General features: G+C 49.8%; 1 protein-coding gene across 1 annotated transcript; it reads left to right on the top strand.

Moving 5' to 3' along the window:
* The first annotated feature begins 998 nt into the window (after positions 1-998).
* On the top strand, positions 999-101,304 carry Fgd5 (FYVE, RhoGEF and PH domain containing 5). The gene is made up of 21 exons (XM_051154927.1): positions 999-1,136; positions 8,936-11,651; positions 42,965-43,094; positions 57,117-57,175; positions 57,283-57,313; positions 73,300-73,460; positions 73,686-73,845; positions 74,410-74,497; positions 76,881-76,931; positions 77,452-77,510; positions 86,565-86,636; positions 87,612-87,680; positions 90,013-90,096; positions 91,173-91,252; positions 92,689-92,788; positions 93,072-93,209; positions 93,657-93,786; positions 94,730-94,863; positions 96,782-96,910; positions 100,252-100,406; positions 100,721-101,304. Exons 1-21 carry the CDS (start codon positions 1,124-1,126, stop codon positions 100,755-100,757), a joined length of 4,596 nt encoding a protein of 1,531 aa, XP_051010884.1. The 5' UTR covers positions 999-1,123; the 3' UTR covers positions 100,758-101,304.
* Positions 101,305-112,036: the final 10,732 nt, after the last annotated feature.

A 112,036-nucleotide genomic window follows, 5' to 3' on the forward strand; every position in this document is an offset into this window, starting at 1 on the left:
TATTCCTGACTTGTATTTCTCCACAAAGGGTTCGGAGGCTTATTGAGTCTGGTGTGGTGGCTCTGAGGTGGAACAGTCATCTGAAAGACTCAAATTCAGTTCTTAATTGTTAGGCAGGGAGGCCTACTCTAGAACAAGCCTACACCCTTACTGGTTTTTCTCCTACATGCTGTGCCTTTTCAAGTTATCTCCTTCGCCTCTTGTTTGGTTAACCCCGTTTCCCTGGGGGCCTCTTTTGAGCTCCAGTCCCAAGTAGCAGGACTGCATGTATCAGGGTAGACCATCCCTAAGAGCAAAGGCATCATGTGTGTGGCCATCAACAGGCAGTACTGAGGAGATACTGGGCTTCTGTACAGTATGAATTAAGCTTCCTCAGCAACCAGATACCCCTTTCCAGCCACCCCCCAGAGGTGAGGGCAGACTAGACAGCCATACTTGGCACCAGTGGTTCGGACTTCGGCTTCCCCAGAAAGTGCTGGCTGTTGCTCTGCTTCTGTGAGTCTGGTGAGGGTTCACCATTTCACACACTCCCCCTGGGGTTTTGGCAATGGAGGGTCTCTGCTGATCGTCCTCACAGCCTGAGTGCTTTGCTACAGTGTTTGTTTAATTTGTCTTCTATCCCCAATGACCTCCCCATCCGAGCTTCATGAGGACAAGAACTTGTGGCTCTCGTGCTCCGTGGTCAGCACAGCGTCTAGCCCAGACCGAATGAACATCCAAATCTGAAAATAAAGAGATAGATGGTCTCTGCCCCTTAGCTTTGAACAGCTCCTTAAGTCTCCTTGATCATAGCCCGGCCCCTTTAAGTGTGCGTGGAGACGCCGGGACCCTGGGTCTCTGACAGCACAGAAAAGGAGGGGGGGGGGAGCCTTCCTCTCGGGAGCGGGAGGAAACGTCTAGGAGGGGGCGGAGGCGCGGCCGGAGCCTGGGGCCCGGAGCTCGAGCGGACGCCCCGCCCAGCCCGAGCCCCGCGCCCAGCGCCCCTCGCCTTAGCCGCGGAGTGCTGCGCCCGGGGCGGGCCGGGCCGGGGCGGGCGCGGGCGCGGTGGACTAGGCGATAGTGGGATTCCGACAGACGGACCCGCACGACACGCAGCTATCAGCCTCGGGCTCCGCGGTGGAAGATGCACAGAGCAGGTAGGAGCCCGCGCCACCTTCCGCGCGCACCAGCGGCAGGCGCTTCAAGTGGAGCCTGCAGGACCCAGGGTCCCCTCTCTAGCGTCCCGAGAGTTCGGGTGTTCTGTGCCACGCACTCCGCCGTTGTCCCCCAAGGAAGGGTCCTCTTAGAAACCGAGAAGGACACCTCTCCCTCCAAAGCGACCTAGTCGTGCCTCCCCTCTGTCCTCTGGGTCCCAGCAGGTCCAAGATCGCCTTTTGGTGGCCGCGCCTGGCCCCGGGGGCGCATTCGCCGAGGTTCCCGGACGCCAGAATCTGTTCTGGCACTCTAGGGTCTGACACACCCCACTCTGCCATCAGACTCCGGGAAGCCCCTTGGTTGAGCTAGGAAGCCTGAGCTGTTCCCCTAGGCGTACCCCTCTAAAACTCCCTACCTAAGCTCCACCACCGGTCCGAAGCCCTGATCGAGAGGTTACTCCTTTCTCAGGAGCGTTGGCGTTCTTCTCACCCCCAACCCCTCCCGTCTGCTGTCTGTGAATTAGAGACTTCACCAGATCAGGGATTCTGGGAAACACGAAAGTGTTCGCAAAGAAATTTAGGCATCTCGGTTGAGGAGTGCCATTTAGCAGATTGAGAAAGTGAGCTTCGGTCAGATGGGCGGTGCCTGGAATCTAGATTCCCAACCGCTGTGCGCTGGGGAAACCCAGAAAGTTCTCAAAGAAGAGCGTCTGCTAGGGAGTAATCCTAGCTAAGGAGACTCACCTGTTCTGAACAGAACAGTCCCGCCCTGCTTTCTTTTACTGCTACCATTCAGCAAAACGGGAGCCCATTCCTCCCAAGAACCCTGACCAATGCCACCCTCCCAACACATATCCCCAAAGAAACAGGAAGCCACCATTTTGGCTGTCTTGGAACCATATCCTGCTGCTGCTGCTGCTGCTGCTGCTGCTGCTGCTGTGTGTGTGTGTGTGTGTGTGTGTGTGTGTGTGTGTGTGTGTGTGTGTGTGTGTGTGTTTCTGTGTGTGTTTCTTCTTAAGATTGTTTTACTGAAAACAGTCATTGTCTTGGGAGCAAGGTACAGCTGGAGACATCGGGTTGGTCTTAAAACAGACTGAGTAGGGCAGCCACCACCCTGTGTCCAGGCGTTGGTGTTACTGAGGGTGAGAAAACATGGTAACTAATGTGGGTAACAGAATTGGGGGGGGCATAAGAAGAAGTGTCACTCTATGGGAGTGGAGGGGACAGGAGCAGTGTCTTAGGGCCTGGCTACCCACTGCTGTCTGGGGAAGGAAGGTTGCCTTCTGTGGTGCTGGCTCCATCTGGACAGAGATAGACTGGCTCTCCCCCCCACCCCCCCACCCACCCACCCCCGCCCTCTTAACAAAACTGCTTGGTAACAATAGGAAGAGCCGGTCCAGCTCCCCCATACTCTCCTGCAGGAGGCTGGAGCAGGCCCTCCTTCCCTAACAGTCTGAAGAATGAGGCAGTCAGAGCAAATGCAGAGGTAGGTTTGGCCCCAGGACGCCTTTGCAGTGGGCACTTTTCGATCTAGCTGTCCTGTAATTTGTGTCTGTAGACAGGATTCCCTTTTCAGTGTGCTAGCCTCCCATGATGTCTAGTGGATCCATGATGCCATGGACCCTGACTCCTGGTCTCATAGCTCCAGGATTCCCTGGGGCTAGATCTCAGGGCCACCATTTGCTTGTGTGACCTTGAGCAGGTTTCTTGACTGCTGCCCCTCAGTTTGTCTATCTGACAAATAAAGATCTGCCTCAGACTTGTCACTATTAAATTGACCAGAACAGTGCCCATTATAAGTAGCCACTCATATTTTCCAGGAACTTGCAATGAGTTAGTTAGCACTAAGATGTATTCTTTCCATCAGCTTAGTTAGCATTCGTGGCAGCATGGTGATAGGAAATTGAGGTATACTGACCTGTCCAGGGGGCAAAACAGGATTGAGACACAGGTAGTTCAGCTGCAGAGCCATTTTGTTTTTAAATCCAGGCCTAACTGTTGGTTCCTAGGGAAAGTTTGCCTCTTGACTTTGTCTAGCATTTTGTGTCTGTTAGTTTCTTCAAACTCTCTATCATCCCATGAAAAGGTGGATGGTTCGTTCTTTCCTCAGAAAGGAAGCTGTGGCAGAGGCAAAGGGAAGCGTCTGAGCCCACACAGCTGTACGTGGAAGGGCAGGCACTAGACCCCAGGCTTCTCCTTATTCTGTCTCCCACTGTCTTCCTGGGAAGTGCCCTGTTGTGGGTCACTGGACAAGCTTAACAGCAGCCTAATTAGAAACCAGCGGGCTTGGCTTGGTCTCTCCGGCAGGCACCTAGGAATGGATGCTAAATTAAGATGCATTGCAAGGTGAAATCGGAAGATAATTGCTTTGCAACATATGGTCACGAATGCTGCTCCGGGGGGAGTGGAGGGGATGGCAGGTGAAGCAGACTTGGGGACGGATATCAAAGTGTCAAAAGAGGTTGCAAGGAGCCCCCCTGAGTTGGAAGAGCTGGGGAGATTAACTTTTTGGTCCAGTCCCTTCACTCTACAGATGGAGAAACTGAGGCATGGGAAGGGAAGAGACTTGGCCAAGGTGACACCTCAAGTTACTGGCTTAGCCAGGAATGGAGGCTAAGGCTCCTGGCTCCCTGTCCAGAGCTCCTTCTCAGACTCCATCTAACCTGACTCCTCCTGCATGGCTGAAAGGGAGCAGCAAGCATGAATGTGTGAGTGACAGATATTTAATTAAAATAGAGAGAAAATAGCAGCTAGTACCAGGAGCTGGCTGGGAGTGATTTGTATCATCAGGCGCTATTGAAATGCTCTTTCTGTTTCCATCCCTTAGCATTTTGCCTAAAGGGGTGCTCTGTAGTTGCACCATCCCAGAGTGTGGCAAATCACCAGGAGTTATGGGCTTTGGTGGCTGAGATAGGGCATATTATCTGCAAGGAGAGAGAAGGCCCTCAGGCTGTCAGAGGGTGCACCACCAGCCAGGTCCATGCTTGGTTCCATAACCAGCAAGTTAAGCTCAGCCCAAAGGAGCAATTCAAGCACTGGCCTCACCTGTACCTCCAGGTCCTAAAGGTCAGCAGTTGGGATGCACCCAACCCTGAAGGCTTGCTGGTGCCTCTGGGCTCTGCACACACGGTCACCTCTGCTGACTTCCTTGTCTTGGTGGTGTTTTCTCTCACTGTGACTCCAGTCCCTTAGCGCATCCTTCAGTGTTGCTCAAGATAGCAAACTCCATACTGGGGCCAGGCGCATCACCTGCCAGAGCAGTGGGCAGGAACAAGCCAGGCTGCTTTCATGTGCCTTCTTTTCACCTTCCTTGCTCTCCTTTGCTGGCCGGGACCCCTGGGACCTACTTTTCCCTGTCTGTGACTTCCATCACATCCTACCATGTCCTCTGTGGCAGCGCCCCTGGAGTCCAGAGCCCGTTGAACATCTCCGCTAGATGTTTCAGTACCTCATTTGGACTTGCACAAGATGAAATCCTGTGTCTCTCTTCCCATCCCTGGCCATCGTGTCTGTTGCAAGTAAATTGACCTAAAGTTGCCCTTCCAGGTGTCCAGGTGTAAACTTCAGCCTTCTCTGCACTATTTCCTTTCTTCCACACCCACATCTGTCCCACAGACACATTCTCCCTCTCAGTTCTGTTTCACCATTGGAATCTGATTTCTTGTCCCAGCTCAGGCCAGGCCCCATCACTGCGGCCTGGGGTCCTTTGAGAGCCTCCTGCCTGGTCACTTATGTCTGCCATCACTCGCATCCATTTCGGCGGTTAGCCTACTTGCATGTGTCTTCTTGCTTTTTGTTTTTGCTTGCTTGTTTGTTTTTTTTTTTTAAGTAATTTATTCAGATTACATCTCAGTTGTTATCCCCTGACTTGTATCCTCCCATTCCTCCGTCCCTCCCTCTTTCACCCTATTCCCCTCCCCTAGGTCTGTGAGGGAAGGGGACCTCCTCCCCCACCATATGATGATCACAGCCTGTCAAGTCTCATCCTGATAGCCTGCTTCCCCTTCCTCAGAGTGCCACCAGGCCTCCCCACCAATGTCTTCTTGTTTAAGCCCTGCTGTTCCCCCTTCTCCTTAAGCCTCTGTGAAATAGCCCGGGCATCCCCAAGCTTCATCTCCTGCTCCCCCCTCTGCTCCCCAATGTTTCTTCCCAAAAGTGCTGTTTTCCCTCCTGTCTCTTGGGCCCACCAATGAGTCCCAGCTACTCCCTTCTTCTTCTTCTTCTTCTTCTTCTTCTTCTTCTTCTTCTTCTTCTTCTTCTTCTTCTTCTTTTTCATGTCCCCTCAGTGAGACCAAGGGTGTTTGTTGGTATGCCCAGAAACTCTACACTAGCACCTCCCCAGGATTAAGGAGTACAGTATATATTATCTCATGGAACTGGAGTAGAGAGAATTGCGTGGGAACCTCACACTGTAGCCAGTCAGACCCAGACCCTGCCTTTGACACTTGCCTCACCTGACAAGCTGCCCCTAGTTTCTCTGCCTCAGTTCCTCTGGGTTTTACCCTTGTCAGTGAAACTGGGGTTCCCGGGGCTCCAATGTAGGGGAAACACTGTGCGGGAAAAGAAGAGGCCGAGGGTTGCATGGCTGGACTTCAAAGTAGGAAATCTAAGTTCTCTTCCAGGACCTCTTGGCACCCACTGAGCGGCCTCACACCTGCCAGCAAGGGGCAAGCCAAAGTGGTTTTGATGCCAGCATCTCTGGATCTCAGAGATGTGCAGAAGCACCGTGGCCTCAGCACTGGGTGCAGGATAGACGCTGAGTGCTTGTTGTCCCTTTGGCTCCTGTGAAGGAGGCATTTTCTTGCAGAATCACGCCTCAGACCCCACTATAACCTTTCTCAAGGAACAGGTACCCGCAGATCAATAGCTTGATTGGATGAAGGATGGGTTAGGAGTGGGGGCAAATGCAGCCAGGGTGACAGTCATTTTTCACAGTCTGTCTGTTCTTTGGCCACGTCTCATGGTGCCCGTGTGAAATGGCACCTGTTAAAGATGAGAAATGAGACTCTTAGCACCCCCCCTCCATTCCTGCCCCCCGGAAGAATAAGTCAGGCCAACATCTGACACTGGTGTTATGAGCTGACAGATGCTATCAAGTAGTAAACCAGATAGGGCTGGACTTGTGCTGGAAAGATGGGTGGGGCATGGAAGATGCCCTACCTCACAGCAACAGGTACTCTGTGAACAGCTCCTCTCATGCAAATGCCAGACAGGGGGCACAGCTCTCTTCTGTGTCTATCTTCTGTCTCCATGTTGTCCGCAGGGGGCGTTATATGCTGTCCCCATTTTACAGACAGTAAAACTGATGTTCAGTTCTACAGCCTCTAAGTGTCCAAGCCGGGGTTTGAACCCAGTTCGGCTAACTGTTACCTAACAGTAACCTGTGGCCAGAGCTTATCTTGTTAAACTTCAATTGTGTGTGTGTGTGTGTGTGTGTGTGTGTGTGTGTGTGTGTGTGTATCAGAGGATGACCTCCAGTGTCACTCCTCAGGCACCATCTACCTTGATTTTTGAGTCAGAATCTCTCACTGGCTTGGAACTTGACAAGTAGGCTAGACTGGCTGGCCAGTGAACCCTAAGGCCCTCCTGTCTCTGCCTCTGCCAAGCTGCCATTCCACTCTCACACACCATCTGGCTGTGTGTGTGTGTGTGTGTGTGTGTGTGTGTGTGTGTGTGTGTGTGTGTTTGGGGATTTGAACTCAGGTCCTCATGCTTGTATGGCAAGCACTTTATCAACTGGGCTATCCTCCCACTCCCACCCCAGGTCGCCATTTTTGACAGGCTTTATATAACTGGCCTTCGACGTCTGATCCTTCTGCCTCTGCCTCCCAAGTTCTGGAATTAGAGACATGCATGCCCTGTGATGCTTGGGCATAACGAGTTCGTAAAATATATTGTGATTTTTGTTGTTGCTGCTGTTTATTTGTTTTTGAGGCAGGGTCTCACTATGTAACCTTGTGGGCCTAGAACTCTCTCTACACCCCAGGCTGGCTTTGAACTAACAGAGAGCTGCACACCTTTGAGCACTGGGATTAAAAGTGTGTGCCACCATGCCCCTGGCTAAGCAAATTAGATTGTTAATGTGACTTTCACCCACTTCTAGTTCACTTTTGTTTTAAAGATGAGGTTTCTCTGCTTTATCCGGGCTGGATGCTGAGCCCTTGGCCTCAGATGATCCTCCTGCCTCAGATTCTTGAGTAGGTGGGGTTCCTGGGATGAGTCCCACACCTGATATTTATTTTATAATATGTTGTGAGGAGGTCTAAAATATGTATGGAGCTGGGCATGGTGTCACACACCTGTAATTACAGATTCTGGAGACTGAGGCAAGAGAATCATGAGCTCGAGGCCAGCCTAGACTACTACATAGTAATGCTTTTTGAAAGTCCCACATAATGATAGACGTGGCCCTTGATTAGAGCCACTGGCCATAGCTGTGAGAGCACACGAGGGCACTCAAATGATGAGGAAGACACTTGTTGCCTGGGGGAACCCCAGTCCTCTGCTACATCTTCTCCTGGGTCAAGAGCTGCTGTCACAGCCAGACCTCAGCAAGGATGGACCGGAGATGAGGATTTAGAGTTCAGTTCTGGCGCGAAGGTATCAGCATGGAGTTACATGTCTGAAAAGTTTCTTTTGCTGAAGAGATGTGAGGACCAGGCAAGGAGGCCCGGAAGCAGGCCCTGCTGGCTGCTCAGGACAGACACAGGACTTGAACCTTAGAAACTGTGCCTTTGGTCTACTTCTTGTCTTAACATGCCCTACCCTATTCTGCAAAACTTATCAGGGGTTTGCCTTCTCCCAGAGGCCTCCCAGTCATGGCAGCCATTCCTGGCTGACTCCTGATGCGTGTGCACTCTGTACGTATCTTTTATCCACCAGTCTATGTGCCTCAGTGTCCATGAGGGACACAGTCTTTTGTAGCTACCCATGCTGGCACGTACCATTTCCTTTCTGACGTGACATTTGAGGGTGCTGGCTAGACACCCTGGAAACACAAGAGACCTCCTCAGTTAAACCTTGTAACAGAGTCATGTGTCCTTGGTGTGCTGTGCTTATGGACGAAGAGATGGCTATTCAACCATAGCATCCTGAGGGGCTACCGCTCTCTCACTTGTCCTAACTCCCCAATGGATTCTCCTTTGGGACCCATGAAAGCTTCTCATCTGTAGTGCTGGCCACGTGGTTAGGGTGTTGATGAATACCAGCTCTGTGAGGACCCCCAGGAGCCTGGCTGTCAAGTTCATCTTTTTCTCATGGTGGCAGGACACACAGAAATCATTCAATAAGCACATTTTGGTAAATGAATGGTAAGACCTTGGCACATTGTTCAAGGCGCACGGGATTTTTGTTCCACAGGCTCTTGTTAACTGGACTGTGGAAGGAGCACTAGTCCCTGTTCACAGAATGAGCTGTTGATATTATGTCAAGAACTTTCTGTTGTTAAGACAGGGTTTCGTGTAGCCCAGGCTGACCTTGAACTCACTGTGTTGTTGAGGATGACCTTGAACTTTTGATCCCCTAGCCTCTACCTCTCCAGGGCTAGGATTATAAGCTTATGGGGGTGGGGACCAAATTTAGGGTTTCCTGCATGCTGGGCAAGCATTCTATTAACAAGGCTACTTTCCCACTTTGCTAAAGGATTTTGAGGATGTGGGAGAGGGGATGAAAGTCTGAGGCAAGTCCCGGAGCTGGGGACTCTCTTCCGTACTTCCTTCACCAGGCTATGCACAAAGATTTTGAGTAAAAGTTAATTGTGCTTTTTTTTTTTTTTTTTTCTTTTCTCTGTGTTTGCCCTTTAGATTCACCAAAACCACCACTTGCTCCCAAGCCAAAAGTTACCACCAGTCCCTCCACGCCAGCAGCCAAGTTTCCCCCCTTACCCAGGCGTGACAGTTTCCCCAGTCCCAACTCCATGTCCAGGGGCCCCAAACCCCCCATTGCTCCTAAGCCCAGGCTGACTGGCCTCAGTGAGTATGGTACGGGTGTGTACCTGAACAGCAGCCTCAGCAAATGCAGCAATGGGAGGCTGCTCTGCGAGGACCGGGGCCTATGTGATGGGCACCACTCCACCCTGAACTGTTCTGACTTGGAGACTGATGGAGAGTACAGCATGGTTCCCAGGGCTCTGCAGAGAGAAGATGCTTCCATGGATGAGGCTACTGGGGAGCAGGGGTCCGAGGAGGAAGTCCAGGAGCGTGGTACAGAACAGATGGGAACTGAAGGGGACGTCCTAGCTTCAGATGAAGAGGCACCAAGCAGAGACGGTGAGGAAGGCATGGGCCACGCCCTGGAAGGCGAGGAAGATTGTGATCACGATCTAGAGACAGATGGGACCCCAACAGCCCCAGATGAAGGAGTACCAAGCAGAGAGAGTGAAGAAGGTGAGGGGGACTGCGACCAGGGCCCAGGCATGGAGGAGCAACCTGTGAGTGAGAAGGAGGAGGAGGAGGAAGAGGAGGAGGAGGAGATAAAGGAGCACCTGTACAACCTTGATGACAGGGCATGCTGGGATGGAGAGGGTCCCTTCCACAGTGAGATCATTCTCACACATGTGAGCTCTGAGTCCCCTGATGTTCCCTGTTGGGAGCCAGGGACCACCCCTGAGACTCTTGGGGAGGTAGAAGAAGGTAGCGAAGATGACTGTAACAACACAGAACCTGGGGACCCCAATCAGGACACAGGTCAGAACACAGAGGATGCCAGCGTGGGATCCCCTGAGAACGAGGAGGTGCCCCAAGATATTCAGGAGCAAGAGGCCACAACTGACAGCCCTGAGGTCTTTGAGGAAGACTGTGAAGATGCTGCAGAAGGTGGGGACCAGGTAGACCAGGAGGAGCCACCCAATTGCCACGAGGAAGCCGATAATAGAGAAACCACAGCCGCCACCTTGGAGGTGGGAGACAGCCCTGGAGATAATGGAGACACTGTGCAGGAGGACCCTGTGAGGGAGGACCCTGCTGAGGAGAGCTGCCAGATCATTCCCTTCGAGAGTGACAGTGTGGAGGAGGAGTTCACACCCACTCTCACAGAAAGTCCCTATGAACTCTTCCCAACGGAGAGCACCTCCTTCTGCAATAACAGCTATTCCCTTGAGGAGACAGCCAAGGGGCAGGAGGTCCTGCGTGAGACCTGCCCAGAAGAGGTTCTCAGTACCGACCCTTCACCTACCCAGCATGTGTTCCTGCAGGAGGGAGCTGGAGAGGGCCCCCCTGTCCCGGATGTGGTGGTTGTACCAGAGGCCGAAGATGCCATGGATGACGATGCGCTCAGCAGCCCCTACGTGATGGGAGTAAGCTTGCTGGGCCATGGAGAGGGAGCACAGTCAGACACCCAGGCTGCTTCAGGCACTCTGAGCGGGTACAGTACATGGGAGGAAGGGGACTCTGAAGGGGGCCTGGTCCCGGGGGACAGGAAGAATATTGCCACTAGGGCCCGGCCCCACTCTGGGAAAATGGCTGGCCATGTTCCAGAAACTGTCCTAGAGGAAACAGGACCAGAAGCCTGTTTGTCAGCCATGAGCATCGGAGAGGCCAGTGAGGAGGTGAGAAAGATGGGTGTGCTGCCAGAGGGGAGGCCCCCTGAGTCCGCCCGGGCCTTACCAGCCAAGCCCAGAGCATTCACTCTGTACCCAAGGTCCTTCTCTGTAGAAGGCCGAGAGAGTCCCCTGTCCATGTTCCGGGAGCCAGAGGGGGCCGGGCTGGACATCCACCGTGTGAGGAGGAAAGAAGACAATCTTTCTTTGCCAGGCGCCATTGGCTCCTCTGGTAGCTTCTCACAGCGCAGCCACCTACCGTCCAGTGGCACCTCCACGCCATCATCTGTGGTTGACATCCCACCCCCTTTCGATCTGGCCTGCATCACGAAGAGACCCATCACTAAGAGCTCGCCCTCGCTCCTGATAGATGGAGACACCCTGGAAAAGGCCTCCAAGAAGAAGAAATCCTCCTTCAAGCGCTTCCTGGAGCTGACGTTCAGGAAGAAGACAGAGAGCAAGGTGCACGTGGACATGAGCCTGTCATCTTCCCGGTCCTCCTCCGAGTCCAGCTACCACGGTCCAGCCAGGGTCCTGGAACTTGACCGCAGGAGCCTCAGCAATTCACCCCAGCTCAAGTGTCGCACCGGAAAACTCCGAGCCTCTGACTCCCCGGCCTCTCTCATCTTCTACAGGGACAGCAAGAGGAAAGGTGTCCCCTTCAGCAGGACAGTTTCTAGGGTGGAGTCCTTCGAAGACCGCTCCCGGCCACCCTTTCTGCCTCTGCCACTCACCAAGCCGAGGTCCATTTCATTCCCCAACGCTGACACTTCAGACTATGAGAACATTCCAGCCATGAACTCGGATTACGAGAACATTCAGATCCCTCCTCGGAGGCCGGCACGGGCCGGCACCTTCACAAAGCTGTTTGAAGAACAGAGCAGAGCCCTGTCCGCTGCAAATGAAAACGACGGCTATGTGGACATGAGCAGCTTCAATGCCTTCGAGAACAGGCAGCAGAGTTCAGAGCAGGAAGCCGAGAGGTATGTGAGCGGCAGGTCTTCTCTTAGGATGTGGGAGGCAGCCAAGGCCTGGGGGATGGGGGTGTCCTGTAGGTTCTGTTTCTTTCTTTCTAACTTTGTGACTTGGGGTGAGTGGCTCTACCTCCCTGAAGCACTGTCACGTCACCTGTGAGGTGGAGCTCATACTTTTCACACTAGAATCTTTGGGAAGATTGGAGTAGATTTTCTGTGTGAGACTACAATATAAAAATGCTGATTATTAAGGGCACAGTTCTCATGGCTAAGGGAGATTGCTTTCAACACACACACACACACACACACACACACACACACACACACACACAGCAGCTAAGCGAAAAGGTTCTGGAATCTTGCCAAACTAAATATCTTTCACCATCAGGAAAAATACCCTAGTTGATTGATACCTTCTTATTGTGCACACAAACAACTAGAAAAGACTATTTATTTAAACTGTCCAACATTGCACACAGCGCCTTGAGCTGAATTTCTGAATAGAAGTCTTGAAGAGGTGCATCTAAGCTGATTTTTAAAAACTGGATCACTTTGAAATGTGGGAGTGGAGCCCTGTGGATGGTGAACAATAGTGGGGTTCTCTGCCTTCCTCCCCTCCAGCTGAGAGCCCCTCACTTAGCTTACCTGGGCTGACTGTTCCTTATATACTATAGAGGCAGCTTAGACAGGCCACACCACCCTGTCTGCTTGTACCACTCTGCGGGCTCTGATCTGGGTCGTTGACAGCCCCCCATAGTTACAGTTTAATAGAAGAGCCCCAGGGGTGTTTGGGGGGACAACTAAACTAACCTGTCTGGTGGTGACTGCTGCCTGGAAAACTGCAAGGGAACTAGAAAGACACCATGGCTGCCACTGGCCTGGAGAAGATTGGTAAGGTGTGCCAGTTTCATTCTCCGGAGTAGTTCACGCGGTTCCCACTTGGGCGCCATCTTCTCCCTATACCTAGGCTGTGTGAGGGCTGTATCAGTTCTTTCTCTGACACGGAGGTGTGTTCATCAGAATGGAAGTGGACGCCAGCTGCAGAGGGGGACTGAGTTTAATATGGAGAGTGAGAGGATTTGATTGCATGGCCCCAGCTAGATCCAGCCCTGTTTCTGCCTCTTAGCACTGGTAAAAACAAGACCAAGTTTGAAACACAAACTCTTCAGGCGTAACGTGGTTGCCCAGCTAGCTGGTTCTTGACTTTCCCTAGCCACTGAGAACTCATCACTTCTCAGCAGTCCCTCACCAGGAGCTTGGACTGCTGAATAAAGCAGCAGACAACCCTGGCTGTCTTGGAACTCACTATGTAGAACAGAGCAGCCTCGAGCTCAGAGATCTACCTGTCTCTGGCTCCTGGGTGCTGGGATCAAAGGTGTGTGTTACCACTCCCGGCTCAGAAGCTTTTCTGGGTAACTGAGGGAGCACCCCCCATTCCCATCCCTAACCTGTTTACACCGCCTCTTCACTCAAGGCATCGGATACGTTGACCATTTTTCATCTCTGGGGTGACAGCTTTTCAATGATTAAAGTACACTTCTGTGGAATCACAATTTTACTGTTGAAGGAAGTTTCAGGCATCATCGAGTCCTGCTATGGAAGAGAAATCTGAGGGTCAGAGAGGGAACAGGGTTTGCCTAAGGTCTCTCAAGTCTGGGAGGAATCCGTGCTGGGACCTCTTGACTCCTGATGTAAGAATTTGCAGTGAGTTATGCTCAGGGGCGCCAGGTTGGGTTGTACAAGCTGTACACAGTACAACTGCACAGGTAGGTCCTTCCCTTCTGCTATGGGGGAATTACACACACACACACACACACACACACACACACACACACACACAGTATCCCCCACGGGGTTGTGCTGTACACAGGCACTTGTCCATATGCAAAGCCTTCTTCTGTACTTTCCCCTCCCCCAGACATCAGTAGAGTATAAACTATCTCAGAAAATGCTAATGCTACAGCATCTTGATGGCTCACTGTGTGCCAGGTACTGTGACTGGGTACTTTCCTTGAGAGCCTGCATCTGAGGCTGCTCCCGGCACTGGCCTGAGGTGTCAGAAGCACTGTGGCCCCTCTGACGCTCTTTCACCAGGGACCTGACTGGGTGACTCTCAATGCCAGTCAGTCAGTCAGTGAGCTCAGCTCTCTTTACTTCCTATTGGAAGTCATGAAAACAGGAGAAAAATCCCTGCCCCAGGCCCAGCAGGCCTGGACAGGTGAGAGACTCAGAATGACATGAGGGCTTCACCTGAATGGGGCGTTTTGAGTGAGGCAGAGGCTTTATGGGACACAGAGGCACCTGGGGTTGCAAAGCAGATGAGGCAGGTAGTGGAGAGTCAGGTCCTCCCGCCCCATGCCTTGCTTAGAGTGAGAGTCAGAAGCCGAGTTCATTGTTGAGAGCCCCGAAGGGAGACAGGACAGAGACTCTGGAGACACATCCTGAGCAAGGCCCCAGAACTAGCTGTGTGCTTAGGAAATGGCTGAGGGCCCCATTTCCTCTGTCCAAGGGATGGGACACAAGTTCTTGTTCAAGTCAGCCCATCTTCACCTCAAAAATGGACAAAGGAAACTTGGTGTGATTGTGGCAGGGGGGGGGGGGAGCAGGGGTAGAGTACCCGTGATTATCAGTAGAAAGTACTAGTAAAATTAGATAAAAAGAAAAGTGTTAGCTTAAGAGCAATCTATCTTAAGGTTGTTACTTTCCAGGCTGTGAACCCCAGGCCTGGTTTCTGAATCAGATAGAGGCTTGCCCTGGTCTCCCAGATTTGATTTACCATGGTGAGAGGAGTCAGAGCACTCAGCAGGTGCTGAGACCTGTCACCTAGAACCAAGGCTGCTTCCCACTGAGAGTGTGTTCCTCCAAGAACCAGGCCTGGGCTGGCTGCTTAGAACATAGCTTTAGACCTGAACGCAGCACGGCTTGGGCCAGCAGTGGTGGGCACGTTTCCTCTTGGCACTTGCTTCCTTCTGGGCTTCCAAGCACAGAGACAGAGTTCTGAGCTGGGAAGTAATGGGAGCCCCTTTTCATTTCACAAAGGCTAAGTGGGAGCTTGTAGTGAACTTTGACACTATCTTAATTTGAAATGTATTCCCAACGGACTTTCTTCTGAAGACTCTTTCTAGTAGGATGCTGTGTGTCCTCACCAGTCAGGAGTCTCTGTTGGGGACTTTCATTTTCCCCACAGGACCTGTAGTTCACAGGCTGGGAGCTGGGCTGGGTTTCTCTGGTGATGTGGCCGTTTTGAGCCTAGAGGGGAAAGAACTGTCTTTTGTTAAGTGACCAGCCTGAGCATTATAGTCCCAGGTGCTTCCCATGCCAACCGAAGGCTGATCTGACCCAGTGTGGAGCGTGGTACTCTGTCCTAAACACCCCCATTTCAGCCTGCTCAGTCTTCCTGCTTCTCAGCCTCCTGCCTCAGCACAGGTTGCCCCTCAGTGTCACTTATCCTCAAGGTTTACTGTGAAAATATTGAAGTCACTAGAAAAGCTCCAGCTTTGACAGTGACTGTCCTTGGGCCCACTCCCTAGGTCCCACCACACCCTTGCTCCAGTGTTGGCTGTCTCTTCTCCCTCTGTCCATCTGCCACACACTGCTCTGGGAACACTGACCTATTTACACAGGTACCTGGGAGCTGCTGCCACGCATGTAGACTCAGCCCGCACCACCCCGCTTCTGTGGCTCTCCTGCTGCTTGTCAGCCTTATAGCATTGAGTCTGTCACAGGCAGGTGATCAGCAAGCATCTGCTGCTGAGTGTTAAATCTCATGGAGGTAGGATTTGAACTTGATTCAAGAGATGCGGCACATGAGAGGGAGGAAAAGGAACACACACGTGCATGTGCGCACGCGCGCGCGCACACACACACACACAATCATTCTACCTAGATATGCTTCTTTGATGCTCAGGTCTCCATTGCAAGGTCTTATATTGGGAGACTTTGGCCATGGGGTGCTTTGTTATCCTCGCTCTAGTGCCCGTCCCAAACAGCCCAAGGCTGGCAGAACTAATCTAGAACCTTGGGCAGCGCTGCCTCTGACACCAATGCCAAGACCAGGGGTCACAACCACACTGGAGCCAGTGTCTGTTACCATGGTGATGGCCAGAGCTGGAATATATCTTGTAGCATGCAACTAGACAGGAAACCCCAGCCCCCTTTTTCTTTCCTTTTCTCTTTCTTCCTTCCTTCCTTTGTTTATTTCTTTTCTTTCTTTCTTTCTTTCTTTCTTTCTTTTTTTTTTTTTTTTTTTTTTGAGACAGGGTTTCTCTCTGTACCTATAGCTGACCTGGACTCACTTTGTAGACCAGGCTGGCCTCGAACTCACAGCGATCCACCTGCCTCTACATCTGCTGGGATTAAAGGCATGCACCACCACCGCCCAGCCCCCAGCCCCCATTTTCCAATGAGAAGACTGAGGCCTGCCGACCTAACACCAAATGTTCTCTGCCACATAGAGAGTAGGTGGCCAAACCAGGATTGGGACCTAGGCCTGCCTGACTCTCCATTCTGGGTTGTTTTTCTCCTGTCATTTGTTTTCCATAATGAAAAGGCCACACTCTGTAGTGTTGCTAACCTGACACCTGCTGAGGGGCCCCCTGCAGGAGAGAGGCTGCTCGGGCTGGCTCCATCCCCACTGCTGGCATTGCTTGGTGCTCTAGATGGCCCCAGGGGATGCAGAAGAGGTGCGTGCTTCCTATCTGAGGTCTATGGGCTTGTAGTGTGCCTCTGTCGACTCAGCTATAGATGCTAGTAATTGTTAATGGTGTGCCCAGACATCCTTCTTTGCTCCAGGCCACGGTGAGGACCTTCTGGCCTCTGGTGGCCACCTGTGCCTGAGGGACAACCGGGAGCTCTGGATTTGGAGCCTGCTACCTGCTAGGGAACGTCCTGCTTGCCAGGGGAGTTTTGGGAGCAGTGTGTGTGTGTGTCTGGCAGAACCTTGCTATGCTCCATGTGGATGAGATGACTTGGGACAACCAGGGAGGGCCTTGACTAGCTAATGGTGTCCATATGAGAAGCAAGAAGTTCCACACTAGACGCCATGTTATACAAGAGAAGGGTGAAGCAGGGAGAAATTGGAACCTGAAGGATGGCACAGAACACTGCGATGTTCACATATGGACAGAGGAGAGAGGCAAGAGCAATCAAGAAACGTCAGACTCACTGGAAGCAACCCCAATTCTGCTCAGTAGCAGTCCCGAGGCCTCTGTTCTGGAGAACACTTGCCTCAATAATAGACATACATAGGGGAGGCTGGTTTAAAAGCTTAAGGATCAGGCTCAGGTCTGTGTTTTCTCTAATGTCCAATCCCTAGAGGGCACTGTATGGGCTCGGGGTGGGGGGGGGGGGGAACCCAGCTACAAACACTCGTGGGACCTTAGTCCCTTCAGCTCTTTCTAGGCTGTGGGGTAAAGCCTGCCCTGGGTGCCTGTGTTCTGGCTGGCAGAGGGGTGCAGGAGGATCACAGTCCATCCAGTCCTGGAGGAGTAGCCTGTACCCAGGGAGCAGCAATCAACTCTGGTCCCCGCTTTGGTTTTCTTTTCCTCTTGGGAGTCTTTGATAGTCTGTCCAGTGCCAAATAAATAAGGCTTAGGTTTGTTCCCCATAAAAGACATAGGGAGGAATCATAAGAGCTCAAGTCTTTAACATGAACGTTAAAGGACCGAGCTGAAAAACAACCCTGGGGTTGGGGAGGTGAGTCTGCAGGCACACGGACTCAGCAAGGGCCCCTCCAGCCCTACTGTAGCAAACGCTACTTGCATCTCTTGTATCTACAGCCAGGGCTGCAGCCACTGCTGTTCCCAGTGTGTCCCTGTAAACAAAGGTGATTTGTAGCCTGAGCGAGAGTAGGCAGGAGTGGCAGCTTGGCCTCCTGCTGATGGCTGCCTCGTGCTGAGAGCCTTGTGGCACACGCCTAGCATAGTCCACCTCAGCAGCCTTCCGCTACCATTATGTTTTTGACAAATGAACTCATGCAGAGCTTTCATTAAATTCCGTCGGAGGGACCTGGAACTGCCATAAAGATCATCAGAATCTCAAGGCCAGCACGTGCGAGCACGCGGCCGTGCGGCTTGTTGAAATTGACTGATGAGAATATTCAGTTTTTAATTTTCTGACTTAAAATAAGACCATCTGCAGCTGTTTCTCTTAGCAATAATTTTTAATTAAATGCAATAAAATTTACAGGGAGCGGCCCTAATAAGAAAATTGTGTCAGGAAAACGCTTATTGGAACATTACTAGTGTGGGTATTAATCCCCCCTCCCCCTGCCATTCTTCCCCCCCTCCACTCCTATAATGTAGATGAAGCCCTGATTGTTAATCACAACGTGATTTTCACTTCATAAAGTCAGGGTGTCCCGGTGGGAAGAGCAGGAACCGTTCTGTCTAATAGCAGACAATTTCGTGGTAGGAGTCCTCTGGTAGAATGTGTAGAATGGTCGCTGTGACCAGCTGAGCCCCAGAGGAGGAGAGGGGGTATGTTCCGGCCTGCATTTGTGCGGCCCTCACATGTCCCTTGCCTGCTCCATGGATGAGCCTATCCTGCAGCAGACCTATCCAGAGAGAAAAGTCAGTGGTATCTTGTGTGGTCGCTCAGCGTCTTGCTGTTGCCACTGCTGTCTGAGCTTCTGGGGAGTAGTGGGGAGACAGACAAGGGTCTCACCTGACAGAGCTGCTGCTGCTGTCCCTAAGCAGAGTCGGACCAGAAATTGTGTATGCCATCGGTCAGCAAGACCATCATAGCTTCTAGGAAAGAGAAAAGAGCTGCATGCTAGATAGAGAGCAGCTGCCGCCAGGGATATTCCCAGCAAGGCAGTCGGGGAAGGCTTCTCTGGGGAGGTGATGCTCGAGGGACAATGTCAATGTGGGGCAATGGTCAGCTGTCCTCAGGGAAGGGGCATCCCAGCCAGAGGATCAGCAGGAATAGAGGCCCTGGATCCTGAGGCTCAGAAGGCAGGAAGGCTATCTGGACCACAATGTGAGAAGCAACAGGGAGAGTGAGGTTGGGACAGATAGGGAGGGGCCTTGGAGTTTACCTGAATGAGACATTTCTGTGGGAGCCATGAGGCTCTGCTGTCCTTTGGATTTGAGGTGACCCTGTGTGTTCAAGGCTTGGTGCTATTGGAAAGTGGTGTAGACCACATGTGCGTGAGTGCATGGGTGCATGCATCTCTCTCTCTCTCTCTCTCTCTCTCTCTCTCTCTCTCTCTCTCTCTCTCTCTCTCTCTCTCTCTGTGTGTGTGTGTGTGTGTGTGTGTGAGTGCTCGTGTGTGTGGCACACACATATGGAGATCAAAGGATAAGCTTGCGTGTCCATGCTCATCTCTACCTCGATTGAGACAGGGTCCTTCCTCGCTCACTGTTGCTGCATAGACAGCGAGCCTCCAGGGATGCCCCTGTTGCTGCTGCCTTCTCCCCTCTGGAGCACCAGGATTATGCTAGCACTGCTCTATCCAGCTTTTACATGGGTTCTAAGCATCCGAACGTGGGTTGCCAGGCTTGTGTGGTGAGCGCTTTAACCCCTGAACCATCTGCCCAACCCTAGTGATGGGAATGTAAGCAGTAAGGTCAATGGGAAGTTTCCTGGCACACAGCCCCTTCCTCTCTCCCTCCTCTTCTGTTCTCTGACCACAAGGTGAGCAGCTTTCCTCCTCCTTGCACAAGGGCTGTGACTCCTGCCTCAACACAGCAAAGAGGTCAGGGAAGCATGGGTAAGACCTTCCAAAGCTGAGCCAGAGTATCATTTGTCTTCGTGAGTTGGTGCTCTCAAGTATTTATTATAACAGAAGGCTGGCTCACCGACTCCGAAGCTGTCCTCATCATAGAGACAGTCAGGACTCAGTCGGGTTGGCAGACAATTTGAAGCTATAGCACAGTGTCTGCCATCCAGTGGATTTCTGCTCTGTGCAATGCGTCTGGAGTGAAGTCTTCTGTCTATGGCTGTGTTGTTTGGGGCAGGTAGTTTCCGGTCTCTCACCTTCCTTTGCCGCCCTGGAGTGAGTAGTTCTGAGTTTCTGGGAATGCCTTCTAGGTGGTGATGTCAGCTCAGCCACTCTACCTGTGTCAGAGGAAGGGACGGTGGTGAAAAAAAAAACCACCAGGAACAGTCTTGAAAAGGAATGTTGCTGAATTGGGACTCGTACTTTCTATAGGAAACAGTTTGCTCTGTGAGCAGTAGGGAGCTGGGCAAAGTTTAAAACAAGAGAGAGCCAGCACAGTCATTGTCCAGGGAGAAAAAGAAGACTCCAAAGAGAAGTGTCTGAATGACTAGGGATTGAGGCACGGCCGTAGCTGCTTCATCCTGTGTGGTTTGGTGGTGCTCTGTCACAGCTGCAACCATGCCTTAGAGGTAAGTGGCCTGGAGCTTTGCTACACCCGAAATTCCTCAGGGTGGCTGATGGACTTTGATTGCCACCAACGACTCAACAGTGGTGGACAGCACGACACAAGTGAATGAGCTCACTTTGGCTCCAACCGTTTCATGCGACCTGAGCCTGACTTGCCTCACCTGTTCTCGGCTCCTTGGCCTTCCAAGAGCAGCTCTGACAGCCTGTGCCTTTACAGGGGTGCCTGCTGTGCTGGGCCCTTGTGGAGTTCACAATATACCCTAGCACTATGGATGGTTCTATATTAACTTGAGGAGTCATGGATACCACTCTGGGGTACTGTTCTGAGTCTGTATCGACATATGAGAAACTGAGGCACAAAATGGTTTAGTAAAGCAGCCAAGGTCGCTTAGTTGATCAACAGCAAGGCCAGGGTGCTCCCCTGTGGCTTCTAGCACCACATTCCTAGTTACACGGCAAGGACCCTACTCACCCTGTGGGTGTCACCTCATTCACCTTGCCGAACGTCCTGCTGGGAAGAACAGAAGAAACTGGAAGTTCTGAATCGTGGCAGGATTTGTAGGGCAGTAAATGTGACCAGCTGAGGCATGCCTATATGTCAGTCCCCTCCCCCCTTTCTGATTTACCTCCTTTGCAAGCTTAGCAACTGGAACTGACCTCCACTCACTTGGGTGAAGGTAGGATGCTGCAGTGGACTTGAAGTCTTCAGAATGTCATCAGTGTTCAGAATAAGGCAACTTATAATGACTGCACTCACTGGTTCCTACCTGAGGCCAAAGCTGAAGGCCCGTATTAAGTGCTTGCCTCCCATGTGCAGGGTCCCATGTTTCAAGTCCCAGCATCACCATCCCTCCCAAAATCCAAATACAGAGAAGGTAACACTGACCATCACAGGGATAAAGGCACAGGCTATGTGCAAGGTGACACTTGCTCAGAGTGGCTGGCCAGGCTTGGGAAAAGCCCTTGGATAGCCTATTGCCCATCTGGATTTTTCTGCTTGGGTAAAGAGTGTGTTCTGTATGGCTCCTTAAAAATATTCAGAGCCATGGTCTTTGCAGGATGCAGGTGGTCCCAGGGCCCAATGCCATATTAGCTGCTACAGAAAGTAGCAAGGCATTCTGGCCTTGGAGGTACCGCCTGGGCCTCTGACACTATTCCTGTCAGCATTTTTGTTTTCTGTGATGATGTGGCTGAGATTGGTCTCCATGTAAACAGACCGGCTCTCCACATACACAGGGCTGGTCCAAGAGCCCTGGCTAGAGCCCAGGGGGAATTTCTCCAGGTCAAGGCGTGACCCAAGAACTTGAAATTTCAGACTGCTTCCATAATCAATTAAGAAAGCAAGTTATAAAAACCAGAACCCTGCCTTACGGTAGAGTCTTAGTTCTACTGTGATGTATTAGGTGTGTCCAGTGGGGCTGTGCTGGGAAGGGATGAGCTCCCCGTCAGGGTCAGGAATCAAGCACAAGGGAATTTGTAGGTTGGGAAGTCAGAACTCTCACCACCATCACCAGCTGGATGAGTGGAGTGGAGGAAGGAAGCCATACCTGCCCTGTAGCTTGAGAGAAGCTGAGGAGGCCACAGGAGGCCCCCCACGCCCCCATTCACTGCACACTTGACAGACTCCCTGAAATGCCAGCATGGGAATCATGCTCAGAAGGGACTAGTGAGCTGTCCCGGCAGAGCACACAAGTCCCACAGGCGTCGCCTGCCAACTACAGCACTGGAAAGGGATTGATTCCACACTTCCTCTCTTGGGGCTCAAGTGCTCTGTCCCAACAGGCTGCTGTTCCAAATGAAATTTTACCTGGAATGTTTCGGCAGCACAGAGGCCATGGCAGCTTATTTTATAAGTCCCTCTTCCCTTCCTCTCTCCCTCCCTCCCTCCCTCCCTTTCTTCCTTCCTTCCTTCCTTCCTTCCTTCTTTCCTTCCTAGACTAGGGATTGAACCCAGGGACTCATACATGCTAGGCAAGTGCTCTACTGCTGACCTACATTCCCAGTCCTCTGTTTTTATTTAAGTTTTATTATTATTTATTTATTAGTGCATGCATGAGTGTGTGTGTGTGTGTGTATGTGTGTGTGTGTGTGTGTAGGTGTGCATGTGAGGGTCAGGAGACAGGACTCAGTTCTCTTCTTCTACTGTGGGCTCTGGGGTTGAACTTAGGTGGTCAGACTTGTACAGCAAGTGTTTTTACTTAATGAGCCCTGAAGCTCACTCTCCTGCCCTTTTCCTTTCTTTTCTTTTCAGTTTTTGAGATAAGCTCTAAGTTACACAGAAGAGCCTTGGACTCAACTCTGTAGCCCAGGAAGGCCTTGAACCTTCAATCCCCCTGCCTCAGCTCCTGAGTAGCTGGGATGGCAGGCCTTCACCACCAGTCAGCTAGCTCTCACTGGATAGCAACCCTCCAGAGAGCTGCAGTAGCAGCCGTCAAGGGCAGTGGTTATGTGAACTCTCGTAGGTGTAGCAGCCATCAAGGGTCGTGAGCTCCCATAGGTGGGACTGTCCATGAGGTCTCTAGGGCCATGCAACCAGCTTGAGTTCAGATCCCTCTTGTCCTGTGTGTCCGTGGGTCAATTACTTAACATTTCTGTACCTCAGTCTCTTCATCCACGAAGAACAGGGGAAAAGGTGTTAGCATAGCAGTCACTTTGAGGTCTCAACACTTGTTGGGTACCTTGAGAGTGTGCCCTGCGTTTTAGCCGCTGTTCTTGCCTTGGAGTCTGTGGTTGATACACTTGGCAGACTGTTGTGACTCTGAGTCCAAGAGGGGCAGTTGGAAAGCCCCATTTCATCTAGAGTAGCAGGGTGGTCCTCTTTCAGTAAGAGCTGCAGCTGGGAGAGCATCTTTATGCTCTGTTCACCAGGCATTCATTCAGTGGTCTGCAAAGCCTGGCCTGCTGCCCGTGTCTCTGCCTCACATTCTGTCTGGGAGAATCCACAGGTGTGGCAGATGTAGCCGTCAGTGACAGGAGTATAATGCTCCCCCTCACCACCTGCTACAAGAATAAAAACCAGGGCCTGGAGTGAGATGGCTCAGTGGGTGAAGGTACTTGCCTCCAAGCCTGGTGACCTGAGTTATATTCCCCCAGGACCCACATGCTAGAAGGAGAGAAATGATTCCCCAGTGTTGTCCTCTAACCTCTGCACATGCATTGTGATATGTGCCACTCAATAATTAAATAAATAAATAAATGAAAAAATGAATGAAAATAAGGTAAGCCAGGAGTAGGGGAAAGGCTGTGCCATGTGCTATTTTATTATCTATCCTGAACCACCAAGCCTTCTGATGGTCCTATAAGCCTAGTGTTTCGAGCCTGTTTCACAGGTGAGAAAAGCAAGGTGATGAGCTATCCCACAGTGGAGGAGACGTGGGTAGACTAAGTACACACTGTGCGTAACCATCCTCCTCTTGGCCCTGGGTTGTATGAGCAGGGAACAGCCTAGGGACTTCCTTTCAGGACTCTAAAATCTGGACTAGAAAACCCAGAATTCTCAGAAAGTTGGAAGCTTAATGAAGCAGCACACCCTCGCGCACTTTACAGTTTGCAGATCATTTCCGTTCTGTCCGGATGGCTGATTCTACTGAGTACTTGCTCAGGATCCCCAGGGACATGGGATCAGGGATAGACAGAAGGACATTAGGGCCAGGAGTCTGTTTTCTGTGCCAGGCTTCAAGTGAGAAGCTCTCCTTGAGTACCTTACCTGGCTAGGGGTGATAGAGGCCACCAGTCTCTGTGGGAAAGGCAGGGTATGTGCCAAGGGTTTGGGGCAGGCCCTGGCGTGTGGCTGGCTCTCCGAGAATTAACTGCTATTGGTATGATTGTGCCTGTGAAGGGGACCTGAAGAAGGACATTCCTTCAGACCCTGCAGGGGACAGCAAGAAGGACCGGAAGCTCCTAGGGTATGGGACAGCGTCACACTGCTTACAAGTGGCAGCATTAGACTGAGAGCTCAAGGCCGCAAAGCCACTGCGTCATGGCTTGGGACTGTTGTCTGAGCGAGAACAGGCCCTGGCTCTGACCTAGGGTGGAGTGTGGAGGGCCCCAGCCACGCCTCGAGCTGTTCTGGGTGGCCATGGAGAAAAGAAGAATGATGTCAGTGCTGGGAGTCTCTGGCCTTGCCCCCTTTGGGAAGCCCCTCATAGATGCTCCATCTGGTTTCCAAGGAGGTTCTGTTCAAAGGCAAACTTCCTTGCTGGCCAGAGGCCAAAGGTCTAGGCCAGTTAGGAGCTACAGAGTGAGTCAGTACATTCTTTGGTCAAGAGTTCAGGCAGTTGGTCACTTTCTGGGATGAACAGTCGTGTCCCCCTGAAGGCCCCAGGCTTTGTTAAAGGGTGTGACTAGGAGACTACAGGGCTACTCTGGGGCCTGTCTGCATCCTTGCATACAGGAGGAGTCTGAGCCCCGCCCTGGGGAAGGGAGAGAGCTAGGCTGCTGTGTGCAAGCAGAGGGGAGGCAGGACAGCAGGGTGGAACGTGGAGTCTAACATCTATCTGAAAGGGGCATGCAGTCACTCCACAGGGGACACCTCGAGTCCTTTCCTCTCCCCACTTAGGTGCTAACCCTGCTCCCCAGGGTATTCACGGAGTCCCTTCTCTACCCACCACTGACAGCTCATTCCTGTGTCCTTGACACTGTGAGGAGGGCTTGGGGCCCAGCTGTTAAAAGATCTTCAAAGCGACCAGTGTCTTCTGAAGCTGTGTGTATGAGAGGCCTATGTCATCTCTGATAGCTGTTACACTTTCACGTCACAGCCTCTTGCCAGACAGCAGCCTTCCTCTTGTGGGTTCGGTCTGCAGGAGGGGAGAGTTGCAAGTATCTCATGGCATTCACTCAGCCAAAATCAGCCTGAGACGTGTGGGGAGTCCAAAAGCTGCTTCTGGGTCCCCTCTGCAAAAGGCAGTTTAGGGGCCTGGTGATAAAGAAGGATAAGACAGAGAAGACTAGCAGAGAGGTGGGAGGGCAGGAAGAGCAGCCAGGCTGGTGAGCGGTGTCTGTGGGCAGGCCCCAGAAGCAAGGAGGATGTGAGGAAACAGGCTTAGAGCAAGCAGGGTTCTCCCGGGCGCTCTTGGCCTTGAGAGCAGAAGCTAGGGTTGCAACTGATCTGTCTGACTCCAGTCCAGTAATTTCACTGGAGTCTCAACCCTGAATGGGCAGGGAGCTGAGTCCTGAGGGCTCTTTATGGCCCTGCCAGAGCAGGATCCTGGGCAGGGAAAGTGGTCAGGCATGAAGGAAAGTCTTCCTAGCAGCATTCTCAGGCTTCCCACTGGCATTTGAGGTAGGTTCAGAACACTTGAGAATCTGCAAAGTGGGGGGGGGGGGGGTGTTTGCAAATGCAAGGGACAACAATGCACAAAGGCCTCCTCTGGGGACTAAGAAGAAAGGCCAGTAGCAGATGGCTCCATGCAGGGAGGGACTGAGGAAGACACAGAGCCTCAGCCCACAGTCCTTCTGCAGGAGGAGAGGCTGGGGGTGCCCAGCATGTCACCTGCCAGACCTACACTCAAGCCTTCACCACCTCCTGCCCTTGCTGTGAGGAAGGATTGAATTGTCCCGGGGGACCTTTGCCAGCCTCCATTGAAACCACCTGTGATTAACTATGAGCCTTTCATCCCCCAGCAGTGGAGGGGCAAGCAAGACAATGTCCTCTGAGCCTGGGGCCTGGCCAGCCTCCCAGTTATCCTAGGAGAGGGGACTGCTCACCTCAAGGCTGACTGTCAAGCTGCATTTAGCCCACAATGCCTTGGTGACAGGCATGTATTAGCCTTCTTTGAGTGGGCCAATTAGAGCTAATGGCTGGGGGCAGAGTGGTACTGAAGAGGCCCTGGCCTCGGGGACCAGCCTTTCCTTGCATTAGGCAGCATCTCTTGAGTCTTAGGCCTGGTCCCTTCTCTTGCCCCGAAATCCAGATGCTTTTCATGTAAATCCAGCCCCTGCTGCTGGCTGAAATGGAGGCAGTGTTTTCCCCCCCTTTGGTGTCTGAAGTGACCAATTATCGTCATTCATAAGATGTCATTTATGACCGTTTAGTTTTAGGCTGAGAGCCTTGAGTCACCCTGTGCGAGGCAGCATTAGCTGTTTTACGTCAAGGCACCGCCACTCTCTGCTGCTTGCTCTGTAACCATTTTTGCTGGGCTCCATCCATGTCCTGAGCTCTGTTTTCCTATGTGCACAATGAAGCATTTGGCCAAGTGACCCTAAAGATCGTGCCAAGGTTTAGACAGCATGCTTTCTTCTAGGTGCTGCTGCTTTCCATACCTGGAATGCAGTGGTTCTCAGCTTAATCTTTCTAAAGCTGAGACCCTTTAATACAGTTCCTCCTGTTGTAGCGACCTCCAACCATAAAATTATATTCATTGTTACTTAATAACTGTAATTGTGTTACTGTTATGAATTGCAGTACAAAAAAAATCTGTGTTTTCCCATGGTCTTAGGCAATACCTTCGAATTGGTCGCTTGACCCCCAGGTTGAGAACCAGTGCTTTAGTGGCTTAGAACCACATTCATTTCCATCCCTCAGTTCTGTAGCTGAGAAACTGTGTGGCTTAGCTGGGTTCACTGCATAGGGTCTCCATGGAGCAGTGTCAAGAGGTTAGCGAGCAGGTGCCTTCATCTGGGCATGGGATTAAAGATGTGAGCCACCACGTCAGAAAAGCTTTCAGTTTTAAAGATCTGTGGTTGGTCTGGCATATCCACCACTATGGGCCCCAGGGTAGCTTGTAATGCCACAGGGCTAAAGCCAAAGATTCATAGTGAAGATTCATAGCCTCAGTGTAAAATACAACAGCCCAAAAGGTCGGTCTCTCTCTCCTGTCTGTCTCTGTCTCTGTCTGTCTCTCTGTCTCTCTGTCTCTCTGTCTCTGTCTCTGTCTCTGTCTCTCTGTGTGTGTGTGTGTGTGCGTGCGTGCGTGCGTGCGTGCGTGCGTGCGTGCGTGTGTGTGTGTGTGTGTGTGTGTGTGTTGCTCTCCCTGAATCCAGGCTCATCTGAATCCTGTTGTTTAAATCTCTGAGACCAGGCCCAGGTGAGGTGCTGGGTCCAAGCCACACTGGTCATAATTCCTGTCTCCCAAAAGGGAATGATGGCCAGTTACAGATGTTCAAACCCAGACAAAGAGAAGACAGAAGAACTGCAGTGTTGTCAGATGGTCCAGGATGTAGTCAGACAGTCCTCCCGGAGCTCCTCTCCGACCCCAGCTGTGGGGAACATGTCCTGGTACAGTATGGCTGGATGCTCTGTGTCCAGTGGCCCTGACTTTACTGAATCCAGCAGAAAAAATGGAGGCAGAAAGGAGCTGGATGCTTTATTTGAGGAGGATTTGTGCCTGCACAAAGGAGGCCTGGCTTTCCAGCGCCTCCCCTTCTGCTCAGCACCGGATTGGGAAGCATAGAAAGCTTTCTGTGGTACTTTCTACCTGGCAGCCCTGGGAATTAATTGCACTGAGTCTTGTTCTCTTCATGTAGGAAGTGACATGGGACTGTGGAACTTGAGGGCTCACCATGAGGATCAGATGGGACATGTCTGTGGACCCCGTATTGCTTGCTGTTAGTGTTCCTAGTCTGAGCCCTGAGACCTCATCTGTGGGTCCTGGGAGGCTGATTATTGCCATGAGGGAGACTCTTTTTTGGGGGCAGCCTGTGGCAATCAGAGTAACAGGCCGAGACATGGAGGAGTAGGCTTAGCCCAAGGCCATGGTCTCAATGTGCAGGTTTCTCTCCCAAGTATTGTTGAGATAGTCTAGTGGGCGTAGGGAAATCAAGTTATCCTGTTTGGTGCAGGAAACATTTTAAATGTTCTATAACAGGTCGTGTATGGGCTAGCAAGATAGTCCAGTGGGTAAGAGAGACACTTGTGTGTACGCCTGGTGCCCCAAATTTAATCCCAGATCCCACAAGGTAGTGGGAGAAAATTGCCTGGCAAGAGTTGTGCTCTGATCTCTGTATTTCCACATGCACGCCAGCCATGGCGTTCACACAGTGCATGGTACACACCCTACCTCTTGAGAGTATACACCTTTTTCCTTTTCTCTCTTTTTTTTTTCAAAAAAATTTTTTATTTTTTTTGAGACAGGGTTTCTCTGGATAGCCTTGGCTGTCCTGGACTCACTTTGTAGACCAGGCTGGCCTCTAACTCACAGTGATCCACCTGCCTCTGCCTCCTGAGTGCTAGGATTAAAAGTGTGCGCCACCACGCCTGGCTCTTTTCAAGATTTTTAAAAACTGTTTTATATACATACATACATACATACTATATGTAATATATATATATATATATATATATATACACTGTCTTCATGCACACCAGAAGAGAGAATCAGGTCCCATTATAGATGGCTTTGACCCACCATGTGGTTGCTGGAAATTGACCTCTGGAAGAGCAACCTGTGCCCTTAACTGCTGGGCCGTCTTTTCAGCCCCCTCTTCCCCTTTTTTCTAGACATGGACGCAGGCATATAGGATGCTCTTTCTGGACCTCTGCCACTGTAGAGATACTTCTTCATCAGGCCACATAGCTCTGACCTGTTCTTTTTAGCAACCACATGGAGTCTGCCTACCACACGTTTTTTTAATGGACCCCACTAATGCTAGTGACCCCCTAAGATGTGAATGGAGCTGAAAAGTTTCCTCTCTGGTTATATTGTGGCTGTCCTAACATGGCACATCACTCCTGTGTCTGAAGTGATGCCAAGGTGAGCAGTGCATACTCAGAGCTGTCCAGAGCATGATGCTTAAAGTGGTGATCTCTGGCTACCTCCCAGTTTGTATGTTTTCTGTTCTCTACCATTTTAATCTCTGTCACAGTGCCACGACAGCCAGCATAGCCTCGGGCACACGCTAAGCAACACGCTGCTTAGAACTCATGCTTGTATCCTAGTGACCCTTGTATCAGCTGAGCACCCAGAGTCTCTCACAGCTTCTTATTTGTGTCTTCATAATGGGGCAGTCTTGCTAGTCTTCAGAGAGCTTGGGTGAGCCTCTTCCACTTGTCCCATGTTTGGGCTATCTCCACAAGTAAGATGGCAGGGTGACCCATGTTGACATGGTACCTCTCAAAAGGACTGATGACCAGAGATCATCTGAGCTAGCTCAGTTGGGGCCTTCTGTGATGGGAACTTTGCTACACCAAAATCATTCTTAAGCAGAAAGACAGGGTGGGTTGTGGTGGTGCACACCTTTAATCCCAACACTGGGGAGACAGAAGCAAGTGGGTCTCTGTGGGTTCAAAACCAGCCTGTTCTACATAGCAAGCGCTACATAGTAAGTCCCTGTCTACCCACCCCACACCCAAAGAGAAAAAGACATGAAAGAAAAGGAAGAAGAAAGACAGTGATGGCCAGGGAGTTGCCACAATGAGGCACTGCCATGTGTGTGCCAGATGGGCATTCTCCATTCCTAGGCTGCCTAAGGATGGCAGGGCTGCTGGGATAAACCCTGCCTTGCCCTGCCCTGGTTTGTGTGGAAACCATGTAAGACGAATGAACAGAGATGGGCTCTGTGAATAATTCATAATTTGGAGACACAGAAGGGATGGAGGAAAGAGATAAGCAGGCTCAGTTAAGAGCTTTTTTAAAGATAAGATTTCAGAAAGATAGAAGAAAAGTCACACCAAAGGACGTGGCTAGAACACTGTCCTTCCCACTTATCTAGAAAGGGCTCGAGTTGGGGAGGAGCTCTGAGAGCAGTCTCTTGGGCAAGTATGATTGAGGGCCCCTACTGCTCATTTCTCACACCTGGGCGCTGGAGGTCGCCTGCCTGGTCCTCCAGAATGCCAGACTTCAGACCATGCTTTCTGCAGTCCTCCTTGGGAGAGAACCAGTGCTGCTGAAAGCCAGATGTCTGGCAGGGCGCTCAGCTGAGACCAAGCATGGGGGTGAGCTTTTGTTTAGTGGTGTCTCTGCTCCAGCTGCAGCTCTGTGAGGAGATCTGAAGAACTGTGGCCACACACTCGAGGGTATCAGGCCAAGTTGTCCTCAAAGCCACTCACAGTATTCCCAGCTAGGCCCTCCACCCATGTGGGAAGGTCTTGGGCCTCAGGATGGCATTGTCCAGCCTTAACAACCTGCCCTCTGGCAGGGGCAGGCAGCACAGGACTAGAACGGCTGTCCTGGAGGACAGGAATGTGTGAGTATGGCCCTGTCCTGCCCCAGAAACAGGAACAAGTTTGAAAGCAGAGGCTTTGACTTAAGCTGTGTTGTACTGCCTCTCAAGCCTATGAGGACACACACTCCCTTCTTAACTTCCTCTTCCCTGGAGCTTGAGGGGGAAGAGGCAAGGCTCTAGAGCCACCCTGAAGGCTTTCCTCATTCATCCATTCTTCAGCCTCTGTATACCCCTCTCAGCCTCCCAGAACCAGTTGCTGAAGACCATATTATTCCCTTGCACACCCGAGTTCCTGCATCAATGCCACCCCAGACCACACTTTGAATCAAGAGCCTGGAGTCCCTGTCTGTGTGTCCTGCACTCCCCAGAATGCACAGTGGGCCTTCTCAAATACAAGCAGTCCATCTGTCCTTTTCATATAGTTTTGCAAGCTCTGCCATCCTCTCTGGTTTGTGGCTGTCAGTGTATTCCTGTGGCAATTCCCTGCTAGACCATAAACTCCTGGGGAAGAGGTTTGTCCTCTTTCCTTTAGACTCAGGTGCCTTGCATGTTGAATGCTTGGTTGGAGGCAAAGATGAGGCAGGGGGTGGGTGAATGCAGCAGTGGATGTCAGAGCTTGCCTCTCCACCTACAGGGCCATGGGCTGGATGCTCAGGAATTCCCTGGCTCCGCTTCCTCCCCACTGTGGATACAGAAACCAGGGTCACCATGAATATATGTTTGAAGTATTTGTTATATTTATCAAATGAAGTTTCATGCTCCTTAATTAAAAAAAAAAATCCCGAGAGTTGAATACTTGGTACTTCTTCAAGAATGAGAGTCTAAATTGGTGTCTTTCCTTCTTGGGTTTCACAGCTCACTTGATTGATTTTCTTTTTTATTTAGTCTGTGACACTGAATGAAGGGAAGGGTCTTCATGCCAAACCTAGCCCAGAACTTGGCCACGCCATAAGCCCCATAAATAGCAAGCTGAACTGCACTCTGTACAGCAGCATGGTGCCTGGGTCCCCACAGCTTGGAAAGCATCCTCTGTGTGTGTTCATGGGGGTTTCCCTGGCAGACCTGCCAATCCGAGCCCTGGCATCCACTGCACTGTGCTCTTTGCATGCAAGCACTGAACCCCTCTCTAGAAGACCTCCTGAGGGTGATGCTGAGTTACCCCACTGCAGAGTCCTCTGCCTAGGGTTCTGCAGCAGGCCTGGCCTGCAGAGCACCATCCGTCAGCCATGCAACCCTATTTGTTGGGAAGCCAGGGCTCATTCTGCTGTCCCCACAAAGAAACTGTGTGATGAACCGAGGAAACAGGAATACAGTACCCTCCCTTCCATCCTCTCCTCCAGGGGCTTGAATGGAGTGGAGGAAGTAGTCCTGGAGGCTGAGTGCAGCAGGCAGTGCTGGAGTCTGGGTTCAGCTGGCTGGATGTTTCACCCCCAAACAAGCCAATACTTCATCACTGCGCAGCTCTTGCTTTCCACACAGGGCTGTCGTGTTATCACAGTTTTTGTTTTTTGTTTGTTTGTTTGTTTGTTTGTTTGTTTGTGAGTCATCACAGTTTTATCAGCAGTTTCCTCTACCACCCCGAAAGTTCTATAAGTTTCCTCATACCAGGTGAACAAGTTGGTAGAAAGTTAAGAGGTCCTATTAGCTGCAGTTGAGGTTTATCAGGGCAGGGGTTCAGAGGCTAGCATTAGAGGCACCTGAAGGCAGGCTTCTACCAGAAACGTCCTCAGACTTTGGTCCCTTAATGACACTCAGGACAGAATGTAGAGCTGTGCCAGCCCAGCTGACACTTGGAAAGCTGCCTTAAGATGTTTTCTGTTCAGATCCCAGATTTCTAAGTGAGGGTCCCCAGAGCCCGAGGGTTCAGCAAGCCTGGGGCTGAGAGTTCCACAGGCATAAGAGGGATGTAGGATAAGGCAGAACTGGGGAAGTGGTGGCCCACTGGGCAGAGGAGGAATATGGGTTGAAGCAGATCTTGGGAAGTGGCATTCCAAGGGCAAAAGAGTGGGACAGGGCTTGGGGTAGAAACCCAGGGCCACCATCCTGTTTGCTTACGTTTAGGTGCCTTTCTGTTAGGGGAGCTCTCCTAACTCATGCTTTGGGCTTGTTCACACAGCTTTCTTTTGAGTCATTAGCTAGGACCTAACTGGTGTCCTTGGTTGGATCTGGGTGTGTGGTGAGGGGAATGTTTTGAGTGGGATTTGGGGTCCTCTAAGTCGGGCTGGGGGAGGCAGGGCCCTTGGGTTCTGCTTTCAACTCATTGCTTTTATTCTAGCCATTTCTTTCATCACAAGCCAGAACGCTCTCTATGAGATGGGTGGTTTTCCCAGCCTTGTATTGTCATGGTCTGTCCTGGGTGTGTGGGGCGAGGACCCTGCCAGCTGGCACGGTTGCTGAATTCTCAGAACCCATATTTCAAAGTAATTACTGACCAAAAAAAGAAGACTTTGAGCCACACAGCTCATAACAACTTCCAGATACCCAGCCTTGGGGGGCCCCAGGAATGCTCCCAGGACTCCCCTCGAGTATAGAGAGGGTGGTCCAACATGCCCTCAGTGAGGGTAGTCTGGGGTGCTGCCCAGGGTCCTCCAGGGCTCACGCAGAGAATAGGAATTACCTAACACAGGGGCAGCTTCTGGCCAGAGGTCTAGACCTGACCTAGTTTCTGCAGTTCTCTCTGGCTCATCTCTCTCCTTGTTGGGAGTGATGGATTAGTCCCTGGAGGATGATGGCCTGTGGACCTGTGTCTATGACTTCTCACTTAATGCTTAAAATCAGGAATTCCAGTGGGCACTGTGTCCTCAACTAACTCTTCACAATGACCCAAGTAAGCAAAGGAGGCAAGAGCTGACACCACCGAGGTGCAGAATATTGTCTTCCAAGATGGCATGCCTAGAACTGGTAGAGTCTAGGCTTTGGACACCCACTTGGGCTGTTCCCACTGTAGTCTAAGCTGCTGCTGTCCCCTACCAGAGCTCATGGGCTTTAGTATATACACAACACCGGAACATAGAGTTGGGTGGTATTGGTCTGGATCCCTGGATAGGCCTGGGACGAGGAGTGGCTATCTGGAGCCCCAGCCAGCCATTGTGTGCTGGGCTCTATCAGGCGGCTGGGTGTGGCCCCAGGGCTGCCAGGCCAGTCCCAGGGGAGGAAGTGTCAGTGTTTACAGGAAATGCTGGACAAGGTTTGGGAGGTGGAGGAGGGGTAACTAGCCACCCTGAGCTCTGGAGGTGCATTTGGGCTCTGCTGGGTGGGTCCCAGGGTGGTGCCCCTCTTCCACCTCAAGGGTGAAGCTTTTTGTTATTCTGTAAGGAAAAAGCAGCCCCACCCCGCTCTCTCCCCGCCCCATGCCTCTTCCCTCCAAGGGGTCAGCACCCTAGTTCCTCAGAGAACAGTCATCTCATGCCCCATAGTGGACCCTCCTGCAAGCTGTGGCCACTGATCTGCCATCTGTGCCTGAAGTGCTGAGCCTTGCTTTCCTTGCCTGTTTAGAGGGCAGCCAGGCGAGGCCAGCTTTGTGCGGCCCCAGCACCTAGGGGGAAGGTTGGCTTCATGCCCCAGAAGTTCCTTAAGATGGGTGTGAATGTGGAAACTTTCTTAAAACAAAACAAAACAAAACAAAACAAAACAAAACATAAAACAGGCTTGGTGCCAGTTACACACAGGCTCTGCTAAAACCTGAGTGCAAATGCCACAATGCCTTAGCTACCTGAACATACTCTGTGCCATATTGTAAGAGAAATGACTCTGGGAATAGAGGTCAGTTCAGTGTGCTTGCCCAGCATGCAGGAGACCCTGAGTTAGATCATAAATTGGGCATGGTGACAAATTCCTGTAATCCTAGCACTGGCAAGGTGGAGGCAGAAGGATCAGAAATCCAGAGCCGTTGTCAGCTACATAGAGAGTTTAAGGCCAGCCTGGGCTACATGATATCCTCTCTATAAATAAAAATAATAAAAATAAAAGAGATAAAAACAAACACCATGTTTGGGACCAGATGAGTTGAGCTTTAGTGGCTTTGCTTCCCACATCCCATTCATAGCCTCCTGCTTTCCTGAACCCATACCCCTTTGTGCACCTCCTGGACCCCAGCCAGCCTCTAACCTGTTCCCTCTGTGGCTGCTTTCCAGTTTTCCTGGATCAGAGTGCTAGAACATGATAGTGTTACCATGGAAACCGAGGTTGCCTTTTAGGAGCCTTGGCTTTGTTAATAAAATAGTTTAGGAATAGAATCAAAAGGAAACCCACGGACAATTTTATTAGAGATTAGGAGATAAACACAGTACAGGTGACATGGAGATGCCGGCAGCTGCCAGAGCGAGAGATGGAGAAGTCGTGTCTCTCGAGGTAGGTGTGGAGAAAAAGTAGAGAACATATTTAAGAAAAGAAAAAGCACTTCTGTGAGTAGAAGTGGGCTGAGGACAGAGTCCTCCCCCAAAATAAAACCCACAAGACGTATGGTCTTTTAATAGCCCCCACTTCCCCTCCAGTTTGTAGTTTGTGGACTTAATTTTGTTCCTTAGGTGATGCCAGAGTAAGGAAGGTGTCCAGACTCTTCTTCCACATACTAATCCTGATTCGTTTTTCTTTTTTTGGGGGGGGGGGGGAGCGGTTTGCTGTTGTTGTTCCTGTTCTGTCACAACAGGGTCTAGAATATAGCAGGATCCGTGTCTAGGCCAAAGCCTGGTCTATTCTCAGGGGAAGAGCAGTGAGCCTTAAGACAAGGGCTTGTGCCCTGCTGAAGTCACCTTACCCGCTGGGCCCGAGCCTCGACACAGTCAGGTGTCAGTCAGTGTGATGTCTCCGCTCAACTCTCATGCTCCAGCCTCATGTGCCCCTCGTGTTCATGTATGTCAGGCCCACACCCAGGTACCTGTCCTCTTTGTGCCAGTTGTGTACCCTGGCACCTCCTCGCAGGTTGTCATACCTTGCAGGATGGGCACCTTGCCCAAGGCATCTGCTCTTGTTGTCCGAGCCAGAAGAGGCAACAATGGGCCACGGGAAGAGGCGTGGGCCTGGCTATGTCATCTGTGTCCACCTTATGTCTGAGAGGTTGGTAGCAGGGTGGGCACTGGCGCAGTGCACATGGGGCTGGCATGGAGCTGCCAGGGCAAGAGTTGGCCTTGAGCAGAGCCTCAGTTTCCCCAGCTGAGAGTGGCAGCTAGATTCCAGAAGGAAGGGCTCTGCAAGGGGAGGGCTCTGAGGAAGGCAGGACTCTGCAGGGATGGGCTCTGAGGAAGGCAGGGAAGGTTCTTAAGGAAGTCTCTGAGGCATGTCGCCCCTTGAGATCCAGCTCATTCTCTTATGTCCCCTTTACCTGAAACATTTTTATACAACTCTGGATATATGGGTATATTTTTTAAAATTCACACACACACACACACACACACACACACACACACACACACACACACACTTTCACATTTATTAAAGATTTCATATATATAATATATAATATAACTATTTATATTGTATATTATATAATTATATATAATATAATATATATATATATATATCCCAGAGATGCTGTACTTGTTTATTTTTACATAAAGATTTAATCTTGGCTCCCTGGCACAGGGCACTTGGCACCTGAAAGTGCTCAGAATGCAGTTTCTTCTTCTCCCAGGCTGCTGCTTGCTTTATTGACAGGCTGTGCTGTGGGGAGGTGTGGGCTTTCTGCCCTGCTCAGTGACCCGGCAGCCAGCCCTCTCCTGGCTCCTAGAGGCTTCAGATACCCTGTACGGTGTCCTGCCGCTGTCACAGGCCACGGTATCCTCTCCAGCTGCCAGAGCAAGAGGAATCGCTCCCACCCTTCCTGCTTCATTGTGGTTGGGTTATTCTAAAATGATAGGCTGGTGTGTCTGTATTTCCTCCTGCCCTGGGCCAGGCCAGTGGTGAAAGCTGGGTAGGACAGCAGCACCTCCCAGATTTCAGTCTCAGCACCCACAGTGCCTGGGAAGGCAAATGCGTTCCAGGTGTTCCCTCGCCTCTGTGTCTGAAGTCCAAAAAGGCGGGTAAGGTCAGTGGGAAAGCAGCAAATTACCCCTGGAGGTGTAGCTGACTATAGAGCTCTCAGCAGAAGCAGCACTCTCTGAGAGCTCTGCAGATGTGATGGGAGCCGCTTGGATAATGCCCAGCTCACATTATCCAGGCCCAGGTACCAACAGTGCCTCTAAGGATCAGAAATGGAATCTCCATCTGTTGCCCGTACCAGTGCCCTGAGTTGAATGAGTTAATCAGCCTTCATCACTGTAACAAAATATCTGAGTGCATCTCCTTACACATTGAAAAAGGTTGTTTTAGTTCATAACCATGGAGCTTTCAGTCCCTCATCAGTTGGCTCCATTGTGTTGAGCCAGTGATGGCACGTCATGATAGGGGCATATGGCAGAGCCAAGGGGTAGAGGGAGAGGGTGAGGGGAGGAAGATGGTGCCAGGGTCCCATTGTTCCCTTCAAGGGAACATTAGTGTGACTTCATTCCGCTAGGCCTCTTCTCTTACAGGTTTCACTCTTCTTAGGGGCACCAGCCTAGGAACCCTAGAGCCTCTGGGAATGCTCTCCCCATGGGAGCAGAGGCTGCTGTTTGCCCAGGCTGAAGCCCAAGGCATCATTGGATCATCAAGTTCACAGATCTGCCTTGTGGCTTATTCTAGAATGTTACCTCTTTAGAGCAGTTTATCATTTTATGAGTTCTGCAGATCTTTAAAAAGCTTTATGTAAAAAAAAAAAAAAAAAAAAAAAAAAAAAAAAAAAAAAAAAGCCTTTATGTCACTAGACTTAGAGCCTCATCGATTATCTAAAAATAAACCTTAATGGCCACAGTCAAGACTGGTTTTTTTTTTTCCCACCTTTGGGCCAGAAGAGTCTCCAGGATTTGTATGGGGTAGGAGAAGGCTGAACTGAGCCCAAGGATTAGAAAATTATTGGAAAATTCCTTTAAAATGAAAGACCAACTGTGACAAGTGTTTGCCAGGATGGGGAGGAACCTGGACACTTATGCAGAGCTGGAAGGGATGTAAAAACCATGAGAAGATAGTCTGGTGGTTCCTAAATATTTGTAACATAGTGACCATCTGCCTGGCAGTCCCACACATATATGTACAGCTTAGAGGAAACACCCACAGCTGCGTAAGAACTGGGTACGCACATAGGCACAGGAAACAGCTTCCTGAACAGAACACCAACAGCCCAGGCCTTAATGTCAACAATTAATAAATGGGACCTCATGAGGCTGAGAAGCTTCTGTAAGGCAGGAGACACTGTCAAGAGAACAAAGCGACAGCCTACAGACTGGGAAAAGATCTTCACCAACCCTTCATCTGACAAAGGTTTAATATCCAAAATATATAAAGAACTCAAGAAATTAAACACCACCAAACCAAACAACCCAATTGCGAAATGGGGCTTGAACTTAACAGAGAATTCTCAACAGAGGAATATCAAATGGCCGAGAAACACTTAAAGAAATGCTCGTCCTCGTTAGTCATCAGAGAAATGCAAATCAAAACGACACTGAGATTCCATCTTACACCCGTCAGAATGGCTAAGATCAAAAACTCAAATGACACCACATGTTGGCAAGGATGTGGAGAGAGAGGAACACTCCTTCATTGCTGGTGGGAATGCAAACTGGTACAACCACTTTGGAAAGCTATCTGGCGCTTTCTCAGAAAAATGGGAATAGGGCTTCCTCAAGACCCAGCTATCCCACTCCTTGGAATATACCCAGAAAATGCCCTACCACATAACAGGGACATATGTTCAACTATGTTCATAGCTGCTTTATACATAATAGCCAGAACATGGAAACAGCCTAAGTATCCCTCAGTAGGAGAATGGACTAAGAAACTGTGGTATATTTACACGATGGAATACTACTCAGCTATTAAAAATGAGGAATTCCCAAAATTTGTGGACAAATGGATTGATCTAGAAATTATCATAATGAGTGAGTTCACCCAGAAGCAAAAAGAGACAAACAGTATATACTCACTTATATCAAAACACTAGTCCAAGGGATACGTACCATGAAAATCTTTACTTACCAAGAAAGTGGGTCAAAGGAGAGGACATCCGATTGAGACTTTAGGCGAGAGTAGCATGGAAGAATGGGGGAATAGTAGGACCCACAGGGTCCTGGAAACCTACAAGAAGAACTTTATGACAGGCAGATCTGGGTCCTGGGGTCCTCCTCAAACTAAGGCACCAGCCAAGGAGAATATAGGCAGTAAGCTTCGAACCCCTACCAAGACCTAGCCGACGAACAGGATATTCTCCACTGTTGAGTGGAGAGTGAGATCTGACTCTCACATGATCTCTGGTGCCCCTTTTCTGACCATGTCCCCTAGATGGGGAGACCTGGTGGCACTCAGAGGAAGGATAGCAAGTTACCAAGAAGAGACTTCATATTCTAAGAGCATACATAGGGGGAGGAGGTCTCCTTCAGTCACAGACATAGGGGAGGGGAGAAGGAAAGAAATGGGAGGGAGGGAAGAATGGGAGGAAACAGGGGAAGGGCTAACAATCGAGATGTAATATGAATAAATTAATAAAATAAAATTTATTTCTGCCAGACCAAGAAAAAAAAAGAACTGGGTACGCAAAAAAAAAAAAAAAAAAAAAAAAAAAAAAAAAAAAGAAAAGAACTGGTACGCCAGCATTCCCAGAAGCCTCAGTAACAACAGCAAAACCCAGAGACATTCCAGATTATGGTCTGCCTAGTCGATAGACTATTACTTAGCCATGCAAAGGAATGAAGTGTTGATGCCTGCTACAGCAGGAGTGAACCCTCAACACACCATCCTGAGTGAGAGAAGCCAGACACAGCAGTCCTCATACAGTGGAACCTGTTGACATGAGGTTTAGAATAGAGGAAGTAGGCTAGAGGTTGCCAGGACTCGGGGACACAGTTCAAAGGACATGGAGGTTATGAAAATTTTTATCTCATTAGACATGGTGGCAGTTGAGTAGCCCTCTGAGCACACTAAAAAGCACTGAGTCGGTGCTTGGTGTGAGGGTAGAATTCATGGTCTGTGAGTCACGTCTAGGAAGAGCTGTCCTAAGTGGAAAACAATCCCTACAACCCCCAGGGCTGTGCTGGAGGAAACGTCACAGGTCAGGGAGCAAGATGACTTGTTTTTACTTAGCGAGAAATGGAAATGGAGTTCTCTAAAAAGCCTCTCCTTGGAGCCCTTTCTGGGAAATGTTACTAGGCTCTCTACCCCTTGGCTGACCCCCAGTGCAGGGGGCGTTCTCCTCAGGAGCAACAGAGCAGAGTTCTTGCAGATGGGAGGCTGTAGTAGGCTGGCCAGGCCCAGGGATGCCTGCAGCCTGGCCTCAGCCCAGGGGTCTTCTGTCCACTCTCTACCTCCATTATATAGATGGGGAAGCTGAGGCCCAGCATGGCAGCCACAGAGTGCCTTGGATTGATGAGCCCATCTTGAAGTCACTCTCTACCTCGTCAGATTTCCTCTGTGCTTTGTCCTGTTCAGAACGGGAAGGGACAGATCTCAGTGGGACTAGAGAGAAATTTGTTCTTAATAAAAAGTGGCCACCTGGGCAGGCCCTAAAGGGGTTGTCTGCATGCTGAGAAAGTGCTGTGGGGCTGGGGAGGCAATGGTCAGAAGTGGAGGCCAAGTGTTTGGAAATCCCAGTTTCGTCCCCCACCCTCCTTTCTGTCCTCCCCCCTGGCTCTTCCAGCTGTTCTATTAACTGCCATCATTACATTTGCTAGCTTAGTCTCCATCTCAGTTTTTCCAGCTCACAAAGGGCTCCAGCTCAGCCCCATCCTGTCCCTGACAGCTGGCCAGAAGAGGTGCACATTCTGGCCTTGGTCACAGATGTCTAACTCCAGCTGGGATGGACGGACTGTGGGCTCAAGCTTGCCTAGCAGCTCCCAAGAGGCAGTGCTTTTTCTGATAAGTTATGAGGCCCTTTAGACTGTGCTGTTAGAGATGGAAGCTAATGGTCCGAGTTGGACAGCACAAGGCCCAGCCACAGAGGAGACATGGCCTTTTTACAACTGCAGGCTGCTGGAAAGGCCCCCGGGCTCATTTGGCGGGTCAGTTAAGGTAACAGGCTCTAGGGTAGCTTGTTGTGCTATCTTTAAACCTAAAATGGATGCAGAGGGAGGACACGGCTTAGTGGAAGTTAAAGGTAGCTCTTCACAGCCTAAGAAGGACCGCACACCCCCCCCCCCACATGCTAGAAAGTGGCCATCTTCACCCTGGTGCTCTTATGTGACCCAAAGGCGCCCACTGACCCCAGCCTGACAGACTAGAAACAAGTTGTGTGTATTGGTCAGCTTTGCATAGCTGTCACGAAACCCCTGATAGAAACACTTCTATGAAGGAAAGGTTGACCGTGATTCATGCATTTAGATGGTTTCAGTCTGTCATGGAAGCATGGGGGGCGGGTGGAAGCTCTTGATGTCCATGAAGCAGAGACAGAGAATTCCCCAGGCTGGCCAAAAACTCCCACTTTGTCCCCCAGGCCGCCAGCCCCAGTGTTACCCACTTTCATGGTGGTTCTAGCCATTTGCTGATCCTCTCTGGAAGGCCTCAGATGCAACCAAAAGTGTACGCTGCGAGTCTCCTTGGCACTTCCAATTCAGAGGATAGTTGAGGCTGACTCACCAAGGTCGACTCACCTAAGGTCTCATGGAGAACCCCTCCTCTTCTTGATGTGTGGGTTTCAGGCCTCTTGGTCACTGAATTTGACCTAGCTACCTGACTGTCTCACCTAGTATTGAGTTACTATAGAGATGGGAGCATCCTTATTGTTTCTGAGCCACCTGGAGAGAGCAAATGAGAGGCCAGCCAATGCAAAGGATGGGCATGCAGTGGTTTCTTTATTCCAGTAAGTTACGCTGAGCAACGCATCCATCTGCTACTGCCAGGCTGTGGGGACAGCATGCTAACATGTAGCAAGTGTCGTCACCACCCTGCTGAGGGCCTTTGTGCAGTTTCTTCATCAGTCTCCAGAAAGCCCGGACCACCCCTGGATCCTTGCATCACTTCTCACCCATTTTATGGGTGAAAATAGAAAAAGTCAGGACACAGAAGGGAGTAACCCGCTTGAAGTGATAGAGCCAGGGGTCCAGCCAAGCAGGCAGGTGTACATTCCACATGCCTTCTCATGTGTTATCATGTTCCTGTAGGTATGTGCTCATGTGTGTGTGTATGTTCATGTGTGTGGGAAGCCAAAACTCAATAAGGGTGTCTTCTTTCCATTTTTTTTTCCACATAGGGCCTCACTACGTAGCCCTAGCTGGCCCAGAACTTGCTCTGTAGACCGAGATGGTCTTCAACTCAAAGATTCACCTGCCTCTGCCTCCTGAGTGCTGCGATTAAAAATGCATGCCACCCCCTTGGCCCCTGGGTTTTCCTCTGTTGTTCTCCACCCTAGTTCTTTTTCAACATAGGCTCTTTCACTAGACATAAAACTTGTTCATTCACGCTGGGAGTGGTGGCACATGCCTTTGATCCCAGCACTCGGGAGGCAGAGGCAGACAGATCACTGTGAGTTTGAGGCCAGCCTGGTCTACAAAGAGAGTCCAGGACAGCTAATGCTACACAAAGAGACCTTTTCTTGAAAAACCAAACCAAAACAAAACAAACAAAACAAAACAAACAACAACAACAAAAACCCAAAAAACCAAAACCAAAAAACTTGTTCATTCAGCCAGGCTGGTGGCCAGTGAGCTCCAGGAGGGGTCCTATCTTGGCCACCACCCCGTCTTTTCAGTGTTGGGGTATAGGCGCACGCTACTGTGCTCAGCTTTTGCCTGTGTGCTGAGGACGAGAGCTTGGGTCTTCATGCTTGTATGACTGGCGCTTTACCCACTGCCCCAGCCGCCACTCCAGATCTTCCCACTCTTTTAACCAGCATGGTCGTGAGGGACAGGCCGAGCTGTGGGAGGCAATCTAGACCATGTCCGAATGCTTACAAAGAGTTTCCGGCAAAAGGGCCACATGACCAAAATGGATTTCAAGATCCCTCTCACCAGTGGATGGTGAACGGACTGGTAGACATAGACATGGAGGCAGGAGGTGGTCTGGCCCACAGGCGCTATGATGAAGGCCCCAGTGGACTCAGGGAACATGTACAGAACTGAATGTGGGAGGAGTTTGATGCCTTTGAAGCTGGCTGGGAACTTTTTTTCTCTTCCCCAGTATGTTCTACAAAAGGCTTGGTATTTACCTATGCTCCTTGATGAGAGACCAGAAGCTCACGGGACCACTTCTGCCATCACTATTTATGACCAGTGGTCATAAAAGGGAGTGCCCCAGACTCCCTGCCATCTGCTTGTGGCATAGAGACAAATGGTTACACACTTGCCAAGGTGGCTCTGGAAGGCAGGTCCCTGGGATCACCCACATTGCTGTGCATGCTTTCTGTCACCACCGACACCCACAGTTCCACAACAGACAAGAAGGCAGGTGCAGAGAGACTCCACTGTACAGTGGACCTGGTCGAGGGTCTCATTTCCTGTGCTTTAGCAGGAAGCCTGTAGCAAGAGACACTGCCCCCTCTCGTGGCTCAAAAGAAGAAGCCCCACACCCAACATTTTAAAATGGAGAAGAGAAAGGTCTCACATGTTGGGAGGAAGCCTCGGTTGAGCTTGGGCTAAGTTGCTTTGATCTTGCCTCGATACCTTAGCCCGCCTGGACCTGACAGGGACCTGGGGTTGTCTTAGCATGTGTAAGACCAGGGCCACAGAGAGCCTGGCTTGTCTCATGTACTGAAAAGGGAGTTGCTGCGGCCAGGGTGGGGAAGGGAGTGTGCACTGGGTCACCCTCTATTGTGAAGTGGGGCCAGAAAAGCAGCTCTGACTCTCCCCCACCTCTCTCACTCTCTTGCTCTGCCTAGCGCCTACACGGAGCCCTACAAGGTCTGTCCCATCTCAGCGGCCCCCAGAGAGGACCTCACATCCGAGGAAGAACAGGGCAGCTCAGAGGAGGAAGACAGCGCTTCGCGAGATCCCAGCCTCACACACAAGGTAGGGCACCTTCCGGGTGAGGGGCTGGGGAAGGATCTGGGGACAGAGAAATGGAGGTGGAAAGAACTGGAAAGATCACACCCCACTTCTTGCTGCAGCCACCCCTCAGCCACTGGGTAGTGGCTGTGGCTTTCAGAAGTGGGGTGGGAGACACTTCCTGCTGGAAGAAGTTTGGGGTTTCCCACAGTCTTTGTGGGTGGTATGGGGTGGAGCTGCATGCTCTGCGTCAGGACAGCCCCAGATTCTAGTGTGTTTAGGCCTTGGTTTCCTCATCTGTGAGGTGCGCATCAAGAGAATGTGGTTGACTGAAAACAGAGTCTGGGATGCTCGCTGGTTTTTGTCTCCCCGAGCAGCAGGCCTAGGGCAAGGGGACATGATGTAGAAGCTGTTTGGAAGAGGCACTGATAGAGAGTGGAGCTATTCGTGGCTTGGCACATCAGTGTAGATGGAAGCAGAGCCGCTTCCCACTGGGTGCTCGCAGTGGCTGCACCTCCCACTTACTGCCACACTTCAGTCTACCCATGTCCCCCAAGAACCAGGTGGTTTCCACCTTGGACATCTGCAGGAGCCATGGCCATTGTCTGACCACCTTCCCCAGAAGCCCTTCCCAAGTCTGTCCCTCCTTTCTCCTCGTGTTCCCTCTGAATGCAGTTCCAGCTCTCCCAGTGGCTGTGGAAGCTGGGCTGGGACCTGGCTGTCACCAAGCTTCTGGGAAGTGAACTGTGTTTCGTTTTGTAGTCGCACTTTGGTTTCTTTTAAAACTCAGCTTGTGTCTCTGAATACTGTTTCCTGAAAGTTACCAACAAGTGAAGGACCCCCAAAAGGAGCCATCCATACTGTTTCACAGCCCTGCCCTGCCTACCTGTTCCCCACCCTGCTTCCTCCTGCCCCTGCCCTGCCCCTTCCATGCCTCCTATTTCCCCTGCCCTACCTCCTCCTTCCCTGTCCTGCCTGCCCCTACCTCCTCCTGCCCTGTCCTGCCTGCCCCTACCTCCTCCTGCCCTGTCCTGCCTCTACCTCCTCCTGCCCTGTCTTGCATGCCCCTACCTCCTCCTACCCTGATGCTTTTGCTCAGGCCCTCCTGCTTTTCCCTCCATCAGCCTGTTTCTCAGCAGCCCTCCCAGCCCTCTGGTCCTTCCTAGTTCTCCCTCTGTCCCTGCCCCATCTCCACCCCTCCCTTCTGCTGCTGAGCAGCAATGAAGCCCCAGAGATTCATAACTGGCTTTGCCACCTCCAACCCACCTTTACAGTTGAAGACACAGGCTCAGAGTGATTAAATCACTAGCCCAGGGTAGTTGGAAGGCTTGGGGACCCACACAGGGGTCTGGTTGCTTTGTGTTTCTTTTTCCCTCCACACCTTCTTCCCCTTGAAAGAATCCTGACTTCTTGCTGGGAGGAAAGAGAACCCTACATTGCTGGTACCCACTAGAGAGGCTTTTGGCTTTCCTGGGCATCCCTGGTGGTGTGGGATCAGGAAGCAAAAGGAGACCAATGGCAGGAATTTGCAACTAGTGGCTGCCACCAAGGACATGGTGCTCCTCTGGCTGTGTCACCTTGTCCCATCAGCTCCCCCATCTTTAAGATGAGAGTGTTGCTGGGTCATGGGAGGGTCAAACAAGACAGATGTGAGTGTATGGACAGAGGCCACCGCAGGGACAGAGATGCAGTTGTCATCCGAATCTAAGGGGCAGGAGGAAAGAAGGACAGGAGAGGGGAGAGGAGCAGGGGAGGAGAGGGGCAGGAGGAGAGGCACAGGAGGAGGAGAGGAAGACAGAGGGGCTGGCCTGCTTGGCACCTCTGTGGAGCAGTGAAGTCCTAAGGTCTGGGAATTCAGGGGCACTCAAAGGCAAGAAGCAGGGTAACATGCAACCAAGAGTTGGTTCAAACCCTGGCCTCCCACTTGCCAGCTGAACGGCAGACAACTTCATAACTGGTGTGTCCCTTGGTTTCCTGTCTGTGAACTTGGACTAATAATTGAGGCAGTGACTGCAGGGTGGGTACACAGGCGGGGCCGAGAGACTTGCAGCAATGCCTGTTGTGCAGTTAGAGTACACCGAGGTCAGAGCTCGAGTGTGACACTGTGGCTCAGGACAGTCAAGACAGTAAAGACTGTGATGGTTGCCAAGGTCAAGTGACCCCTGGCTGATCTGCCTGGGATCGCACCAGATAGAGCAATGGCCAACTGCGGCCAGGCTGAGTCCGGCCAGGGGCATCCTGTTATTCTAGAAGCCTTCTCACCTGCTGAACCACCCTGAGCCTTTTGCTGATGTCCTTTGTGAGGCTTGCAAGGTATATCAGAGCTGAAATCACCTTTAAAACTAGCTTTTCCTGGATTGGGGAAATGGCCGCATAGACAATTTCCTTGGCAGACTGTTTGATCCCCAATTCCCATGTAAACACCAGCTGCAGAGGCATGCATCTGTGACCCCAGCACTGGCACTGAGGCAGACAGGTGACTCCTCGAAGCTTACTAACCTGGCAACCCTAGTCAAGTCAGTGGGCTCCAGGGTCAGCGAGAGACTCTGAGTGATCAAGAAACAAACACGTGCTTGACCGCTGGCCTCCACACACAAGTGCCCACCCCCATGAGCACATGTGTACACCGGAAGGGAGAACATTCATTTCCCTTGCACAACGTATTGCTAGCATCACTCCAGACAGGAGTAGACGTCCGGAGGTCCTCAGCCAAACACCTCACCCACTCTCACAGAACGCACTCTTGTGGAACTGTTCCTCAGTTCTTCCATGAAGATCACCGTGACCGGGCATAGCGTGTACTGTTTGATTTGCATCGTTACTTTTACAGAAACTGCATCAAATTGTTAGGATCCCAAGGTGCTCTTTCACCTCCTTATACCCGAGAGCAGGATGATGTGTGTCTCCTATGCTTGAGGCCCTAGGTACCAGCCCCAACATCACAGAGAAAAAACAACAACAACAACAACAACAACAACAACAAAACAACTTCCCTCTAGGGAAGCTCTTAGGAGCTCAGAATGTGCTTGGTTTCCACATGTGCTGCTACTTTGCCCACAGAGGCTAAGCAACCCACTCTGGCCTAGCTTCAAGTTCCCAAAGGCCCAAGGCCTTGTGGCTAGTGACAGGCAGTAAAGTCTCCAAGTGGGACATCTTCACAGTGCTGGTGGGGTGGGGAGTCCAGGGAGGGATCCCTTGTTCCTTGTCCCCTCTGCTCTGTCAGAGAATCTTCTGGCGCCATAAGCAGAGATCCCCCAACCCCAGCTTCATACCTATGTAGCCTTATGCAGGAGGGAAGACAGGAACAGGCTTCCCAGCCCTGACTACCTCTGAAGGGAAGTGAGCAGGAAGTTTGGGGGTACAGCAATGAATTCTACCCTTCCCTGAAATTTGGGGGAAGGAACAGGACCGGAAGCCAGGTCCACCCCCGTGTCTGGCCTCACCCTTGCCTACTCAGATACACAAAGGGTGTAGTTTGAAGGAAAGGAAGAGTGAGGAAGAAAGGAAAAACGAGGACTTAAAAATAGCTCTGCTGTAAAAGGCATTCAGAGGCCACAGGCTGGCGCAACCCCCCCCCCCACACACCCCCCCTCCCCCGCACCTGCCCAACAATGAGTGCTCTTTGCAGGCTAACGGGGACTTTTCAGGCAAAAATACCAGCTCCCTAGAGACCAGTGCTCAGCCAGGAGCCGGGCACCTCCTCGTGCCTCCTCCCTGCACCTCCTCCCCACAGTCTCCACCTAGCCACACTTCCCTGAAGGCTAGGTCTTTCCCAGCCATACCCTACCAGCAGAAAGGTTGCCTAATGTTGGCCCTTCAGGTGCTCTCCTGCCCACACCACAGTTCCTGCCAGGCTGAGCTTGGCCTCAGCCCTTCCACTTGCACTGTCACCTTTATACCCCTCCCCCAAAGTCATGGCCAGTTGAACCCTGGTGTTTCCCATAAGTCCTGGAGCTTAGGGGTGCATCTGCTGGGTACTTTACTGATGTGTACTATCCCATTTGCCCCTTCTCAGTGTCCATACTCCTCTTCTGTAACCACTACACGCTTAATGAGTGCTCTGCACTGGCTGGGTGCCAGCACCCTGCTGAGGGCTGACTGGTGGTAGCCTCGAGGTGTTTCCCAGACTGCTTAGTTCTGTAACGCAGGAGCCATGCTACCTGGACAGGGGCTCCTGGGTAGAGATTTGGGGAGTTCAAGGAAGAGAGAGAAACCTGATACTTTTTTTTTTCTTTCTTTCACTTTCGGGAAAATGTTATGCCAAGACGCACAACACATGGCTTTGATTGCATTAAGTTGCTATTTAATTTAAATTAAATGCACACCCGTGTGTGTGTGTGTGCGTGTGTGTGTGTGTGTGTGTGTGTGTGTGTGTGTGTGTGTGTGTGTGTGTTGCTGGGGACTAACCCCAGAGCCTCGCACATGCTTGGCAAATCCTTCCTTCTGAGCTGTATTTGCCCGAGCTTAGCCTCCTCAGCCTGCACAGTTGAGTGGTATGGAGCACACCCAGTTTGGGAAGTCTTCTCCACCACCCATCTGCAGAACCTCTCCATCTCCCTAAGCAGATGCTCCATAGTCATTACGCTCCCCTCCTCCACCCTCTGGCACACGCTCTACTGCTTTTGTCTCTGTGAATGTGAGGAGTAGATGGTGTTGCCTCTTGGCACTACTAGCCTGGCTTTTTGTTGTTGTTGTTGTTTGGTTGGTTGGTTTGGTTTGGTTTGCTTTTCGAGACAGGGTTTCTCTAGGTAGTACCGGCTCCTGGAACTCTCTTTGTAAACCAGGCTGGCTTTGAACTCACAGATCTGCCTGCCTCTGCCTCCCGAGTGCTGAAATTAAAGGTGTGTGCCACCACACCCGGCTCTAGCTTGGTTTTTTTTTTTGTTTGGTTTTTTTTTTTCCCCACAAGGTCCATCCATGTGGTAGGGGTCCCTTCCTTTTCATGGGTGAATGATATGCTGCCATCTAGCCAGACTATCTTCCATCTATACACTGGGAGGCCTCTGCCTTCTGGCCCAACTATGAACAGTGAGGCTGTCCCTCACAGCCCCAGTGTTACAGTGTCTGTATCCAGAAACAAGGCTGCTCCACTATGTGACGATTCTGTTTTGAGTTTTCAGGGGTTTTTTTGTTTTTGTTTTTGTTTTTGTTTTTTTGTTTTGTTTTGTTTTTTGTTTTTGTTTTTGTTTTTGTTTTTGTTTTTTTTTTTTTGTGCCTTCTTACATTCCCACCTACAGTGCAGAAGATTCCCGTGTCCTTCCTGATGAAGGGTCATCTGAGTTCCACATGCTGAGGGAGACCTATGGGGAGGCGTGGCCAGAGACACACAGTGCTGGGGAAAGAGATGCCCAGGGTCTTCCCAAAGCCCTCGCATATACCCACCCATCTCCTTGGCCTCCACATCTCTCTGCACATCCTCACCTCATATGATCCAGGCCTTGTCTCCATGTCCACAGTGCCATCCCCAGCACTGGTGGTCCCAGCCATGGGAGGTCTCACACCGTAAGCTTCACTGGTGCTATCACTGTCTCTTCCCCTTTCATTTCTCCAGCTGCCCCCCTTTGTCTCCTCTGTATATGGGACATTTCCCAAGTCCTGGCCCCTTCCCAGTTCCTTCTTGCTTCCTGTGCCCTTAACGTCACAGCTTCAGCCTTCTAGGTCAGCAGATACGGAGACACAACACAGACTAGCTCACCCACTGCCCACCAGCTCTCCCTTTCTCTGGTGTTTCTGATGTGAATGGTAAAGGTTTTGTTTGTTTGTTTGCTTGTTTGTTTGTTTGTTTTTAATCACTTTATCTTAGCCACGTACCAAATAAAGTCGGGCAGTACCCGGCCTTGGACCAGGCACAGTGAGGATACACAAGCAAGTGCTGCCTGCCCTTAAGTCACCCCAGGACCTTTGCGCTTGCCATTTCCTCCATGTTCTGCCCTCTGTGCTAAACGTCACCTCCTGCTGTTCTGTTCTTGCCCCAAAATTCCTGCCCATTTCCTGATCCCGGAATTGTGTCCTTGTATCTCTGCTCACTTGTGTGAGTTTGGCCTCTCCCTGTTTGAGCAGCCCCAGGAGGGCACATGGGCTGGTACTTACAAAGCAGTTGCTATGTTTAGATAAACAGATGAGTAACTGAATATATTAGCTTCCATCCCTGCACTTAATGAAGGCTCACCTCTGCTCATGGCAGGCTAATAGAATAAAGACACCAGAGAACCCCCTTCCATCCAGTGTTGCTAAGGCTGGAATTGCTTGGCTCCCAGGAACTTACTATGGTTGTGGTCCATGCTATCGCATCAGGGACCCTCCAAAATAGTGTAGGCAACGGAGAAGGTGTAATCTCAGAGCTTAGTTTTGTGGGCCCAGGAGAACTCATGGCGTCTGGAGGAACCCGGGGTGCCTGAGTGTCACAAACCAGTGTTCAGCTTCAAGGCAAATAGGACATGTAATCAGGTACAAGGATGCTGAGAGTCTGCTACCTAGTGGCCTCAGCTGTTTGATTGACCCTCAGGCCACAGGCCCCTTTGCTCCCTCCTTTCTGCTGTTGTGCAGGGCTCTGCTTAGTATCCAGTGTGCATAGGAAACACTCACAGCCCCTGAGTCTCAGACAACCAGCATTCGAGTCTCCATCCCAGGCCCAAGGCAGATAGCACGTGATGCCCACTCACCAAAGGTTGGCCTCAGCATCACCCTCTGCTCTATGAGATGCCACTGAAGATGCTAATGGGGTTTCCCAGCCCCAGGGATAACCTTTAAGCTAAACTTGATGTGCCCATCTTACTAACTTGTCTCCCAACCCAACAATGGCTGTCTGTGGGGAAGGATAGCTTGAGGCAGCCCTGGTGCTGTGTGTGTGTAAGCCACACATAGCTGGAGAGGTGTTTGAGGCTCAGGTTGGGGTTGCAGGTGGCACAGAAGCAGAGTTTGGGGTTTGCAGAGCTGTCCTTGTAAGATAATTTGTCATGGTTCTGTGAGGTCTTAGGATTTCTATTGCTGTGGGAAAACACCGACAAAAACCAACTTGGAGAAGAAAGGGTTTATTTCAGCTTACAGCTTATAGTCCACCACCCAGGGACAACAGGACAGAAACTCAAGGCAGGAGTTTGGAGGGAGGTAGGAACCTGGAGGTAGGAGCTAATACAGAGGCCATGGAGGGATCCTGTTTGCTGGCTTGTTTCCAGTAGCGTTCTCAGCCTGATTTCTTAGCCAGCCCAGGGGTGATACCACCTACAGTGAGCTGTGCCTTCCTGTGTTGCTTATTAATTAAGAAAATGCACCTCAGGCTTGCCTACAGGCCAGTCTGGTGGGGATTTTTTTTCTCTCAGCTCTCAGTTGAGGTTCCCTCTTTCTAAATGACTCTACCATGTGTCAAGTTGATGTAGAACTAGCCAGCATGCATGGGAAGGTGATGGAGAATCTGCATGAGGTAGGAGATGACAAGAGAAAGTCATGCAGTCCAGATACCTACAGGCTTTTGAAGTCATGATGAACCTTCTAGAGCCAAAGTGAGATGTGGGGACAAGACAGAGCTGTGAGCTGGCTCCTCCTGCTGCCAGAAGGACAACTTGCAAGTTACTCATAGCTTCTGCCCTAGGATTCCAGAAGGCAGCACATTGGAAAGGGCGTAACAAACTCGAGTTTTATAATCATGCTAAGAACATTTAACATGAGGTCTGCCCTCTTAGTGTCTGTCTGTGATGGATGGGTACAGTAAATATGAGATACAGAGAGAAAGAGAGAGAGAGAGAGAGAGAGAGAGAGAGAGAGAGAGAGAAGGAGGGAGAGGGAGGGAGGGAGGGAGAGGGAGAGGGAGAAGGAGAGGGAGAACACAATGGATTATGGGGCCAGCAGTATAGTTCAGCAGGTCAGAGCACTTGCTGTCAAGCCCGACAGCTGAGTTTCATCCCTGGGTCCCACATGGTGGAAAAAGAAAATTGTCTCCCACAAGTTGTGTACACACACACACACACACACACACACACACACACACACACACACACACACACACCAGAGGAATAGTATTTGGCCCTTAAGAAGGAGATCCTGCCATTTCTAGGACTGAATGGCACCAGAGGACATTTTGCTAAGTGAAGAAGTCAGACACAGGGAGTCACCCTGCAGGATTCCACCTACATACAGCGTCTTGTACTGCTGTGGATGCGATCAGTGGAAGGCAGCTTCTAGGGTCTGAGTGAAGAAGAGGAAGGCAGCTTCTGCTTGGTAGATGTAGGAATCAATGACACCAGAGTCCTGTGTATCCCGAGAAGAAACTGAAGGCCACCAGGGCTCACTTCAGGGCCAGGTCAGAGGTAACATTAGGAGCAAAGAGAGGTCACTACCTCACTACCTTGGGCATGGAGTTTCAAGATGACACTTTGTCACTGCAGGTCCAGCACACACTGCAGCCAGAGCCAGAGCTCCCGCTCAGTGTTCAGGCTGCTCCCCTCCCACCCCCCACCCCCCACCACCTCCACTGGATCCCAGGAAGCCATGTGTCCCTGTTGCCTCCTCTCCTTCATTGTCCTGCAGGCAGTTGCTCCTCTTCAACATCCCCACTCCTCTCCATGTGACACCAGAATCATTGATGACAGTGATGGTAGGGATGATCAGCAAGCCATTTCCCTAGCATGTCTCTGAATTTCCTAGTGACATTGAAATCTCAGGGGGGAGATTATGTTGTCCCAGAGCAGAAGTTCTGGAATTTGGGGACAGAGACCCCTGGAATCATCTAGCTGCTTGAATACTGTCCCTCATCAGACATGCCCTTGGAACATTTCCACAGCTCTGTGACAGACCCTCCACTCGCTGAAGGCCTGTGCAATGTCCACAGACACGCGCCCTTCCTGCTCTGTGTGTGGCTTAGGCTGTGGGCAGCCATGCGCCTGAACAGTTTGCCATGAGGAAGTTTGGGCAGGTACCCTCTTTGCTGGGTCTTAATGTTGGCATCTTGGGGTCCTTGGGGTTGGATATTGAGAGGAAGTAGGTGTTGTTTCTGGGCATACCTGGGCCATCCTCAGAAGGCAGAGGCCAGGTGGGGCTCCCTGGCTTCTGTCACAATGCAGTGCTGATAAGGCTTGCCTCTCAAAACTCTGCACTCTCTTGAAGGACATGTCCATTTGTGCCTTATGCCATTCCTGTGGTGACAGTCTGTGGCATAGCACCTCCCTCTTAATAATAACAAGACATTTCTCATCTTTGTTTACACATCACAGGGTAAACCTGAGAGCATTTACATGGCTTAGTGCTGGGCCCAGTTGGTAGAGCATTTTCCTAGGATGCTTTATGCCGTAAGTGTGATTCCTAGTGCCACATAAACCAGACATGGTGACATAGACCTGTAATCCTAGCACTGGGGAGGTGGTGGCAGAAAGATCAGAAGTTCAGTGTCACCTTCAGCTACATCAGACCATGTTTCAAAAAAAAAAAAAAATCCATCTTACAATTCACTTAAAAATAACAGAGCTCACAACTTACTGACATAAAAGGCCACACTGCCTATTCTGTGAGTCAAGTGAACAGAATTGAGAAAAGTGGCTGGCCTTACATCTGACACGGTGTGGGTTGCGTCTGGCTGAGGGAAAGATGGCTGGGCCCTCCTGGTTCCCTCTGCTCTTACTTGTTGCAATTATAGTCACGAGCAGCTTCAGGGAGCTTCCCACAGATGCCAGGAGGAGAACCTCCCCCTGACCAGGGCTCTTAGAGCTCCCTGCTCTGACATCTAGGGAAACTGAGGCATGGAGACAGAGCCAGCACTCTGGATGCTCCCTATGACCTGCCATTTAGTGAGAGTCCCTGCAGGAAGGACTGACCCTGAGTAACTGAGCTTGAAAACAGCTGATTAGTCTAGGGAGAGCAGAGAAAGGGTAGGACCGGCTGGGCCTGGGGACAGCCCCGGAGAGGAGCAGGCAGCTGCCTGATGTCAGCGCTTACAATGTGGGTCTGAGCAATCCCATATGCAGGCCCTCATGTCCCAACCCCATGCTCCTGGGAGGAGCCCTGTTCCCAGAAGCATGACTCTGGCCACTGCCTTCAGCCTCCAAGTTCACTTCCTGGTTAAGTAAACATCTGTGTTAAATGGCCCAGTTGGGCCCCACCCAGAAGCAGGCTTCGGAGGAGAACCTGGGCCACTGAGCCTGACAGGCCTCCCCAGTGAAGACACATCTATCATCATGAAGGCAGAGTGGCCTGTGTGTCCCACCCCAAGCCTGCCCGTCTGGCAGTAGGGACGTGCAGAGCTGACCGTGCAAGGGCCCTCCCAGCAGTCTGTCCCCCGAACCTCTGAGATCCTAACAATGGTGATGACGACAACTTCAAAAGTCTGGGAAGAGGGCAACCTCTCCCATCTATCACTATGTCCTTGCAATGAGAGGTGCACACCCTGTTTTCCAGGTGAGGCAACCAAGTCATGTGACCAGCTGCCCCATAGTCACATGGCCACTCACAGCCTTGGGGAAGAACCAGGCACTAGCCTCTTCACTCCTCTATGGTGGCTGCCCTGGGGGTCAGAGAATAGAAGGAGCTGAGTCTAAGGGGACAAGCCTGGCTAGCCCTGGAATGCTGGCCCCAGGCAAGTGCCACATAGGAACACTCGCCCCCTAGAATGAGTCCAAGAATGTACAGTTCACTGAGTGCAGATGGCCCCCCCCACTTACAGTGTAGTTGGCTGACCTGGGATATTTTGACTACAGTGGGCTTATTGGGACATCCAAAACATTTATTTTGCTCAGTTTTGTTTGGAAACAGGGTCTCACTATGTTTCCCAGGCTGGCCCCAACTCAAGTGATCCTCTTCCTCTGACTGGGATGACAGGTACTTGCCTCCACACCTGGCCTAAGTACATGCTGACTCAGCAGCATAGTGGACTTACAGTGGACTTATTAGACAGAGCCTGGGTGTCAGGGGAACATGTGTGCTTAGCCATGATGGCTCCTTCCCAGTGCTTAGACACCGGAGCTGGACCTAGATGGAATCTTGGCTAGGCAAAAAATAAGTTTCATCTGTGCCTCCATTTCCACATATGCAAAAAAAACCAATTGAAGTAGCTGGATTTAGGGAGCTAATGAGTGCACAGAGGTCAGAGCTGTGCTTAGCAGTCCCTAAGTGTCCCTTCCTGGGAGCTGTTATGCCATTAAGTAGATGTTGTTGTCTCTCTTGACAATTGAGGCTCAGCAAGGAGAAATAACACCCACAGGTCCAAGGACAGGGCCCAGGATTTGAACCCATGTCTTCTAACACCAGAGCAGTGATGCTCAACACTGTGTGACAGGTGAATTACTGACCTGAGGGAGACTGAGATCATTTTGACTCCTGTCCTTATTTTATAAGGGGACAGACAGCTTTACAGAATACCTACAAAATACCTCTGTCTGTGGACACATTCCCATGTGTTCCTTAGGCTGCTAAGGGCTGCCCTGGACATATGCATCTTCCCTAGTGAGGCTTTTCCACCTACTGGATTCTGTTAGAGTCTCTGCATTGTGGTCCTGCAGACACAGATGGGGTGTGAGTTGGTTTGGCTCCCAAAAGAGTGAGGAGGCGAGCAAGGGCCAGAGGCCTCCCTAGGCCCCATGGCTCTCTCTCTCTCTCCTATCTTCACACTCCAGATGGAGTCTACAGTATGCTACAGAACAGAAACTGACCTAGGCCAGCCTCTGCCCTGGTAAGATGGCCGTAGGGACTTAAACTCTCAGGAAGTCATTAGGGACCGGTAGCTGGGGAAAGACTGTTTATTTGGTGCCTTATCCATGCCAGACACTGTATCCGATTTTATCAGCATGGCCGTCTGCCTGGCAGTGTCTGAAGATATTTTGGGTATCATTGGGGGATGGGGTGTTGCTGTCATCCTGCAGAGAGGAGCCGTGCGTGCTGAAGATTATCCTAAGACACATAGGAAAGTGCCTACGGCAAAACCCAACGCCATGTCCCAAGTGTAGAAAAAGACTTCTGGGACTGTGATGGTTATGCTATCAACGTGACAGGGTCTAGAGTCACCTAGAGACAAACTTCAGGGCATGCCTATAAAGGCCTTTCTGGGTTAGGCTCACTGAGTTGGGAAGACCCACCCTAGTTACAGGAGTCATTATCCCATGGTCTGACGTATTGGGCTGAATGAAAAGGAGAAAGTGAGCTGAACGCCAGCACCGGTCTCTCCCTCTCGCTCTCTGCTTCTTGACCATGGATACAACATGATCAGCTACCCCTTCTCCCTGCCACAATGGACTGACCCACTGAGCTGCAAGCCCAAATAAGCCCTTCCTTCTTCAGCTGATCTTGTCAGGTGTTTTGTGACAGAAATGGGGAAAAGGAAAAGATACAGGTGCTCACAGATGCTACTCGAGGGTGTGACCAGTGGACAGTCCTGATGAGTCAGAAAGTGGGACGAGAAGATGTAGGGAAGGGCATTGCAAGAAGAGGGGAAAAGTGTGTGCAAAGACCCCGAGTCAGAAGGGCATCATCTGAAGGACAAGTGTGTGAGACTGGCAGGCTTTTCTCTGTATTTCAGTTGAAAGATGAAGGCACGCACGCTTGCTGAAACCCCACAGTGTGGACATTTTTAGATGCTGGCATTGCGATGAGCATTTTACAAAGAAATTGAAGCCCAAAGAAATGCAATGCTCTGTTCGACGAGTGAGAGGCAGAGGCAGGAAGCAGCTGGACTCTAGAGCTGTGTGTTAACCACACTCTACGCCTGCTGTCCGGAGGCCTCCAGTTTCCCAACAAGGGCCGCTTGGGGTTAGAAACACACAAGGTTTAGCATCTGAGGGCATTTATAGGTTGCTTTGTCTGCAAGGACGAAATTAAGGCTTACTCCCAGAAAGGCACTTGTACAGAATTGTACAGCTGTGAAGCCAAAACCGGAACCAATATCCTGGCTCTACCCCTTCCTGGGCCACCTGTCTCCAGCCACACTTGTGTGACCTCCATACTTACTCTCTACTTCACATTTATTTATGTATTCATTTATTTATTTGTTTGTTTGTTTGTTTGTTTTGCCTCTGAACCTGATGACAGCCATATCAACCATGTCTGGTAGGCATCAGGTTTGGAGCCAGATGGTGGAGCTGCTGGTGGCAGAAGTCCCTAGCAACTGCCCCCACCTATCGCTCCTGTTTGTGTACAGTCAGTGTATTCCTACATCCTGTAGGTACAAAAGCTGAGGCTTGACTGCTTAAACAGCCGCAGAGAGGATGGGCACCCATCACCACGTGCTGGCTCGCCTGTTCGTTCTTTCACAGAGGAACCGCTGTATGCCAAGCACTGGTCAGAGGTGGAGTTTATGGGTCCTTTCTTTCAGGGGAGACAGAACCATCTCTCGTGGGTAGCAGACATAAGAAAAGGGTGCCCAGAAAGCACGTTCTTGAGAAGGGGGCAGCTTAGGCATCTGAGGAAACTCCACGCAAGAGGTGAAACCATGGCAGAATCGTTGAGTTTATTTATTTATTTTTTTTGTTTTTTGTTTTGTTTTGTGTTACTTTTCCCTCTGAGGCGCTGGGAGTGGAACTCAGAGACGTACCCTAGCCCTTGGCTTGTTGAGTCAGGGTCTCATTATTGCAACCCAGACTGGTTTGGAGCTCATGATCCTCCTGCTTCTGTCTCATGAGTGCCGGGCTTGTAGGTGAGCACAGCTGTGTCCAGCTACTATGGCTGACTCTTAAGTGTGGCTGGGAGCTAGACAGGAGAAAGAAGAAAGAGCCCTGATTGGAACAGTGTGTGCAAGCGGAACAAAAGAGGACTCCCTGGTGCAGATACAACAGGTCATCAGGGCTGGTAGGACAGGGAGCTGGAGCCAAGCTCGTGGCACCATCACAGGGACATTTCCTACGCACTGTGTCAGGCGCCATGCAGGGCACCTGTCCTGCAGCCTTCTGGGTACACACTCTTCACACCCACATGCATAGATGAGGAAACCAAGGTTCAGTGAAGATGAGCCATTTGCTGAAGCCACACTGGTTGTGACAAACACTCAGATCCACCTTTTAACAGCACAGTTACTTCCAGGGCTGTCCTTTCAACTACCAACCCTGTTTATCACTCCCCCCATCTCCCGTCCAGGTTGAAGGACAGTCCAGAGCCCTTGTCATCGCTCAGGAGCTGCTGTCTTCAGAGAAAGCGTGAGTGGCCCAGCAGCTGCCCGTGGGCTTATACACAAAGCCTTGCCCCTCCCGGCTTGTCCAGAATGCAGCAATTAATGCAGCCCCATGCCTCTTTGCTTTCACAGGTACGTACAGATGCTGCAGCACTTAAGCCTGGTGAGTTTGTCACTTTGATTGTCTCTTAACTAATTGTCCCTTTACAGGGCTGGACTCTGAGAGGCAGAAATCAGGGAGCAGACCGGGGTGACTATATTAATGGGCTTGGTGGCTCAGGCTCTGGGCCAGGCTTTTCAGGGAATCCTAGCCTGCTGATGGATATACTGGGAAGGCCCCCTCCCTGCCTGGGTGGGGGCTTTGTGAGAGGGTGCTGGGAGGGAGTTTGAGGATGGATGGGCAAATTCAAGGCGTTGTATGTGTGTGTTTGTTTCTGTGGTGCTGGGGATGGAACCTAGGTCTTACAGCATGCCAGGTGAGCATTCTACCGCTAAGCCATGCCCAAACTCCATGCATGTGCCTTATATTTGTGTCCTTGTATGGATCATGATATGTCTGCACAGTGACCATTGTTCCGGGAGTCAGGGGGCTTTCTTAGTCTCCCTGGTCTCCTCCTCCCTAGGAGCTCACTGATGACAAATGCAAGAGGAAATCATTAAGAGTACAGGGGAATGACAATTGTTTTGGAGAATCTGGGCAGGCTACCCTGAGGAGGTGGCTTCGATTCAGGTCAAGTCACAGGGAAGGGCACACACAGCAAAGATGAGGGACCTGGGTGTTTAGACCCTGTGGATGCTCTCCCAAGTGTCTGAGGATTCACAGCCCCACAGCAGTTCTGCCTTGATTCTTGAATGCATGGCTTCATCTGTTCAGTTCATAGAATGTCAGAACCACCAGCAGCCACTGTGGGTATTTGGCAGGTAGTGACACGTAGGCTTGCAGGAAGTGACTGGGCCCAAGTCACATAGTGATGGATCCAAGGCAGACATGAGTTTCTTAACACCCAGTCAACTATTCTCATGTATGATCCACTCCTCAGAGCAGAGGACCCTCTCCTGGTGTCCTGCACCAAGCCAGGCCTCTGGGTGAACCAGTTAGATGCCATGCGGCTGGGTGTCCCTGTGCAATTAGGGAGCAGCTGGGTCTCTGGGTAGAGAACAAAACAGTCCTCTGGTTTAGCATGGACAGCTGTTTGGGATTCCAGTTCTGTGTGTTATTAAGCCTAAAGTCCCCAGGGCTGAAGTAACCCAGCCCTTCCCCCTTCACTCCTAAAAGGGTGACTGCGGGGTACAGAAAAACGGAGACCTGAATTCTGACCCCCCTCTCCTGCTCCTGCCTAACAGCCTCACCCTGGCTGGGAGAGTTTTTCTTTATGAGACATCTATGGAGGTTTGCAGTGTTTCCTGCCAGGTGAAGAGAAGCTAAAGCTGCTGGCAATCCACAGTGCCATCCTGGCCAGGGGAGAGCCAGTAAATCACAGTTCAGAGGCTGTTTTCTGGAATGATACTGCTGAGCATTTATCTGTGTGGACAGAGGTGGCAGAAGCCTCACCACATGGCTCCAAGCCAGGGATGCTGGTCTCAAACTAGACCACAGACTTCAGGATGCAGCACCCCAACCCAGGGGACCATCTCGCTTGCCAAGGTTGGCGAGTTCGCCCTCAGAACTCTCTATCTTGATGGAAAGGTCCCTGAAGCCATCATGCTGTAGTGGGTTGGGGGCGCTTCTGTTTTTCAGGCTTGAGATTCAACCTCATGCTTGACAGAAGGTTAGTAGAGCTGATGAGGTGCGTGGGTGCAAAGTCAAGTCATCCAGGTTGATTCCTGCTACTTGGTTCTGAAGTCTGTTGATGGGAATTGGTCTTGTGTTTTTGAATGTTTGTGAAGAAAGACAGAAGTGTGTGCACCTTTAAAGACCAATTGGTCCACAAAGCCTACAGCATTGGTTTGCTGACCCCTGACAACAAAGGTCTTCTGTCCTTCTAGTAGCCCAGTCATCAAAGCTTCCCCGGTCCTGCACGTCCATCAGTCTCCTATCCAGCAAGATGGCTTTGGCCACTCATTTCCCTCTCATCTCCACAGCACCAAATACCATACAGCCTTTCACCACTGTCCACTTGCTACTCAATTATCTGTCAACCATCTAACCATTGTCTTAATATTCCTTCCTTCTACCTCTAGGTCACCTACTCACCAATCCATCCTTCCTCTCATCCATCTATCTTTCCACCCTTCCCTTCATCCATCCACCCATCTATCCATTCACCCACTCATCTCTTCTCTTATCCATGTATCCACACATTCATTTACCCTTCCCTCCCTTCCTGATTTATTGATCAATCAATCTGCTTATGGATTCATTCATTTTCCCCAAATGCCCTCTTCCTATTCTCTGCCCCCCACTCCCTCTGAAATATTATAGGCTTTTTGGTTGTCGTTGTTACTGAAATAGGGCTTGGAGCCACAGAGATGAAAAAAAAATCACCAACTTTGCCCTTGAGTAGGCCTCAATGTGTGTGTGCATGTGTTTGTGTGTGTGTGTGTGCATGTGAGAGAGACCTATATACATGTGTATATTACCCGTGTGTGTGTGTGTGTGTGTGTACACATGTGAGAGAGAGACCTATATACACGTGTGTATTACACATGTATGTGTGCGTGCGTGTGTGTGTGTGTGTGTGTGTGTGTGTGTGTGTCTGTGTGTGTGTGTCTGTGTGTAGGCCTAAAGTTGAGTCATTTTTCCATCTTTTATTTATTGAGACAGACTCTCACTGAACTTGATGCTTACCAATTCCGGCTAGTCTTGCTAGCTGATTTGCCCTGGGGGATCTCTCGTCTTCTGCTTCTCAAGTGCTGGGATTGCAGGTGACTGTGGCAGCTGCTGAGCTTTAACGTGGGTTCCAGGGATCCAAATTCTAGACTTCAGGCTGTGCCACAAGCACTTTACCTATGAGCCATTTCTCCAGCCTGACAGATTTCATACTTGTGAAAAGAGAAGATGGAGGTGGGGAGAAGGCACATTTATGTCACTCAGCATAAATAGAATTTGCACAGCTGTATTTTTGTACAGAATCTACAGGGGCGTCGTGGGAACAGGCTTTCCACTTTGGAAATTTTCACCTAGTAGAAGCTGATAATTCCTCACAGGGGGTCCCTCCTCTGGACAGAGGTTCACCAGACTGCCAATGGGAAGCAAATGGGAGAGTGACTGCTGTCAGGTCCCCTGGGAGACGTCCTGAAACACAGAAGAACTGGTGTCTGGCCATCTACCCCTTGGTACCACCTTCTACACTTCCTTTGCACTCCAGATTTCCTCTCTGCTTCTGGCTGCCCTTAAAGTGCTGTGGGATGCCCTGAAGCCTCTGCGCCTCCCTTTCCATCAGCTCATGGGTTCCACCATTTGATCACCAGTGTCTTCTCTTTATTCATGCCTCAGCCTGGGGGTCACCAGGGAACAAGTAGATCTAGGACTTAGTGATGTGGAGTAACATGCCACTATGCTCACAGACCCTCAGTGAAGTCCCCATGCCATCTTGCTTTCAGACCCTCTGTTCCAGAGATTTTCCCAAAGCTCATCTGTGCTTGGGGGATCAAATCCAGAAGATTCAAAGATCAGCAGTAACTTGATGGCTAGGTACTGCATTCTTCTGTAGGTGTCTTCTCTCATCCATCCGGTCGCAGATGGTAGCTACTGTCTGGGGCCTCAGCTGGGCCTATGGCCAGCAGACTTACCTATGCCCTCTCCTCGTGGTGTCCAAATAGGCGAGTCTGGGCTTCCTCCAAGCCAGTGGCTGGGTGCCAAGAGTGATTGTCCCAAGAGAAAGCTGGGAGGAAGTGCGTGCCATTTTTATGACCCAGGCTTGGAAGTCACGTAGCGCCACTTCCGCCATCCTCCACTAGTGGAGACAGTTATAGAGGTCCACCCAAGTTCAAGGGCGCAGAATATAATCTCTACTGCTCAGTAGGAGGATTATCAAGCACACATTGCATAAATATCCTGTAGGAGATACTGTTGTGGCCATTTTTGGAAAACATAATTCACCACAGTCACCTTGTAAAAATGACTTTGTGTCTCCTAGGAACTGTGTTTGACGTCTAGTAACAAGACTTCAAATACAGCAGCTTAAACAACTTAGGGGCTATCCTTGTGTGTAGTACGTCCAGAAGGAGGCCCTCTAGGTCAATGCTGGAGGCTCTTCTACATATCATAAACTGCATGCATTTCAAGGGTTTCTCATCAACACTGATAGCTCCTGTAGCACTAACCTTCATTTCCATTTCTCAGGCAGAAAGAAAGAGAAGGGGCCAGGCACAGTGGCGCATGCCTGTAATCCCAGCATTCTGGGAGGCAGAGGCAGGCAGATCTCTGTGAGTTTGAGGCCAGCCTGGTCTACAAAGTGAGTCCGCGACAGCCAAGGCTACACAGAGAAACCTTGTCTTGAAGAGAAAAAGAAGGAGAAGGGAAGAAAAGCAAAAGTTTCTGACTCCCAGTGGGGCTTGGTCCCTTTGAAGGTGCCTAGGGTACCACTGGATAGCTTCTCCTCATCTCTTGCCTCTGGTAGCTTCAGAGGAGGCCAGAGCAAATAGTAGGCAATGGTCAAAGCTAAGTACCACTCACCGGCTCTGGTTCTTTGTGTTCACTCTGGAGCTTGGATGGGGAGGGGGCAGTTGGTGCCCCCCAAAAAGCTCTTCCTGTTCCCAGTCAGCTAGGTGGGGGGCTTCTGCTCTACACAGAATGAAACTGTGGGTGAGAAGAGGCTCCTTCAGGGCAGGGCTTGGGCAGCTTCTGCTCCCCTCAGCAGCAAACAGGAAGGGAGAGAAGGAGGTGGAAACCACCCCCTCCCCAGGTGCTACTTTCCTGCTGGGCTCAGGTCACAGCTCTGGGGTACATCTAGGAAGTGGTTGTTGTGTCTTAAAGCAAATAGCAGGATTGAGGCTGAAGAGATTGGTCAGTGGTGGTTAAGAACATTTCTTGCTCTTGCTGAGAACCCTGCGCTCAATTCTCAGCACCCACGTGGGGAGTCACAACTGCCTGTGACTAGTTCCTGGGGATCCCATGGCCTCTCTGGCCTTCTTGACACCGCGTGCACCTGGTATGTAGACTACAAGCGCTCATGCACATACAATAAACAGAAATACTAAAAAAAAAAAAAGAAAAAAATAAAAAAAAAACAAAGAAAGAAAGAAAAGAAAGAAGAAAAAAGAAGGAAAGAAAGAGGCAGCTGAGAGGAAACTGTGCCTCAGGAGAGTTAGAGGCTGACAGCTACAGGCAGCCATGATAAGGCCTTGAAGTGGAAGAACATTAGGAGAAACTATCACCACACACAGTATAACCAGGGACCTGGAGGGAGAGGGACAGAATGCTTGAGTTCTTCAGTTCTCAGATATTAGAAGGTTGTCACATCGTACCTTGGGCAGCAGCATTGAGTCTTGAAGGATGGGGGAGCCTTCAATCCCACAGGACAAGGGAGTTTTGGCTCTCACGGGTTGGAGAGAGGTAAGTTCTAAAAAGCAGTCAAACTGGACTGAATACTAAAAGCCAATGAGGCACTGATAAGTGTAGTTGTAACTCGAGGCTGTCTTGGATCTGGGCTAGTAGGAACGGGTAGACCTTGCATGCAGATGCTGTGGGCAGGGAGAGAACTCAACTCTGTGAGAACAGCATGTAAGTTCACAGTAGCTCTCTGTACTTGAGCCTCAGAGAGAAACTTCAGTGGGGGTAGCCTGACTTTGGGGACAGGGAGCAGCACCTAGCCGATTTGTAACCTGACAGTGGGGAGTTCTTAGCCCTGTGGTGGCAGCTTGGGTTGTACCTTCTGGACCCAGGGTATTGGAATTCCACAGCTGTTGTCAGCGGCTGGTGTGATAGCTCCCGGCCCAGTATACCTAAGACCTACTACATCTATTATTGGCCACTCCCACTGTCCCTTCAAACTGCAGCTCTGCTGACACCCTTGCAGGTGGTGTACAGCTCCAGGCTCTGCTGCTAATGCTGTAGCCCCATCTCTTATGCCCTTGATGCCCAAAGCCATGGCTGCCCTCAGAGCTCCACCTTAGAGCCTCCCTGTGCCTGTGGGGACTGCTGCTGGCTGGAAACTGCCTCTCTCTGCCTCACAGATGGGGCATCACATGAAGACTATCATCTATCTATCTATCTATCTATCTATCTATCTATCTGTTTATTTTGGGTTTTCAAGACAGGGTTTCTCTGTGTAGCCTTGGCTGTCCTGGACTCTCACTCTGTAGACCAGGCTGGACTCGAACTCACATCGATCCATCTGCCTTTGCCTCCTGGAGTGTTGGGATTAAAGGCATGCGCCATCATGCCTGGCTCAAGTGGCCATTTTTAGTGGCTCTCCAGTGACCTGAGCAGCCTGTTTCTATAGCCAGAGAGGTGTTTGCACCAATCACAGCAGACCATCATATAAATGGAGCATTGTGTTTATACCAGTCACACAGCCTGAAAACCCAGGGAAGGTTCTCACTCTCTCGTATGCTAGGAAATGGTTCAGGGTCTTATAGTCTTCATGAGGCTTGTAATTGGGAAAGTGCTTGGTAAACTCGAAGATGCAAATTAAGACTGTTGTGGCTGTAGCTGCATGTTAAGGGGCTCAACTTCTGTAGCCACGATCATCCTGCAGCTGCCTCAGAGTGTCTGTGCGGGTGCTTGGTGCCTGGCAGGCTGATAATTTGATTGACAGTTCTCTGATCAAGGTAGCCAGGACCCTGGGAAAGAGCCCACTGCCAATCAAGGAGTCAAATAGTCCATCTCCCAACATTTCATTTGTTTATAGGAAAATAAACATCAGTAGTACTTGGCATATGAACTTGTTGCGAGCATTGTTTTAATCCTGTTTAGTTTGCTTTTGACAATGCTCACCTCCCGCCCAGCACCCCAAGAGCAGGTGGACTCCCCTTGTCTGTCTCATCCCTGCCACAACGTTGTCTTAATAGAGCCCTACTGAGCCACAGGCTCCCCATAGCTACCTCCTTTCTCCCACTGTGCCCCACAGCCAAAGCAATAGGCAGGAGACTCTCCAAGGGCAAGCAAACAGACCTCCCTCTCCTGTGCTGTCTCACACTTCATCTTATTGTTGCTGGTCCCTTCCTGCCTGGCAATTCCCCACCCCATGCACTCATTGACCCGTTACAGTAGGTTTTCATTTATAGACTGTAGAACTTCTTTCTAACTTGAGCCCTCCTTCACAGCACCGTATTGTTTGGCTTCCTCCTGTTTGTGGTTTCCCCAGCCTCCTGCTGCTACAGGTTTCCTGGTTCTGTGGTGAGAAGATACATTTCTCTGGCTTTCTTAGATGGCCTGGGACTTGTGTTATAGCCTAGCAGGAGGCCACCAAAAGCTGAGAACTGTGCCATTTGTGCCTGGTTCAGGTGTGACCTCTGTTCTCGGCTCTCTTCTGGCACTGTGTTGCTTAGGCCCTCTGAGGTCAGTGCATTGATCAGTTTACTTTGCTTGCTGAGCATCTGCCCCATGTTCTGTCTCATGGAGAGGAAGCAATGCCTAGAGGGAACCCCATAACACAGGGGGGGGGGGGCATTCTGAAGTATCCAGTCCAGAGTTCCAGGTGTAAGGAAGGACTCCCAGCGGAAGGTGTGTCTGTTAGCCAGGGATGGGAGGCTTGCTACAGCAGGGTTATCAGCATGTGCATGGGCCCTAACGCCAGCTAGGGTGAGCATGTTTGGGAACTGGGAAAAATTCAGCCAGGTGGAGGATGCTATGAAAGGGAAAACTGAGAGAGCTGAGGCCAGCCAGAAAGCGGGAAGGTAGAGAGCCTCTTGCCATATGAGGCTTGATCCTAAGTATTTGAGAAGCTGCTGGTGACTCTAGAAAGAAGTGCTGAGCAAGGCCACCAGCTGTGAGCCCTTGGTGACCAGCTATGTGGTAAGGGGCTGGGCTGCTCCCAGATAGTAGGAGCATGGGGCTCTGAAGTAGCCATGTGAGCAGACATTATATGAGGTGAAGGACTCCAAACATGGTGGGCAGCAGACATGGCTGGGTAAGTGGGCGTGATCTCTGCAGGAAAGCCGTGCATCCCTGGGCAAGATAGAAGTTTTGACTGAGGCCACAAGGAGACAAGGATTTGTGGTCCCCAACTGAGAACACTGCCCCCTCTCCCAAGTGGTGGGAACTGCAGTGAAGCATCTGTGATCTCTCCAATGACCCTCTCAGAGTGCTCAAAGCAAACTCAGGGACTGCAGGACCCTGAGGTCAGCACATTTATGAGTTTACTTATCAGAATATGGCACTGTCTACCCCACCCATTCCCCATCTGTTCACTCAGCCTGTTGCCCCTCCTCCTCCTCCTCTTCCTCCTCTTCCTCCTCCTCCTCAGGCCAGTCAGTGTCCAAGGTGACAGAGTCAGTGACTGCTGTGTGCCAGTCCTTCACACACTGTCTCATTTGATTGCATGTTGTATATCCTTAAGAGATAGCAGGGTACAGGCCCAGACATTTCGTCTCAGAGAAGGTGAGTGACTTTCCCTGGATCACACAGCTGGGGTGAAGTAGTGTCAGGGTTTTCTGACTAAAGAGCCCGGGGAGGAAGAGAGCAGTCACTGTGACCTGGAGAAGTAATGTCAGGGAAGACTTTCTGAGGAGATGAGTCTTGGCCAACAGAAAGCAGGGACAGACCTGAGGGGCAATTCCTGAGGGAAGAGCGGGGAGACACTGAGCCACCTAGGATGTCATATGTCAGCTCTTTCTCAAAGGGACCCAGATCTCTGAGGCAGTAGGTGACTCTTGGAGGGTTTGAAGAAAAAGGAAAAAAGAGGGCATTCCCTGAGCAATAGTCCTCTGTGGATGTACCACAGTCTGTTTACACCTTTACCAGAGGATAGATATTTGGGCTCTTACTCGTGTGTTCTGGCAAGCTGCAGGAAGCATGTGTACATGCAGTTCTCTTGGGCTTGCACCTAGGAGAACAACTACTGGGTCTCAGAGTGACTCTGTAACCTTTTGAGGAGGCCACATGGTTTGGTTTTGTTTTGTTTTGTTTTTTCTTGAATCTATTTCCATTCACCTTGTATAAAAAGGAAAACAATAGACGAAAGAAAGGAGTTCATCATCCAAGTCCTCAAGTCCTGCTTTGATGAGCCAATGAGCTGTGGGAGTTACTTACAGGAGCATGGCCAACTCAAGGTCAGCTGCACCACTAGCATAGGTGATGACTCTGGGAAGCCGCTTTACCAGAGAGTCTCCTGTGTAGCTTGCTGACAGCTTTACCACTGAGGAGTCTCTGCCCACTGGAAATCATGTTCACAGGCTTCACATGGCTTACACGGCCTCGGCTCTGCTTTCTTGGGTGTCTAAAGTCTTTGCTTCTCAGATTTCAAGAGCTGTGTGAGCCTCCCGTGGAAGGGAGTGCCTCATTGTGTAGGGCGTGCAGGTACACACCCTCTCCCCCCAGGGCTCTGCATTCTCTGTTGCTTGCAACACCGACTGCTGCGAGCTGTGACAGCTGGTCTGGCAGGTGTGGGTTTGGTTTTGCATGGTTCCCTACGGACACATGGTACAGAGCATCTTATCTGGAGCTCCTTGACCATCTGTATGTGACTTTTTAGAGACTTGTGTTTTAAAGCCTATTGTCCAGTTTTCTGCTATGTGGTAAGTCTTTTTTTTTTTAAGCCTGTAAATAACTCTATTACCAAACATACAAATATTTTCTTTCATTCTTTAGATCTTCTTTACTCCCCTTTCAAGTTCCATTATTCCATCCATCTATCCATCCATCCATCCATCCATCCACCCACCCACCTATCTGTATTACGTGCAGCCTAGTATCTTACGTGTGCAAGGCAAGTGCTCTACCACTGAGTTATGCCCTCGTCCTCATCTTTACTCTCCTGTCCTTTACTGTCCTTTGAATTACAAACATTTTTTTTTTAACTTTGGTGTCATCACACCTCATCTGTTCTTTTGCTGCATATGTGTTTGGAACCTCGTCAGGAAGGTTCACTCACTGCTGTGTGCTCTTTGTAAGTTGACTGTGTAAGGTAACAGTGCTGAACTGGCTCTCAAGTGGTCTAAAGAACTCAGACCTTGCTTTCCACATGTGGCCATCCTGCGATCCTTGTAGGACTGAGCTCACCTGGTGAATCTTATCCCCCCACCCCACCCCCACCCTGCTTATTGACAACTGCTCGATATAAGTAAAAGAGTTGGGGTTCTGGGCCCTCCATGATACTTCATTGATCTGTCCTTCTGTCTTTACAGCTCAGAGTAAATTGTGAAATCAACAGACATGAGTCTCAGAGCTGGGTGGGTGGTGCACACCTCTAATCTCAGCACTCGGGAAACAGAAGCAGGAGGATTGCTAGTATTGGGCAACATAAAGAGACCCTGTTTTAAGAGCAACAACAAAAGCATATCCCCCTAAATTTTTCTCCTTTCAGATTGTCTTAGCCAACATGAGTCCAGGAGGTTTATGATTGGCTCAGCATTTTCTGCTTGTATACTGGAAACTGGGATGCTGACAGAGGCTGAGACAACCATGTGTCAACTGGGGGCAAGCTGACATCAGTGCAGTAGTCACAAGGGAGAGAGGCTGTCTCTGTATGTTCTTAGGTCCGGGTTCATTTCTTTCAACGGTGTTGTTTTGGGAGGGTGTTTTGTTTTTTGAGACAGGATTTCTCTGTGTAGCCTTGACTGTCCTGGACTCATTTTGTAGACCAGGCTGGCCTTGAAATCACAGCGATCCACCTGCCTCTGCCTCCCGAGTGCTGGGATTAAAGGCGTGCGCCACCACGCCCAACTTTTTTTTTTTAAGTTATTTATTATTGTGTATACAGTGTTCTGCCTGCATGCACACCTGCAGGTCAGAAGAGGGCATCAGATTACATTATAGATGGTTGTGAGCCACCATGTGGTTGCTGAGAATTGAACTCAGGACCTCTGGAAGAGCAGTCAGTGCCCTTAACTGCTATCCCATCTCTCCAGCCCTCAATGGTGTTTTGTGTTTTCAGAGTTTTAAGTTTTGAGCTGTTTTTGTTGAATTTGTTCTTAAATATTTTATTCTCTTTGATATCATTTACATTTTTCACTGATTTTCTTGACAGTGTGTTAAAAGCGGAAAACAGTGCAAGAATAGCACGGTGCCCTTTGCAGCTGTTCCCTTTCTGCTCACACACCTCGCACTATGGAGCATAGTTCCTCCTGGTTCCCTGCGCTGTTAGGCTTTTTGGCGGCCAGCTTAGAAGGATTGCTTGCTCCACAGCAGATTACCTTCAGGATGCCCAGTGCCCTTCAGTGCATGGGTAGGCCGAGGGAAACTGTGTTCCCAGCATAGCTTACAGCTTTCTAGGCCCCATTTACATAGGTGGCACGTGGCTGAGGGCAGTGTCGGGTTAGCCACGTGGAATTCCAGAGTCCCCTTAACTCACGGGGATGTCCATGCTTGACTAGTATAGTTCCTGATCTATTGCTGTGAGAGGACACCATGCCAAAGATAGCATATGGGAGAAAGCATTTAAGTGGGGTCTTGCTTACAATTTTAGATGGCTAGTCCATTATTACTATTATGGTAGGGAATGTGGCATCAGGCAGACAGGCATGGTCCTGGAGAAGGAGCTGAGAGCTCACATCCTGATCCTAAGGAAGCAGGCAGAGAGAGATTGGACCTGGTGTGGCCTTTTGAAGCCTCAAAGCCCACCCCCAGTGACACCCTTCCTCCAACAAGGCCACAGCTACTCCAACAAGGTCACACCTCCTAATCTTTCTCAAACAGTTCCATTCCCTGGTGACTAAGCACTTAATATATGAGCCTGTGGGGGCCATTCTCACTCAAACCACCACACAAGTAGTCACTTGGACATCATAGTCACAGCTATGAATAGAAGGTCCTCACCTTCACTGCCAGCAAGCCAAGGATTGTTCTTAAGAGCCCTGTGAGTTCTGAGCTCCAGAGACAGAGAAGGGTCTTCTATTTGGACCTGTCCATCAGGTCCCTGGGCTCTCTGGGGCTGGAGACCTGTGTGTCAGCCTCCTGCCTGACTATTGGCTAGTTATCACCTCAATCTAAGATAAGGGAAGGGTTTGGAGAAATGGAATGAACTGTCACTTTAGAATCAGGCAGATAGGGGCTCAAGAATGGGGACTTTGAGCAAATTACTCCATCTCCTAAGACTCTAGTCTGCATTGGAGAAGATGGAAATCACATCCAGATAGGGCTGTCATGAGCATTAATGAAGAAGCTGGGGTGGGGCTGAATGGCAGGGGGCTTTCCTTACATGTATCAGGGTCTCGACTCAGTCCTCGGTACAGAGAGAGAGAGAGAGAGAGAGAGAGAGAGAGAGAGAGAGAGAGAGAGAGAGAGAGAGAGAGAAGAGAACAGAAGAAGAGAACAGAAGAAGAAAGACAGAGACAGAATGAAAATATGAAGTGTAAGGCACACAGCTCTTGGGATGAGTGCTCAGTGAATGTCAGCTGTTGTTACTGCCAGGGACCATCCTTAGTTGGGTGCTGGATATGCCTATGGAAGACAGAAAACAAATTCCAAAACACACCAGAAGAAAGTGTTTGTATCACCATATGGAAGTGGAGATAGTTGGAGTCCAGAGATGCAGAGGTCATCTGAGGTCACAGAGAAGTGCCTTCCTGGGTAGATATGGGCTTGAGTATCTTCTCTAGGCCTTGCAGGTTAGAGTGGGGAAGCCACAAATCACTCGGAGTAGAGTGGCCCTTGGGTCTACCCCTAAAGCACCATCCCGTTCCATCCCTCTGTACTGTCTGGCAAGGGGACACTGGCATGCATACTCCTGTACACACATGTACAATGTACATGTACTTATCCTCATAAAATCTCATAACGAAGACTGTTTTTAATCTCTCAGATGCTTTTCTGCCCCAGGGCCTTTGAACATGTTGTTCCCCCCATCAACATCCCCCCCCCATCTCAGTGTAAATAATGCCTTCCCAGCAGCCTTTACCAAGCCTGATCTCTTACTTCTGGCTTGCCCTAGGCCCCCATTCTGTTCCATGTCATACCAGTCTTCCTATCTTTTGTTTTTATCACAAACTCTTTGTTGGCAGAATTGAATGTCTCCACTTCCCGCCGTCCTTGGGTCTTCCTACGGATCAATACGTACAACTCAGAATATATAAGGAATGTTTGCTGGATGCATAAGACAAGGTTTTTGGCATGCCTTCCTTCCTGGGGATGGATACTGAGACCCTGTAGCAATGCCCAATGATAGGAGCAGCAGAAACCTTCCCACAGGTGATGGCCAGTGCAGCAGGCACTCCCTGACTCCATTAAGAACAGATGTGAGAGCCGGGCGTGGTGGCGCACGCCTTTAATCCCAGCACTCGGGAGGCAGAGGCAGGCGGATCACTGTGAGTTCGAGGCCAGCCTGGTCTACAAAGTAAGTCCAGGATGGCCAAGGCTACACAGAGAAACCCTGTCTCAAAAGAAAAAAAACAAAAAACAAAAAACAAAAAAACAAGAACAGATGTGAGTGGATTGTGACTGTGCTCCAGGTTTAGGAGCGCTGTCTTGCTGATGGCTGTCCTGCTCTGCAGATGGCCACCATTTACTGCAGCACCTGCCTCCTGGGCTGAGCTAGTCAGTGACAATTAATTGTCATGCAGGAAAGGATTCCAGAACCACTAACACTGAAGCTCCCCAGAGGATGCTGTGTATGCCACTGTCTTTCTGCAGTTGCTGTTTTCTTTTCTCTTCTCCCCTCTTGGTTCTCCAGCCATTCTCTCCTTGTCCCCCCTCACTTTGTCCCCACTATGTGGTGATTTTGGATGTGGAACTCAGAGTGACAGGATCCCAATCATGGCTTCCCTGGACTAATTCTCTTTCCTGCTAAATAGCAGTTGTGTGGTTCCCCACAGGCTATGAGGCTCCTCCCACACTGAAGGTACCTCTGGGCTCCAGAAACAGAAGAAAATAAAATTTGTGTAAGCCCCTGCTCTAAATACATACCACCTGAAGTGTCACAGCTGTGGGGTCCCCCAGTCTTCAGGAGACATCTTCCAAGCCCTCAGTGGAAGCCTGAAGCTTCACAGGGCACCCATCCTATACAAGCTGCTTGTTCCTGTACTTGTATCCCATAATGTCATGGTTATCATCAGTTGTTAATGTGACATACCTGGGAAGACAGAGCCTCGGTTGAGAATTGCTTTCTTCAGATTGGCCTATAGGCCCATCTGGTGGCATTTCCTTGATGAATGACTGATGTGAGAGGGCCCAGCCCCCTCTAGGCAGTGCCACCCCTGGTCAGGTGGTCGGGACTGTATAAGAAAGCAGTCTAAGAGACCCATGAGGAGCAAGAAAATAAGCATCATTCCTCTATGGCCTCTGCTCCAGTTTGTACCTCCACGTGTCTTCTCTGAGTTCCTGCCTTAACTTTTCTAGATGATGGACTGTAAGCTGTAAGTTGAAAGAAACCCTTTCCTCCTCAAGTCGCTTTTGGTCATGATTCTATCACAGTAATAGAAAGCAAACTAGAACAGGTGACAAAGCCTGGTCCTCCAGTCATACGTGGCAAGAGATATAAGCAGCTAATGCTAAAATAATGTTTTAGCCATGCCCTGTAAATGTTTTTATTTCCTCAAAAGAAGAGATGATATGAGAGCTATTCCCAAGCCTTTCTAGGTCTTTCTGAACTCTCGCTGGCTGTTTCAACTCAGCTGTTCAAACTCCTCTCCAAGCGGACTGACTCAAACTGATTTCTCTTCGCTTCTGACTTAATTGCTTTGCTTAGCCTCAAACTAGTTCTGGTGATAATCTAACTTCTTCTCATTCTCTGGCTCATTCTGCCTTTGACTGTGTCTAGCTTGTTCTCTCTGCAACCTCTCTCTGTAAAACTGTCCTGGTAAGAAATACTCAGTAAAAACTCTCTTTTTGCTCCATCGCTGCTCTTAAGTAGCCTCTCTTTCCTGTCCTGTTCTTGTGAGGATTAGGCATATTTTATCTCTAACTCATTCTGTCAAATCTTTCTCTGATTCATCACTTTGTCTGCCCCTCAATTAGACGTCACCGTAAAACATGGCTGCTTCCTTCTATAAGCTAACCTTACCTTCATTGTTTGGGACTAAAGGTACTAAGGGCGTGTCTGTATTTCAGCCAGATCATACTGTAACCCAGAGTGTGTCTGCATTTCAGCTGGATCACATAGACCTAGAAGGTCTTTGGACATGATCCCTTGCCAGAGCAGCCAGGTTGCTGAACTACAATTCCTCTACAATGTCCTTTGAGAAAAGCTATGAGTTTCCCTCTGCCCACTCTTTCTTACGAGGCTGTGAGCTAATGCCTGTGTGCTGAGCAAGGGGAGAAAGTGACGAAGGTGAGTGTCAGGCTCCTTACCTTGGACTAGACCAGAAGAGAAGTCAGAAGTAGGCCCATGCACTGGTGTCTGTACAGACCTCTCGTTCGCCTCTGTGAGTTTCCACTTTGGTTCTCATGCACTTTGGGGTCACAGGCACCTGCTGTGACTTTTCATTTTCTTTCTTTTTTTAAAAATGAGTGTTTGTTGGGCCCCTTGTAGCCTAAACTGGCCTCAAACTCTATGTAGCCCAAGACAACCTTGAACTTCAGATCTACTGTGTCGTTTATTTTTAACTTTTTAAAATAATATTTGTGTGTATATTTGTATGTGTCTGAGTGTTTGAGTGTGTGTGTGCATACTCATTCATGCCATTGTACACATGTGAAGATTTGATGGAAACTAATGAAAGTCTGTTTTCTTCTCCCAATCTGTGGGTCTCAGGAATTGAACTCGTCATGCTTGGCCACCAATGACTTAAGCCACTAAGCAATCTCATTGGTCCTGCCATGGCATTTTAAAGCTCTTTTCTGAAACAGCTTAGCACCTGAGCTTCTTCCAAGGTGGACAATAGAAAGCAAGGACTTTGTGTTTCCTTAGAGAAGGAATCACTGACTGATTCCCTGTCTTGTAAAAGAGGGGTACCAGTCAAGTCACCATGGCAATGGCACCACTCTGTGTGAACAATAGCAAAGACACCCCTGTAACAACGTGGGTACAAGGTAGCCTTTCTGGTCCACAGGTGCCAGTGTACAGCCAATGACAATGGCCTCAGCTCTTGCAGCTGCCTCTGTACAGGTCAGGGCTCTGGAGCCTCAAGGGCCCTCCCTGCCCTGTGCGTAACAGGCCTCTGGGGTTGCAGGATTTCCATGGAGCTGTCCTGAGGGCCTTGGAGAACATAGAGCAAGAGGGCAGAGAGCCACTGGCCCAGGAGGAGCTGCGGCAGGGCCTGCGGGAGCTCCCAGCTATCTGTGACCTTCACCAGGGCATCCTGGAGAACCTGGAGCAGAGGCTGGGGGATTGGTGAGCAGCCTGGGGTCCCACACCCCACTTATGCCACCTAGGGGTAGGGGGGGGGGACAGACAAAACCCTCCACAAATACAAAATGTTGCCTCCGGATGACAAACAGGGAGCCCAGCAAGAGGTGGTAAGTTGTGTACCCCAAGTGAAACAGCCTCTAGAACCCCTCCTCTCACCCATTGCTTGTCCCAAGGCTGACTTCTCACTGCCTGTCCTCTTCCTAGCAGTGGGGAGAGCCAGCAGCAGGTGGCTGACATCTTTCTGGCCCATGAGCAGGAGTTTGAACATCACGCCACACACATCCTGCAGTTCGACAAGTTCCTGGGGCTGCTTGCTGAGAGCTGCCTGCTCTCACCCCGGCTGGCCACCACCGTCCGGGAATTTGAGGTGGGTCCCTAGGTCTTTAGACACCATGCTGTAAGGATGTAGCGGGGCCTGGGCAGGGGGACATGGAGAGACTTGAGAGAAGTAAATGAGACATATGAGAAAACTGAGCTGGGTAGCAGATGGGGATACCTACTGGGAGCTAGAAGGCCCACCCAACAGGAGGGGAGCCGAGAACAGAATGGCCCTTGCTGGATGGTGGGTGGCTAGGCTACAGGAAGAGTCTTAGAACTAGTTCTCCCATCTCTGTCAACCAAGCAGGGGCCCAGGCATAGCATAATCAAGGAAATGGTCAGCACTGGTCACAGACTGGAAACCTAGGTCCCGGGAGGGCAAAGGGGAGCTTTCCTCTGTTGTAAATGTTGGGGAAGAATATGGCCTCGGAGAAGTATTTCCAGGCATGACCATGAATCCAGAGAGATGGTCCAAGAGGGCTTCCTGGTGGAAGACAGCCTGGGGTCCAACAATGTGGGAGATTGTGACTGGTCAGAAAGCAGGACGAAGTGGGCCCATGGGGGGGTCAAGGGGGGGTCCCTGACGGCTTCTCTCCTCCTGTCTCCAAAGCAGCAGAGTTCGCAAGGGAGTGGCCAGAGCGTGAAGCATCGTATGCTGCGCGTAGTCCAGCGCCTCTTCCAGTACCAGGTGTTGCTCACTGGTGAGCCATTTGCGCCCAGGTGGATTAAGGCGGGTAACATGGGATTGAGGACTTCACTTCATGTGTGTAAACATGTGTGGGGAGATGCCCCGGCTCCAGACCTGCAGGGCCCCACAGATTCCCATACACCACCGCCGCCACAGTCGCCACCCTCCCGCCACCTAGGAAACCTTGCTTCAGTGGCTCCTCCTGTCCCCAAACACAGAAACCTAGTGACACTCTCACTGCATTTCCTAAATCAGCTAACATCTTGCAAAAGCTGTCTTCCTAGGTGAGAAGAGTAGATGTCTTCCGCCTCAGGCCTGCTGACACCACTGTAGCCTTGCTGGATGCTACTTTTTTTTTTTTTTTTATGTATACAGCACTCTGCCTGCATGTAGAGAAAAGGGCATCAGATCACATTATAGATGGTTGTGAGCCTCCATGTGGTTGCTGGGGATTGAACTCATGACCTCTGGAAGAGCAGTCAGTGCTCTTAACCGCTGAGCCATCTCTCTAGCGCCATATGCTACTTCTTTAGGCCTGTCCTTCTCAGCTCTGTGGCATGTTCTTCAGCCTCCCTCCTGCCTTCTGCCCCCTTCCCACTCTGGCTGCCTCTTCTCTTTGGCATACCAATGTGTAACTGTCTTAGTCACTGTTCTATCGCTGTGAAGAGGCACCATGGCCCAGGCAACTCTTAATAAGAGAACGCATTTCACTGGGGGCTGGCTTACAGTTTCAGAGACTTAGTCCATTATCATCGTAGCAGGAAGCATGGGGCAAGCACAGCAGACATGGTGGTGAAATAGGTGAGAGCCAGTGACTGATCTGCAGGCAGGCAGGCAGGCAGGCAGGGGGACAGACAAAGAGACAGACAGACAGACAGAGAGACAGAGAGAGAGACTCTTGGCCTAGTATGGACTTTTGAACCATCAAAGCCCACCTCCAACAACACACTTCCTCCGTCAAGGCCACACCTTGGAATCCTGCTAATCCTTTCAAATAGTGCCCAATCCTTGGTTACTAAGCATTCAAACATGCAAGCCAATGAGGGGCATTCTCATTCAAACCACCACAGTGACCTCCCAGGGCCCAGATCTAGGCCCCCCTCTTCCCTTCCCTCTCTGCCCTAGAGACACCCCTGACTCTTTGCTGAGTTCCACACTCACTACCCACAGCCTCCCACATACACTCAGTCCCTATGCTGTTTCTGAGGCTCCCATGGGAGTCTTTCTGACACGCTGTGGAGCAGGGTACATGCAGTTTCAGGAGTCACAAAGAAATTGTGCTGCGGTTGAGGTCTGAAGAATCTACTCCTTCAACTCAGGGGATATCCATTGTGTGCTGCCTAAGTACCAGCCCTGTGCTGGATGCTGGCAATGGCAGCAAATGAAACAGACAGCAAGTGACAGTTCAAATGGAGAGACAGATACTATGATAAGGCTTAGCATATGTCCATCCCCAGTATCAATGATTTTATATTTAAGTACGCAAATATATTCAAATATATGAATATGTAATATCCGTGAGAATGCCACAGAAAAGGCAAGTGGTTAACAGGATTAGGAAAAGGGGCTGATGTGTTAGATACAGCAGAGAAGACCCCTTCAAGGAGGTGACATGGAACAAAGATCTGAGCAAAGAAAGGACATGAGCTGTGTGAAGCTCTAGAAGAGATAACAAATAGAGAGGACCAAGGGTATGAACAAGCTCCATATGTTCAAGGGATAGCACGCCTGCCTGTATGGCGAGACTTCAAGGAGCAAAGCAGAGGGTAGGTAACAGGGTTAAGGGCTGTGTTGGGGGGGTAGTACCTCCTCCCTGTAATATAGACATGGATCAGGTCCAGCTGTCTGCATATGACACCTCTGGGATATCTGCCAGAGACCCCTCAAGGTTCTTGAGATGACCTCTACCATCCTTAGTTGTGGGAACGTGAGGACTCTGACCAACAGAGGAAGAGAAGGTCACAGAATTGGGTGAACTAAGAAGGATGCTTTGTTTAAGATGTCTGCTCTCTCCTGGGTGGGTGCCTCAGTACCTACCAGTGTGGACCCACTGTAGTATAGTATAGTTACACTGTAATATAACACTCTGTGACTTATCATGTCTTGTAACCAGAAAACAATAGAGGTACTTTCTGGTGCCTGTATCCCAGAGGTATAGCCGTATCAGGGACACAGCAGATCATAAATAGATGGGAGTTGAATGAGTGAGTGACTGGTAGTGGTGGCCAGGATGCTAAGAGGGTCCTAGTCATGGGGTGGGCTGATGTAGTGAAAAGGTGGACACCCCATTTCTGTGGAGCTCTTCCCTGTCTATGGAGGGGAGGTCACCGTGGAGGACAGGAGGCTGCCTTACAGGTCCAACTGACTGTTCTCTCTCTCTCTTTCTTTCCCTCCAGACTATTTAAACAACCTGTGCCCAGACTCAGCCGAGTATGACAACACTCAGAGTAAGTCTGGAGACACCCTGGAGGAGGGGACACCTCCTTGTTTTGTCTCCTATCCACCAGCCCTCAAGTCTACACGAGCATCCACTGTAGACATGGGGCAGGCTCAGCTGTCTGCATATGACACCTCTAGGGTATCTGCTAGAGACCCCTCAAGGCTCTTGAGATGACCTCTACCATCCTTAGCTGTGGGAGCCTGGGGCCTCTTGCCAGCAGAGGAAGAGAAGGTCACAGCGTTGGGTGAGCTAAGAAGGATGCTTTCTTTAAGATGCCTGCTGCTGCCTTAACCATACCATCCTCCCTCCTGGGCTGGTGCCTCAGTGCACACCAGTGTTGACCCACTGTAACATAGTCAGCAGCCAGGGAAACTGAGGCAGTCCTGGAAGAGCTGAGGTGAGGCTCATGACTTGATACTGTAGTGAGAAAAACTGGTGCCACCACAGAAGAGACAGAGAGAGAAGGGCTGAGGGCAGTGGAAGCTGGACTAGCCTTCATAAAGCTCCATCTGTCCTTTCCTCCCCAGGCGCTCTGACTCTCATCTCCAAAGTGACAGACCGTGCCAACGAAAGCATGGAGCAAGGGGTAAGTCCAGCCACTGGCTTCTTCTCCAGGGTGGAGGCTCCGGAACCTGCTTCACCCTGCTCATCTGCCTTGTGCTACCCCACTGTCTGTCTCCTGGGGCTCTACAAAGAGCCTTGGGCTCTAGCCTGACACTTGTTGTATGACCTTAGGTCCCCTGTGTCCCTTTTTGAGACTCTGATTTCCCATTTGAACTGTGAGGGGTTATAGACGTGTACAGACTTGATAAACAGCGCCACTTTTTATGGTCCTCAGTAATTGACATGCTCCTAGGGACACCTCCTACCCCAGTCAGTTCTTAATAAATTACACCCACACAGTTAGAATCACTGGTCCACTGATTCTAGCCTGAGATCTGGGTGCCCATCTGTTTATGACCAGCGTGTGTCCTGTTTGTCAGACACTGGTTGGCTGTTTTCTGGTTTCTCCTGAGGATGGTAGGCTTTCTTCCACACCCCAGCTCTACCTGAGTAGTTTTTTTTATAGTCACCTGTATCCACATATTCATCAGGCTGTTTACCACCCTAAGCTGTATGTTGCAAATGAGTCCAAGGGCTGGAGAGGTTAGAGCACTGGCTGTTCTTCCAAAGGTCCTGAGTTCAATTCCCACAAACCACATGGTGGCTCACAACCATCTATGAGATCTGATGCTTCTGGCATGTGGGCCTACATGCAGGTAAAACACTGTTTGCAAGATAAATAAATAAGAATTAGCCCAAGGCCAAGTCCTCACCTACTGGGAGAATTCAGCAATCCATTAGTCACGTCTTTCACTGGCAGAGAAGGGGATAATAGTGGTATGCGTGCCAAGGTATGGCTCAGCAGCTTTCCTAAAGAAGACACACAGCGAACACGCACAGAGTAGGAAATGGAATCTGGGGCTGCTGCCTATAAGTCAGGCCTTGAGCTCAGCAGAGCAGTGACCATGGATGTAAGTAACCATAGTTATGGTTAGCTAGAGAGGAGGGGCTGAGGGTTCAGAGGATAGAGTGTCCCAAAGGTAAGGCTACAGGAGGTAGCATCACTTCTGATGAAAGGATATGCCGTGGCGTGCTCTGCAAGCATGTGCGTGTAGATGAGAAGACAAGGAAGAAAGGGCCTGGGCAGAGGCTGGGGGTTGGATATCTAGGGTACATCAGTTGCGTTTTGTCCTCCAGTGTGGCTGGTAGGACTAGATCTGGGAACAGAGGATAGAGCTGCCTAGGGTAGGAAGCTGAATGTAACAGGCTTGAAAACGCAGGTCAGTTTCGGGAGCTGCTTCTAGGAGCTGTCACAGTCATCTGGTGCTACACCTCACACTTTGCCGCTTTGGCATCCTGTGAATACAGTGAGGCTTCCTCAGTGCAGCTGAAAGAGAGGTGCTTTGGGGCCAGGGCCCTGTCGCTATAGCAACTGGCAGTGTTCTCCACATCCTGCTTCAGGAAGTCCTGCCTCTAAGTTGACATGAACATGTCTCCCCTCCTCACTACCCAGAAGAGGGATGAGGCAGCCATCCCTCGGCTCTCTCAAGGTGAGGTGAATGCTATGGTGAGAGGCAGGCAATGTGCTTCAGGTGAGACCACCCCGGTGCTTGCTTGTCTGGTCGTGGGATCTGCTTGTGACACAGTCATGGGTCTCAGATAAGCCTGACTCAGAGCTGAGCTCAGAGCCTAGGCTGAATCTCTGTCACCATCAGACTGGGCCTCATCACCTCCTTCTTGGGGGAGCCTTTGGGTCCCTTCTGGCTCTAGACCAGCCCTGTACATCCATTTTTATCCAGCTTCCAGAGTCACGTTAATATTAGAATCAATACACCTAATGGCACCGCTACCCTGTTTACAAAGCTTCGGTGATTGTGTGTTACTTTCAGAGTTTGGGAATACTTACAGACTTCAAGGGCAGGGAGGCTTCCTGGAAGGGACAGTGATGGTGCAGAATTGAGGCTTTGGTCACATGGCTGCCGCATTTAACTTTGATGTGGGTGAGATAGTTAGATTGGAACCCAGTATCTTTTAAACCTAAATTTATTTTTAAGTGGTGCATAAAAACATGAGCAGAGCACCTGTTAAGGATCACTGTGTGATGTTGCCCCATGCCCACTGGACGATATCTAATCAGGCTGCACACCCCTACCTCCTTGCACTTGGCATTTTCTCATGGCGTAGTGCTTCTTCCTTTGTAGGTGTCTTGAGCGCAGGGTACCAGTGTCCCCTCAGTCACCATATGATACAGTAGCTCAACAGTGCTGTCTGCCCCGGTCTAACTGTGGCTCAGTTCCCAATGAGCAACACCCTCCCGACCCACTCCAGCTCCCTGCTGTCTGGCAGCCATTTCTGCACTCACCTCCGTCGAGACCATCTTCCCCTGCAGACCACACTGGAGACCAGGAGGTGCTTGTCTCTCTGTGCCCAGCTTATTTCATTTAATGTAGTGATCTCCGGGTCCTTTTCTTGTTTAAAATGGCAGGATTTTGTTCTTTTTCGAGCTGAATCATAATGCCACTGTGTGTACGGGTGGAGTTTTCTACTCATGTGTAGACAGGCATGCATGCTTCCACCTCTTTGCCGTTGAGAGCCATGCTGTAGTAATGAGGGGCGTGAGTGTGGATATCTGTGACATGACTGCACTGATTCCTTTTGACACATCCAGGAGGATTGCTGGATCATACAGTAGTTTCAGTGCTTCCAGGAGATTCCATACTAATGCTGTAAGGTGTAACTTGCTGGCATTCCATCCTGGTTCCCACACCCTCACTAGCACTCATGGGTCTGGTTAGTATTTCCCAATAATGAGTGATTGACATTGAGGATTTTTACATACACTCATCAACCATCAGGATGCAGTATTTGCAGAGACGTCCATTCTTAGCCTTAGCCCGTCGCTGTGATTGCTGCTGCGGCTGTGTTTTGTTCTGAGACAGAGATCTTCCTGCGTCTGCCTCCCATGTGCTGGGATTAAAGGCCTACGCTACCTCTCCCAGCCCTTAGCTCATCTCTAACTATGCAGCTGTCACACAGCCCGTCTCCCAAATGTCTTCATCTACCCAGACTACACCTGTATCCCCCTTAAACACTACCCCCTACCCAGCCCCTGGAACCCAACATTTTTCCTGAACATATTTTATCTTTTAGAACAATTTTTAAGTTACAGAAGAACTTACAGATAGTGCCAAGGGTTCCCAGATGTTCTACTGTTTCTCTATTGTTAATGTCTTCTATTAACATGGAACCCTGGTTGTGTTAAGAGCCAGTTCGAAAATGACATTATTACCCATAACTCTCACAGGCCCAATATCCTGTTCCAGAGTCCATCCCTTTGGTCATTACATCTTTGAAGTCTCCCTTTGGAGCCTGTTTCTCAGACATTCCCTGACTTTGAGGGTTTTGATGGAGCATGGCCAGGTATACTGCAGGTTCCCACTGTTGGAATTTGATATATTATGAGACAAGATTTGTGGGTACATGGAAGGAGATCACAAAGGTGGGATTCCATCTTGTGGCATTATGTGACCCTGGTAACATGTCAGAGTTTATGTGTTCCCTGCTTTTCTCAGTCTCTGAAGGAACACTGTGCACAGCCCACACTTTAGTAGTACAGAGAGACCTGTCTCCTCTTCTTTTACGCTTATGGCCTCCAAATTGCTCTGGAATCATTTGTAGGAGATGCCTTTTCCCCCCTCAATGATGGGTGCAGGCCAATCATTTATGTCAGTACCAATTTGTGGATATTTATTTTAGCCCACATTGATTTATTTACTTCTCGAAATAGAGAAGAGTCAAAGTAAAACATTTTTTTAAACCCACAATATTAGAAATGGAAGAATTCCTTTGGCAAGAATTGTTGTAGAGTGCTCTTCCGGCTGAACTGTGCACCTCCTTTGAGGGGTTAGTTAGTTAGTTAGTTAGTTAGTTAGTTAGTTAGTTAGTTAGTTAGTTAGTTAGTTTTGAGCACCCCCTCGGTACCCAGCACTTTAGGACTCTCTAGGCTCTTTGGTTTTATGACCTGCCCTGTTTTAGAATAGACCATCTCTCCAAGGTTCCCTGGATGAGAAAGAACTAGAGTTTGGTTTCCAAACTCTAGGCCCAAAGCGTACTGTGACACAGGTCCTCGTTTCTCTTGGGCACTCCTGATTGAAGAGTGAAGAAAAAAGATGGCCATCTACCGACCTGTGTGTAGACACATGGGTGACATTTCCCATACCTAGCCAGTCTAGCTACTTGAATCACCCGGATAGTTCTAGCTGCTCAACTTATTTATCAAGAAGCCCTCGCTCCTCAAGAGAGAACCTGCCTCCCACCCTCCATCTCCCATGTAGTTAATTATGCGATTTACTTTCACTTTTAAAAAATTTTTTATTATTAATTTATTCTTGTTACATCTCAATGGTTATCCCATCCTTGTGTACTCCCATTCTTCCCTCCCTCCCCTTTTCCCCTTATTCCCCTCCCCTATGACAGTGCCTGAGGGGGATTACCTCCCCCTGTATGTGCTCATAGGGTATCAAGTCTCTTCTCGGTAACCTGCTGTCCTTCCTCTGAGTGCCACCAGGTCTCCCCCTCCAGGGGACTTATATCTGCATACTTTCACTTTTGAAAGATATTTGTCCTGGGTATTAAAGGCTGGTTTGGTCCATCTTTTTCTCTCTGTTACTTGAAGGTGACACACCGTTGTCTTCTGACACACACAGTCTCTGCTAAGAATGCTGTGATGATGCTTATGTTTGCCCTCTGTGTTGTTTGTGTGTCTTCCTCTTATTAGTGCCTGTGGTATCTTCTCTGTTAGCTGAGCATGGTAGCACATGCATATAATCCCAGAGGTCAAGAGGATGAGACAGGAGGATGGCTACAAGTTCAAGGCCTGAGCTATATAGCAAGAGTCTGTTTCAAAGAATAAATAAATAAATAAATAAGAGAAGTTCTCTATTGGTTTGATTTGGGGAAGGATGTAAGGGGAATGGGCTGTGTTGGGACTGTCTATCACCAGCTTCCTGCTTGGATCTGGGCATTGTTGGTCATTCATTTATTTTGGAAAGGTCTCTTGGATGCTGTATTTCCACCCACCCCCAACTCTCATTCATTCCGTCTCCCCCTCCCCTTCTTTCTCTCTTTTTTATGTATGTATATGGAGGTCAATGTTGGTATCTTCCTCAATTGCTCTCCACCTTTCTTTTTTCTTTTTTAATTAGTTTTTTGAGGATTTTATACAGTGTATTCTAATAATATTAAACCTCTTTCCTCAGAGCCAACCCTTTCCCCTCCCTATTTTGTGTTCTCTCTCTCTCTCTCTCTCTCTCTCTCTTTCTCTCTCTCCCTCCCTCCCTCCCTCCCTTCCTCCCTCCTCCACTTCGATCCAGCTCAATTAGTGCTGCCAATACATAAACTCTCAAGTATGTGTCTTTCCACTGGAACGTGGTGGACATACTGGAGATCACATCCTTAAAGAAAACTGACTCTCCCTCCACCCGCAGCCATGAGTTGTCAGTAGCTCCTCAGTTAGCAGCTGGACTTCAGGCCCATCTTCCCTCTCTCCATGCTGGCTTGGTGGGGGGGGGGGGGTTCACACACATATGTCACAACTGGCATGAGTTCATCTGTGCAGCTGCCCTGCTGAGTCTGGAAAATGCAGCTTTCCTGTAGCCATCCACTGCTTCTGGCTCTCACGGTTTTCTTGGCTTTTCTTCCGTACTGATCCCTGGGCCTTGGGAGGCAGAAGTGTGATATAGGTGTCCTACTTAGGGCTGAGCATCCTGCAGCCTCTTATTCTCTACCCTGGCCAATTGTGGGTATCTACTGCTAAAAGAAGCTTCTCTGGTGAAGGTCAAGAGATACACTGATCTTATAACAATGAGTCATTAGGCATCAGTTTAATATGATGTTCATTTGGCAGAATGACAGTGGTAGGTTCCCCGCTAGGGCCTACGACCTGTCTAGCCATGGGTTTTGACCCAAGTGATGGTGCCAGGTATGGGTTTCATTTTGCATAGTAGGCCTCTACCTGTTTTTTTCAGACAGGGTCACTTTACATAGCTCTGGCTGTCCTAGGGCTCACTATGTGGCCCAGGCTGATTCTGCCTCCCAAGTGCTAGGATTAAAGGCACGTGCTACCACACCTGCCTGGTGACCCACTTTATTTTTTAAGACAGTCTCTAACTGGCCCTGGAGCGCATTGATTCAGCTAGACTGGTGGGCCAGTACCTACTTCCCCAGTGATGGAATGATAGGTGCCACACCCAGGCTCTTACATGGGTTGGGGGGGTTGCACTTGGATCTTCGTGTTTGCATTCATGGCAAGCGCTTTAGCCACTTAGCCGTCTGTCTTCTCAGCACCTCTGTTTTCACTCTGTGTGTTAGTGATCTGTCATCATGTTCTCTCGCTTTTCCTTTACCTCAGTTTTGTTCAGCTCATAGCCAAGCCTAGGAAGTCTTCACGTCTGCTGTTGTGAGTTGTGTGTTTTTGTGTTTGATTTCCCTGAGCTCCTCTGTACAGTCAACAGCCTTGCTGAAGTTGTCTCCCTTTGCACCAGCCCCTCTGGCATGATAGTTGCTGTGGTCCTTGGCACAGAGCGTCAACACCTGTCACCTGTTCTGTATGTGTGGAGTGCTTTCTTCCTGAAAAAAAAAAAAAGTATTTGGGTTTGTCTCCCCAGTTTGGTATTCTTAAACTTTCGTTATTTTATTATTCTATGTATATGGGTGTTTCCCTGCATGTAAGTTTGTGTGCCACATATGTGCCTGGAGCTCGTAGAAGCATTGGATCCCCTAGAGCTGGAGTTACAGATGGTTGTAGCCGACGCATGGGCACAAGGAATCAAACCCAGGTCCTTTGGAAGAGCAGCCTGTGTCCTCTGCTGAGCCTTCCCAGCCCGCCCACCCCCAACCTGACTTGCTTTTAAATGTGTACTCTCATGATTTTTTTTCTTTAAAAAAAAAAAAAAAGGCTATCTTTATTTGTTAACTGATAAGTTCATACACAGAAGAATGTATTTTGATTATATCTACCCCAAGCTCCCTTCTAATACTCCCCCAATATATATCTCCCTTTGTGTCCTTTTACTATCATTGTAGCTTACCAAATCCAATTACTTCTGCCTGATAGACGATGGCTGATCTTGTTGGCTTGATATTAGACAGGCCTTAGGCAGGTGACCATAGCTGCTGTGAGGTGATGGATGCAAGGGTCATGTCATATCTAGAAGATGACATTTCACAGCAATCCTCTCCATTATCCTGGTCTTATCTTCTTTCTGCCCCCGCCACCCCACCCCCACCTGCTTCCATAGAGTTCTCTGGGCTTTAAGAGAAAAGGGTGGATGTAAATCTTCCATGTATAGGGCTGGAGAGATGGCTCAGAGGTTAAGGGCACTAACTGTTCCTCCAGAGGTCCTGAGTTCAATTCCCAGCAACCACATGGTGGCTCACAGCCATCTATAACATATCTGATGCCCTCTTCTGGCCTGCAGGTGTACATGCAGCCAGAGCACTGTATATATAATAATAAATAAAGGAGTCTTTTTAAAAATCTTTCATGCATAGCTGAATACTCAGTCATCATTTTTACTCAGCATGTTGCCAGTTAGGAATCTGACCATTGGAGAGAGAAGCTTCTCTGACCAAAACTGAGGGCAGCACTGATCTATATATATTAACATAAATATTTAGACTGCACTTTGACAATATGTCCACTTATCAAGGCCACAGTAGTGGGTTTCCTCCTAGGGACTACCAAAACAAAAAAACATGGGCTTTTGACTAGGATTACAGTGACAGACAAGGCTTCCCTCCTGTGGAAATTCAATCTAAGAGTGACTGGCTACTTCCATAGCCTTCATGCCACTATTACACCAGTGGGCACATCTTGCCTAGGAAGTCAGTATTGTAGCATGCAGAGTTCATGTCTGAGTAATACTACTGATGGCTTTTCTCCCCTGGCAGCATCCATAACCCTATGAAAACTAGCCATGCAGGAGGAAATTTTCAGGTTAGTTCCAGCTTGGGTTTTTTCCAGTGCCCTGCAACCGAAGTGTTCTTGTGACTTTTGGTCGAATACCAGGCACTATGAATATAAGCTCTGTGGAGGCTAAGAGAAGCAGCATTTGCATCTTGTTTTGATTGTGCTGTTTTGTGGGGTGTGGGGAGAGTGGTCAGTTGGTTCAGTGCAGTCATAGGTTATGCTAGGTCTAGGAACTAGTCTGACTTCCATCCTTGTCAGCCTCATCTCCCTCCAGGTCTCATGTGTCTGCAGGGCTCTCAGGGCTGAGTTTCCTCTCACGTTCAGTTCTACTCTTTGTTTCCAGAAATCTCTGAAGGCAGGAAGGTCCTCTCCCCATGCATGTCTCTTCTGAGGGAGGGCATGTCTGGTTGCCTAGTGCTTTGTGGCCTGAGGCTGGCCTTGAGCAGCTTTTTGCCCATTCTCTGGCATAGTCTTTGCCTGAGAGGCTGGTGGACTTCTGGCCTCCCCAGTGCCGAAACCTTATATTCAGCTTGTTCACTGGCATTTCACAGGAGTCTGGCTCCGTGTGCCCTCAGTGCCTGATAGACACCTGGATGAGAGCTTCCAAGTAAGATCCTATCCATAGTGTCCATAGCTTCACTACCCTAGATTGTGTTACCAGCCCACGCTTGACCTTCACAAACTCAAAGACATTTCAACTACCTTCTCTTAAAAAAAATAACCTTTTTACATTTATTGTGTTCATACATTGGAAGGTCAGAGCAGTCAGTTCTCTTTTTCCACCAAGTGGGTTCTAGGAGATTGAACTCAGGTCATCAGGCTTGGCAGCAAGTGCCTTTACCCACTGAACCATCTCTCGCTGGCCCTACATTCTTGTTAACTTCATCTGCCAGCCTCCCCATCCTCCTAATGTGGCCCAAAGTATGCCGGTCCCATCATCTTTCATCACTGGGAAAGCCCAGGCTGAAGACCCCATGCTGCCTGCCATTTCTAGGAGCTTGGATTTAGACTGGTCTTTTCTGAGCTCCGTTTTCCTCCTCTGGAGTGGAAGCAATGTCCTCTTTACAGAGGATACACAGTGCCAGGTGAGGGAGTGGAGGGGTAACTTTCTCCTGTTGCTGCCCACAGGAAAACCTGCAGAAGCTGGTCCACATTGAGTATAGTGTGCGGGGCCAAGGGGACCTCCTCCAGCCAGGAAGGGTGAGTGCTGCCTGGGCAAGAACGTGGGCCAGTTTGACTCTGATAAGCCCATTGTTCGGCTGGGCTGGCCCCAGACGGGTCTGGCTGCAGGTGCTGCGTAGGAGGGGTGGGGGATATGGTGCACCACCCTGGAGCTTGTCTGCACCCCTCCTTGCATGATGCCCTCTCGGGGCACTTAAAGAAACAGTGCCAGTCAGTTCTGTTCACCGTAGCTGCCCTGGGGTAGCTCTCCAGTGAGGGGGGAAAAAAAATGTATCAAGTGTTTTTAGTTCCAAGTTGCCAGGGAAGCAGAGATGAGAGCAGCTCAAAGGCAAGCCCCAAGAAAGCAGCATTAAAATAGCATTCTTGACAAAACAGGGGCTGGGTGACACGCGGGAGTGGAGCACATGCTTAGCATGTGCAAGGCCCTGGGTTCTGTGCCCAGAAAGGGAGGGGCTGGAGAGAGATTGATTGATTTGCTTTTTAGCTTCCAGATGGGAAACATACAAGTCATCTCAGAAAATAGCAAAACATGTGATCACTGCCAGTTGGAATGAGGGATTGGGCCACATCGGCAGGATGGTGCTAGTTTAGGATTCTGTGAAATCTCACATGTGTTTCTGACTGAGATCCCAGGCTCTGAAATCCTTACTAAGCCTGTGTTTGCACCCTTCAGAAGCATGGGGCTGGAGTGACTATCCACAGGCCCAGCTGTTCAGCAAACCTTCAAAGGCCACGTTCTGAGTAGAGCCTTTGTGGTGTTGTTTAGAGAGGGACTCATAGCTGGGACTCCTACTTGGTAGGCCAGAACAGTGTTGATCTTGGTGCTGTGTGAAAACACTACAAGAAGGTCGGCCTGCCTGGCTTGGCTTCCTGGGCCTGGAGTCTCTATAAGCTGTCCCTCTGGATACTCTGGCAGCCATGGTGACTGCTTCCTACACAGAGCCTCCCCAGACTTTCTCACCAAGCTTCTGAGGTTGGCTTCTCTCCCTACAGGAGTTCCTGAAGGAAGGGACACTGATGAGAGTGAGAGGGAAAAGCCGACACCCCCGGCACCTGTTCCTGGTAAGCTCTGGGTATGAGGCAGGCCCCACTGTTGGCTTTCTAGGGCCAGCATTTGGTGACAAACTGAGGAGCTGGGATGACAGTCTTTAGGAAGTAAAACTGAGTTTTTAAAACAAAACAAAACAAAACAAAACAAAAAAACACTGCTTATATGTTATTTGAATGGTTGAGGGCCGGGGGAGGGGGAAGGGGCTGCTGCTGAGGTGATTAGCTGATATGCCTACCTTAAATAGATCAAACCAGGGCTTTCTTGTGGTACTATAATTGCACACAGGCAATTTCTGTGGTGTAGATGACAGCGGAGGGGCGAGGGGACCAATTTGACCAGGTCTCTCAGCAGATTAGTGGCCAAGACCCAGAGAGTACCCGAGGTTGTGCCTCTGGTCCATCATTCTGTGCAGGTGAGCTGAGGGTACATGACATGTCTAAGGACACACAGCCATACTTTGAACATTACGGAGCATCTAAGACCTTTGGAGTAGCGATGTCCACCTCAGGGTCTCATGCTACAAGTAGCTCTTTGCCCTAATCTAGGCTCCAAAAAACACTACACCTTCTGTGTTGCCTGCCTCTAGAGTAAGTGTCTGAGATAGGCCTTAAAGAGGAAAGGCAGGATCCACCTCCCAGTTCTGGAGGTACCAGTCATCAATGGGGTGGCCCCCGGTCTATGGCCAAGTAGCACAACAAGGCAGAAGCATGGCTTGCCTCATGGCTAGGAAGCAAAAGACAGGAAGAGGAAGGGGCTGGGTTCCTAAAGTCTCCTCAAGATCATTCTGCAATGACCTAACTTCCTCTCACTGGCCCCCACGCCCACCCTGAGGGTTCCATTCTTCCCAACAGTGCCATCTTGTGGACTACACCTTCAACACAGAGGCTATTAGGAGACCACCACCACCACCACCACCACCACCCTCCCCCACGCAAGAGCCAAATTGTAGGCTTGCTGTTTGCTAGGTATCTGTTTCCCGACTCCTGTGCCTCCCACTGCTGTTCTTGTGACTGTCAGTGGGGCCATCTTCAGCTGCCTCCTCACACTGCCAGAGTTTTATGTAGCGTGGTGGTAGCGCAGCTAAGAGCTAGAAGCATTCACTGAGCAACACCTCCGTGCTGGGACGTGAGCCCAAAGATCACTTACAGCCTTGTCCTCAGCCTTCAGAATGTAATGGGAGGGAAACGCAGAGACTTAACGGCCAAGAACCATGAGATGAAGTAGATAGGGTCTTGGGAATAGACAAGAATCAGTGGGGGTGGAAGAGGGTCAGGCACTGAGAAAAATAGAAGTCACAGCAGCTGTGCTCAAGGATTGGCTGGGTGTTGCACCAAGGGCCTTGTGTATTTCCTGAACAGGCTGCCTCAATTAAACCCTGAAGCCAGGGAGGGTGTCCGTTTTCTTTTCCTACCACATGGGTCCCTATCATCAGTCTTGGCAGCAATTGTTTTTACCCATGCCACTGGCCCTCGCTTTCTTTCTTTTCTTTTTCTTTTTTTTTTTTTCTTTTTTTTTTTTCTCTTTTTTTTCTTTCTTTTTTTTTTAAGGCATGTTCTCGCTATGTAGCCCTGGATGGCTGGGAACTTGCCATGTAGACCAGGCTGGCTTCCAATTCCCAGAGATTCACCTGCCTCTGTCTCCTGAATGCTGGGATTAAAGGCATGGGCTACCTCACCAGCCCCTACTTCCTTTCTTGACTATTTTGTTTACAGAGTCATATGCAGCAGTCTTAAGTGACATGTTGGAGTTTGTTGACTAGTGCACACCATTGTATAATTAATTGCCACTTGGATCAGGATTGAGAACATTTGCAACCCTTCCAGGAAGCTCCACTAACACTGGCAATAAGTCTTCCATACTCCCAAGTGACCTAGGCACTCACTAGCTTGATTGCTGTCACCGTGGGTTGGACCCTCACATAAAGACAATGGGCGGCCTGTACAGTGCCTGGCTTTTCCCCTTCAGCATGCCTGTGATTTGGCCATGTGGCTACAATCTGGCAGCCTGCTCCTTTGGGTTGTTGTGTGGAATTCCACAGCCTGACTGGACCATGGGTTCTTTATCTATCAGCTGTCAAAGATATTTGGTTTGTTTCCCTTTGAGGCTGTTATACATAAAGCTGCTCTAACACTTGGTTCCAGAGCCCTGGCAGATGGGCCAAAGTCTCCTTGATCATCCCTGTAGGAGCAGAATTGTGGTGATAGGTTCACAAAATGGCTCCTTGGCAGAGTGTCACCAAGCACTGCCAGGTGCCTGCACCCCAGGGCCCAGGGACCTGTTATGTATAAAGCTTGCTGCAGCCTTCAGGCCTAGGACTGGTGTGACTGGGCGCCTTCTCTGCAGATGAACGACACGCTCCTCTACACACATCCCCAGAAGGATGGGAAATACCGTCTGAAGAGCTCATTGCCAGTGGCCAACATGAAGGTGGGTATCTAAAGCCAGGAACCCTGAGAGCAGGGCCAGCGGTGGTGGTGGGAAGTCATCACCGGGAGATGCTGGGGAGACGGAGCTAGCCTTGCTCCTCTCCACTGAGGACCAAGGCCCCAGGATACAGTGTTCCATGGGGACTGCAGCAGATTTAAGCATGGGGTTGCCTGGATACAACCACAGGCCAATGATATACTCTCAGAGTGGATGGGGAACAGAAGGAGGACAGTGAATGCAGAAACCATTTGAAGGGAGCAAGCAAACAGGTCTGGGTTACACTGTTGAGTGTGGTAAGATACACACCACATTAAAACCCTTGGCACCATCTGCAAGGCAGAGTTCAGTGGCATGAATCAGTGCTAGCCCCACAGCACCGCCCAGCCTCTAGAACCTTCCTATCCTAACAGAGACTGTCTCCATTATATACTGACTCCTGTTTGTTCTATTGCTATGCATTTGATTGGCTGAGTGACCTCATGTAGATAGAATGCCACAGCATTTGCCTTCTTGGAGCTGGCACTTTTGGAGCTTGGCATTGTGGTCAAGGTGTCCATGTGGCAGCTTGCTGAGAGTCTCCTTCCCCTTCCTTTTCTAGGAATACCCATTGGCCCCCCGTCTCTCTCTCTCTCTCTCTCTCTGTGTCTGTGTGTCTGTGTGTCTGTGTGTCTGTCTGTCTGTCTGTCTGTCTCTCTCTCTCTCTCTCTCTGTGTGTGTGTGTGTGTGTGTGTGTGTGTGTGTGTGTGTGTGTGTGTGTGTGTGTGTGTGTTCTCTATTCATCCATCTCAGCTGTTGTATGTGTAATGTTTGGACTAGCACGGTTAATCTTGGTCTCAAACGTGAGGGTGTGTGGGCGCTTTGGGGGAACTCTTGGGACAGAGAACAATTTGGAAAGTTAATTCTGATGCCATCTGAGGATGTGTCTAAAGAGGTGGTGCTGAGGAAAGACAGCAGAGCAGCAAGCAGTGAAAGCATCCTTGTTGGTCAGAGCCCTGTTCACCTAGTACCAGTAGGCAAAGCTGTCTGTGCTACTCCCTCTCCCACCCTGAGGCAGATACTATTGGCTTTCCTGGCAGGTCAGCCGCCCTGTGATGGACAAAGTGCCCTATGCTCTGAAGATCGAAACTCCCGAGTCCTGCCTGATGCTGTCTGCAAGGTATGGGGAGCCATACCCCAGTTATAAAGCATGCTTCTGGCCACCATGGGCATTGTGTGTGCATCATGTACGTACATACACACAGGCAAAACACACATAATAATAAATCTTTTCTTTTAAAATAAAGATCAACAAAGTTAAGAATGATTGAGGAAGATACCTGAAGTTGACTCTGACCTCTACACTCATGCTATGCACACACACACACACACACACACACACACACACACACACACACACACCACACACACACACACACACACACACACACGACACACACACATCACACACACACACACACACACAAATAAAAAACAATAGCCAAAATAAAAAAGAAAAGAAAAATTCCTGAGGTTCGGGCCTTAGCTCAGTGGTAAAGTGCCTGCCCAGCATACTCAAGGCCCTGGCTCAGTCCTCAGCAGCACAAAACCAAACGTGAATGCTGGTTCCTCTGCCCGGAGACTGTAGGCCCGATGAAAGCATCTTATCAAAAATATAGCTCTTGGTTGTTGTTCAACATGTGATCCTCGGGTGACTCAGATGTATCATGTGATCAGTGGGCTGTCAGCCTTGGCACTTCCCTCCTGATAGGGCAAGAGGAAAATGATGAGTGAATGCCCGTCACCAACCATTCCGTCTTTTGGGGAGGGTCTCAGTATGTGGGAGGGTGCTGTAATTGAAACGCGGTGAACAAGTTGTTGGAGAAACAAAATCTGCTTCTCCCAGTCCAGCAGTTGGGAAATGCAAGACCAAGGTTCCAGTAGATTTGGGATCTGGTGAGAGCTCCATATTTGTAGGTGGCACCTTTTTGCTATAATCCTATATAATAGAATGGACAAAGGGGCGGGGGCGGAGACGGGCAGGTCCCAAAAGGGGAAGGGAAACTTTCTGGAGGAGGTGATTCTTGGGGTGGCTCCATGGCTTCACCTCTCGGCTTGATGCACTCAGGGGCCTAAGGGCTCAGGGTGTAGTTTTTGTGTGCCCAGCCATGGTAACAGATCACACTGATTGTCTCCTCCTGACTGGGGTACTGCTGTCTATCTGTCCGTCTGTCTGTCTGTCCTATGGCCTGGAGGACCAGCTGCCATTGGCAGGCCTACTTACCTGATATCCAAGACCTCGACCACTGGAGGAATGTCTTCTTTAAGCAGTGTGACCCTGGCTGCCTACCTTACCCTTTTGCCCTCTGAACTGCAGGCCAAAGTGATGCCTTCTCAGTGCTAAGGCTTTTCTGGGCTGTGGAGAGCTCCTGTGCAGGGCGAGAGCGACACCTAGTGGGCGTTTAGAATTTCTACCCAGCTGCCTCCGGGCAGAAAGGGGCTTTGACACTGGGCTAGACTCAGGCCTAGAGGCTGCTGCTGAGCAAGGACTCATAGCAAGACAGAGGGTGCCAGTCAGAGTCATGGCACTGTGGTTCACCCAGCCTGTGCCTACAGCTCCTGTGCCGAGAGGGACGAATGGCACTACTGTCTGACCAGAGCCCTCCCAGAGGACTACAAGACCCAGGCCCTGGCTGCCTTCCACCACAGTGTGGAGGTGAGTAGGGGCTGCCCCAGGGTTCCCAGAATAGGTCCTGCAGTAGGCTACTCACAGTAAGAGGACAGATGCCCCCTAGGGCTCCTGGCAATGCCCTCCTTCATCCCATCTACCATGCCCCTGTCAGAGCATGGCACCACAGTTCTACCCAGGAGCATGCCTTGCAGTCTGGCAAGCAGACCAAGGGATGCCAGAAACTTTACTCACAATTAGGGAGAAAGGGGACACAATACCCCAGCTGTCCCTCTGGCTCTCTCCTGACTGTGGTTGCTGGCTGCCGCAGATCCGGGAGAGGCTGGGCATCAGCCTCGGGGAGAGACTCCCAACCCTGGTGCCAGTCACACATACCATGATGTGCATGAACTGCGGCTGCGACTTCTCGCTCACTGTGAGACGCCACCACTGCCATGCCTGTGGCAAGGTGAGTGACAGACTTGGGACAGGGGGTGCTCGGGGAAGGGAGAGCATGTCCCTGCCTGTGGGGTCCAGAGCGCCAGAGCAAGACGAGTTCAAGGCAATCCCTGTAGCTTGTTGCTTCCTATATCACTGAGGCCCACCAATCATGGCCAGTCCCAGGCCCCTTCTGCCACCAACCGTACCTAATGTTAAGAACACCGGGGTGCTTACAATTGTGATTGTTAGACAAGTGATACTTTATGGTTACGGGGACAGCTCTTCAGAAAAGCAAGTACTTGCTCGGGGACACTTTGCAGCCCAGCCTGGAAAAACAGGGGTCGGCATGACACAAAAGCAGCTAGGAACCTGGGGGAGGGGGGCTCCCTGGAGGAGGTATGGGCTAAGAAACTGAGAGCACAAGCTGAGAGGGTGACTGACAGCTTACACACGTGCGTTCCCACCATGACGTCAGATTGTGTGCCGGAACTGCTCTCGAAACAAGTACCCACTGAAGTGCCTCAAGAACCGCATGGCCAAGGTCTGTGATGGCTGCTTCCGGGAGCTGAAGCTGAGGAATGGGCCTGTCCAGGGCCCCATGAGAGGTAACTCCAGAAGGCTCTTACCTTCTTCCAGGCCTGATGGCTTCTCCTCAAGTTCCCATAGTGCCTCTGTGCCCTGGATTCCCATGTGAACCCACTTTCTCCTGAGGAAAGGGGAAGAGGTTCCACATAAGGGCAGCCCCTGGGGAAGTCAAGGCTCAAGACCTGGCCTCCATAGAAAGTTGATAGCAGCTGTGCCCATATAAAAGCACCCAGAGGGCAGGGCTGCGATGGCTGTCCACCATGGAGGATCCTTTTGGGGTATTCCATGGGCCTATGTTCTGTGGAACTTTTTTTTTTTAAGATTTATTTTTAATTATGTGTGTCTGCATGGGTATGTACATCTGAGTGCTGGTACCCCGGAAGGCCAGAAGAAGACATCCGATTCCCCTGGAGCTGGAGTTAAAGGCAGCTGTGAGCCACCTGATGTGGGTGCTGGGAACCAACCTCAGATCCACTGCAAGAGCAGTATGTGCTACTAACTGTGGCCCCCCACAAAGCCCCCGGCCCACGGCAGGACTACTGGGAGTATTCCACGGGCCTACTGTCTTTGGAATCTTTTAGCGTGTTTGGAAGGGTGCTAGGAAGGGCTTGTGAGTTATGGAAAAAGAAGCTAAATTAACCTTTGAGACTTAGTACTTAAGTGATAGGCTGTGACAGAAATATCGGAAAGGAGGCACAGCAGATGTATCTTGGGCCTTCCTGAGGCCACGCCAAGGTCTTCAGGGGACACATATTCCTGCTGGAGGATTCAGGACAGCTTCCCAGTATCTTGGGAAAGAGGCCCCCCCCACCCACCTCCTAGAGCCATGGCACAGCATCAGCAGGAAGGAGCGTGCCAGCCATCCTGGTACCATCGACTCCCACCACCCCCATGAGCCTTGGAGGGACCTGAGCCAGCGTTCCGGAAGGAGACAACCCTTCCCCTGGCTTCTCACCTCTGCAGAGCGTCCGGTCAGCATGAGCTTCCCGCTGTCCCCATCCCGCTTCTCCACGGGCAGCTCCTTCTCCTCCGTCTTCCACAGCATTAGCCCTTCAACTTTCAAGAAGCAGAAGAAAGTCCCTTCGGCCCTGACCGAGGTAAGGCATACATGGGAGACAGTGGCTTGAGAGGCTCCTGCTCTCTGAGGGAAGGCTCAGATCCTCCTGTGCCCAGCCTGGCCAGGTTCTTCTGGACAAAGAGAACTCCTGCCAGGAAAGAATGTAAGAATGAGCCCAGCTGGCGCTAAGAATAATTCTGTCTTTAGGAGACACCTATGGAGCTGCAGAGGAGCTTGGGAGGCATCTTGGGCCCACCCCCACCCCCTTGTCTCTCTTTTTCTCCTGCCCCATAGCACAGAAGTAGTGCCCAGAGGGCCTGCTCAGGTCACTGGTGAATTGCAGTCACAGTTAATTCTCCTGTGTCAGCATTTGTGAGCCCCATGTGTTCCCAGGCTGTGGGGAGGAGACAGCTGAGGTGCCGAGCTTCCCCGAGGCTATGAGACTATGCAAGAACCCTCAAAACTGGCTGAACACTGGTCTATCCTGCAGGCAGGAACCCCAAGCAGTGTGTGCCCATGAGTAGAGCCTGTCCAAGAGGCATGGCCAACTTCATCTAAGTCCCCATTAATGTTCAACATCAAGCCATGGGCGTGAAGATGTGTGAGGGAGCGAAATCTGTAAGTGGGTACTGTTTTAGCCATTAACCTATCAACATTAACATATCAACTGAATTGCTTGGAAATATGGCCAAAGCATAGCTTAGTGGTACAGTGCCTGCCTATTGATAATGTGCAAAGTTATGGTCACTTAAGAATGATATATACCTGGTTTAAAAACATATACAAAACAGTATAGAACAGAGGTGAGTTTCTCTACCTTTCCAGCCATGACCAAAATTCCTATAGAGCCTTCAAGGAACGTTCACATGTTCACAATGCAAAAACGTGTTCACAGATCCTTGTTTACTTCTGCCTGCCCTTTGGTCCAGTAGAAGATCCAGAAGATGGTGAGGACCCTAGAGCTCCGCTCCCAGCACCCTCTCCCATTGCTGGGGCTGTGCCTCTGCAATGTTGCCGCAGTTCCCAGGGGCAAGTGGAGGGAGCCGGTGTGAGCAACCCAGAAGGTTGCTCCATCAGGGCAGGTGGGGCAAGGGCCCATGCAAAAGTTAGGAGTCTTGTGCCCTGCTCCAGGATGAAATTAACCCTAGCTTCCTTTTCAGTGTGAGCTGGTTGTAGCCTCTAGGTTCTAAGCCCTGAATGTTTGCTCAGAGTCCCTGGCATTGTCCTTCATTAAATTGGGGGGTGGGGAGGAGGCTGAGCTTCAGGAAATCCCTTGTTCCTATGGGCTCCAGGTACTGTGTCTGTAAAATGAGATTATCCCTAAACTTGGCCATGTTGCTTTCCAGCTCACTCACCACAGGCCAGGCACTGTATCTGTCAGGACACTTTATGCTGTATACTAGTTAGAAAAATGGAGGCCCACAAGAAGTCAGTAGATTGCCTAGTAGTATCCATAGTTACTGCCGGAGCCTGACGGAATCCCTGGACTGCATCCTTCCAGGCCAAACTGGGGGGGGGGGGGTCTCTTTGGTTTTCTTTGCTTTCTGTTGCAGGCCCTCATACAGTATAGCAAGAGCCCCATTCGGTGTTAGCCAGTGTTACCAGAGCCTGTGCAGCAGGGTGTCACCTAAACACCGGCAGCAGTATGGCACAGTAGGCCTGTATTTACTCCACCAGGCGGGAGTGCCCTGCCCTCATACCTGTTAGGTAATTGGTACAAGATTCCTTCTTATGTGTGAGAGATTCTAAGCTGAAGATGTCGGAACAGCCCTGCAGCCTGGGAGAGTGTAGTGTCCCAAAGAGGGGTGGAGGCAGATTTAGACTTTTATATCTGCTTCTTAGACCCTGAGGCAGCTTTGCTGAGCGCAAGAGCACGGAGCTCTGATCAGCTTTCACGTGCCTTTGCCAACTGTCTGCCCAGCCATTTTTGACTGTTTGCCTACTTTCCCTTCCACCAGGTGGCGGCGTCAGGAGAGGGCTCTGCCATCAGCGGCTACTTGAGCCGCTGTAAGAGCGGTAAGCGGCGCTGGAAGAAACTCTGGCTTGTCATCAAGGGCAAAGTACTCTACACCTACCTGGCCAGTGAGGTGGGTTCTTTCTGCGGCTGGTCTCTCAGGGAGGCCTGTGCTAAGCATGTATGTGACAGTAGGGGTAGGGAGCAAGGGGCAGCCAGCTGGGGTCCTCATGCATCACGTCACCTGCAGGCGTGACTAGGCGTTGGGACCTCTTGGGCTGGTAATCAAATTTTTATGTTGGAGTTTGGCTGTGAACACTCACAGAGTACTTAAATGTCACAGGCTCAGCAGCCAGGACAAGGTCACAAGAGAAAACTGGCTTCTGTTCTCTATCTTGGTTGCTTAGGACAGCACGCAGCAGCTCAGAGAAAACTGCTCCACCTTTAAGCCCAGCACTCGGGAGGCAGAGGCAGAGGCAGACAGATCACTGTGAGTTTGAGGTCAGCCTGGTCTCAAAGAAAAAGAAAAAAAAGAAAGAAAGAAAGACAGAAAGAAAGAAAGAAAGAAAGAAAACTGTTCCCTGTGTGCCCGTCTATTGTTTTTACTAAAGTAGCTGAAGGCAGGCGGGCAGTGGTGGCGCATGCCTTTAATCCTAGCACTCGGGAGGCAGAGGCAGGTGGATTGCTGTGAGTTCAAGGCCAGCCTGGTCTACAAAGCAAGTCCAGGCCAGCCAAGACTACATAAAGAGACCCTGCCTCAAAAAACCAAGACCAAAAAACCAAAGGAAAAAAAAAAAAAAAAAGCCGAGGGCTCCTGTGAGGCATCTAAATACAAGGGCATTGTTACTTTTATAGGACATATTGCTTTTAGTTTCTAAAATACAAGGAAGGAGCAGGGTTGCAGCTCGGTTCATAGAACATTTGCCCAGCATGCAGGAAGCCTGGGGTTCAGTCCCTAGCCCACAGAGCCTAGCTATGACAGCGGAAGCCTGTAACTCTAGCGCTGAGTCAGAAGAGGCAGAAGTTCAAGGTCCTCCTCAGCTACAGAGTGATTACAAAACCAGCCTAGACAATATGAGCCTCTACCTCAAAAATAAAATCCAAGCCAGAGAGGCCTAATGCCCAGCCTGCTCCCAAGGTAGACAGATGTGTCCTGTAGTGATGTGATCTTGCTGGCTAGTCCCATGGAGGCTCAATGGGCTGGACAATAAGGTGGTTTCCATCTCCAGGTCCTACCACCTTGGGGCTTCCGTAAGCCAAATCCACTGTACAGCTCCACTTAAAGAAGCCCCAACTGTGAACCCCTACCCAGATCTAGCCAAGGGATAGGCCATTATCTACAGATGAGTGGAGAGTGGGACTGACTTTCACACAAACTCTGGTGCCCCATATTTGACCATATCCCCTTGATGAGGAGGCCTGGTGGCACTCAGGGGAAGGATAGCAGGCTACCAAGAAGAGACTTTATACCCTATGATCATACACAGGGGGAGGAGGTCCCCCTCAGTCACAGTCATAGGGGAGGGGAATAGGGTCAAAGTGGGAGGAAGGGAGGAATGGGAGGGTAGAAGGGATGGGATAACAATTAAGATATAATAAGAATGAATTAATAAATAAATAATTTTTTTAAAAAAGCAAAAGTAAATAAAAAATAAATAAAAAGAAGCCCCAACTGTTGGTGGAAGACCAGCCTGGGGCTAGGCCTTCTCAGGTAACATGCCTCCCTCTTGACAGATCTGCAGCTGTGGTGGTCAGTGTGTGTCTCATCTTCAGGCATTAGGCCAGCAGAGGGGCAGACAGACAGAGAGGACCTTTGTTCATTTGTCCACAGTGGGACTTTGCGTGGAGGACAGGGCCTCATCTTTTCAAACTGAAAGTTGGAGCACAGCTTAGAGCAGCCCTCTCCTAAGAAGACAAGACTGAGAGCAGAGCATGGTGATGCATGCCAATGGATTTTGGTACTCAAGAAAGCTGAGGCAGGGGAATTACCATGAGACCCAGGCCAGCCTTGGCTACAGTGTAAGGCTTTGTCTTATAAACAACAAAAACGAAACAAAAACCAAAAAACCAAAACAAGCCAGGACAGTGGCAGGGCATTTTGTAACCTGTCAGGCTAGGGGAATTCTAGCTTGACAAGACACTATGTCTGAGCAAAGTTGCCATCTGCCAGGTGCTTTCTCCAGGAACCTTCAGTAGCAGGTGCTTGGTTGGCTCCCTTCCTCCTCCTGCAGCTACCATTCCACTGGGCTGGATTCTCTCTCTCTCTCTCTCTCTCTCTCTCTCTCTCTCTCTCTCTCTCTCTCTCTCTCTCTCTCTCTCTCTCTCTCTCTGTCTCTCTGTCTCTCTCTCTGTCTCTCTCTCTCTCTCTCTCTGTCTCTCTCTCTCTCTGTCTCTCTCTCTCTCTCTGTCTCTGTCTCTCTCTCTCTCTCTCTCTCTCTCTCTCTCTCTCTCTCTCTCTCTCTCTCTCTCGGTGTGCTTTATGGAGTCTTTGCTACTTATAAACATGCATTTTTCATCTATATAAGAATCTACTTTCTTCATATGTAAAGACCTTGGATTTTTCCATGGAGCATTGTATTTCCAATGTCCTGTGTGTTCTCTTGGTCCATCTCATGAGGGCTCATGGTGTCATAGCCTAGACCCTGGAAGGCTTTTGCTGAGGCAAAAGACTTGGCAGAATGCACACTGAATGTGCTACTTGAACAAACTCTAGGACACAAAGTCATTGACTACTTCAGTCTGTCAGAAGAAAGCTGGAAGACTGTGAGTTCAAATCCTGGCTCTTCCTCTATGCTAGCTGTGTGATCTTGGGATATTGCTTCTCTGTCTGTGGTAGAGAATTTAAAAGACAATGGCACTGAGCATGTGCAACCCTAGTTTGCCATCAGAACCTGTGAAGTCTCTTTCCTCTCCTGGCCTGGTGCTGGCTGAAAGCACAGGTGCTCAGAATCTGCCCCACCCATAGGTGCTCCTCCACTGGAGGCAAGGACCAGTGCTAGGGGCTGATACAGGTTTTAAAAATCTTTTATTTATTATTTGGCAATTTCACATTTGTATACAATGTATCTTGATCTTATCCACCCTCTACTCCACCAACACCCCACAACATGTCCCCTTCTCCACATTGATGCCCTCATGTGTGTGTGTGTGTGTGTGTGCGTGTGTGTGTGTGTGTGTGTGTGTGTGTGTGTGTGTGTCTGTGTGTCTGTGTGTGCGTGCGCATGTCACCCACTACATCCAATGAATTTGATTTCCACCTGACTTGATCCTGTGCCAGTGACCATGGCTGCAGCGAGTTCGGGACACAATGGCCATGCCACGTACAGAAGAGCAGTGCACAGAGTTCCTCCCGTCGTCCTTCAGCTCTTTCATCCCTTCAGTGTCCTTTTATGATGGTTCCTGAGCCTTAGGCATGGGGTGGGGCGGGGCTATGGGTGTGGTTTTAACATCAGGTTTTCCTTCTGTCCCCTGCAGGACAAAGTGGCCATGGAGAGCATACCTCTGCTGGGTTTTACTATTGCCCCAGAAAAGGAGGAAGGCAGCAGTGAAGCAGGACCTGTTTTTCATCTTTATCACAAGAAAACCCTGTTTTATAGCTTCAAAGCAGAGGACAGCAATTCTGCTCAGAGGTACCAGCAACAGCTAGTCTTCCATTCCCTTGTCTGCCATGATGCAGTGTTGTCCTGCATTATTCTACCCGGGCCCTGGGGGGTCCTCGCACGACTGTAGGCCTCCGTGTTCTGGGTCCTGGGACTGAGACCCTCATGATTCCTTTATATGGGTGGGCATCGGTTCAGTCATCTTTCACACTGTCCCAGGCTGTTTTCTAAGTGTGGGAAACATGTCTGGGAAGTAGATCCAAACATGACACAGTTCTTGGCTTCAGACTACCAGGACTCTAGTCCAGTCACATAGATGCCCAGTGCTGTCTTCTGTTTCACAGGTGGATAGAGGCCATGGAAGATGCCAGTGTGTTATAGCAGTCACCAAGCTCATGGACTTACAACAAACTCCTACATTAACATGTGAACCCTTCCAGAAGCTACTCCTGGTCTCAGCTCATCTGGATGCACGTGTGGGTTCTGCATGGGGCTTGACTTTTTCCCTCACAGGTGGAACCCTAAGGGATATTTATGAACCTCTTCTTTTCTGCCTCCGTGTTTCCCAACCCCCATCACAAACTGTACCCTTATCTAAAAGTGAGTTAAAACGTAGTACCTTGAAGACATGAAAGCCAATAGAAAAGGGCATTTAGCAACTCGGGCTTTTTAGTAGGAATTGGCTTTTTCTGGTTTTACTCCTGGTGAATAGGACCACTTCCACTTTATGTAATGTCCAGATGGTGCCTCAGGTGATTTGGGAACCAGCCAGAAAGTAACAGCTGCCCATCGAAGCACTTTACCATCCTGCTGAGCTGCAGCCACCAGCACTGTGTCTGGACTTGCTGCAGACCGGGCCATGGACTCACTTGCTGTGGAAAGTGACTCCTGCAGCCTTGCTGTGGCATTCCAGGCTAAGGAGGGAGGGGGGAGGTCTTCCCTTCCTAAGATCCTGCGACCTGTATGTCCCTATCTTAACAAGAGTGGCTCCCTCCCTCCCAGAATCCTCAGGGCCACACCAGGTCTGCCCACTATGGCAGCACAGATCCCTCAAACATGGAAGATCTGCCTCTGCTTTAAGTTTCCGTGTGCCTTCCTGGGTCCACACTGTGCACACTGACCATGCTGTGGGCAGATGGCTTCCCCAGTACAAAGGCACAGGCGGCTGGAAGAGACTTTATACACCTAAGCTGAGCTACCTCGGAGCTGAAGATGCTTTGCAGACAGTGCCATCTCCCTCTGGGCACCTGAGGCAGAGCCACCTCCTGCTGGACAGTTCTTTGTGCTGGATGGATTTTACAAAGTGTGGGAGGAGGAACAGGATTCCTCACTCTCACTGCAATTGAAAGAAGTAATTGCTACCATTTTCTGAAATCTCCTATTGCCTTGCCCCGCCCCCCTACAAAAAAGGGAGGGGTTTGTACAAAGCACCATCTCAAAGACTTACATTAAATCTGTTCAGGGATTTCTTTTTCTAGTTTGCAGTCCTTTCTAAATGTTTTGCAGTCAGTGTATAGTTAAAAATTCAAGTGGAACAGACAGACCAGTTGTTCCTGTTAACTTCTGAGGGTGTCACTACCCTAGGATCCTTCCCAGAGTCACTCACATGTGACTGGGCCACCAAGACCCATGAACCTTTACAGAGTGGAGCAGAACTTGAGTACAGTAGTCCCCTTTGCTTTTGTTTCATTTTCTGTGATTTCAATTGCTAGAGGTCAACTGTGGACTGAAAATATTAAATGGAAAATTCCAGAAATAAAAGTGCATAAGTTTCCAGTCATTTTTACTATAGTATTAGTGTCCCACTTTGTTATTTAGTAATTTCCCATGGTCTTAATTGGTGCGTTACACATGATCAAGGGTACCCATGTGAACTGGGTGTGGTGGCGCACGCCTTTAATCCCAGCACTTGGGAGGCAGAGGCAGGCAGATCGCTGTGAGTTTGAGGTCAGCCTGGTCTACAAAGTGAATCCAGGACAGCCAGAGCTGTTACACAGAGAAACCCTGTCTGGGGCGGGGGGAAGCTCCCCTGTGTGCACAGGAGCAGCACAGTATGTTAGTCAGTGCTGTCGCCATCTTGGGTGCCCACCAGGGCACTTAGGCTGCTGTCTAGACAGTGGGAGCATCCCTAACCTACCTTATATCACTTTCTAGCTCTTAAGTGTGATAGACAGCACATCCCAAGGTCACCCGAGGACCTCTATTCTTTTTTTCTGGTTATTTTATTTTACTTTTAAGTTTTTCAGTGTTGGCTATGGAACACAAGGCCTCACACACATTAGGCCAGGACTCTGAAGCTGGCCCATATCCTGACGTTTTATTTTATCACTCTATAACATCCTCTGATACTTAAGTAGGGTTTTTATTTCTGTGGAAATATTTACCTTGATTAAAAATACCTGGATTATCCATAAAACATAACAGGCAGGGTCATCAAGACAGTCCCCAGCTCCAATGTGACTGGGCCAGGCCCTTCCTGTTTGGATCTTTGTCACCTCTTCTTTCCATGATTCTCTGAGTATTGACATCCGGCTTACCTCTTCCTGGCCATTCACAGTGGCCCCTGTGTCCTTCTCTTTGTCCAGCCCATTTCACACATCCATGTTTTTCTTAACATACACATTTATTTTATTACACATGAATACAACAAACTACATACAGCATGTAGAACTATGAGACAATCATGGTTATATAAATGTTACATTCATAGTGATTTGGCTGTTTTTATTTGTCAAGCAAAGTAAACATCTTTCCTATCTTGTTGGGTCTAAATTTCTGAATAAAAATCAATATATATCATATCTCATCTCTATTAACTTAAATCATTTATCTTGATCTAAAAAGATCTTATCGCCTAACAACTAAACTTGACTGTAAAACTAAACTATCTGGTCTTCAACCTCCCTCAGAGACTTGAGAAGGAATAAAACTTAAATAAATGCCTACTGAACTGGTAGTGCAGGTTAGCAGCCTCCAAAATGAAAAAATGACTTAGGCAATTTACTGTCTGAACAATCACTCAACACTCTATAACATTGTAACCTCCTCTTCGGCCTTCTGGCTCTGACAGACTTATTTGTGAGACAGGAACTATTGAGGATTTGCTTACTCTGTCTTGGCAGAGTTCGGCTGTCAACTCTGCCTGCATCTAAGCTTGTCCATTTTTAGGCAGAATTCTGTCTGTGGCAGAAACGAGGACATTTTGCCCAGTGGCTGGTTTGCCACATTGAAGCCAACTCCATAAGGAGGTTCTTTGATGTTCATCATCGTCTTTCAAGTCAGCTGAGTGTTGTCAGGAGTTAACTTGTCTTGTTGTCAAAGAATCTTTAGAATAATAAAAGCATCTTTAAATGCCATATTCTGTGGGTCTCTGAGGCTTTTGAAGACCTTTTAAAACCATTTTACCTTATGTATCTGTAGAATCATAACTACCTGTTAGACTTAGGATATATATTCTTGTGCTAAATATCTGCTATCAACTGAGTCTGCCAAGAATCTCTAGGGATGAAGCCACCTCACCAGGTATGAGGGTTTGCTTGTCTCTTGGGTCCAATTGCTGCAGATATGACCAGCTGTGATGCCACACAATGCTACCTGACACTCCTGCTCCCAGGCATGCACAGAGCAGCCCCGCACTGTATACCCCAGCAAAGGCTGTGCTGTGTAGCCCAGGAAGAAAAGAAGCCACTTGTCAGAGCACTTGGGATCCTGCTGTTTTCTTCTGCCACAGAAGATTGCCAAAATCTCACAAGCTGAGGAGGACAGGTACACACTGAATATTAACAAAAGCGCATCCATAGGTCTTGCTCAGACATGGTAAGGGCTATTATAGGAAGAATTTCCTCTTTCTCAGGACAGTGGGTGGCAGTGACGCTGACATCCATGTCCATCAGATCCCTGTCCCTGTATCTTTAATGTCTTGAAGAACCTTTCAAGCACTGCCTTGCCTGCTGAGAATCTTTTCTCAATGCAGGTGGCCTTGGTTGCAGGGTGCAGGGTTGGGGTGGGGTGGAGTTAATGTGTTGACTGGCCATAACCAGCTGAGGCCTAGTGGCTTTCCACATACTGCAGTTGATCTAGGCTCTGGTCTGAAGAAGCAGGAAGGAATCTATGCCTGTCACTAAAGCCTGGGAGAAATGGCAGGGCTGGCTGGGGTGCAGTTTGGTCCTAAATGAGAATTCTGAGTCTTTCTGGTGGTGATGACAAACTCTGCCTGGCATGGTCCAAGCAGAGGCCTGGGAGGAGGGTGACGGGTGATGACGGCCATGCAGGAAGCTGTGAGGGCCAGCAGCCCAGGCATGGCTGGTTACTCTGTACCCTTTCTTAATCCAGCTTCTCACTGGTGTGGGCATGTAAATGTCACTAAGCAGAGAAGCCCTAGTGTGGACTGAGGCCACTGAGGCTGAGCCTGCAACCCAACTCGCTTCCTGAAGTAGAGCGAGGCTAGTTGGTTGTGGCCAGTCAACACATTAACTTGGAGAATTACCATCAGTATTCACCCTTTGGATCAAATTTTCTGGACGGACACTACAGTTTGGATTAGTAGCATGAAAAGGCTACGCCTTACCATGGATTTAGAGGTGATCTGTGACAGAATAAGTAGAGGTCAGTTATTTGGATCCTCTGTAAGATGTTTGCTTGAGTGTCTTGTAGGGGTTGAGTTGATAATTGCTAGTTAAACAACTGTCAATCATCAGTAACTGAGCTCTGTGTGATTTTCAGCAACCAGAAATACCAGATGTCTTGACCTTGCTGTGCCTTTTAGTCCTCCCCAAAGCTCAGTAAGCAGATGCTGTTATTGCTTGACCTTTGTAGATGAGGAACCTGAGGGTTTTAAATAGGTCATTTCCCTGGGCTCTTACACTTGCCATCTGCCTTCCCTAAGCAGAGCCTTGCCACGGTTGCTTCCGAAGAGCTTCTCTAGATTTCTGTGAGTGGAGGCTGAGGAACTGCCTGATGCCCACAGTGCAAATCATACTGACCAGCTACAGATGGCCAGTCCACAGGCTCTTTCTTCCAAAGTCACCTAAAAATTGTATTTCGCTGGGCACAGTGGCGCACACCTTTAATCTCAGCACTCAGGAGGAGGAGGCAGGCAGATCGTTGTGAGTTTGAGGCCAGCCTGGTCTACAAAGCGAGTCCAGGACAGCCAAGGCTAATACAGAGAGACCCTGTCTCAAAAAACCAATATAGACTCCAGATCCAGGGGTCTGATGCCCTCTGCTGGACTCCTTGGGTACCTGCATACATTTTATGCAACTAAAACACACACACACACACACACACACACACACACACACACACACACACACACACTTTTTTAAATAAAGGGACTTCAGGAATTAGTACATTTTTCTCACTGATTTAAAGTAAAAATTCTCAGATGAATTCATAAGCATTAGTAACCTAATAAATTGATCTACTTCTTAATGTTCTTAAGGAATTTGTGTTGTGTGTGAAAAGATGTCTGATAGCTGTGGTCAAAGTCTGGTTTGGCAAGGGAGTAAACACAGGTCCATCTAGAGGAGTACACTTGGTCACAGAATACCTCAGTGCCCTGGGAACTCACAGAAGATAGAGCAGCATGCCTTGGGAGGAGACACCGCAGATCTGCAAGTGCCAAGTTTGCCTGAGAGGATCAACCAAACAGGAAGCTGCTGGGGGGACTGCCTTAGGATTCAGATGGGAGCCTCTGGCCTGTGCCTCCTCTGGTGATGCACACAGGGCCAAACCCTGGGGTTCCCCCTCTGGTAAGTTGATAAGGAGTGCAGCCCACGCATTTGGCTTCTCCAGGCACCTCAGAGGTTCTGCCTATCAGCAGATAGAAGGAAAACAGAAAGAGGAGGCGAGGCAGTACCTAAGCTGCCTGCCAGCCATGAGTAAAATTTTAGCTCTGGCTCTGGCAGTGCTGTGTGTGTGGGTAACACCTTTGCCAGCCGTGTATATTCAGATCCGCGGAAGAAAGGTGAGCCCCAAGGGGGTTGGAAAATGATGCTGTAGCGCAGGAGGGCTGGTGGTTGGACCGGGCACTTTTCAGCACTCCCCATGCAGGCCCGGGGATGTAAGTCAGTCAACAGAATGCTTGAAAAGCATGCATGAAGCCCTGGGTTTGATTCCTCGGTACAGTGTCAACTGGGCACAGTGGCGCATGCTTATAATCCCAGCACTCGGAGAGGCGGAGGATCAGTAATTTATCTTCAGTTTCAGAGCGAGTCTGAGACTAGCCTAGGCCACGTGAGACCCTGTCTGACAAGCAACCCCATCTGCTAGTCTTTCACTGAAGCAGTAGCAGTGGTCTCCTTTCACATGACCTGACTCTAGAGACACTTCCTGTGGACGCCTGGCCACTGACACGAAACCCTGGCAATTATGGTAAGTTCCCTGTACACACTTCAGTGCCATCAACTGGAAAAGGTTCTGTTCTGATTGCTTCTCAGGGGTATTGTGAGACTTGACGAACATGACCACTGGGGAAAGGAAGGGTAGCCCCTCCACAGGAGAAAGGCTGCTATGGAGCAAAGTGCATAGGAAGACAACAAGGGTATGAAAGCTGGGTGCCATGTTTTTATACCTGACACAGACATGACACATATGTACATGCACACATACACATGTGTGTGCATGTGATCATTCTTTCTCTGAAGAAAAAAAAAGAAATATGGCTGTGGGCCTCCAGTGTCTTCCAGGACTAATCTGTGAATTTTTGTTTCAATTATATGTGCAAAGCTTGTGAATTTGTAAGATATACATGTGTGCGCATGCATGCATGTGCATATTGTTGGGCACTGAACCTAGGGCCTTGTGCACATTAGGCAGGTGTTCCATTAGTACCTATCCCTCCAATCCTCCAGCCACCCCATGGAAAGCTATTGGCCTTGAACTTAGAGAACCCTGACTAAATAGTAGCCTCCCCCAGCGTGGTGGGTGCCTATGCCCTCCCTTGAGGCTATGATGATGGCTTCAAGAGGAAGCAAGCAGGGGAACTGATATGGAATAAAAATTTCACTTTGTTTTCTGTGACAATCTCACTGTTGGTCCACTGTGCCGTGATGGAGCTGGCCATGTGCAAAGGCCACGGGTTGGTGTTCGAGCATCAACCAGACAAAGGTGATTCCAGGTCTGGCCATCACTCATCTGATCCTAGAAGTCCCGACTGTAATTTGCTAGAAAGGCAAGTTGGTTTCTAGGCCATACAATTTGGATGTTACATAGAAAGAGCCAGAAAAATGTGCATTTCTGGGCTCTGTTCCCAAAGAGGAAAGACAATGAATAAGCACACAATCCAGCAGATGTCAGGAGGGGTGTACAGAAAAAACATAACTTTTGTAAGAGCATGCCACATCATAGCACAGGAGGAATACCACCCGTCTCTGCAGAGGGGAATACCAGGGCTGCTTACAAAGGATCCGGCCCCTAGAGAGGTCAGAATTGAGGCACAGGCCTACAAGGCCAGGATGGGGCCAAAGACAGGATCAGCTGAAGGACTGTGAAGAGATGCAGATCTCTGTCCTGTATGACACAGATGAGCAACTGTACTTCCACTTAGCAGCGGTTTTTTTCCTATAGAAAAAAAAAAATAAGAGATTGAGGACCAGGACACAGATGTGGCTGGGAGCTGGAATGCCTCATGCTCCACTAAAACTCAGCTGCTAGACCTGCACCACTCAGGCAGGGGCTCCACGCCACTCCCCAGCCTTCAGAGTTCCTAGTTATACAACCATCAAGAAGACAAAGTCACTTTACAACCGCCCTCACTCTGAGAGTTGGGGACCAAGGGCAGGTGCATCTTTCTGACAATGTGATCTATTTTTCCATTAGTGTCTGAAGATTCATGCCTCTTCCAAAACAAGCTCTGTGGCTCAGGCCAAGACAGTTCGCGCGCGCGTGCGTGCGTGCATGTGTGTGTGTGTGTGTACTTCCCACGTCCCTGTATTCTGGAGTCACCAATCCATCTCAGGGACATCAGTTTTCTTAAGGAAGAAGGTTAGCCAAACAGAAGTTGTGTCCTCCCTAAGTAGCCTTGACAGAGGCCAGCTCTGACAGAAACATGATGGTGGGGCAGTTTTCTCAGGCTCTTCAAGGGCAGAAATAACTATTAGTAAGTGTTCTAGTTGCCAACACATGAGTCTGGGGAAGTCATACTCCCTGTGTTGGGCCTTGGCCTCTCCAGCTGTAAAAACAGGACGATACTGTGCACTTTATGAGACTGTCGTAAGATGAAGCAGGGTAAACATGCTGGGAACAGGCAGTCTGTTATTCAAGCTGTCTGTTCTAATTCCAGGTTCTTAACAATAAGCCTAACGACAACTGCACAAGCTTCGTGTTTATTTTGCAAGCACATAATAATTATACAAGCTACATGAAGAGAAGTCTGATGAAATGATTACTACATAGTAATAAAGCATAAGCCATTATGGAAAAAACCACATTCCTACATACTTATGAAAGGTAATTATTAAGCCTTCCCTCTAAGAAAATACAGATGCTATCAGTCTTTGAAAGAAAGAAAGAAAAAAAAAGAAACACTTTCTTCTTGCAGTGCTGGGGACAGAACCTGGGGCCCTTTACTTGCTAGGCAAGCTCCCTGACACTGAGCTTCACTGGGGCCTGAAACTGCTGCTTATACTACCACAAAAGCAGTTTGTTGAAAGGCAATGTCTGCTCCTTAATGGCACCTTAATTGATGTTCATTCATTTAGGGTTTTCACTTAGATGTAGGCGTAAAATAACAGCAGATGGTAAAAGTGTTTGTTCCATATTAGGTCCAAAGATGAAATACCAGTTATATTGCCTGCTCTTGAGGCCAAAGCTGAATCAGTCACTGACCACAAATTATACTGGTACCATGAAAAAGACCACTAACTCAGGGGGGGGTGTCACTGAGTCAGCGAACCACTCACCGATAGAGCCCTCTGCAGGGAGCCAGAAGTCCCAGCCCACATCCCAGATCAGGAGCATCTCTAGACCTTGTTTTACTGAGGTCATAGGTTAAGATGAGACAACTTGGAGATGGTTGTGTCACACACTGCTGTTGGAAAGCCTCCGCACTCACACTACACCATCATGGCTGAGAAACGGGACAGAGTACATCTCTCCAGGCTGTGGAGAGTATCTCAGATAACCTTCATCCAGAAGTGTGCAGTCTCTCTCACTCCTCACTCCCAGAGCCCCAGTCCCTGTGACAGAACAATCTACAGAAATGGTCAGAATTTTAAAAACAAAGAATCTTCTAAAAGTACATATTTGAAACATTAAACAATTTTGTTTTGGGCTGAGAATGTAGCTCAACTGAAAGGGTGCTTGCCTAGTATGCATTAAGCCCTGGGTTCCATCCTGTGCTGGCTAGTTTTTATGCCAGCTTGACACCAGCTATAGTCATCTGAGAGGAGGCAACCTCAATTGAGAAGATGTCTCCATAAGATTGTGCTGTAAGCAAGCCTGTAGGATATTTTCTTACTTAGCAGTTGATAGGGAGGGGCCTAGTCCATAGGAATGGTGCTATCCCTGGGAACAGTGGTTCTGGGTTCTATAAGAAAGCAGGCTTAGCAAGCCATAAGGAGCAAGCCAGTAAGTAGCAGTCCTCCACAGCTTTTGTATCAGCTCCTGCCTCCAGGTCTGATCCTGTTTGAGTTTCTGCTCAGATCACCTCTTATGAGGAACTGTGTGGTATAGAAGTATAGGCAAAATAAAATTGTTCCTCCCCAAGGTGCTTTTGGCCTTGATGTTTCACCCCAGGATCAAAGGGGTGTGCCACCATGCCTGGCTAACTTGGGCCATTTGAGAAATTGGCTTATCTTATCATACATTTTGGCAGTGAGACCACTGATCTAAGCCTGGGACATATCAGGTAATGTGTGGTGCTCAAGAGCAGTGCTGTTGCCAGCCCTGCCAGACATTGTGACCTGACGTTGCTTCAGAATAAATGAGCCTGGTAGTTCTGAAGTGGAACCACCGCAGTGGAAAACCTTATGAAAGGCTGGTAATGAACGTCAAAAGCATTGCAAGGACAAAGCAGTTGGTGGTGTGGGGCTTTTATCCCAGCATTCAGTGGGCAGGACAGGTGCACTGATGTGAGCTGGGATATGTTTTTTTTTGTTTTGTTTTGTTCTTGTTTGTTTTTTTGAGGCAGGGTCTCTCTCTGTACCCCTGGCTGGCCTGGAACTCTCTATGCAGACTAGGATGGCCTTGAACTCAAGAGATCAACATGCCTCTGCCTCTCAAGTGCTGGGAGTAAAGGCCTGCACTTCACACTTTTTTTTTTTTTTTTAAATATAGAAAGCTCCAAGCCAGCCAGAACTACATAGAGAAGCTTTGTTCCTAAATCACAGCACTACAAATTCAAATGTGGATACTCACTAATAGGAACCCACAGGTAAGTATACAATCCATATACTACAATCCATCTTACATTGTGCCATTTTGTGTGATGCCACAATGAATTACAGTGTTACAAAGCCTTGCTGACCCCAGCTTATAAACACCTGTTAGCTGATAACAATGTATCTGTGCAGATGGATTCAAGTGTTATTTTCAAGAAAGAAGTTGCTACAATTTTAAACAATTTACCTGGAAAGCTACTTAATTGCAAATGTGGCCAATAGAAGCCTGGCTAACTTCACCAACTAGTAGTTTCAAAAGGAATGATAAGAGGCCTGATTTTGCTTACTGTGCTTACAGCACTGGGGTGGTTACTTAAAGTAGGCTCCAGTTCCCGAGTATGAGTGGCAGTTTACGAATGATGCTTAAGAATGGTGCATTTGCAGAGCCAGAATATTAACTAACAAAAAATAAAACTATAAGCCAAGATAAGTAAATGCATTATGGTTTATTTTTAAATCTTGTACAATTGTAATGTTCTTTCAAAAGCCCCACTTACTGTATTTACACTGTATTGCAAACATAAATTTCTAAAAAATTATATAACAGAGCATTCCATATTTACTTGGACTTTTACAATCAAAGGACTTATAAGTGGCCTACCTAGGGCAGCCCACATACAACTGAGCTTTCTGGGTCACATGTCCTATAAATGAGGAAAACTTCCGTGCCATTTTATCCGATCCCGTGGAGTGTCCTTTCAGCTTCAGAATCTGTAGGGCACAGAGATGCTCCCCGCACCTTCCTAGGCGATGGGTGAGGAGGGGAGTGTGTTTAAACCCCCTGCCCCTGCCGGGCGTGGTGGCAAACGCCTTTAATCCCAGAACTTGGGAGGCAGAGGCAGGTGGATCTCTTAGTTTGAGACCAGCCTGGTCTACAAAGTGAGTCCAGGACCCTGTCTCGAAAAACCAAACAAAACATTTGCCCCCAAATAGAAATTCAATTAAGATTAAGGGCAGAATACTCCGAGTTGGAGTCACCCTATTGAAAGCCCACATGTCTACTGAAAAAAAAAAATTGGTTAACCTGTTTATGCTGAAGCATTTATTGCTAAGGAGCACGAGGGGAGAGTGCATGTCATCAGATGGTAGAATATCTTAAATCTACACACCAAGGGGGAGTGGCTGAACACTGCCGGCAGGCACCGAGGAGGAAAGGCGGCACCTTCCCAAGCCCAATCAAAACCAACCTGAGAAGCATAGCCCGGGAGTTGTGGGATCGAGGGGCCAGAGGCTTTCCAGAATGCAACCAGTGCGTGCCAACGATGCTTCACACAAACCGCA

Source organism: Acomys russatus, chromosome 13 (assembly GCF_903995435.1).
Source record: "Acomys russatus chromosome 13, mAcoRus1.1, whole genome shotgun sequence".
Classification (NCBI taxonomy): domain Eukaryota; kingdom Metazoa; phylum Chordata; class Mammalia; order Rodentia; family Muridae; genus Acomys; species Acomys russatus.

Bases quoted from the DNA above. Each gene is read 5' to 3' on its own strand.
- Fgd5 (XM_051154927.1), top strand. The intron at 43,095-57,116 runs GTAGGGCACCTT...TCTCCCGTCCAG, and splicing joins ATCCCAGCCTCACACACAAG to GTTGAAGGACAGTCCAGAGC. The intron at 76,932-77,451 runs GTAAGTCTGGAG...TTTCCTCCCCAG, and splicing joins CGAGTATGACAACACTCAGA to GCGCTCTGACTCTCATCTCC.